The sequence below is a fragment of the Diadema antillarum genome, unplaced genomic scaffold (genome assembly GCF_040938485.1).
Source record: "Diadema antillarum isolate AM-2024a unplaced genomic scaffold, OU_Dant_1.0 seq00001274_RagTag, whole genome shotgun sequence".
In the NCBI taxonomy this organism is placed as follows: domain Eukaryota; kingdom Metazoa; phylum Echinodermata; class Echinoidea; order Diadematoida; family Diadematidae; genus Diadema; species Diadema antillarum.
Window position 1 is genome coordinate 158961 of NW_027272055.1, and position 144179 is coordinate 303139.

Sequence of the window (144179 nt, forward strand, 5' to 3'; positions counted from 1 at the left end):
ATTTATCCAAAAATGAAAAAAGGTCCACTATTTTGAAGATTCGTTATTCCAAAACACAAATTCACTGTAAGTACACATAAATGTTTCTTAATCCTAACATGAAATGTAGGGTTTGTCAGTCTGAAAATGAAAAAGAGTTTGTTAATCCGAACATTTGTGGTGTTATTCCAGACGTTCGTTATTGTGAAAATGATCTAAGGTTCGATAATTTGAGCATAAAAAAGAGTTTGGTATTCTGAATGTTTCTTAGTCTGAAAAATGAAATATTGTCTTTATTCCAAAGATTTGTTAATCCAAAATCAAAATGAGGTTTGTTCATCCAAAAATGAAAAGAAGATAAGTGCAAAGGAACCTTTGGAATTACAAACCATGATTTGTTTTTGGACTATTAACTAATCTTTGGAGTATTGAACAAATCGTATTTTCATTTTCAGATTAATGAACCTTCGGAATAACAAATTTTAACCCTAATACATTCTCAGATTAATGAACCCCCTACGACTGTAGGAGTAATGAACCTTTGGAATAACAAAGTTTAACCCTAATACATTTTCAGATTAATGAACCCTACGACTGTAGGAGTAATGAACCTTTGGAATACAGTGTAACCAACTGTAATCCTGCTGTCTGTGGTTCCATGAAATATATTGTATGTTTCACTTGGAGTGCATTAGCTTGTGAGAGTTCCTTTCATGTCTCGGCTTTTGATAGGTAGTAGATGGTTTAATGATTGTAATGGATCGTATGAAGTATTAATCAAGCACATTGCGAAATGAATTGTATTGCAACCTACGCATCATCTCAGTCTGTGAGTCGCTGAAGTAGGGGTGAGTCAAATGACTGTGTAAACTTAATGAAATAAGCAGGAATGGAAGTAAGTGATAAAGTACTTTCATATCTTCCGATACAATGACTCGGGAGGCGTAGTCTTTTGAAAGCTCAATGGCTTCATTTAGTGTTACTCTACTGTACATTACTTTGTAGTAATGCGCAATAGAGTAATTGTCGTAGTTGCTGCACAATGTACATTTAAATGCCCTTTATAATTATTATTATTATTATTGTTATTGTGACAGTGGCTGGATTTTGAAAATCATCAAATTTTGCCCTCTGACATGTATGATGATGTTGCAATGCATGAAAAAAAAAAATACACTCCACCACACAAAGTTTTTACATTATACCATCACAATCAACAGATCTGTAAACAAATAATACTTCCATCATGCAGGGGAAAATGCCAAGGATGATAAAATGAGCACTTTTTGTTTTCTTTTTGTAAAGCATCAAGTATCTATTTTCAACCCATCTTTTTCTTGTGGCTTTATTCATTCAACATCATAGAGACCAGGGTTGCATGTTGAGCCATGTAGCTCACATTTTTCAACCTTGAAGCACTGTCAAGGTGTCACTGGTGTTTAATGATTTAGAGACTGGACCTGCATACCTGCGAAAGCGAAGATTTATCTGTTGTGAAAGGTGTCATACAATTATGTTTCAATATCACTACCTGCAGCTTTACCTGTACATTTCCGCATCCCTATTGAATAACTGACATCAACCTTAATATGAGGGACCCTGGGAATGTCTCGTAGCTGCATATCACAGCTGTTTTTGAAGAAGAGGGCTTTGATTACTCATCCATGTTTTCTCCAGCTGCCATCTTGGAATTGATACTGTGTATGATTCCAACATGAGGCAGACTCTTTCTTACCTGAAGATTTCAAATACTCAGTACATAACGCAATTTGAATGAACAGAAAATTCTGGTAATTTTGTATCTACATTTTGTATGCCTTTGATTCAGTTAATTAATGTCATAAAGAGCGTCATTATAGTCAATGGCCTAGCAGTCGTTGGTCTTCCTTGTGTGGGCAGAGAAATTAGGAAAAGAGCACCAGAAAGTAGATGACACATGTGCAGATGTGTTCACCGATCATAGTTCCTACATTTTCACTGTAATAATTGTAATAATCTTTCAGAAAAAGGCCAATTCGTTTCACATGGAGTAGCTTTGACGGGTTTGACGATGCTTTCAATATCTAAACTGATACATGTGATGTTAAAGTGGACTCATATTGATGACTTCCAACCACACTTCACTCTTGTCATGTGACCTTTTTCTTGGAATGCAATCATCACCGATATATCCATAATGAAGTGTTTCTTTCATTTCATCACATACTGTAAAACGAATAGAATGTTGGCATGCATTTTAATTTCACGAATTTCTTGAGCCACGATTTGCGAAATCAAAATGCACGCAATATTCTTGTCTACACTATGAGCATTGAATGCCAGTGGCAAGTGGCAAAAATTTCATGCCGTGAAAAAGGCCATTAGATCCAATTTGTGAAAATTTCATGCTGCATATTTGTATGTCATGTTTTACAGAAAGACCATACATGGATCTGTGTGATATGCTTCTATAGATTACTGTATGTCGCAATAGTAGAAATGCATTGAAATGTCCTACACAGTGTTTGCTGGTACTAGAGGGGATATCTTTGTAGCCCCTGATTTGTCTGTGAATGATGGGGGGGAGGGAGGGAATCTGTCTCACAAACTCTGTACAGTATTTGCCAATGAGGAGCCAAAGATATAAATGGGTGTTTGATTTGTCACTATCCTTTAATTCCAGACAACATTAAAGGTCCTATTTACCTTTGGGAGCAGTGAAAAATATTCAAGATATCACATTATATGCTTATGTGGAGGTCAGTTGTGTCACAAAACATCCTACTGTATAAAATTTTTGCAATAAAGCCTAAAATATAAGGCGATATCACTGTTTTTCTCAATAAACCATAACTGTAGACGGTTTAGTCCGGAAACATTCTTATTATATCAAACTATATTGTTCACATTTTGTATATTTAACAATACGTAACATCAATTATACTGATTCAAATTTTTACATTGGTTGTTTCTATCCCCAACTCACATTTTACAACTATTTTGAAGCACTAATGCTGGGTTTTTGTTTCATTTGCAAATGGTAGATCATGCCTTTAAAGGTATGATTACATTGTACCATGAAAATGAAATGAATAGAATTGCATGTTAAGCAGTTTTGAAAGTGTAATGATTGTTGGAAGCTGAACATTCCAACACGACAAATAATTTTCGTAATAAGGTGTCTATAGTATCACTTTCTTTGTTAACAGACAGTGATTCTACAAATGTCATAGGGCATAAAGTCTTTTTGTCATGTCATTTTATGCAAAATATACAGACTATATTGCTATCTCGGTTCACAATCTTGCCAAGTGTCTGAATGCCCTGTTTATTATCCAGTAATCAGCAAAACAGTTAAAGGGATGGTATAGTATTGGTGGAGATGAGGATTGGGCTTAATAACTCTTTGCGAGATACCAAGAAACCACTTATGAAATAATGCAGAGCATAGCATTCTAAGAGGAATTTAAAGTTTGTTAGATGAAAATTGGTTTTGGAATGGCTGAGACATCCAAAAACAAAGTAAAACAGAGCAATCCTAATAAAAGGTGGGTCCCACCTTTTATTCTTATATTGCTCTGTTTTGGATATCTCGGCCATTTCAAAACCAATTTTTATCAAATAAATGGTGAATCCCTCGTGGAATTACATGCTCCTTCGTATTTCATAAGAGAATTGTCTTTATTTCACCAATAATGTTAGAAACCTGAAGTTAGGTCTCAACCAAAACTATACGATCCCTTTAAAGTATGTATGCTATTTGAAGGATAAGTAAATTAATTGTCAGTACTAACTGTAATAATCGATGTACTTTATGATCATAACACTTTATATCTTTCCAACAATAATGCATTAGATTCTTATTAGATTCTTAAAATAATCTATATAAGAAATTTTGAGTATATTTTTCTACTTTACATGAGGCATTACACAAAGTATATGAGGCATGTCCTCTGCAATATTGTTCTCATGAAGTTAATGAAATGAATCTCTCAGTGTCGTGTATTGTTTTCTCAGAAGAGAGAATTATTTTAAGACCAGTTCTCCGCAGAACAGAAAAGCCAAGGGGTCACATTTGCTTGCTTGAAGTGTTTATCGATATAAGCTTTCTGTAGCGTGTACATTTTGCTTGTAGAGTGTGCATGTGGTTTTATTGGCATAACATTCGGTGCAGACTGTAGACATGTTTTTGTTTTTGCTTTTCTAGGAGTGAAGTGTTATTCCGAGTAAAGTTGAAAGGACATTTGATTACTTTAACAGATTCCTCATGATGCATATGTTCAGTGCATGGTACTGTATAATTTTCTTTGCTGGCATGACTCTTCTAGCATATGGCACAATGTGCCTAGTTGATACCTTTTGCTGACTATTGCTACTGTAGTCAAGGGCGAACCACGAGGGGTTGGCATCATTGGCATGACTATTGCATGTGTCTTGCCACAGGTCTTAATATTGTGTGCAATTAGCATTAAGAAATGAATGTGCAACATATTTGCTGGACTCTCCTTGTTGTTATACAGTATTTAAATGCTCATTGCACAGTCTATTCACCTCATAATAAAACTGATGGTCTAAATTCCATTTGATGAGTATGAGTATTACTGTAAAACGAGGAATGTTCGCGTGCATTTTAATTTTGCGAATTTCGCGAGAGCCGAATTTTGTGAAATTGAAATGCACACTTAAGATCTTGTCTACACTATATGCATTGAATGTTAGAGGCAACTCGTGAAAATTTCATGCCGCGAAAATATCGTGTTTAAAAGTATTGTGGCTGTGTGGCAATTACTGTTGAAATCACAATGACAAGGACAGTTTGCTAATGCCATGTCATCTTGTGAAGCAGCAGGGGGTGATCATATAATGTAAAACCAGAAATGTCTGCTTGCATTTTGAAAGGTGCATGATGGATGAAAGTATATAATGCACACAACAAACTGATACAAAAACAGAGACGCAGATTTACGCACACTATGCTCACTATAGGTACATGTACGTGTGCTTGTGCAAGAGAACGAAGTGTAGGTACAGCCATTCGGCTTCAGCATTTTGTTCCCCAAATTCAATCTTGCATGTAGAACAATGACATAAACTTTCTACGAGATTGATATAAAAACTTGCAATATCACATTCTGTAATTACATACATCCAGAGACAGCGTGGCAGCATAACAAAGTGGGCATTAATCTGTGGGTGTCATAATTAAAGGTCCTGTTTACCTTTGGGAACAGTGATTTTAAAAATGTTCAAGATATCACTTTTGATGCATATGTGTAGGTCAGTTGTATCACAAAACATCCTATGATATAAAATTTTTGCAATAAAGCCTAAAATACATATATGGAGATATCACTATTTTTCTCATTAAACCATAACTGTAGATGGTTTAGCGTGGAAATATTTTTATTATAACTATTGTTCAAATTTTGTATTTCTAATAATACTGAACGTCGATTATACTGGTTCAAATTTTTACATTGGTTGTTTCTATCCCTAACTCACATTTTAGTACTATTTTGAAGCACTAATGCTGGGTTTTTGTTTCATCTGCAAAATGGTCAATTATGCCTTTAAAAGTTTTCTACAAATAAAGCAATAAACCACTCGATTGTCCAGTGAAACATAATAATTTGAATGTACTATCAAGAGTAATGCAGGACCAGTGTATTTGACCCTGTCTACTTTGCTCATGTCAAAGAAATGCAATACTTCCTGGTATACATGTATGTACAATAGAATTGGCAGATACAAAAGGAGGGAAAAAGGACGAATTGTCTTGGAGAGACCTTGCATATATAGAAAGTTAGACATGGGGGTGGGGTAGGTGGAAATGGCTAATGGCTTGGACACTCGGAAGTATGCAGTTTCACTCTCGAACAGAATTCACCATTAGGAACTGTCACAACAGTTTTTCTTTCATTATCTCTTTTTTTTTTTGGGGGGGGGTCTTAACTGTCTGTTTAGTTGCGTCTGCTGCTGAAGATCAGTTTTCAGGGCTACATCAGACTGTGAACGTCGTGGCACTGAAGTGTTTCTGGCGAAGAGTCCTTTAAAGTATGTTGTATATTCCTTTTGCATATGTCACAAAATTTTGCATGGTTCGAAGAGAATGTACGCCAATATATCGTATGAAAGCTTTCAGTAATACGTATCAAAGTATTCATACAAGAAATGAAAAACGAAACTTGTGTCATTCGAGAACACACTACCCTTTTGTACCGAGAATAACGGCTGGAATTTTTTCTGGGTCCTAACAGAAAATTCACTGGAAATCTATATTGTTGTTTCCCCCCTCTATCACAGAGAATTTTCCAGTTTTATTATTCTGAGGAAAGGTCAGAATTACAATGTACCTACCTCTACAATATATACACTGCATCAGCTTTATGAAAGGAATGTAGTTTTTAGGTTGGCAAAAAGGGACATACTCCACGAACTTTAACACTTGTGTCCTTGCAAACTATTGAAGTGGGAAGGGGGAATAAGCATGCCATAATGAACAAACTGTGTGTGTGTGTGTGTGTGTGTGTGTGTGGGTGTTGTGTGTGTTGGGGGGAAGGGGAGGAATGACAGACATCACCTTGTAACAATACAGTAATTTTTTTTTATTTTCAAAAGCGGAAATGCTACAAACTAAAGGAACTTTTTTTGTTATGATGTATAGCAACGTCAAATTGATTGCTATTTCTTTATATTGTTTGAATGGAAGTGAATGAATATTATTTCAAAAAAAAATAAAATGTTGTAACTGTATGTTTACCATTCTGATGTGCAATTGAAGAGATTCTTCAAATGGATACTTTCCAGTTAAACATTGGTGTATATTATCAAATACATGTACATTGTAGCAGAGTTCAGGCAAAATAATGTCTGCACGCTCAACCTCTATTTCTCTTCTTTTTAAATATACATTTGTACTTATGAATATTTTGTTTGTAAAAAAAAAAAAAAACTATACCACAACTGCCTGCTTTCTTTAAAATCAAAGCTACAGTTTCATAGCACAATTATGTTCTTTTAGTGACCAATAAACTAATGCTTCACACATTGTGTTTTGAACAAGTATTCCACTTTATTCATATATGTCATTTCTCAGTTAAGTCCATTCTTTGTTACTTCTTTTCGTCTTGTTCTATGAGATAAATTCTGGATATAAGTACTGTACTTATCTTACACAGATTACAAATTCCAGGAGAAGATACACATGCCCATACGAGTAATGGTAAATTATTCTGACCACAGAAGAGCGGCAGCATTAGTGAAAACAAGAAATCTACCATTGATGACCATTGACCATAGTCACTTTCTTTCTTTCTTTTTTCAGTATTATAAGGGAATGATAATAAGAAAACATTGATTATTACAGCATATATATAGTTGGTCATGTTGCTAAATACTACATAACTGGTGAATACAAGTGAAAGAAAAAAATGAACGTAATTGGTCTCAATTTTTGAAAGTGACTCAAATACAATAACGTCATAGCCCTGGTCAAACTATTGCATTAAAATTTGGTCCACCAGCGTTCAGGAAGAACAAATCCCATACATACAATGATAATAATTTTGACATTTTCACATATATCACAAACCTAAAAACAAACAAACATATCTACACATTAAAAAATGTGTACCTTCATGGAACCTTTAATGTCTCCAGATTAAATCACCACCATGCAATTGAAATGTCTTCATTCCACACTGGAGACACATATAAAAACAGGGTTCACACAGCGGCTGATATTGTGGCAATAATCTTTTGCAAGACATCGATTTGCAAAGGGTGAGAAGTTGAGGAAAAAAGACCCATCACACCCATGACACAAAGTTCAAGATTTTGCACAACATTCTTAAGAGTTCACAAGAGTTGAAAGAGTGATTGAATACATGAGTTGCTCTGTTAAAAAGCAAGAAAAAAATACAAACATTTCTGATGTAAAAAATTGATGCAATTCAGATTGAAAAAGACTCATCCCACAGTCTTACACTCATAAACACTATTTAATATCATACACGCTCAATTTCAATTTCAACAATTGTCAAACATACATAGCTGACTGAACTGTATGATGATGTTCAAATTAAAGAAAAAATTATTCCAGGATACAAAGGATTTTAGTATTATGCAATCACTATTAATAGATCAATGAAAAATCACCACATTAATAATCCATTTTTGATAGGGTTTATCAATTTATCAAGTACTACTGTCTACAGAAAAAGCCAAGTATGGTAAATATGGTTCCTCACAGAAAATTTCACTTTTGGAAATGTTCAGCATTGCTTTTTCAACCTTATTTTTTCCTGGCTTCATATTGACACAGTATCAAAGGATCAGGATCACGCTGCTCAGATTTTCTCCAGATTTTTTTGTATTTTGTTTTTAACCGGAAACAATTTAACGGTGCCTTTTAAACATAGCCATCCAATAGAGCTCATAGAGGTAATTTGAGGTTTTCAGATATTCTGACTTATTCAATATTCAATATCATGAATGAATGACGGTAAAATACTGTATACGCTATATATTTCGCGGGGGTTTTATTTTCGCGAATTTCGCGAGTCGGGAGCTATTCGCGAAATTAACAACACGCGAAAATATTACCTTCCAAAATGAATCCCTTGCCTTGATGATACGAACATTTCAGTACTAGTATACCATGTCACGGCTTACTGAACAGACCATACTGGCTAAGCTTGTTTACGCACGTCCACGTCTACTTACGAATACTGTAGAGAGCCAATCCATTATCGCAAGGGGACCACTCGTCAGAAATCTAGCGCGATGGACTTAACCACTTCAAAAATGTTGAATTCTAACTTACTAGTTCGCAGAGTTTGGTAAGTTTTTTTCATGCAGTGTATAACTAGTATCATTCTTATTTGCTAATAAGTTGAAAATTCACACTTTCTCTGCCACTTCATATTTTCTCTGGTTCCCCAATCGCGAATTTAACCACTCGCGAAAATGGGTGACAGCGGCAATTCGCGAAAATTTATGTACGCGAAAATTATAGCGTATACAGTAGTGCAGCATTTTTTAGTTTCTTTCAGTCTTTCTGACAAGTTTGGTTGATCCTGAAAAGGCTGCTGTGTGCATGTACATGTACCATGCAGAAACTTTGGCAGAAGGTATACAGACTACTTCAGAAGTATAATGACAAATAGGGCTAAAACTGGAATCTGACGCCACTATGCACAGCCATTATATTGCCCACGGGACGTGGGAGACAAGTTTAACCCCTTCTACTCTGTGCCAGGGACTTTGGAGAGTGTGTACAATGCTATGGAGTTTTCTGTACCAATGAATAGGCACGCAAAAGCACACACAGGGTTGCGTGATCATTAGCTGACTCTTGAGAGTTACAAACTTGTAGCTGCTGTACACAATGTCTTCAACACACATTTGTTGCCAAGGGACTTCACAATGATCACTATACCCAGGTGACCTCTCACGACAGATTTGACCATATGTCCCTTAAACTGCACATAAAGAGAGTCAAAATAATTCACTCCGTCTAGACACGTGAGAAATTGTGCAAGTTTTTAGCCACTTCATTCCATTATGCCCTCACCAAAGCATCATTTGTGATGCTCAAAACCCTGTTGCAATGGGCATACATGTACATGAACGTACCAGTAATATCAAAGCATAAAAGGAGAATAATTGTGTATAAAGTAAAACCCTGCAATGGCATGTGGAGGTGGAGTGTGCATATTTTTCTTTTGGTTTGTAATCCATGTGTACATACAATGTATTTCTATTTGTTAATACTGTTATAGAGCATTAGGTGAAAACATGAAGATGAGCCTTTACACAAAGACATGTGGTCTAGTGTTTTTACATGAGAAACAAGACTGCTATACAAGTGTGTTAAGTGAGATTCCGATCTGCTGCGCTATATATACATACATTCATAGTCAGACTGTATTCTACAAACTTGTTTTAAGTATATCACGTGCTCCGATTTCAGAGCTCTGAATACAATGATGCTAAGAATTGACTCTCTTCGATTCTTTACACAACACTTTGAAATGAAAGCATGTACATGTATAATTACAATGCTTGAGAATATAAACACACCAATTTACACATCAAGATTATGTTCAGTGATCTCATAAATTACAACACTTTTCACATCTTATTGTTATGGGCTAACATTGTAAAAGTTTTGCTGGCAAACTCTACTTTGGTAACTGACCTTCACATTTGTTTGTTTGTTGTTTTTTTTCTAAATGACGTTGCATATGTAGCAAATCAAGTAAAACAAAAAAACAAAAACAAAAAAACACCTCAAAGTATGTATACAAATATCAGTTATAAACCTAAATCATCTATAACTCACTTAAAGGGAATTCTGTGCAGAACAGTTAAATATCAGTCTGATATGAAAGAGTAAAATCTTACAAGCACAACAGTGAAAATGTGATTGAAAAACAGATAAAAATGACTTAAGTCATGATATTATGAAGTTTCACTAATTTTTCACAAAACACTTCTTGAACAGTCTATGAATATGCAAATGAGTGAGTTGATGATGTCATACATGTACCTCACTTGTTCCACAGCTTGTACACAAACTCTTGAAATATTCATTTTTTTTTTTTTGTTCAAACACAATCATTCCTCAGTCTCATATCCTAATACATCTCACTGATCATTATTTTGAACTTATTTAGACAGGAATAACATTGCTAATACTTTTTAAGTAGAAAAAATTGAATTTCATCCATTTTCTTTTTGACTAGATCAATGGAAAATTATGACCTCTTTAATCTAGCTCACTCAATATGCATATTCATGAGGGCTGTTCGAGGACTGTTTAGCAACAATAAAGTGACATTTCACGATTTCATGACTTTCCCAATTTTCATCCGATTTTGACCAAATTTTCCTTGTTTCCACATACAAAATTCTCAATCTTTCTTTTAAGACTAACTTTTAAGTGGTACAGAATTCTCCTTTAAACCCGACGTTAAGATTTGCATGGCATCACATTGATAGTTTCACTGTGGAGGTAAAATGGTGCGGCTCAAGGTCTCTACTCATAAGCACATCTCAGTTCGTACTGGTATACTTGAAGGTGGGGCAAATGTGCATCGTCACACGTTCATCTACAAGCCTTGACAGCACTTCATACATTACACTTACAAAAATGCCTTACTTCACAAAATACATCCATGCCGACACAAGCATTTAACGATCATATGACTGTGATGCACTATTCTCCTCTTCTTGCAGAGACCTTAGGGTTACCATGCCAACACAGGTTGAGGACATTAATAACCTAGCAGCAGTAACCATGTCACAGGTTTGGCACCAAAAGCTACCGTAGAACCAGACATTTTTGCATGCATGAAATTTTCGCAAATTTTGCAAGTCAAGATTCGTGACATTAAAATGCACACAAAAGTTCTCGTCTATGATATTGAAAGCCAGCGGCAATTCACAAAAATTTTATGCTGCGAAAAAGGCCACTGCCTCCCAATTCATGAGAATTTCATGCTGCGAAGCATTACTGGTTTGATAGTATCTTTAGTCCTCTATGATACTGAATTCAGGAACCATTAAATCACAGATTGACTTTGGGCTGGAACGTTTTCATTGGTAACTGAAAGGGAATAAGATACTGGGTATTGATTTGAGAGACATTACAGTGTATATCATGTGATTTCACACTTTTCATGAAGTGTGGTGCCTAATCTCTGTTTCAGTTGAGCTAAAGCTAACCCGCCTTTACAGACATGTCTATACCTCTTCCACCATTTTATAGATTTACTGGAAATTCATTACCTTTACAGAGTTCTAGCTGTTACAATTCATGAGATTGCAAAAAGCATTCAGACCATGACATAACCAATTCTGTTATCCATTTTCACGATGAGTTCCATCAGAACGTCAGCAGCAAACTCTTCATATTTGTGACAACTTCAATAGCAAGTGTCCGAACAGGATCACCGATTTGTAATCAAAGTATCAGTGGTAATAATGCATGGCTGTTAAGTGTGTTTTTGCCTGAATCTACCAGTCTCTGTCTCTTTTTTCCTCTTTCTTTCTCTAACTCTCTCACACATATGCACCCACACACCCACACCCACACACACACACACCAATTAACATACTCACAGGGATGCAAACTTGACCAAATCATCTTGCAGATACTGGCAAGACTGAAAATATTTTTTCCTACCATTTCAACAAGACAAGTTAAAAATATAATTCTTTGTTTCACTTCTGTGACAAACATAACTGCATAAGAAAAGCATCAAAAAATAATATCAAAGTGCGATACAAGTTCTTGTGAGGGTAGCTTGCATAGAAAAGAGACTGCAAGAAAAAGCCTACAGCTTTCAAGTCTGATACCTCTCACACCCATTCTGTGACATCGAATCAGTGCGAATCCACAAAGCCAATTCATTTTTGTCTACTTCACGCATAATTCTACACACGTCACAAGATGCAGAATTCATGAAAGGCACATATTACGGCAAGGCAATAACATCTTGAAATGTGCACGTATCAAAACATCATGAAGTAGATAAAGACAAACAAGAATATACTTTATTTCACCTCATTCAAAAACCAATCATGCTTCACGAGCATAAAATTGGCAACAGCAACACCACCTCCTACGGAGTGTCTGGAATCACTTTTCTGACATTTCTCTTTTTTTACACATTAGGCCTATAGTTGTCTGGCAATTTTGTTTTCTTTCTTTCTTCTATTTGTACCTGTAAGTGCTGAAGCATTTTGCAAAGTAGATAATTATATTTATCGTCACATGATACATTTGCTTTGCAGCTTGCTTGACTGACAATCAAAAACACCACTAACAATATAGTCTGGAAGAAAGGGGAAACAATATGTTGACTGTAACACTGCACCAAGGTACCTCGGATATCATGTAGAATGCCTTTTGTGTGTTCTAATAACAAAAGTCTCCTACTACAAAATCCTTGCTGCAAATTACTGGCCAAGGGCTGTCCGATGTCATTACATTGAAGCGATGTGTGAAAGTATGAAGCCCATGCATGGTTTCGGTTATGAAGACACACCTTGAACAGAGCTTGCCTATACTACCCTATGAATGGCGTTGCCAATGCGTAGAAAACTTGAACGTGTGATTTACAGAGCAATTTGTTGGTAATCTGAACCACAAAACATGCTGCAGATCAAACAGTGAAGAAATCTGAGAATGCATACTCATATGTTGACCAACATTCTGTGAGTCCTTTTTTTTTTCTTCTTCTTCTTTTCTTTTCTTGAAACTATTAAAGAACTTGCATATGAAATAATTTAATGATTAAACTTTCAGTAATGAAATAGCCTGACTACATTTTCATTGAACAAACAAGCTGGATGTTTTCTCTATGACCACTGTGAAATAAAAATTAAAGGCCTGCAACTGTTATATATTTAGAATGGTTTTGGATAAAGTAAACAGCGCACGCATTCTTTTGCTTTCCTTCTTGGGTAAAGTAGAGGGCTACAAATACATAAACTTATGCAACTGGGACTAACATCATATCTTTTTCTACTGAATTACAGAGGGATCTGTGAGGAGATTTTCACTAGAAAAACCAAAGGAAGCAGTAACATGACCATTGTCACCAACATTCATGCGACAAAATTTGGGAGATTTCACAAGACAATCAGGTAGTTACTTGTGAGCATCTAAAAGGGCAAAAAAACTCCTGAATCAGAGAGATTTTTTATACTCTCTTATCTACAGATATGCTGTATGAAGAGATAGTGAATTTCTTTCTTTTTTTTTTGAAGTTTCCTGCATAATTACTACAGGGAAACTTGGCAGCTCTGCACAACTCAGACAAGTTTCCAACCTGCTCTTTCCATCAGAGCCAACGTGGTGTAGACCTCTGCTAATGTACATTTTACACAAGTCTGTTTAGCTCATTCAAAGCCGACTTGTGTCACAAAAGGGCACTCCATAGTGTTCAGTTCCCAGAGGCATGTGTAAACAGTCCAAATATTGCTTTCTCTCTCAAATGAACTCAAGTAAAATGAACTATTAACCCATTGTGGACAAACTCATTTTACTATACATAACACACATTTTCCACAGAGATCTGCCTGAGTATACTTGGGACTGTTCAATGGGTTGACAAAAGTAAAATGAACGGGGGGAAAGAAAAGCATGTATCACTTGTACACTCTTTGGATAATGTCTTTTCCTCCTGGAGAGTAAATGGATTTAACATCTCAAAATTCTCAAACTCACAGGTAATAGTCAAAGCACATTTCGCGCCTGCTAAATTTTATCTCAGACACTTCTAGAAGCATATGCAGTGCCGATGGTATGAAGGAACATAGTCTGGCCATGGAAGATGAGGTAATAATGGACTTACAGTTTGCTTCAAGTGATCCAGAGCATATGCCTGGGAAGCTCCAGGCTATCTATTGTCAATAAAGGTAGAGGAGGTGTAATTACCATCGGTGTAAAGCCCTCTTAGCATATGTTGATAATTGACCTGGGGCTGTCTGGAGATAGGGAAGAATGTCAAGTGTGTTAAAGTAAGTATCATGGATGTGCACCTTTCAGAATGACAATGGGAATGTGGTGGGCGAGTGGCACTGGGGTAAGGGTAACAGGTTTACAGTGTTTCAACAAACTGCTTTCTGGTTTACCATTGGGAATTAGAAAAATATTTCCTACCTAATCTTTGAGTTTTTCAACTGTCTTTAAATTGCTGATGTACCTTCCCTCACATTAAATGAAATGTACCATTATCTCGAGAATTAAACATAGCCAATACACAGAATGTTCTGGAATGTTTTCTTTGGGGAGTGAACTGCCTTTTTTGTGATGGATTCACTTCAGTTTGAAGACCTAAATGATGCTTGAAGTGCCTTACGGTTCATGGAATCTTCTGGAAATTGTTTTACATAATTGATCTTCATCTTTTACGTACCACAACATGGTGACAGTTATGCAGAATGCAGTGGCGTTTACTCGACATCAAAAGTCACCATCTTTAACACAGCATCGCAGAAGACTGGCTTTCATTCAAGAGCCAAAAACATTTCGTGTATGGATGGTTGTCACTCTTGACAACCGAGAGAAACACACACCACAACGAAATACCCTGGCATTTCCCATAAATCTCTCTTGTAGCGATCACTGGCGGATGCTCGACACTCGCATATCACTTTCAGTTCTCTTCTCTGCATGGTGAGACTCCATAAAAGCTCATACTAACCATGAGCCTTCTCCTATAAAAACTTGACACAGACTATCATGACAACCACGCACTGCAACATGGCCATGGTTCATGCTGCATCTTCTTAAAATGCTCAGACTACCACACTTCCTTTCCTATACTCTGTTCTCCTTGGGGTGCTTCTATGAAATAGGAGAGATGCAAGAAATGCTAGCCCTCAAAAAGTGCCAGCACACACTTATCCTCATTGGCAAAAAGTAATCAAGTTTGCAGTGTACAGGCTTTGCAAGCCCCCGTGAAGGGACCAACAGAGGATGGATGTTTAGGGTGCGTTAGAGCACTCTCCTAAAGCGAACTGTACCGTACCGAACCCGCGCCAGATGAGTACATTTTGTACTCGAACGCTCCTAAAGTTTACCATACCAAACCGAGCCAAAAGTGGACCAGTTCCCAAGCAATGTGCTCCAAAACAGTACCAAAAGCATATCAAAAGTTCACATGTGAAGAATGCGCATATCATGCACATACGTCATAATGCAAAGAGTTCATTCTCTTTGTTCAGGACATCTGTAAATAGTTAAAGCTTGCCAGGTGAATGCCCCTATTGCTACACAATGTGTGACCTCCTCTAAAAATAACTCATGAGGTGCACTTTCTTCTCCGAGCGCTCAAACAATCCATGTCTGGCACAGTTTGGTATGGTTCGCTTTGGTTCGCGTTTGAGTGCTCGAACGCACCCTTAGATAATGCCAGTCTATGATAAGATGCATAACTATTTCACAAACCCCAAAGTTTATAGCTGGGTTATGCATAGACAACATTTCTTATATGGGCAAATTAATCACCTGTAACTCATCTTATGGTATACATTGGAATTTGGGGAGATAGCAGAATTTGAGATTTGTGGTTCATATCCAGTAATGTTACTGAAAATTTGTGCCCCTGCAATTGTCCAAAACACTGGCATCCCTGTAGTCTCCCAATGATAAGGGATGTCTCAATGAATCTGGATCATATAGTCATGCGTAGTGGTAACATTGATATCATTTGACACACCCACAACTAAAATCAATGAATAAAAGTCCGTCATAATCAAGACAATACAATTGTGTATCAAAACTAGATTAAGACAATACGATTGCGTATCAAAACTAAGGCACTCTCTTCACACAGCTCCTTGGTATACAAAATATCACACGCATCTCTAGAATCAACCTTACACGTTTCTGTAATGTGACTGAAAGCTATAAATTCAAGCTGGGATCGACTACACCACAGCTGCACAACCTTTTCCATAGATCATTCTCTCTTGTTGTCAGCGGTGAGAGTCTGCCATCATAAATTATTTGATACATCACTCGCTGCTCAGAGTCAACTTCAAGCACCACTTCAGCTGGTCATCTCAGCACATAGCACTTTGCAGCAAAATGGAAAGAATGCTCCGAATCCTCCATTTCTGGCAACCCTTATGTCACTCACACACCGGATTACTTGATGCATGCTTTTTCACAGAAGAGAGGGAAAAAACAAAACAAGCATGGGCTTCCCAGAAAAGTTAAGCAAAATTTGTCGAAAAGACTGCGGTTTTGTTGTTGTCTGCTAATTTGTAACAAGCTATGTGTTGGTTGGCATATTCGTCACACGTCATAAACAAAGCTTTGATTTCTTTGCATAGGATCATATTAGTTGTCTGTGATGCTACGCGCACCATCCTACACGTTTAGCCACAGGAAAGACTAAGGTTGATTAGCTGCTTTAAGACACGATCCCTTGATTTCGCCCCTCTTGCGTCCAGCCCCTTGGCGGAGGGCTAACTCTCTGTTGAAGATCACATGGTGTCGTTTCCGTGGACGCCTTGTATAATGCCTTTCTCGAGAACACCTCCTTGCACCAGTCACACATTTTTAGGCGGCAATCAAACATTTGTCACTTAGCTGCACTCCCTACATTCGCAGAGAGCTCTGCTTTCCCGTCAAGATAAAAATTATATTATAATCCAGTTTGAACATCAACGGGTCACTTTACAAGTTCCACATCCCATTGGGGGCAGAGTGTCAGGTTTTCGTTGGCTATGCGCTCGACTCCTCTCTGATCCCAAACTTCTTGAAGGCCCTCTGAAGTTCCGCGATGTTGCCAGGAGGACAGGAATTGGTTGGTCTAAGGGGAGCTGTGGGAAAAATTCACACAACAGACACAGAATTAATACGTGAACTCTCTGGATCCAACAAAAAGTTGTACAACACATGAATCACCTGTACTTTAAAAACAATTCCACATGTATGAGAAATGAAATTCAAAGTGTTTGTCATGGACACCAGTGGTGGAAGAAAGGAAACCATGAGACACATTTCAACAAGAAGAAGAACAACACTTGATACCTAACATTTACATCCAAATGACACATTCACTTTCGTAATGATATTAAAGTTACAACTTTGGTTAACCTCAGAAAAAAAAAAAAAAAACCTGATGAAAAGTGACCCCATATCTTTGGGATTTCTGCCTCTATGAGCTCTGTACTCGATAATAGCACACATTCACTACCCACCCATCTTATCTAATTGTAGGTTTAAATCTTACAGGTCAGTACAGAGCTGGAGTGTTCTTTTTGTTGTTTTCAACCAGTTGTGTGTGCCCTTACAACAGCTTTCCTTTTAGTATATCACCACACAATATTTGTGGTGATTTGTGGTGCACTATTAACCCATTGAGGACGGGCTGATTTTGCTACAACACGCATTTCCTATAGACACTTGCCCGAGTATACTCGGGACTCATCCTCAACAGGTTAAACAAATTGTTAAGTCAGTGAGCAAGCTGACCCTTAGCTTGACCCAAGCAACCTGATTTTTTTTTTTTTTTTTTTTTACATGCACAGAATAGAATAGTGGCTTTTTCTGATGGTGATTGCATTTCACCATTTCAAAATCAAAATTGTCAGGAATGCCTCTTTTATGCTTGTAAGAAACATTCTCTTACAAACGGCACATTCAAATTTTGGGGCAAAACTTTCCCAATAGCCCACAGTGTTACACATAAAGCAGCATAAAATATATTTGTTCATTTTAGCAATCAGATATCCCTAAAGACCTCCATGACAAACAATTTTGTTTATTTCTTCTACCATGGACCCTGTGCTAGGGATCGTCCTGTGGTAGGGTCCATGGTTCTACACATGACTCTATGGCAGGATCATGACCTTGGGGGTACTACAAAATAATGTTTAGTACCGTCCTTGAGTGAAAACAGGATTAATATACAAATGATGCACAGGATAGAGTGCGTTAGTGTAGGCTTAGTGCACTCGAGGGTATTTACAATTGTGAAACATGCACGAGGCGAAGCCGAGTGCATGTTGCACTACATTGCAAATACCCGAGAGTGAGCTACGCCTCCACTAACGCCACGAAATAATCCTGTGCATCATTTGTTTTATAAAATGGGTCGAAAATTCGAAAACTAACATCATTTTTCAGCGTTTTTCACGTACCTTTGTGGGTCAAGACGTCCGAAGATGTTCGTCCCAAACTTTTTACGCACGTCGCACTCGCGGAAGTCCCGCACATACAGTATAAGTATAATGGGGGGTTGGGTTTCCGGACACCCGCATGAAAACTTACTTATTTTACATAGAATATGCACCCTTTACCTTAAAGACTTGATATAGACTCCTCATATAGGCCTACTAGACAACATACTCTGAAAACGGCGTGAGAATTAACCTGCTAAATCGTTGGATTTGCTCTTCAAAGTGACTCCATGTACGCGTCCGGTCCCATAACGCTTGGTCTACTGTACTGTACAAAGTGTACGTGTAGTACAGTATACGTACGTATACATATGTTATGCACATATGTTATGCACATATGTTATGCACATATGTTATGCACAAGGGAAGACAGGCCGGCCGGCCGGCAGCCCGAACTAGAAGTTGTTTACAGGATTGATAGCGCGTACGCGTATGCATGCAATTCATCAAAGGAGCCGCCGTGCGCACAGACGATCGGCAATCTACCATAGGATTACAGGCAGTGCAGTTGTACTGAAGTAAAGGAAGGAGGTGTGTCTCATTTCAGCGCTTCCTATTGGCTACATTCTTGAACCCATTTTATAATCCATTCTAACACAATTGCCTATGAGCAACTGATTAATGCATGCATCGCTCAAACTACCCCAAAACCTTTACAAGATCAAGTGTGGAGAAAACTATTCACTTTCATCAGAGCATCACTGAACATTTGTGAAATATTTCTACTAGCTCCAAGCTTACCTTTCCATAATTTTGGTCATTGCGCTGCTTTTATGTTTTATTGGCTTGCAGTCAGTAAACATGTTACAAAGTTAGTAATTTTGTTTACGAAAGGCTGGCTGCTCTCTATTGGCAAAGAATCTACCAAATACCATTTCTTCTTTTATATGTCCCTGACTACGTAAGATTAAGACATGTGCAGTAATACAGTTGCCCTTGATTGAAAAGAAAAAGAAATATTTCAATACAGGCAGGACTATTAGTAATTGTCTAGGCTATCACTTGCAGAAGTCAGATTCTTGCCACTATCGATTGGCAAAACAAAGCATGGTGGTTGTAACAAAATGACAACAAGATGCAAAATAAGTTTCAAACATATAAAAAACAAAATATGAGGGGAAAAAAAATCACATTCAAGAAGGCACAATTGACATAAAGCAGCAAAGAAAAAATAATGACTCTGATGAATTGTTCACAAGCAACAACAAAAGCAATTCCCTAGGCTTCAGAATATAATCATATTGGCATATATTGCTCTATCCATATCTTAGATAAGTTTCAGACAAGGAATTACTCTCCATGCCTAATCAGTATGTTTGTAAATTCATCACATACATTGTACCTGTACCCATAAAGACTTCTAGCATCATAACATGCACAGTCAGTATTCCCTGTAACAAGAAGCAAGACATGCACCTCTAGGATTCTAGAGCACAATTTCTTTCTTCAACAAGGCATGAAATATCCAACACAGTCATGTCAACTGATACAGTACAAAACTACAATATGCACTTTTCAATCATATAAGATTAAAACCCGCTGGAGACTATGGTAGTCCTGAGTACACTTGGGCATGTGTGTGTGGGAAATGTGTGTTGTAGCAAAATCTGCTAGTCCTCAACGGGTTAAGCATGAAGTTTTTGTGAGTTGGGCAATGGTTCACAAACATGTGACAGGACAAGGCTGGAATGGACATGGAAGAATTACTGCCTACATTCAGTTACAGAGAGGGTGAGTTTGCTTGAATGCTTGAGATGAAGGTAGCTGAATGTTTCTTTCACACACGGCTGAGACATTGTTGGTTTCGTTGTAGCACAATACAAAATGGAAGGATGTTTGGTAATCAAGAGGGGGAGGTGGGAAATGAATGAGGGATAAATGTCATTAAATTCCGAAGATGCATCAATGATGAATAACTGATACCAACAAAACTGATGCTCTCTCTCTCACTCTATCTATGTGCAGATCTATCTATATCTCTCTCCCGCACAAATCCTGCACACACTTCTCTTTCACAACTGGCTTGGACTCCACAGTCACATTCGACATAAACATCAGCCGATGAGACAGCATAGAAACTGATGAATCCAATGCTTGGTTACGAGCTGGAGCCTATGATCGATCGATCTATCTATCTATCTATCTATCTACAATGTATAGTATCTATCTACAATGTATCTATCTATCTATTTACAATGTATCATCTATCTATCTATATGATCTATCTATATACAATGTATCTATCTATCTATCTATCTACATGTAATTTATCTATCTCACTATCTCTCCATCTAATCTATCTATCTATCTTTCTATCTATGATCTACATTCTATCTATCTATAAATAATGGCAAATGCACAAGACTATGGAAAGTGATGTCAGGAAATCTTGTGCAGTCCTTGATGTCCACTTGCAGACTGCCCTGGTCAGATTAAACATTAAACATAACAACTTGACACTCTGCCCAATGAGACCACAATGGACATCCGATGATTGACAGGATGGCATTCCTTGAGGACTTGAAATACGAGCGCGACGTGTTTGAAGACCAACACAAGAGACAGCCAACTAAACCATGGCTCAATCATGTCTAGCGCTTCTATTTCTTCTTCTTCTTCATGTTAAGAATCTGCCTCCTTTAATTCTGAAGATTCTTGCAGATATCAGCCGATTTTTGTGTTTTTGACCACTTCACTGGGATTTCAACCTGTATTGTATAGTGGTTGCAAAGTAATAGACAGCCATGGTGTACCTGCATGTGTTTTCTTTTTTAAGAAAGATAATCTTGATCTCTTTAGGTGCTTTGTACGAGTAAACAAAAATGTGTCCAGTCATAACAATAAAGAGGAAACAGAAATAGAAATCAGAAAATGATTATCCCTACAGAATGGAGCTCTGGTTGGATCCTGTCACACTGCCATATCATATGGACCATGATGTAATATATGTGTGACCGTGCACCTCAAAACGAACATAAAGTCGCACACACTGATTTTGCGTGAGGACTGAAAATAAGTGAAATGGGTCAACCTAGCCGAACTTGAGTTTTTCATATTTTCTGAAAGAGCGGGTCTTCTTTTACATTAAGGTAAAATTTGGGATCATAAAACGGGCAGGAAAGTGTGTTTTTTTAGCAGTTTATCTCGAACATTTTTGGTAGAATAGTGTGATTAGGTGTGTCTTTAGAATCGCTTTTTTATTTCTGAAAAACCTTGTCCACAGTCTTCACTTTCAACTCTATAACTTTTGAAAGGATAGGGCTACTGCTTTGAAAGTTGGCATTAATTATGGACAGAATGTGTTCATGAGGCATGCTTAATTTCAGTTTAATCTTATAATCCCTTCATTGTTATTACTCTGGTGGTTTACTTCCTCTTTTTTTTTTGTCCCATTCATTGCACAGCCAGCACGGTTTGGTAAAGATTAAGCGCTTGAATAGACACTGTACTTCAGAGCCTCTTTTCTCAGTTCACACTTTTCCTGAGTTTGTGCTTTCTTTCCAATATTTAGATAGGTTAGGAGAGTCCATTTGATTTGAGTTATACATAATTTTAAAGCTTAAAGTCTGCTCTTTTATAATATGGTCTTAACTAAAAAATTTATGTTTGGCGACTTTTTGTTTGTTTTGAGGTGCAGGCTCACATATACTAAATATATCACAAGTATCATGAAAAAACTGGGACTTGTCAGGCAATATCCTATGCCGTTTGTTGCATCTGCAATAAAAGATGCACATTCTTTTTTGTAATAAGAAAGAGATACCATGCCTTCTCAAGAGAACATTAGCCATTTCCTACCTTGGGGGACAATAATACACCACATTTGTGGACCAGGAGGCAATACCTTTAAGTGTTATTGATTTCACAAACATTGCATGACTCACTTATTTCACAATAATAAAAACACCGTGAAATTATACCCAATATACACTATATTCTGACACCATCAACCAGCAACTTGATATAAGAAATTCTAGTACATGTGATTAGTCACAAATCCAGTGCCTCTATACAACAACACCTAGCTCATATCACCGTCTCTTGCTCCAGGGACTATTTAAAATTGTTCATGTCTTTAACGGAAATCCCGTTTCTCTTTAAGCAGAAAGAAAAAAAGTGCATTATATGTGTGCATGTGTGTGTATCTATGTGTACATTGTATATACAAATTCATATTCCTACATGCATATACAAATGAAATTAGTGTGTGTGCATTATGTTAACCATCTACCTAGGAAAGCAGCTGCTTTTTCAGTTGCACAAGCATTACACATAGAGTAGTCCTTTATATTCTTTTATTTGGTTTGAATGCACCATATGCACTGCGCTGACCGGCAAAACAATATGTAATGTACCAGATGGTGGACTGTACTCCACAAGAAGAAGAAAAAACAGAACCTGAATTGTTTGCATAGCACCCCCCCCCCCCCCCACTACATCCATTTTAGATTGCTAATTGGACTTCATGGTCTTTCCTGGCGGCTCTACATGCAGCCACTGGTAACCATTCTACTCTAGACTGCCCAATGCTACCACTGATGTGCTAAAAGCAAGAACACTGACCATAAAATGGTCTGAATGCATCACTGTTGTTATTCGCAAGTAAAATCCCAGTACACAGTGCATTGCAATCCCACTAAACTATTCAGTTCAGGTATCACAGAGCATTCTAACTAAAATCTAACAACTGTCAGCACAGATGACAGCGTATACTGACAAGAAATCACGAGTAGTTACGAATTAAAGCTTTGCTTTCATTAAACAAATCAAAGAAGCGATAAAATGTATGTACTACACATTTGTATGTGCACATATCATTGGCCTGGACAAGAGAATCATGTGAAGATCAAATAAGAGCATTTTATATTCTGATTTCAAATCATCCCATAGTATCATACAGTACTGGATCTGTGTTTGTACTGTTTGATACATATCTGTGACTATGGAAGAGAAACTTGTGCTGAACCAAAAAACTGAAAAATAACCTGATAACATGAAAATAAAAGGTAAAAGTGAATTTTGCCAAAGTACATTGCATTCTACATATGATCGCCATCATACTCAGTGTACTTCACTCAGATTTCAATGTAACCATGTGAAAAAAGAAAGACAGAACTTGGACCTTAGGGGAAAACCCCCCACACAATTAGAACTGTAGACTGGTGCAGGAGTCTAAATCTAGCACTCAAAGGATGCAAAAATTCTGTGACTACAGAAGAAATAGTGCTGAACCGAAAAACTAAAAAATTACCTAATAACCTGAAAATAATAGGTAAAAGTGAATTTTGCCGAAATGAAGAAGCCTTATTGATATTGAGTGCAAAATATTATGGCAATTTGATATCATAGTACATATTTGACAAGTTAATGTGTGACAAGTTTTTGTGCGAAATAGGTAGTACACTTTTGAAGGCTTCTTACCAACACCGTCTAGAGTCTAAAAACGAGTTGTCCCTGTCATTTTGGTAGCTCGGTGTGAGAGACTGGAAAGAAGGAGAATACAACTTCTAATATCATTATACAATTCCATTGACAGAAATCGGTTGCCTGGCTTAGCTTGTGGGCAGAAGAATGAAAAAAAAAAACCAAAAAAAGAAGAAGAAGACATTTTTGTATGATGGTGCTATGGCATACAACAGTTTGGGGGTACTGCCAATATGCAAATGCCAACCCCTGCCAGCCTGTTTCAGATGCATTGTGGGATGGCTCTGTAGCAAAGTTGGATTTGGTCTGGGCTGATCTTGCTCTCTAGACCAGCGCGAACAGAGTTTGGATTACCTGGCCAGGCAGGATGAGTAGGTGAAGAAGAACTGTGTGTGGTAGAGTATGCCAACCAACCAACCAACCAACCAACCAAGGTCACGTCTTTCATCCAGGGGTATTTTTGAAGATTTCTTGAAATTGCGTATCATCATGCGTCCAACACATTACAGCATCACAGTGACAACTTTAATGGCCGAAAATCAGTAAAACTGAAAACCTGTATTAAAACTCTTTTCATGCCAAATTCAAAATGAGGAAAAGAGTAGTACTAGAAATGCATGCATTGATTGTGTTGCATCGTATGCGGATGAAAACGGGAAACAAAAATGCTACCGAGCTATCCCACAGTGCATCTGTGGCACGGCTCTACAACCTTGCTTTGCATATTGGTGGTACCCTGAAGTAATATACTCCAACACTGGATATTACAAAAGCTGCCAATATCTGCAAAATAAAAGCGACCATGATCCGCAAAATCATGACTGTACTGGCTCCTTGTATACTTTTCCATAAATGTGCGCCAAGTTGCCAAGGTGACAACATGAATAATCATAAAATGCCATTGCTTTTCTTTCTAATTTCACTGTGATACACATGTCAGAAGTAAATACATTGTACTAACCCAGTTCTACATGACTGACAAGATGAAAAAGGAAAAAACTTGTCTCCATCAATAAAACGACAATTCCCACATACGTGTACATCAATACTAAGATAAATACGGTACCCCACGCCATAAATGACATCCAATAGGGAGGGAGATTAGAACGTGAAGAGAAACAAGAAGTTATGTACAGCCTTTCAAGCAGAAAGCAAAACAAAAGAGGTTAGCTGTGGTTGCTACATATGACAAGGGAAAGAGTTCCCAACCTGCACTTCATATTTCCGGAGTTTAAAATGATGAGAAGAAAAAAAAAAAAGAATAATAATGGCAATTTGGGGGTGCCCATACTGTTATATCGAAAGTCAAATAGAAGACACCTGAAAGTAATTTAGATGTAATGGGTCTAATCTTCTTTTTCTTCTTTTTTCTTTTCTTTCTTCTTTCATTCTTTTTTTTTTTTGGGGGGGGGGGGTTTGTCAAGGCTGGTATGCAGCATAATGTATAAGCATGGCAGTTGTAAACAAACTAGAATGACACTAAATGAGGACAGGGGGATTACTCCATACACACACATAAAAAGTGGGACATGCTCTTTCAATGGAATGTTTTAAAGTGGTTTCAGATATTGGCATTATACGAAATGCAGCAGACCTGTTATATTGGTGTTTAAAATCACCCAAGAGATAGGGGAAAATCAACAACTACTTTATAGAAACTTACAACAAAAAATAAATAACATTTTATTTGATCTGTTCTTTGCCGTCGTGACCATGTAAAAGAAGAGATATGAAATTACGTAATAGAGAATGTAACAAATTAAAAAAGAAATGACAGCTTTGAATGAGAAAACGGCCTAGGAACCAACTTTTGGTTGGGGGCATTTTTTTCCCCTCAAAATGCAGAGATAATGAAATATTACACTTACTTCATATGTATATCAGAGTTGGAATGCTGCAGCATGCTTGTGATAAGTTTATTAGATAGTTGCAATTTAGCCAGTGGAGAGAACTGAATGTCATGAAATTTTGTCATTTGACCTTATTAAAAAAAAAAAAACATTGTTTATATTAGGCTTTCAAAAAAAAAATCCCAATGGACAAATGAAGTGATAGCAATGATATGGTATGATATTTCTCTTTTTTTTTTCCATTTCATGTTTGTCGTTCATAGAAATTCTACAGCTGAAGAACTTGTCTACAAATTAACAGTATGCTGAAAACTTGCCATAAAAATGCATAAGTAATTCTTGTAAAGACAATTTTGGGGAATTTTTCTTTCATCTGATTCCTCCATATATTCAACTGAACCTGGACTTGAACGAACATTGATCAGATTTGCTTTGTTTTGTCGGACAGCCAATTTCTGCTGATAGCTTTCAGACTTAAGCGACAAGTGTTGTTAACGCGTAGCTGCATTCATAACCATGCACCTTTTCGCATCGCAGTATACACACGCAGACAGACACATAGCCATACACACACACACACACACGTTACTCTTTTGATTCTGTCCATCCAACACACAAGCAAAAATAAAGAAAGATGTATGCACAAAGTTTATGTTTTTTTGTCACACACATAGAGATAGTCTTACTTTCAAGTCTCCTTAATGACTTTTAATATGTAATTAAATGTGGTCACTGAAATATACTAAAATGCTTTAATTTGAAACAGTATCTGCTCCAATGATGACAATAAGTTATAACACTATCACTTTCTGATCAACTTTCCCATTAAAGTTCCCTTACCCCTTTCTGTGCCAGTGTCTTTAGTATGAAGAATGCTGTGGGGTTTTCTGTGCTAATAGATACTCGAACCACAGACAGGGTTTTTTTATGGTGTAAGTGATTCCTTTGTCTTGCCTTTGTTTCCTTTTGTTTTTGATTTTTTTTTTAAATTGTGAAGTGAAACTGTTACTACTTTAACATTCAGGTATGTAATTCATGTCCGGTCCGGGTCCTATGGCAACCCTTTATGAGAAGAATTGGCTGAAGGGGAAAAAAATAATAAAATGCTACTTTCAGTTCCAGATTTCTTGAATTTTAACAGGATATGGCTTCCTGACGACCTAAACTAAACTTTTACACTTTGCTTATAACAAATTTCACAATTCAAGCCTTTTTTAAGCAACTTTTGTTTTAAAAAAATAACAAAAAGATAAAAAGAGCATTTCTACCTCAGGTGATCTTTTTTTTTCTGCTTCACCTTTTCTTCTTACTGTAAATGCACACAATACAGCTGTAATTACTTTAAGAGCAGAATAACTGAAAGAAGCAAAGCAGATAAATTTTTATTGCCTTATCCCAATACTTGTAATTGCTTTTGAGCGAAACTTGAACAAAAGATATTGAAACAAATCCTTTATTTAAAGAAATGCAGGCAAGAGATTGATGTTGAAAGCAAGCTGCTTTCAAACAAATCCTTTATCTTAAGAAATGCACGCAAAAGATTGATGTTGAAAGCAAGCTGCTACCACATGGTTGGCTCCCACAGTCATACAAATACTGCAAAACCAGAAATTTTCCCTAATTTGACAGAGAAGCCAAGATTTGCAAGATTATTTTCTTGTCCAAACTATGCATTTATGACGCCAGTGACAATTTGATGGAAAAATGAAATGCCGAGGCAAAGGTCATCAGCTCCAATTCATGGAAATTTCATGCCATGAATATTTCTGGTTTTCACAGTAACATGGCAGAAGGAGACTCGAAATTATGCAGATGATGCATGTATGTGTCTGCACATGGCGATTGCACAGATGCTTTACAGAACACTAAATCTACAGTATGTTCCAAAAGAAATTACAATCGGATTTTCACATTGATAACACCCAATATGATTAAACTGTCCAAATGCTACTTCAGGGTCTTAAAATATAACATCTTAGCTCTATTTTGCAGAAAACCCCATTCAATTTGGTTAAGCGGTTACAGAGAAATGTGGATTGTTGTAAAGCATGTCATGAGTCTGATTCTTCCAAGTTTAGCACTTGGATGCTCTTGGAACTGCAAATCAATGTGTAAACACAATAGACAGAACTTGGAAGGAAGAGATTCCTGACATGCTCTACAAAATTCCTCATCTCTCTTTGACCACTGAAGCAAATCGAATGGGGTTTTCTGTAAGATGTAGGCAATGAGTTATCGTTTCATACCCTGAAATTATATTTGGATTGATTCACTATTTCAAAAGTTATCATTGCGGAGGGTCCCGTTGTAATCTTTTTTTTCTTTGGGGGGGGGGGGGGGGGACATAGGGTATGATATCTCCAACAGTAACCCCACTTCCCCATCTATGATTCTCACTGAGCAAAATTCTTCCATCATTAGAAGATGGCACATTAAAAAAAATCTAACTTCATATCTTAATACTTTTATACCAATTGCATTGTTATGACCTCCCTAAATGCATTTTCCACCTCCTAACCATCCCCGAGCAACACAAATGAAACAAAGAGTGCATAATCAAATCTGTCCATGAATGAGGGCTTGGAATATAAAAATCAGGCCAGTATCTTTTACCTTCCTTCAGAGGTGGCAGAAATGCTGCATGCTCTAATGGAAATGACAACAATATTCCATAACAACGTTTAGAATAGATTGATTTTGACTCCAATAAACTCATATTACAACAGAATCAAGGTAATCAGTCTAATAACCTAACACATCAATTCTAATTAAGTTAAGATTTATATGAGTGCATTACCAGTTGCATTTAAGCAAAAATTCTACATTTGCACATTGATGATTTCTTCTACGGGTACTGTTCGTTATTACGAGGGTTCACTATTCCGAAGGTCTGTATTCCAAAGGTTCGTTAATCCGAAACACACAAATTCCCTATAACTAGAGGTTCGTTAATCCAAAAATGAAAAAGGATTCGTTAATCTGAGCATTTGTGGCGTTATTCCGAAGGTTTGTTATTTCGAAGATTTGTTAATCCGAAAATGAAATTTGGAATAACGAACCTTCGGAATAACAAATCTTCGGACTGAAGAGCCTTCGGAATAACAAACCTTCAGAATAACGAGCTGTAACCTCTTCTTCACAGCAATAAGTAGGGCTCTGCATACGGCAATACAAACGTGCTGGCACTAAATTCTGGGACACTGTATCATTTACAGTGAAACTGCACTGATAACTCATCATCAATATTAGTATGTATACAGCGATTATATGTGTAAAATATTTCTTATATTGACAAAATAGAATGTAAGTTTTAACATCATTATGAAGTAGCAGTAAAATGGTTAGGATTGATTCGCACAATGTGTATTAAACAGCCCAGCCACAAGAGTATTAGTAGAGCTCTTCTTTTTGAAAACAAAAGAAAGGAATTGCAACTGATTGACAAAAATTGCCCTACATCGACGTAAATAAGCACTGAATTGATCAGTGTTTTAGTAGTAGCCATGATAAAAAATCACGGGGGTAAATATTCGAGCAGGATTCGAAACTACAACCTCCTGATCTCCGGACAGGCGTCATCTCCACTACACCACCGAGCATTCGCCCGACAGCCAGTGGTGCTTCTAATCCTTATAGCATGCAGCGGGTACTGTGTAATTAGGGCAATTTGTCAATCAGTTGCAATGAAAACATCTTGATGGAAGAATTTCATGAATTTGAAAAGGAAGGAAAGAGAAAAGAAGGGTGTAAAAATGTACAAGTGGCCAAGATGTTATGACAAGCAAACGGGATTCTGAAGAAAAAAAAATGTCAAAATAACTCGTCTTCATCACCAAGAAACAGTAGGCTATATATTGTTGTCACTTGTGGAGTGTATGTTTTTTGGTGTGTTTTGTTGATAACTTCAGCCACTTCATTCAATATACCTATAATTCATATGGCAAATATTGCAGTTTCTGAAGTTCAAGTATCACGTAGCAACCTTTAAAAGAGAACATTGCCTAGCTTACAAAAAAAAGGACCTCTGATCAGCAAAAATAATGAACTAAATTCTTACCTGTTGGTCTCCACTGATGGAGTACAAGTGTAATACAACAAAATTGCTGGTTAGTCAGTTAAGTGCATCCTGTATTTGTTTCAGGGTAACCTTTTTCGTTTTGGGTGGGTTCTGGTTGTTTTATTCTGTGTTGTTGTTTTTTGCTTTGACATAACATTGACATGGCGTGTGCAAAATCATGTGTGGTTGACATCTTGTGTTCTTCTTGACTACACAATCTATGGTTCAGGAATACATACCAGTAAGAAATTACTACCTAAACCACTGCTCTGCTATGAGCATATAGAAGGCTATATGGTGAATGATATCCATTTCATTAGTTACCACACAACCCTAACAAATATCTATCTATATATGATACATACATACATATCAAGTTAGATATATACATGATTTTGAAAAATGTTGATGCATTTTATATCATTCTAATGCTAACTGTTATACATGTAATGTATACATAAGTACACTGAAATGTAAAGAATGTTGTGATGGTAAAATGTACATGCAAAAAAAAAAAAAGAAGAAGAATGATTTCATACAAGGTGAATATTTAGATTCATGCATCATTTTTTTTTTTTTAAGTTTAAAGCAGGTGAGGTTTTTAAAACTTGACTCTTGGAAATGCAAGTTTTTGTGCAACATCATTTGGAGATGACAGAAATATGGGAGGGGGTAAAATTGTTCACAGAATATTATGACGATAGACACACATTGTTATTGTGAGCACCGATGTGTGATCAAGTTTTCTTTTTTTTATTGCATGCTTTTGGTTATGAAGACAGTTTTAATACATGCAGACACAGGGGGTGATGGGAGAGAGACACATGCCACATCTCTCCACCTAAAGACAACTCACTCTTTATGTGGTGTACCATCGGAGAAGTGATTCCTGTCTCGGCCTGCTCTTCTGGAACTGATTTTAAGTGTGTGCAGTAACCGTGGTGACTGCGGGACTTGCGGGGCAGTGGGGGCGGGGTGAGGGTCTTGCCTTTTTAGGGGGGAAGGGCAGATGGGGAAAGGTTGTTATAGAACACACCAAAAAAAACATCAAAAATTTTGGTTGGGAGTTGGACAGAAAAGTTGCAAAGAGTCACAGTTGTAGAGAGTGGGAATCAAAGAGGGTCAAGAGAACAAAGGGGAAAGTGGTAGAAACGTTTCATGCAACGTGTGGCAGGATAGAGGAAAAGGGTGGTGGATAAAAAGAAGAAAGAGGAGAGAACGGAAACGGAGAGATAGATAACTACAGGTGATCAAAGTTAGTAAAACTAGATGACACATGGTACTAGAAAAGACAGAACACAAGATTAAATGCTCCCCTGAAATCAACCACAGAAAGTTTAGGAGAGTTTGCTTGTTTGCTTGTTTGTTTGTTTGTTTTTACTTCATTGTTCTCAAGATGGAGACAGCTCCATGGCAACCAAACTCATCATCTTTTCTGTGCATTGCAGCCAATCAGCTATTACATTACCACGTCAGCAGACAAAAACTCAAATTCACAAATATGGCACAGATTCAATTCTTTGCCTACAGAAGTTGTCTTCATCTAAATTTTGAAATATACTGCGGTTTATAGATAAATGCATTTTTTTTTTGACCTGTGAGCAAATGCAATTCCAGTAAATAAAAATCTCCCAATTGCATCAAATTTGAATTTATCTGTCTACTTCCTGCTGACAAAGTAACATGTCAACCATGGTTACCATGACAACAGAGGGAGAGAAGAATGGTCTTAATAAAATTTAGTATTAGTTGCAAGATGAATCACCTCGATCATTTCTGATACACACCGGATAATTGTTGGGGTTACATGAGAAAATGTTTGCCATTCCTGTATATACATGATATCAAAGCAAGCACTATGGCATAATTATGACAATGACAAAAATAGGTACAATTCTAATACCAATATCAATGGCAACTGCAGAAGTTATAATTATGACAATAATGCCCATAACCATCATCAGTGTCTAAGAATTGTAAAGATACCTGTCATAATAATCTAATGGAAGAAAAAGTTTGGTTTGACTGAAAATGCTATGTATACTGTATACATCACGAATTGGATCAGAATACCCAACTATGCACAGTGACATACATTCTGTATAGAGCATACCAGCAGTTAACATTTTATCCCTTGAAAACATGTTATGATATGATTAATTTTTCATGATGATAATAATGATGGTTACCTTGCTTCTTGCATTACAGCTTTAAATTCATTAAGCCTTTTCTTTCTTTCTTTCATTTTTTTTCCTTTGCATCTTTATACTAGAGCAGGTAAAACAGAGACAAGACTCACAGGTACACACAGGCACACATACAGATGTACACAAAAACACTCTTAAAAAATACATTCACACCAACACCTGTGTTCATTCTCACAAAAACCACATCAGAGATGTTTACAAAGTTGAGAGTATAGTCAAAATCTTGAAATTACGATACATTTTCCCACTTTGCAACGAGTGCCTCGTGTTCTGGATATAATCACCAGGGAGGAAGGTCAGTCTGATTTCTGAATTGAATGTGGTGGGATGGGACAAATACAAACTGAATCTCACGACTGAAAAGTATGAATCCCATAAGACATTAGGGCCACATTTCATGAAAAGTTTGCTTCGATAGCAACTCTTGCTGGAATGGCAAGTGTCATGGTAACGACAAGAATCCAGCTTCCTGATTGGCTGTTACTATGGGAAGTTGCCATTCCAGCAAGAGCTGTTATCCTAACATCTTCTATGAAGTGGGACCCAGAGCGTTGGGTAGTCTATGTACAAGCGAAAAGCAGGCCAACTCCCCATTTCATAAAAGATGTCGGGATAGCAACTCTTGCTGGAATGGCAACTTCCCATAGCAACAGCCAATAAGGAAGCTGGATTCTTGTCATTACCAAGACAACTGCCATTCCAGCAAGAGTTGCTATCGTATCGACTTTTTATGAAATGGGGCCCTTGTGTCCACAAAGTGATCATGAAGAGACACCTAATCTTCTGTATAGTTAATGTTTTGAGGCTTGATTACAAAATAATTACACTCTGAAGCCCCTCCAGACAAAACTTGGAAGTAAAAATGCTAGGCAAAACTGAAAAAAAAAAAATGATGTAAACTGATGCACATTTCTGCAAGGAGCATGATAACATTGATGCTCCTTTTTTCTGGACACAGTAGAGTCAATATCTATCTCACAATTAGGAGATGCATTTATCTATGTTCACACTGAGGAAGAAACAAAATTTAGGACATAAAAGCCACTGTTTTATACCTTTCTAACTATCTGGGGGCAAAAACACAAATCATTCCATCACAAGAGAGTTAATAATATTCATAGGCTCTGTTCAAAAAAAAAAAAAAAAAAGGAAAGAAAGGTAGATGGATTTTCACATGAAATACACCAAGAAGTGGGATTAAAAATGGCTACTAGTGATGATATATAAGCAGCGAAACTGTCTTATACTACCATCGCTTGCTTTTTTATAGAATTCTTTGGAAGAAAGAAGACCAACATCCAACAGTATTAAAATGCAAACAATTCTAATAAACATTAATTATGAATTGTCAGAGACAAGGAAACCATGCAAAAGATGACATCACATTATACTGGGATACAGAATTGAGTAGGGCTTCAGTGCAGGGCTTCTTTGCATGCTTTCAGCCATTGATTATATGTGCACTTTTGTTCTGACATGCAGTGGGCAGCCCTGTGCCACACCAAATAATATGCAGGGAAATGGATTTGAATATATACAAGTTTTGTAGCAGCCCTCATATGCACACCATTCTGACCAGTCTCCAGCAAATAACAATTATAGTAGTAGTAGTAGTAGTAGCAGTAGTAGTAGTATATGTAGTAGTAGCAGCAGCAAAGGTAATAATGATATTATTATTATTATTATTATTATTATTATTATTATTATTATTATTATTATTATTATTATTATTATTATTATTTTTACTGTTATTATTATTATTATCATTATCATCATTATTATTATTATTGTTATTTTTATTGTTATTATTATTATCATTATTATTATTATTGTTATTTTTATTGTTATTATTATTATCATTATTATTATTATAGTTATTTTTATTGTTATTATTATTATCATTAACAATTATAATAATAATAATAATAATAACAATAATAATAATAATAATAATAATAATAATAATAATAATAATAATAATAATAATATTATAATAATAATAATAATAATCCCATCACTACTTAAAGGGCTAACTTTTCAAATTGTTTCCAACACAGCAGTAAACTGGGGCTGATTAAAGGGTGACACATGCATCATGTTATCTGATGCAACTTAATTTTCCCTAGCCATTCATCCACAGTACAAGCCACGTAAGACAAACTTTTTATGAGCATTACGAAACCAATGTCATTGACTGCACTTGGGGAAATCCCCTCATGAGAAACCCAATATGGCTATTGTTCATAGATGTTCAAGACACAACCCTAACAAAAATAAGGTAGATGAATGATATTTTGTGAAATCAACACAAAATTTCTCAAAAAAATCATTCAGCTTCTTCTGATTCACACTGATTCCAGTGAGGCAATCTGAAACAAAATGTCACAAAAACCTTACCAAAGATACAGTAAACTCCCTTAACAATGAACATGGTTATAATGAAATTTGGATACAATGAAGCAAAAATTAAAGTCATACGTTCATTATCTATATATCTTTATAGACTTGATTTGTTCAACTATAATGAAAGTTTGATATAACATAAAAGTTTTAAATAAAATACCCTGTATATAACGAAAGAAAATTGCTTGTAACAAAGACTTCATTGTGATGGGAGTTGCCTGTCGAATATTATACAGACTGGTAGGGTGTGCTGCAGAGGGCTGCTACTTTTTACCCAGAAGATTTAAATGATTTTTGCCATCTCACCATTAGGGCTCCCTCCACCACCATCGCGCCCACCAACCCGCCCTCTACCATCCTGATCCTCATCTCCATCCAGCCGACGCATATTGGTATACCCCACATCATCGGGGGAGGAGAACTTGCCCGGTTGCCTGGGAGACGGGGTGGTGAAGCTGCGCATCTTGACGTAGCCGGTGGTGGTGTTGTTGTCCGGCAACTGGGGAGGCGCCAGCTGATGAGGGGAGGAAGGCATGGCCCGGTGGGCGGCTGCGTGGGGGGACGCGGGCATGCACCGAGGAGGCGGGAGGGGGGGAGGGAGGGAAGGATGGGAAAAGTGTGTGTGATGACGGCAACAAAGATAGAAGCTGATTTTAACTAAAGGCTAAAAGGACTCAAACACACAAACAAATAGACAGACACAGACACAAATACACACAGAGACATAACATTGGATCAAGTTGATTGATCGAAAATATAGTATTAAAAGAGAGACAGAGTATCAAGAGGCTTGAATATTTCATTGAAAACAAAAATGTGTTTTATGCTACAGAGAGAGAGTGTGTGTGTAACTATTAAACCGAGTTCACTTTGTTCTTATTTGGGAGGTGGAAGAAGACAAACAGACTACATTCGTAAGAGGGAGAAACTAAAGAGAGATAAAAACGGAGAGAAAAAGACAAGTAGAAACATACTCATGACCTTACCATGAGCTGTTACAGAAACACAGATAGCTGGAATTAATGGGACATAAAGAAATATATTTTCAAAAAGTAATACAAGACAGCTGAATAGGAGTAAAGAGATTTATAGACAGAAACATAAATAGTTTAATAGATAGATATATACGTAGATAGGTAGATAGATAGATAGGTAGGTAGATAGAAAGATAGATAAATAGATAGATGGATGGATGAATAGATAGATGGATATACAGATAGAAGAGATGGATGGATATTTAGATAGAGGAGGCAGATAGATCAATAGACTGATCAATAGATATATCCACAGATAGATCAATAGACTGATCAATAGATATATCCACAGATAGATCAATAGACAGATCAATAGATATATCCACAGATAGATCAATAGACAGATCAACAGATATATCCACAGATATATCAATAGACAGATCAAAAGATATATCCACAGACAGATCAATAGATAGATCCACAGATAGATTGATAATTAAAAGATGGATTGATATAGACCGAAGAGAGATCGATAGACAGACAAATAGATTGATAGATTGAAAAAAATAGAAGAAAGAGATAGATAGATAGATAGATAGATAGATAAAAGAGAAGGAGAGACAAAGACACGAGAGAAAGGAGAACTAAAGTATAGAAATGTAGAATAGAAACAGAAAACATAACAGTGTACATTAACATCATGGAAAAGACAGATAAAGACAGACAGACAAGGAAACAGACACAAACGCACAGAAAAAAAAAACACACACACACACTTACAAACACACAAAACCAACAAAAAATAGTACACACAGAACTCGTTAAGATATAAACAAAAACAAAAAACATTGCAAAAATAAAAAAAAAAATACACTGAAAAGCAAATCAGGAAAAGCCAGAGGAAAGGGTACATTGACATGCATGAAAGCATTCAACTCTACATTATCAAAATACCTGTATTCAGTGGCTAAAAATCCATCCCTTACTTTACTTCTGAACAGAATAATAGTATCACAATTCTCAGTATCTACTTCATTCTCACATGTGACAACCCATTACATTATTACATACCTTTTATTTTCAATTTTTTAGCATGGTACAGCCCACAAATTTGAAAAATAACTATCAAAACAAGGAAGATTACCTATCATGTGAATTGGGCACATGCTTTGGTAGGATTTTTCAATTTGTAGCAAATAAAAAATAAGAAAGTACACGTTTATTGGCAAGGCAGAAAGAAATCAATGTTGTAACAGAAGACCATGTGTGATAAGCGGCAAAATGTGTAGCCATATGGCAAGATGCATCAATCGAATCTACATTATTTGTACCATGCTATTATGACAAACGGTATATATCATGGTGAGCCTCTGATTAAACACAGTGCTGGCTTGTGGGAAGGGATGTGGAGAAAAGTGTCAGGTGGCATCTGGAAGAGATAAATCTCATCTGGAGTGGTCTCTTGACTTCAAACAAACCTACACACACGCCACAGACTGACAGACACACAGACATATATGCACAAAACACATACTGTATACGCTGAATATTTCGCGAGGTTTTTATTTTCGCAAATTTCGCGAGTCAGGTGCTATTCGTGAAATTAAAGACACGCAAAAATATTGACTCTGATCCCGATGTGAATGTGACATACGCGTGTGCACTTCTCTGTTCAGTACAAGGCTCCACGGTCGCGAATTTAACCACTCGCAAAATCGTCGGGGATTCCTGATTCGAGAAAATTTAGACTTGCGAAATATATGGCGTATACAGTATGCACTAGTATCGACTCTTGCACACTGAGAGGCCTATCATTTTGTGTTGTACACAATGTGAGACCACTGCCTGACCATACCAGGCTACCACAGCAGCTCCAATAATCTCGAACAGCCACCAAAATCATGTTGTGATTTTTAAAAAAAAGACAATAAATTTCAAAAAGACTTCATGAATTGTCTACTGTCACTTCTGACTCTGACTCTACAAAAATACTTTCCTTCTTTGTTAGGTTTTTGTTACTAAATCTCACAATTTACATTTTTGTGCATCAGATATATACTGTAAAAGTGGATATTTTCATGCGACTTATTTTCATGCTCAGATGGGTAAGAGGAGTTTCGCGTGCTTTTAATTATGCGGAATCAAGACACCATCTACTGCAATTACTATGGATCATATGGCAAGCAAAAATATTTGCATGCTTTTATTTTCGCACTAGTTTCTGGTTGCGCGAAAATGCGTGAAAATATTAACACCACAAAAATTTCCACTTTTACAGTACTAGCTTTAATGATCCCTTCTTGTAAGACCACTGAGAAGATCTTACAAAAACCCCATCTACTGACACTGGAAACAGATACCACTTGGCGTGTGTCTGTAACCATGGCGACCAAAGCAGCCTCGTCTCACCTGCATCCAGAGGGGGCCGAGGGGCCTCTCTGTCTGGCATCCTGTCGCCCGGATCGTACGTGTTAAGGCCCTCCTCAAACGATTCCGACAGGCTCCCCAGTTGGGAGGAGCTGGTAGAGGTAAGCCGTCCTGGAGTTCACAAAAAAAAAAATGATCTCTCGATGATGAAATATCATGTGCTGACGAGATTTAAAGAAGGACCTGCTCCAATTGGAAAACCTTAATATACAATCCTGAGATACAATTTGGTTGTATATTATGCAAATATACCAGGTCTGAATGGTCCTGGTTGAAACTATGTGCATGAGGTGACTTCCATAGTATTATTTTCTGAGGGGTGCAGTCCTGAAGAAATAGTGCTACTGAAGTCACCAAAGGCACATAGTCTAACCAGAACCTGAAACGATGGCCTGGTATATTTGTTTTATATCCCTCTCAATTGATTTCAAGAGTACAACAAAGTAAAGGGGTGGTTGACTGATTTAAAGTTCTTTTTTTAATGCACAGAATTACATGTAAAAGTGTATGCATCCACTGCGTGATACCCTTTACTGTCTTCTCGCGATGCATTTGGTGAAAAACTGTACTGTGACATGGTGTCTCATGCACTACAATACACACAAGTAGGAAGAGAGGTGCACATGCGCTTAGCAAATATCGCCATGGCAGCGGGACATATTTTTGATTGCTACATTGTATTTCCCTAGGGAAATAGTTAGACTACAATTTTCATGGTGGAAATATGTTTCGTCACTTTCAATGCACTCAACCAATCAGTGAACAAGAAATGAATTGAGAGGGATATAATGCAAACTAGAAAAGCACTCTAGAGCGCAGACCTCCGCCAAGCAACTACTTTCCACCGATGATCTTGCATTTCCATAGTGATCAGTGATTTCCATTCATACGAATGCATGCTGAAAAATCACCCGATTTCCTATTAGAAGCCTTTGTTACGTCATAAACCCTCTACAGCGTGGCGCGCCTCGCCCTAGCAGAAACTAGAGCACGCACATTTGTGCGTGTATAAAAACCTAAAAAATGCGCAGCTCGAACTCCCAAGTTCATTGACCCTACCTGCCAAAATATTGAAAATCCTTCATAAAATCCATAAAAGTTTCCGGATCACTACCAAAATTTAGTCATTTGTTTCTTTTGTCATTTTCAACCATTCCTGCAAGTTTCATCTAAATCCGTTCCAAACTTTTTGAGTTATTTTGCACATGGACAAACAAACAGTAACAAAAACATATTACGACCACAGGAGGATGGGGTTTGATCCACCAAGTTGAAAAGTATTTTACCTCTGGTGGTAAGGGTCAAAGTGGCAGAGAAAGATGAGGAAGGACTTTCTCCTCCACAGAGTGATGGCTTTCCTTTGTGGTACAGTTTCTGATAATTTGCATATCTTTCAAAGAACACTTCATTCATATAGACACATATAGAGAGTTGCTCATCTGAATATCTCACTTAGGGAACCACTTTGTAACAGTCACAGCATTGTGGTGAATAGAGCAGCTGAGCAATGCAATACCATATTTTCAAACCAACCGAAACTAGCAACCTTCTGTACTCCAACTGATGCATTGAAAAGAACGTGATCACAGCCAACACAAAGGATTTTGCAAACATAGAATAGAGAGTGTAGTATACAAATGCCCAACTTGTACAATCTTGAATTGCATACAGTGTGATACCAGAGGAAAAAAACATGATATCGAAAATGTCTTCAAAAACATCATTCTGACAGTTATAATTTTTGCAATAAACTCAGACATTTCATTGCTTGTCATTCCATTCCCCAGCAATCCCCCAGTTTTAGCACCAGAACATTGGCATTCACTTCTACTCCACAGCCGATCTCATACCCTCAGTATCACACTGCATTTGTACAGAACAGGGCCCCGTTGCAAGAAAGTTGTAATCAATTGCAAATAATTGCTAATTTTGAAACAACCATTCTGATTGGCTCAGGGTCTGCCCTATTAAGAAGACATGCATGTAACAATGATTTTGATTGGCCAGTGACAATCAGTTGCAAGTTGCGTTTAAACGCAAAGTTTCTAGCAACGGGGCCCAGATCTGCCTGGATAGGAATTTTTGTGAAGACAGATATTAATCTTTCCTTCAGAGATGTTTTCATATCATGACGACATCTTACCGCGTGGCAAGACAGCATCTGGAACGAGGTACTCGTCTTCGGCAGGCTGCGGCTGCTGGTTCATAGCCCCTGGAGATTGCTGTAAGACTGGATCTGCACTCCGCCACGAGCTATTGTGAAAGTTTAATCGCCTGTTGTCCGCCATCTCTCCGTTTGAAGGATCTTTCACTGCATAATGAATATTCAATTTGATCATTCTTGCTTACAAATAGCTTATATAATCTTATGTAACAACTTATATTTTGGCTTGCAAAAAAAAAAAATTGTTTCTTAGTAAGAGTCCTTCTATCATACCAGATATTAATGAAAGTGCTGAAGAAATATAAAAGCTGAAGCTTGTTAGATTTCTCATTGACGATTTTGCTAAAAGTTATATGTACAGACAGGTACATTATTCACTGAACTGTCAAACATTACTTCCTTTTGCATTTACACACAGATTTCACTTCAAGTTACTTCATGATTGTGTCACATGACCAATTTCTCAGATCCCCATAGGACTGCCATTAGCAGGGTGAGTGACTGACATCACACATGTCATAATTGTCCTCAAAACCTGTCCAAGAACTGCTCCATTTCTTCAAATGAGATGTTGTAATTTGATCTTTCCCACTATAAAGAGAAACTTTCTGTCTGAGGTAAATCCCCATGCTACAGCCAAACATCTTGTTTCATTTTCACTCTCTGGAAAGTCAATCTTCCCCATGTCCACTATTTTGCCAGAACGTTGGCAAATCGACATCAATCTGACAAACTTGTAGTCAACAGGCCTCTAAAGAAGCAGGGTGGATGAAACAGCACACTAATGACATTGAATGTTATTGTGTTGACATTCAAAATCCTTCCATTTTGTTTTGAATGTGAAATACTCTCTTGTAAATGCTGCAAGACCAAAGCACTTCTTTAGAGACCACAAATTTTTAACACTGTGTGCTTCATTTGCTCTCAACTATTAAAGATACCCAGGGAAGATGCCCTTTGTTCTGAATGCTTCAGAGTAGTCTTGGTTAAAAACTCTCTCTGTGGAATACTCAGTGCAACATGCACATAACTTACGCTGCATTACAAGGCAGAAGATATAGAAAACAAAAGAGAATAATTACTGCAACTAGAACTGCGGCAAATATGAAGCACTTTCACAATATGCAAAGGTCAGTCAAACTGCTGGTCAGTCAAAAATGGTGACTGACCTACATACAATATGTGTTTGTTTTCCCTTCTCTTAGATAAAAGATGAGTCAAACAAAAATCACTATTCAGCCATACACTTTTTCACATAATGATAGAACAACAACAATACAGAAGCACTTTGAGGGGCTTCATATTTGTGTGGAGTTTATAAAGGAGTAACCTAATTTTGTTCCAAAGATTTAACAATGATGATCCTATTTATAGGTTGCAACATACTGTGCCAATTTGAGGATGTCTACCCTTTTCTTTCATAGTAGATCTACAATGTATGTTAACTAAAATATAAATTAGATAAACAGGTAAAAAAAATGAAAGATATATAATAGATGGATAGATGGATAGATGGTTAGATAGATAGATAGATAGATAGATAGATAGATAGATAGATAGATAGATAGATAGACAGACAGATAGATAGATAAGAAACTAAAGAGAGAGAGGGAGGGGGTAGATAGAGAAAGGTTCTCTTACCATGTACACTGATGTCGTAGTTTGGAGGAGGCAGGTTTGGATCCTTCTGGAGGGGGAGCAAGTGACCCCCACTTTCTTGGATGAAGAACCACATGAGCTCATACATGGACCCCAGCACAGGTGGCTGCAAAAGATCAGAGCAAATCAACAGAAAACTTGGCTGACAAACTATATTACTAATTACATTTGTTTCTTTTTTTCCTCTGTGAGGGGGTATGTGTATGAGTGTGTGAATGTGCAGTGTCTGCATTGCTTTGGAAGGGTATGCATGCAAGATTCACATACTTGTATGAGTCTGTGTGTAAATAAACAGTAGACACATCACATACACGCACACACCCATGCACATACAAACATATGCACACCCATGTTTCTGGCATCTGATATTCCTTTTCTGCTCACAAGGCACACAAAATGTGTAAAATGAAAAACCTTTCAAGAAGTTGTCAGAATGCTTGGTTAGTCTGTTCTAAATCTTTAGAGTTAACACAAATGAGGTCATACCCTCATTCCAATTGCTTCAAGACTACAGCCTACTACCAATGTTACAGGGATCATATAGTTTTGGTTGAGACCTAACATCAGGTTCATAACAGTTTTTTGGTGAGATGAGAAACCTCTTAAGAAATATGAAAAAGCATACAATTCCAAGAAGGATTCAATGTTTATTTGATGAAAATTGGTCTTAAAATGGCCAAGATATCCAAAAGAGTAATCCTAATAAGATTGACAGGTCAAAACTTTTATCAGGATCTCTTTGTTTTTGGATATCTCAGTCATTTCAAAACCAATTTTCATCAAATAAACTTTTGATCCCCCATAGAATTGTACGCTCTTTAACATTTCATAAAGTGGTTTCTAAATATCTTGCAAAATGTTACAGGCTGAATCCTCACCTCAACCAGTACTGTACAGTCCCTGTAAGGTTATACATGAAGATATATTTTTTTTTAAATCATGATTAATGTAACAGCTACGGAGCTGTTATCATTTTTTTGTTAGTTTCAAAGCCTCATACAATTTTTCTTTTTTTTAATGCAAACTGCCTTGAAAGTCTTTTCACATGATGCATTCATTTTGTTCAAATGGTGGGACTAATGTGTGATACACACCCACTTTGTCTTTAATACTTCATTTATATCAAGTAAGTCTTTGTGAACAAAAAGACAAGAAAGAAAAAAAAACTCAACCGCCCTTCACTATCCCTATCTGGAAAATAACAATGGACATATACTACAACATAATCATCCAATACAATACCAGTTTCAACTGAATTAAGAAAAAAATGCACAAAAACAAAAGAATGAAAAATGTAAGTACTTGTTGAGTCATATCTGGATTGGCACATTACGATACTTCTCCTTCTCAACACATACTTTTCAAGTATTATCAACTAGACCATGGCATAGTTTACATCGATGACACGTCAAACACATTTACGCTTTCACCATGGCAACAAACATCTCCAAAGGCTAATAAGCCGCCATTGCTGGACGTGCAATAAGCTCCCCTGCGTGGGCCGATTCACAACAACATCTTGACTTCGTGGTACTAGCTCAACACCCACTCACTGCACTAACAAAACACTTTACAATAGGCGACCCGCGTCATGGCGTTTATACGCATGTCCGCTTTTTATCTACTTGAAGGCACACTTGACTGTGTTATCCACGAACATTTAACAAAAGAAGCAAGGGGTCTGGCATAAAATTACTATTAATAAATCATGAATCAAAGCAATGGGAGGAGACTATCGATTGATAGAAGAGGAAAAATTTGTAAACGGGTGTTTGGACCTACAGCTTGAGAATACTGTAAACAAACATCTGCTACAATAACTCCCTAAACAGAACAGGCACTGCAAACTCTATCGTAACAATAATGTTAAAATATGCCCCTGCATAATTCAACATTATTCCATATTGGTCATGCCACAGGAAACTCCAAATACTCTGCTTTCTCCTTGTTTTATGTCCTTGATAAAGTGTCTTCAACCAATACCCCTACTATTTTTACTCCAGAGTATCATCATTAAAAAAAAAGTGATATGACTCTGCAAATACAGGTGCTTTCAAAACATAATGAATGTTGGTTGTAAAGAGTACATGACATGTTGTTTAACTTGTCAGTATTCTGGATGTTATATTGCATAACAACAATCTGACATGTACGTTTTAATAGAAGGTTATCTTTGTACAATGTACTTTAATTTTTTTCTCCTTAAATTTGTATTCATATAGTGTTTAATAGTCAGATATATCATGTATGCTTCTCAATGAAGGAAACAGTAAACTTTGTCATACTTTCTCTTTTTCTTTAAAGCTACATGTAAATGAAACACAAATATATATATGTTGATTATCAAAAGTGAATGCAGCAAAATAAGTAAAATAAAACACATCAGTGAAAGTTTGTAGAATATTGGACAATAAGGACAAAAGTTATCTCTTTTTTTTTTTGGGGGGGGGGGGGGGGGAGAGGGGGGCAAAAGTTACACTGACTATCAGAGAAAAGAATATGGCTCCAGTCACATACAAATGTATATGCACAAGCACACATGAAATTAATAGTTTCTGAAGATCAATTTCTGGAATGCCATGCAAAAACAGTTAATTCTTGTGTATGGACACACATAAAATATCTATGGCAATGCAAAAATCAATAATGCTTGAATTGAAAAAAAAAAAAATCTTGTGATAAATCGTCTGCTGGACATGAGTAAATGGCACCCACACAAACACACACATACACACACACACACAAAAAAAAAACCCTCCAGTTTTATAAAATCCCATAATGCACCTGGCCACTCTAGGTCCGCACACATGGGTGCCCAGGGTCACGCTGTTGTTGTTATTTAGGTTTGCCTGGTCTGGAGATTTACAGTCCTTCATTTGCAGAGTGGGCTTTTTTGGTTTGTTTGGTTTTTTGTCCATGTCTGAGCCGTGGTAGATAAAACCAATTTTTGTATTATGGGATGCCTAAACCAATAACTCCCATGTGTGAATACGGCGTATCATTCTAAAGCCTCCTTGTATCACTTTGGAAGCATGGTTTAACATCATGTCAGACATTCAGTATCTCTCTATGGGTGCGTTCATCAACTCTTTTTCTCGGCAGAAACAGGTTTTCCAAACAGCTTTCAAGGAATTTTTACGAGTTGATAAACGCAAAGCTGTTTTGAAAGCCCTTTCGGAAAGCCTTTTCGAAAGCCGCAAATTTGTGGCTTTCCAAACAGGTTTCCTAAACAGGTTTTGAGAAACCTGTTTGTAAAAGCCTTTTGAAGTTGATAAACGCAAAGCTGTTTTGAAACAGCTTTGTAGTATTGTACTGCAGTTACCAACAATGCATGCCTTATTATGACCTCTTCTCCTCGGGTCGAATTGTGCAATGCAGCTGTGCAGTGACAGGCCAGTTATCGTGTTCGCGAAGAGAGTTGATAAATGCAACTATTTTGGAAGCCGTTTCTGAAGGGCTTTGGAAAGGGCTTTGGAAAGCCGTTTAAACAGGGGAAAGTTGATAAATGCAGCCAAAGTCTCATGCCGCCACTCAGAAATATTTGAAGTATGTGCTAAACTGGAGCTGCCTCACAGATAGAAAGACAATTGATTCATGTGGCATTGCATCACGACTCGTCACTCTCAAAGGAAGATATGTCTTTATGATGGTAAATGCTTTTTGCTGTCCCTTCTTAGAAAACAAGCGGCACACTAATAGTACAGGGCTTTGGAAAGGGCTTTGGAAAGGGCTTTGGAAAGCCGTTTAAACAGGGGAAAGTTGATAAACGCAGCCTATGATACTACGATCCCTTATACAGTCATCACACCACTTCACGACCACACAAGATCACACACTAATAAACACCCTTCACACCTTCCCAAAGCTTTGTTTAGCAAAACAGGCCTTTGCATTTGCTGCTCCAAAATTATGGGAATATTTGCTGCATTTCTTTCAGAAAGCTTTTTAATATTCTACCATACAGTAGAGTATGTCAACATAATATTTGTGCAAGATAATACAAATATAAACTGCTTTTTGGGCATGGACTATATTGATTCCCTAAGGATCTCACCTCCATGCTGGGACCCCAATCAACAATGCCCCCCAATAAAAGCAGTCTATATCTGTTTTATAGACCGAACATGACTACAAGAAAATTTATTTTAATAGTCGGTCGCAATCACGCTAGCCAAATCACACATCTGCACTTTCATAGACGTTTGCATTGTGATGGCATCGGACAAAGGTCATCTCTTATACCATGAAAGTCAAGCGTTGACAGTACATACACTGTACATTCCACTACCAGTTTTGCACTCTGGGGCAGTTTGGGCACTATGAGGTTGAAGGCAACTGGTGAATTTATGCCCCAAGTCTTGAAAAATCAGAAAAAAAAGATTGACCAAATGAGCAGGCACGACACTAACTTATTTTCTCTAGTGGCCCATTCAGGCCTGTACAATCTTTAAATCATATATTTTAGTGGCCCAAAAAAGTAATGAATTGACCTGAAATCGTCGGATGAAAATGATAAGGGCGTTAAGTTGCCACTAAACCCATAGTGTTCAATACAACTTAACACCCTTCTCATTCTTAGCAGACGAAATGAAGGTGAATATAATAATCCATTTTGTATCATAGTTCCCTGATTGGGCCACTAAAAAATAACCTTTTCAGAAATTTGGTGGCTGAACATCAATTTTTGGTGGTCTATTGCAACGGACCACCACTATTGTCGATACTTGATGAGGTATGTAAAATTTTCTATGACTGCATGATTACTACACAATCATGATGAATGTAACAATAGAATCCTTGCAACTTTACGCTGAAGACGGCACCCGCTCGTCATTTAATCACGGATCTATTTTAGGGGGCAGAGAGGGAAGGGAGGGAAAGAAAAAATAGAACGAAAAAGGGGTAGGAGAAACCGAGGAGGGGAAAGAGAGGGGAGTGGGGAGGAGATGATGAAATCTTCCCAGTGAAGTAGCAACATTCTCAGCGGCAACCTGTATCGCCATGACGTGCCAAATCCGCACGGATATTTTCGACGGCATGCCAGCGATAGCGACCTTCCGTGCGAGGCCATGAGGCCGTGGTATTCACTTGACAGATGGGAGTGTGTGACTCCAAGGGCCCTCTCTTCAAATGGAACCGCACTGAACCTGGACAAAGCCCTGCCTCCCCCTTTCGCCAAAAGGGAGTGGAGGGGTGGGGGGGGGGGAGAATGTTCACCATCTCCCCACAGCCTGGAAGTTCAGATGAGTAACGTTTGAGGACAACACTCTGCTCACATCACGGCTTTCCTGACAGAATCTCAGCTTGACATGTACTCAAGGCTGCTCATAGGCAGGAAAGCAGTCTAGGGACGGTTGAGGGGTTGATTGGGGTAGAAGCCTTGACTCACACATCATAGATTGAACTTGATATGTTTGTCACAGCAGGACAACATGACATAATATATCATCACACCTGCGTTCAATGTTTACTCATATCCACATTCGGAAAGAAAATTCATAACTATGTAGGTGAAACAAACTACATGTATTTTCATTGACTTGAACAATCTACAGGTAAAATTTACAACATAAGGGAAAAATCAACTCATCATTTTTTTGATACAAGAATGTTTACAGCCTCCAAAAATTGAGAATTTCATAAGAACATATCTCAACATTTTCGCATACCTAGAAATAAATGCTATGTGTCTTTCCAGATAGGCCAATAACTACTTATTATTTAACTTTAATGGACTAGTCAAATGTAGTATCACAGCTCTTTTTTCAATACAGATATCATCGCTGGGGTGACAAGACCTAATATATCTTTAAAATGTCAAATGTTCAGGAGAGCAACCCCCCCCCCCCTTCAAAAAAAAAAAAAAATGGCAGCCAAAACAGTAATCAAATGGGACAGCCTTGTTTCATTTGACATTCCATGGTCCACTTCATTTTGGGGGGTAACACAGCTATGCTGTGGACAGGACATCACTTAACTAATTATCTAACCATTAATCTAAAAAAAGTCATTTTCACCAAAATTTGAGATACAAGGTCTTGTCACCCCAGTGACGATATGCAATACTGAAAAGGGAGTGCATCTTCCTCGACGCGATGAAACTCTCCTAATACCTTGTCTTCGATGAGTAAAAGGAAGCCATTGCCGTGGTCAAGCTTCTTGAACATGTAATGTCGGATGAGGCTCTTGCTGTCCGTGTCCTGCCTGACGGACAGCGTGTACTGACCGGGGTGTGCCTCGCTCTCCCTGAGAAGGAGGTCGCCATTGGACGTCGACTGGTGGAGAACCTCCTCCGCCTTGGCTCGCGAAAGCTTCCCGAAGAACCAGACCGGTGGCAGAACTTGGCTGTACGCTATGTCGTCAGGGAGGAACCGATACTGAGAACAACCAGAGAGAGAAAAAGGATTGATGATGGCATTAACAGTTTCATGTCCATTATTACAGCTCTATTTGACCATGTCAAGGTCCCTAAGATGCTTTCCAATATTCTGGTCCCTGGCTCACCCCTTCTGTGTCAGGACCTTTGGACAGTGTGTACAATGCTATGGGTTTTCTGAGCTAATCAGCACTCACAGCACACAAGGGATTAAACTGAAATCTTCTTGAAATACACTTCCCTGGCTGCCACTGGCTGGAGATCATTTCAACCATGCAGTCACTATACGTTCTCACTAAAATGAAATTGTTTGGTAACCCTTTCTGTGCCAGGAACTTTGGACAGTGGGTACAATGCTATGAGGTTTTCTATGCCAATCACCACTAAAAGCACACAAAAGGTTTAGGAGAAGTCTTGTGGATAGAGTGACATAGCTGGGCTTGAACCCTAAATGCGAAAACACGGTTGACAATCCATTTGACCCTGATATCTCTACAGCTGTAAGTACCATGTTTTTGAGGGATACAATGTACATCTCAGCTCAGCCGAGAAAAGAGAAAGGTAAATATTCAGTCATCAATTGAGTCTGCAAAGAAGACTAGCCACTCCACTGGCAATGGTTTTATTGAATCATTTTTTTTTTCAAGAAATTGGGACACATGTATGTCCACTATATCCTTCTATATATTGGCAAGCATGTATCAATACCCACACAGTAGGATATTATCTAATTGGCACAGCAATGTACAAAACACTGACAACATAAATATGTTAGTAGGTCAGTTATTTTGAGATGTTTATAGTGGAAAAACACAAAATATCACAACATCACATGGATGAAATAGTGGTATGACTTTTTGTTCATTAACACCAAAGAGCAAAATATTGTACAAATTGAATTATTAAAAACAGCAAAATGGACATCTACATATAGGGTGCATCAGACCTGGTTTTATCATTCCTACTATTACAAAAAAAAAATATGATTCTGGTAACAATACTACAATATAATTTACATACTATGTAAGGTTCACATTTGGGAATTTGACACACATACAGTACATATTATACTTTCCACTAATTTCCACTAATTTCTTCATGTCAACATCACACTATAAATTATGCTATACATACAAGTTGGCAAAGATTTTTGTATTCTTAATCATAAAAAAAAAGCCAGATTACTCAGTACCGGAATGATGCATTGCATTTAAAACAACCAGCACAATGTCTACTGCCACAAACGAACTGCCAAATATCATTTCAAGCTCAATTCATCGTATCGAAAGTAATTAAACTTATTTTGATACTGCTTTCACATCTCAGAATACAGTTCAAGGTTACAGGAAGCAAAATGCAGTCAATAACACCCACAAACCTCACAAAACTACTGGCAAATCACACATATACAGTATCTACTACACAGAGATATCACATTCTTAGCAACATGATGGTGATTTGATTGATGTACTTGAAACTATTATCATACACTGCACTTCATTATCTGTGCACGGAATGCAGTACAGTTATGTTCTGGATTTAATTGCTCATACATGTAACGTCATATTATACTGCTGCACTTGAAGTTTTATGATACCGGCTGGAGTATCGAACAGGCATGGCTGTTGTTTCACACTTGGCAGGATCAACATATGAATTTATGAACTTGGTTAATAATGTGTTCTTAACGCAAACAGTATGGGCATACAGATCTTGATCAACATGGCGGCAGGGAGTGTAGCTGTCTCATCACAACCACCATGGCACGTTGCCCGCAGCAGAGATTACATTTAATCAGGGCAGACAAACTACATTTAGCTGTGCACCAGTTCACAGACAAATGCCTCTGTATGACATTCCCCATGTTGACAAACAGACAAATCAACATGACTGGAATGCGTATCAAAAAGCTGCCAGGGTAGTCTCTTAATTAAATCCCCTCAGCAACGTCACTTCCCCGCACGCTTCCCCTGTGAGCCTAAAGGAACAGCATGCATACATACATGTACAACAGAGCTTTATGACAGACATCCTGTTTTTCAAGATGGAATTGGACTCTTTCTCTTGAACCCTACCCCTTTTGCCCCTACCCCTACCCCTTTTCCCATCCCCTTCCCCCACCCCCTTCCCCTAGCAGTTAATACTAGCATTGACTCATCTCAAAGATTATCCTTGCTACATGCAGTCTCAACTGTACAAATCACTCTATCTCTGAACAGTGTAATATTATCTTTCTGTCTGCCTCACTGAATAACCCCTAATCACAACCAAAGCCTACTTGTTTAGTTAGTGCTGGTTGTGATTTCTTCACAGGTTGAGTTCTCCATTAGTGTAGCCTTTGTCAAAGACTCCCTCGCCATGATAACTGGAAGAGAAGTGAGCCGAGGGTCCTCCCTGGAGACAGAGAGAAGCCACTATTGAGAGGCAAACCCTAGCCAGAAGACCCTTTGCCGAACCATCACAACTTCTTAACTTTACGTCTTTGAATTCAATACTGTAAAACGAGGAATGTTCGCGTGCATTTCAATTTCGCGAATGCCAAGATTCGCGAAATTAAAATGCACATGAAATTTCTTGTCTACACTAAATGCATTGAACGGCAGTGGCAAATCGCGAAAATTTCATGCCACGAAAAAGGCCGTCGGCTCCAATTCGCAAAAATTTCGTGCCACGAATATATCATGTTTTACAATACCTCTTCATAACCCACTACAACTTCTTTAATATATGCCTTTGAATTTGATACCAAATGTTAGTCCCTGCATTTGATAACAAAAATCACTACCAATCAGCCCCACTCTAATAGTTTGAGAAGAGCATGCATTAGATATATTATACAATTTGCACTGACAGCCAAAAGTTAACTCTATCAATTTCATTGATGGAAGCAACAAACTGAGCTTCATATTCAGACGAAGAGGTGTGCCTGGCTAGGAGAATGAAACCTAAATAATGCATGTGAGTTGAGGGAATACAGCCAATGTTAGTAGAACACAGCAGGATAGGAAAATCAGACATGCCATTCAAAAGTCACATTATTTTTAGTAAGTTTTGGCACCGTCATTGCTGGTAAGGAAGACTACAACACTTTGTGATGCCACATCACCATGGAAAAGATATAAAGAAAATACAGAGAAAATTCAATAATTTCACTCTCCTGGCAAAATCAAAGATCACTTGTGACTTTAATTCTATCAGAACGCAGGTGGCATATCACCCTTAAAGGGATCACAGAGTTTCTGTTGAGATGAGGCTTCAGGTTTCCAACATTTTTTGATGATGATTTTTATTTTTCTTAGATTATGACAAAACTCTTACAAATATGACAGTGCATCCCATTCTAAGAGGATTTAAAAGTTTCTTTGATCAAAATTGGTTTTGAAACAGCTGAGATGTCCAATAGCAACGAGGTCCTAATAAAAGGCAAGATCCACTTTATTTCACTTTGTTTTTTGTTTTTATTTCAGTCATTTCAAAACCAATTTTCAGAAAATAAACTTTTAATTCCTCTAGGAATTGTATGCTCTTTAATTCTATATCATAAGTGGTTCCACTTATCTTGCAAAAAGTTAAAATCTGAATCTCCCATCTCAACCAAAACTATACCATCCCTTTAGCTAACTATATCTAGCTATAGCTTCTCATCAAGCAACAGTTGCACCAAAACTTTTACAATTCATAACTTTTCAACTGATTGTCTAATTTTCCTAAAACTTTACAGATGTGTGATACTAGATACTAATATTGCTGCACTCACTCAATCCACGTATTTATTTGGGTTTCATTCCCCTTTACTGCAAAAGCCTTCTTGTGGCTAATGAATAATTATCACAATTGGAGATTTCAAAAGGCTCTGACACTGATGAGCCTGGCTTCAGATGGTTTTGCTTTTAATATGATTATCTGTGCTTATAAAAGCATGAGGGACATTAAAAAAGATAGAAATAATATTCGACAAGTAGAAACAATTCCCTGAAATGGTAGGGTATCAAGATATCCAATATACACTTTTAATACCCTGACCAGATTAATTTTATTTGGCACGGGATATGCAACACTATTCTTTATGAAATCAAACTCTCTTGCGTTGGTCCTGCCACGGAAAGTCAGATTACTTTTGAGGGTTTTTTTCCCCATTTAGACTTTGTTTAAATGGTGTCTCCGGGTCTTATCAAAATCACAGTGGTTCATCATCAAAATCCCTTCATTTATTAATAAGTAAGAGTGATACATGATGCCATAGCTGTTTCACTTATACCTAACTGTTGATCTTTTTCAATATCCCCTTTAATCTACTGTGACCACTTTCTTTATGCAGCTTTTATAAACTAAACAAAAAAGAAAGAAAAAAAATGTGTTGAAAGGGGGAGTTTCATCCCCTCCCCACCCCCCCCCCCAAATAAAAGGGGGAAAAAAATAGAGAATGACAGACAGACAGATTAGTGAAACACATCAATGAAAGTTTGAGGAAAATCTGGCAATCCGTTCATAGCTTTGGTTAAGTCCATGTGCCGCAGTCTTCTGCTCTGATGTCTCCACACCAATTTGTGATAGTCTAAATTACTGTAAACGCGCAAAAGGCCAAATGCGGTACCAAAATCGGCCGCACATTTGGCCAAGCTCTGGAGGTAGTCTCGGCCGCGGATCGGCCGCGGCTCGGCCTGGCCTTTTCTCGCTATAAACAAACTGGGCCATATGCGGTACCAAATTGCAACCAGCGCACTCCCAGTAATAATGGTTTGTTTACAAGCAGAGCGCCACTGTGACAAAATATTGAAAGTTTTTAATTAAAAGCCCGGGCTGAGCCCTCAACTGTAAACAGACAGAATTGCGCGGCCGAGTACCGCAATTGAGGTCGGGCTCAGCCTAGCCCTGCACTGTAAACGGGGTCATAGAGAAAATGTAAAATGAATTTCGAAAAATATCACTTCCTGGGACATGGAAGAAGCACTTGACCTAGCTTTGCAAGATGGCATGGAGAATAATATCCGCCTTAACTTATCTCATTAATAGGTGACGGGAGAATACAGTCCCTTCATCAAAATGAAAAAAAAAAGAGAAGGGGGGTGGAGTAATAACTTTTTCACTAAATTTCCATTTGAAATAAAATAAACAAGAATTTAAGTTAATGATATCCAAAGATACTGATAATATCATTGTGTCTCCCATAAAAAAAAAGGTGTCATTTAAAAATCTTGTGACTCATTTCCCACAATGAGGACTTTTTTATGCTACATTTGTACATTTGTTCACAATGGCTGGATTTATTAAACATAAACTTGGAGGTGTATTTCTCAAAACATAATAAACCCTCACCCCAAGGGGAAGGCATACACTATGACGTACATCTTTTCTTCTGTTTGACAGTTTATGTTTGTGATATATTTGCAATGATGATAGCTCATAAAATGCTGCAGTGAAGTGAGAAGAGACTACAACCAGCCAAACCCAAATGAACGAGCAATATACACCAATAATTCCATTCATTGCATGAGCTTACTCTGTGTCGCTAGAGCAATCCTCACAGGCATAACTTGATTCCTTTCATTGAGGGACTCTGTTTAGATTCTGATGAACAACACGACTTCCGAGCGAAAACCGTTCTTGTTCTTCTCTTTCCTTCTTTGCTGCTTTCTATATAATCATCCCTCACGCAACTACCACATTGCCACATATGTCTATTGTGGTACTAAACTAGATCATATTACTGTGATATATATTTTTTGGCACACACTTGTTTTGGTTTATCAAGCTCCTGAAACAACAAGCCAGAGAGCAGATATTTACTCAGCTTCCGCTATCATTTGTGTTATTTTACATTGACACATTCAAGCTTCTTTTTCAGTAAATAAACTCTGTGGCTTTTGTGTTTGTTTTCATGAAGAGATATAAGTCACGCACAAATTGTACAAAGTGCTAACTATGACTAAAAGCTGTTTTCCCTGTCATATTTTGTGCACATAAATAATGTGATCAAGAGTACTGTGCATGATCTCTTTTCATTTGATAGGCCCAACGCATCATTCCTTTATTTTCACATCAAGGATAACAAAATATGAACAGAACAATCAAAATGATAAAAAAACACATGTACATACACAGGGATTTTGCAAACATACGAAGAAGAAGAAGAAGAAAAAAAAAAAAGGTAAAGACTAATCAATGAACAGGGGGGCATTTCATGAAGCATTTTGTAAGACACTTTTTTCTGACATATTTGCTCTCAGCCAATCAGATGCAAGGATTTTAGTGGCTAATAGTATGTCAGAAAAAAAAAATCTGACAGAATGCTTCATGAAATGCCCCCCCCCCCCCATGTACAAAAGGCCCCAGTGTTTGTTATCTTGACACAGATAATCTATGTTCATGCATTGAACTGACTGTTTTCAGCAATTTTGATGATCTTGCTGTTGTTTTCATAGTTCTTAATGATATAGACTGAATCCCCCCACCCCCCCCCCCCTCTCTGTAGCTTGATAAGCCCTCCTGTCTTTTTTTATTTTATAATACTCATCCCCAAACATGAATTGACACAATGTACTTATACCCTAAATAAATAGGGATGCAGCAAGCCCTGCTCCAGAGAGAAACAGTCTAGAATTCAAAACACCACGAGTGTTTTCTTGTCATTATCATCATCAATGCAATGAGTCACATGACCTTTAAATCTTCGCTCAAGCATGGTGTAACTGGGCAGATCATGAGGAGGACGAGCTCAGTTTAACTTTCCAGCTTTAATAGTTAGTCAAAATAGAACTAAACTGCGAACATTACATAAGAGTTCATTGGCCTTCTTACATTATATTCTGGCCCCATTGCATGTTATATCACATCCTACTCAGAATTATTTTTCTCTTTTTTATTCTCTTAAAGTCTTGATTCTGCAAAAAAAAATCTGTGTGTTATGGCACACAAGGACTCATCAGTCAAGAGATTACAAAGAATATTTTCAAGTACTTGAGCGTAGGTAAGATCAGAGTCGATATGATATTCCCAAGAAGACGGACACTTTCATCCTTGGAGAGGGGCGCTGGCTGGGAGACGGTGCCAATGAAAACACTTGGTGCTCAAGATCGTTAAAGGCAAACATTTTCTCACGGACTCAACAACGGTTTGCCTCCAGTTGCGGCTTGAGATTTCTTGCGACGCCATGTGTAACATCCACAGGATGAGCACCGCTCTTATCAGTGTTTGTTCACGGATCTCGCCTCGTGCTTTCGGAGCATAAGGAGCTCCAGCGTAAGTGGAAATATTTTCATTGCAGAAATCGAGCCCTGTCTAAATAAGTTTCAAACTACATCATTGAAGTATAAGTGGAGCACAGAAAACTAATATACCGTCCTCGCACAATGTACAAACATGGCTCACTGTGCAATGAATGCCACATTGTTATGTACAATAAGCTGTCTTCTAATTCTTTCTTTAAATTGTAATAAATCATGCATTCATGAATACCATTTTCACTTTCAACAACGTTGTGTAATGTCATGAGATACTGCCTGCCTATTCTTTTCTCTACCACAAAATGATAATTTCTTTTTCTTTCTGAGCAACTGAATTGCCATGGAAAACACACTTTAATATCCTAATAATGAATACTTAAGAATGCAAGAGCCATTCTTGAAAATACATAATGTACACATGGACAAAGAGTGTCATTTTTCATACAGACTTGAATATAAGGAGATGCCAAGTTTCAAGTGTGCCACATTAGATTTTGTGTGTACAAACACAGTTACCATGAACTTAAGATGGATTGAGAGATTAAGACTGATTACAATAACATATTACTGACTGGAATGACAAGGATGTCCAGGTTTACACATCCTCCATTAAGGCTTCACTTGATATACCACATCCGGAGTTCAAATGACTTCTCGGGTTTAAAAGACCACGCTAGGTTCAAGCATAATTTTCATAGAACGGAACAAAATGCAGAATGGAATAATTGAATGTTCACTGAGATCACACAAGAAATAAGATAGAATGGAATTTTGAAGATTTATGTGTTTTCACAGAACAGCATGATCAGTCACAAAACAACACATATGATGCAATGCCAAAATAGATGATGTCACCACCTAACAAATATTCCATCAGTTCTTCCACAAAAATTGTGTAAATATCATGCTTTTGCTGGACAGTTTTTAACAACAACCCTCCTCCCTACAACATGTGTAGGACTGACAACGTTGATTTACTACATCAATTGCCCTCTTTGATTTCACACCAAAAAGGGAAATTAAATGAATATTAATGTGTAGGTAACTGGAGAGATTTAAGATATAGTGATGACATAATCTTCTCTTGTTTTTGCATCTGTGATATTACTGCTCTACATTTACTGCTTGATATCAAAATGTGCAAACCTTTCACATTCATGATTTTCTAACTTTGCATCCAGTTTTAATCAATCCGAAGATTCAAATTTACTGTAAAACCAGAAGCATTTGCAGCATGAAACTTTTGTGAATTGGCGACTAGCATTCAGTGCACTGTGTCGACAAAAACTTTCATGTGCATTTTACTTTCATGTATCGGGTCTCCATGCCAAAAGCTTCATGCACGCAGAAATTTCTGGTTGTATGGTACTCTGTGTCACAAAGTCACCCAGAATATGTATAGTTTCTCTTGACGTTTCTCTTTAAACTTGAAAAAACCTGGATATTCTGCATATACAATGTATGTGCAATACTTACGTGTGAATTATCTGTGTATTGTTCATGTGACGAGTCGGTGAACGAGTCCCCTCTTCTCCGGCTCATCGGACCGCCCGGTGAGGCCGAGTACTGCTGCAGGTGACCCGGAGAGCTCTTTCGCCTACTCCGCAACGGTTTGCCAATGTTGTGCTTTCGCATCGACTCCTTTTGCACGATGTCTGCCAACAGCTCCTGTTGCCCCGGCAACAGCCTCCCCTGGTCTGGAGCCTCGCCCTGTTGATACAAGAGAGGGAAGACGGAAGGAACGAACAAAAGAGAACAGGAGAAAATGAAAAGGATTAGACAGAAGAAATGGGAATTATTGATGAGCAATTGGATTGTTATGTTACAGCTCTTAAAGGCTGTGTTCCATCTCACAAGCTATACATTCAGGTTAAAATTCAACCCATTGAGGACTGACTGATTTTGCTACAACAGGTATTTCCCATAGACTCCTGCCCAAGTATACTTGGGACTCGACCTCAACAAGTTAAAAGAAAACAGGGGTCAGATTGAACTGTGCCACAACAAGCCAGACCACGCCAAGGTGGTATGGGGTGGTTCTGTCAGGAAGCTTTCAGTTTCCTCTACTGAGGCACGCCTTCTGAGGCATTCTTTTGGATACCTTGCTAAAAAAAAAATGTCTACAAAGTTTTGTGAAACTTTATCATTGGAGGAAATCAGCACATATGATGTCATATTCCCTCAATCATTTTTATAGAAGTCCTGTCACAGTCCTGTCAAATCATATTCAGCTTCAAGTGCTTTCCTTTGAAATTATTGGATGACCTCCTATCTACCCATCGGGTATGTAAAAAATTTACTCACCAGCTGGTATTCACATTACTTGTTTTCAATGGAACATATTTTCATTATCAAGTAAATATTGTTGTCAGGTATATATTCAACACAAGATGAATATAGACAAAACAAAACAAAACATGGTTATTACTTATCTTAATGCACTGATATGAAACAACTGCTTATAGTGACAATTCTATGTACTAAAATCACACACAAAGTCAACACAGGGATGCATTTAGTCTGCTTTATGATGTGAAATGTCATTATGGCACATTTTGCTTTGGCAATGATGTGGACCACCGTCGGTTCCAATTTGCAATAATGTAATGAGGCAAATATTTCTTGCTTTACAGTAATGCCCTGGCTCCAACTCTGGCTTGCTCTATACATGTACATGCTTTGAAATCTCGAGTCTGAACACACCCTGAGGTAATGAGTGACAGTGATCATTATAATGTATCAGTTAAATGTCACTTTTGCAATGAGGAACACCCCCCCCCCCTCCCCCCCCCCCCCCCCCCCCCCCCCCCCCCCCCCCCCCCCCCGCTCAAGTCCAGAAAAGCTGTTCAATCAATGAACTAAATTTCCATGCACCTTGCACATTATGTACACACTGTCACATTAGGGCAGGACCTGTTTGAATTCTACGCTTCACCAACATCTGCATACAAAGTTTGGTGAGCACTTCAAATGACGAAGAATGTCTGTTGACAAGTCACTGCTTTTTATACTGTATGTATAGTATGCATTCCACACATCTGTAGATCAGGTACTAGAGTTTTAATTAGCTTTGCATTTTAATAGGTTCGTAAAATACTCTTCTTATAGCTCTCTTCAGAAAATCAGTCACAGTACTACGTACAATTTGTATGCACTTTATCACATTGCTTACCGGGTATTCTATCTCTTCCTAGTTCTTCAACCTTCTTAATGTACAACGATACAATGTATGTTATTCTCTTCATATGTCCCTCTGCACCTCAGAATAGGCCACTAGATCGATGGCGCATTACAAATGCTGTACTCATTATTGTTATTATTATTATAAATATCTCTCTTAGCCCCGCCCTCATCTCTCTCTCTCTCCAAAGAAAAAAATAAAAAATAAACCATTAAACTCTACCGGGACTGCCAATCTCTGTAGATCAAACGTACCGATGCACATTAAACAAGCAAACGCACATCAAACAAGCAAACACACAAACATTATTTTGAAGCCAAACAAAATCACATTCTAATCTTTAAAAAAAAAAGAAAAAAAAGGGAAATTGCACATCATACTTTGCAAGCTACAGTGTATTTCTTCAATAATTTTTTTTTTTGATATTCAAAAAACCTCATTTTTGACGAAGAAAAAAAAATTCATGCATATACAAAATATGTACCCTACTGTAAAAGTGGAAATTTTTGCGGTGTTGAAATTTTCGCGCATTTCGCGCAACCAGAAACTTGCGTGAAAATAAAAGCACGCAAATATTTTTGTTTGCCATATGTTCCAGTAGATGATGTCTTGATTCCACGGAATTAAAAACACGTGAAACTCTTCTTACCGGTTCAAGCGCGAAAAATTTGTCACGCGAAAATATCCACTTCTACAGTTAGTTGGCAGCTGGGCATATCATGCAACTTTCACTGTTTATTATTAGAATAATCTTACAGGAGTAGGCCTCATTCCCAGGTTGGGAAATGAAGTATGACAAATCCAAAGTTATGACACATTCCACCCACAAGTCTCTGCAGTGCCTTCCAAAGCCTTACAAAGAAAGAGCAGAGCTCTACCGCAGTCCGCAGATCTCTACACAACATTTTTCAGTCCTTCTCATCTTTTTTTTTGATCAGGACTAACAGATGTTCAGCTACGTGTACACGTACACTGTACATAAACGGTCTTAACCCTGAATACTTGTGTGCATGAACAAAGTTCTATACATTAAAGGTCCAGTTATACCTGTGGGAGCAGTAATCTACAGTAAGGCTACAAAATGCCTTAAAGTTCACTTCAATTTTTCTCGTCCACACATCGCTGAAATCACAGTCCCTGAGAGTTGACCACAGCAGAGACACTTGATGCCTTCACAAACAGACGCAGACTTCAGATTTGGCATGAAAATTTGCTTCGCAAGTATGACTTTGCGTGTGGGCTTTTTGTTGTTTTAATTATACTTTTTTTTCACCCCACAGATTGTGCATCAACAACATATGGAGTGAGGCAGGGCCAAGATAAGCTCACCATGTACAAAAACACATTATGATACACTCTGTAACATAAAACTGGATTCTGTCCAATACGTGCTATCAAAGTCATGAACTAACACATACAAATATGGTTATCCAGACATGACTGCTTTTAATCCAAATGAATGCTTGATATGAAGTTGACCCTTGTTTTCAATCTATTTTGCCATGACAAAGAAGAAAAATAAAGCTTGGAATTTTATGGAAGGGTTCGAAATGACACCGATACGTTAAAGGCATTATTTACAATTTGCAGATGAAACAAAAACCCACCTTAAGTGCTTCAAAATAGTTCTTAAATGTGAAATAAGGGATAGAAATAACCAATGTAACAAGAGACCCGCGGGTCTAGCGCTCACCTGAGTATCGCAAGTTCACCTTTCACGCAGTCACTAATCTAAATTATTCACAGCTCTATCAAAATTTGACGAGGCATTCTCAAGTGGAAGATGAAACTGTACAATAAGGGCCCAATTTTTTCAAGATTCCTTAATTTGGGGGAATTGGGGCCCCCTGGGGCCCTCTGGGTGGGGCATGGTGCCCAGTTTGATAAATTGAGATCCTGACCACCTAGGGATGCTACCTGCCAAGTTTGACAAAAATCCATCATGAGGTTTTCAGGAAGAAGATGAAAATGTACAATTCAGGCCTCCATTTGGACCCTTCCAACCACCCCCCCCCCCCCCCCACCCCCAAGAGGGGCACCCCTGGATCTCCTATGAACAAACTTGAAACTACAGTCATTACTGTACTCACTCATAGTATTATCTCAGCTCTATAACTTCTGATTCTAGAGAAGATTTTTAAAGATTCCTTCATTTGGGGGGTTTGGGCCCCCTGGGGGCCCCCTGGGCGGGGCATGGTGCCCATTTTAACAAATTGAGATCCTAACCCCCTAGGGTAGCTACCTGCCAAGTTTGGTGAAAATGGGTCATGGGGTTCTCAAGAAGAAGATAAAAATGTACAATTTAGGCCCCATTAGGACCCCTCCTCACCCCCACCCCCCCCCCCCCCCCCCCCCCGGGTCCAAAGGGGGGCACCCCTGATTCTGCCATGAACAAACTTGAAACTACAGTCATCAATGTGCTAACTCATAGTATTAACCTAGCTCTATCACTTCTGGTTCTAGAGAAGAAGATTTTTACAGATTCCTTAATTTTGGGGGGTTTGGGCCCCCCTGGGGGCCCCCTGGGTGGGGCATGGTGCCCATTTTAACAAATTGAGTTCCTAACCCCCTAGGGATGCTACCTGCCAAGTTTGGTGAAAATGGGTCATGGAGTTCTCAAGAAGAAGATGAAAATGTACAATTTAGGCCCCATTAGAACCCTTCCCCACCCCCCTCCCCTGGGTCCCAAGGGGGGCACCCCTGATTCTGCCATGAACAAACTTGAAACTACAGTCATCAATGTACTAACTCATATTATTAACTTAGCTCTATCACTTCTGGTTCTAGAGAAGAAGATTTTTACAGATTCCTTAATTTTGGGGGGTTTGGGCCCCCCTGGGGGCCCCCTGGGTGGGGCATGGTGCCCATTTTAACAAATTGAGTTCCTAACCCCCTAGGGATGCTACCTGCCAAGTTTGATGAAAATCGGTCTTGGGGTTTTCAAGAAGAAGATGAAAATGTAAAAAGTTTACGCACGACGCACGACGGACGACGGACGACGGACGACGGACGACGGACGACGGACGACGGACGACGCACGACGCACGACGCACGACGCACGACGGACGCCGGACGAAGGGCGATCGCAATAGCTCACTTGAGCCTTTGGCTCAGGTGAGCTAAAAATCTTAATCATTATAATTAATGCTAAGTATTGTTTAATACAATATGTAAACAATTAAGTCATAATAAAATTGTTTACAGTTATGGTTTAGTGAGAAAGATAGAGATATCTCCTTATGTTTTAGGTTTTATTGCAAAATTTTATATGGTAAGATGTTTTGTGATATGTCACACTGCATCAAATGTGATAACTCAAACATTTTTTAAATCAAATTTAGTAACCAGATAACTGGTAAAGTTTCATTCGAAAGAAAATAAAGCGCTTGCTCATATCACTGGGTGTTTTTTTTTTTCACTTCCTTCGGTATAAAATATTAAAAGAGACGTAGTCTTTGGCAAAGTGTACTTTTATGTTCACTTTTCAGAAACTCCCACAACCAGTCATGGGCTCTCTGTATACGCAGATGAATTAACTCCAAATATTCTACTAAAGTTCTTTGTTCTCATTCTAACATTCTAACTATAACTTTACAGTTGTACTAGGCCTCTTTAAAAGTACTTTAAAAACACATTTCCGGGGGCATTTACCTTTAAATTGCAGTTCCTAGCTTGGCATTTAATATGCTAATTGCAGGTTTATATGTGACGTCTTTACAAATGTAATGTGTTGCTAGGAAGACAGATAATCGTAACCTTAGAATGGTCACTTGGGTAGTACAATGTATGTAATGGCTTTATAAGCTCTTTAAAAACAAAGAAGTTTCTGTCTTGCCATAAAGCAAAAGCAATCTGTACTTCAAAAGGGTCAGGAAACCAATCAAACGAAAACAAAACCATAACCAAAGAGTACGTCAATTGTATTGTACTTCCTGTTTGGATCCAGTCAACACTGATACAGCATGACCGTGTGAGGCATTACAACAAGTTTTAACACAAGTAATATGAAAGTGAAATTCAACCTTTGCTGAATGCACAGTTTTTCAACAGTATTCAATTCAAGTTGCCACTTCTTATATATCAGCTAGATCATATTTGAACTGAATCCTTTCTAATGCTAAAATGAAATAAAATTCAAGAAATGCCCACAAAATCTCTCTTTAAACTTGTTGGTCGATCTACTGAAATCTGGTGTGCACTATTTGAAGAGCATGAAAAATACTCACTTTAATTTTGGTTTATGAAGTGAGCACTTTTAGAGAAAAGAGAGTTACAGTACATTTACATCCTCCAATGCATAACATAAAGAGCACTTTCACACTGGCAAGAAGTCTAATTTGTGAATGTGTTTAGAAACACATTGCACCAAATGCCTGTTTGCAGTCTGAACAGGGTCCATCTTGTAAGCACGACAAAGGAGATGGGGCTACAAAACTTGGCAGTGCAGTCTCTTTTCCCACATTAAAACAATGTACATACACATCAGGGTTTGACATGTACCTGTAGCAATACTGTTTCTGCATACAGGCATATAAAATACACACATGGAACATTGGATACAGCATTATGAACATACACTTATTACATACATTCATACAGTAAGATACATAATACTAATTGACTATTTATGCCAAAATCCCAAGTTTGACGAGTATGGGAAATAATTGTTACATGGAATGTCATTGGAAGCTGGGGATCATTGAATAGACTCACTTCAGTGTCTTTCAGACACTGTAACATGTTTTGTTAGTCACACACAGCAAAAGCTTGAGTAAAATCAACTTCTTGCGCAAGTCTCATGGGGGTAAACCCCTCAGATTAAGCCCTGAAGAGGTGTACAGCTACTTACTGCCACAGTTTGTTTGTGTTGGAATTCGTGACCTGACACAAACTCTATTGTGTGTGCTTTTCTCACCATGTACAATTACCCTAGGACAGTCTGCTGGGGTGTAACTGCAGGTACCATGTAGGTGGTTCTCCCTGACAGAGAAGGTAAACAAGGTATACAGCACTGCCCTGAACATGGTCAAAAACCAGCCTGGTTTATGAATACCATGCATTTCCTTCTTCCACACAGTTTATCTATGTATGGAAAAATCTACAGCAAGCATGCATATTTCAAGGACAGATTATTTGAGCTTTCCTTAATGGCCTGTCAAATTAACAACAATTATTGTATTTGCTGCAAAAGAAAATAAGTGATGAACCTAGACATTGTAAGAAGTCGGGGTAAGTGAATTGGTTTTACTTGGAATTTGAGCAAACTGCCAAAAATTGTGCAACACAAGCAAACACGGAAATTTCTGCATGTTTCAGTTCTATTAAGCTGATTGTTTTCTCAGGTATATGAATGTACTTCTGACAGACCATTTGATAATAGAATATCCTTCTCCTCAAACGATGGCAAGGAGGAGCATTAATGGAAATTACTCACAGCAGTAACATTGATGAGTCAAGCTAGTTTCTATGTCATATGGGACATTGTACAATGAAGCTTGGGATACCGTACACGTTTTCCCCTCCCTCACATATCAGATCTTTTTCTCTGACACCTTCAAATAGGCATCAACCAAAACATTTCATAAAAATTATTCTTTGGTATCAAGACAGCACATACAAATCCATTCTTGAAATTGAGGGGTACAAAGCTTTGTAATGGAGCTTTAATACAGTAAAGTAATAATGTAAAGAATGCAGAGTCACACAAATCCATACTTAGGCACGCAGCAATGATAAGAAAAAAGGGTCAATGAACAATGGAACAATGCAAATGAATGTTAGTGTATCCACATGTATTATATATTCTACAGATATTGCCTTTTCAGAGGTAAAAACAGTATAATATAAACACTTCACATTCCCACAGGAGTTATATTTTCCTCAAGATACATTACAAGTACATGATTTAATTTTCCTGAACCACACAGTGCTAAGGGAAAATATTGTCTCAACGGGAAAATATCATATCAAGGGGAAAATATAACTCCCAAGGGACTGTCAAGCATTATATTACACAATGGACAAGGCAATACTTGCTATAAATATCATATGCTTAACATACAAAATTGAAGTAATATAAGCATCATTTCATTCTAGCCCCATCATGTCAGCAGCCAGTCAAAGTCTGGAACTAAATTGCCTGAAGTGACATCACTGCAGGCAATATAATGCAGTACTGTTAGTCATGTGATTGCATTATGACCAATCACTGACCAGTATTTATGTAAACCATTCAACAATTATCATAAAATGCTTACATAAAGTGAGGAGTATACCGTTAGATCATATTGTTAACAGACACCTTTTTCTTCAACTACATTGTACCCTACATACCCACTTCATCACAAAGAAAATTATATTAGTTCTTTGATTTCTAAACTGTGCCCTCCGAAAAAAGGAAAAAAAAAACTAACAAAACAAAACCAACAGTCATTTTGGTCAAGGTTCAGTGTCAACATATTCTTCTAGATCTACATGTACAATGTACTTCCTGCCCAGTCTACTGAGAGAATCAGCAAGTTTTCACGCATAGGTACCAAACAATAGCAGAGATATCCAGCTGTGTACAATTCATGCCACAAACTGGTTCCCACTGGCACATACAGCTAGAAGATTGTGAAAACCTGAGAGTACAACGTAAAGATAAATGACTACTGTCATGAATCCTACGGGTACATGCAAAGTGAAACCAGCCAATAATGTCTTTACCGAATTTGTTCAAAATCATCCAATATACAGCATGCATCTCATATTGCATTACAGTACAGTAGTCTCCGCTTTAAAGGGATGGTATAGGTTTGGTTGAGATGAGGTTTCAGGTTTCTAACTTTTTTGGAAGATAATGAGAAACCTCTCCTGAAATATGAACGATCATGTACATGAAGCCCTAATCCTTACAGGAATTTAAAGTTTATTTGATGAAAATTGGTTCTGAAATGGCCAAGATATCCAAAACAAAGCAATCCTAATAAACGGTGGGACCCACCTTTTATTAGGATCGCTTTGTTTTACTTTGTTTTTAGATATCTCAGCCATTTCAAAATAATTTTCATCGAATAAACTTTTATTTCCTCCTAGAATAGTATGCTCTATTTACATGTCATACAGTGGTTTCTAGGTATCTTGCAAAAAGTCAAAAGCTGAATCACCATCTCGACCAATACCATACCATACACGCACGCACCGGCAGCACTTGATTACCTCGTTTCTGATTGGTCAGTGAGGGTCGCACTTCGTCTCCGTCGCTTAGCCCAGGATTATTTTTTCGTTCTGTTTACACTCACTTGCTTGGCACCGCAATTGCGGTGCTAACCCCTGCTATTTTGCAGGGCCAGATAGTACCGTACTATCGGTGGGGCTAGCCCACTTTGGCAAAAACGAGTGTAAACAGAAAGTGGGCTAAGGATAGTCCCGTACCAACGGTGGGGCTAAGGCCCCCCCTTAGCCCCACCGTTGGTCCGGGGCTAAGCAAAAAATTACAAGTGTAAAAAGCCCTTTAGTGTCTGGCAGAATATTTCTTACCCGATTAAGCAAAGTACCCAATTAGGCGGAGAGTACTGTAAATCTTGTATCAGTTTCTTGGTCTCATTTATCATACAGTTTGTTGCTGTTTTGTTTTGTTTGGTCACAAATTACAATCAACACTGTGTGTGTATGTGCATATGTGTGCGAATTGTCACACACACACACACACACATGGTATACTGTATAGGCCTATACCATATAGTTTGTATTTAGGGAGCCTGATTTTTTACGCATCGCAACTTCCCGATATTTCATGAGTGGACTAATTTGTGATCGTGGAGTACAGTAATGAATAGAGAAATGAATTAATGTACATTGCATTCACGTTGGGATTATAGTTGATATTTTCATCAGTGTGTTAAATTCGCAAACAGCACAGGTCATGAAATTCCCAATAAATAAAAACCCTGCAAAACATGAGTACAAAATGTATGATACAGTGTATAGCATGCTAGTTCTTAACTTTTTCAAGCAAAGGAGAAACAATACCAGGCACTGATTCATTCACTCACATGAACAAACTTTGTATTCACTGATGTAATTTTGCGCTACTCACCCTTGCAAGAGTTAAAATTCGAATCCTCCAGTTTTCTCTTTCTTCATTTGACGTTACCTAGAGAAAGGGCATAAAAAAGGTCAAGACAAACTTAGGATGACTCTGAAAAGTGCTACATACCTTTTAAAGTTCAATATCCCTTTGGCAAATGGCATAGAATTTTGCATTGTGGCAGAATCATGTCCCCCAATATTGTGTATGAAATCTTATGGTAATACATATGAGAACACTTTTTAAAGAAATGAAAAACTAACACCATATATCACTTGAGAATATGCTCCCACGGAGGTTTGTACGGATGATAATAATGGTTGCATTTTTTTTGGGGGGGGGGGGTCCAAATATATTCATTGAAAATCTATATTAATTCTCTTCAAACCATAAATAAGCTTCCAGTTTTATCATTCTGATGAAAGGTTTGACTTTACCTATCTCTACAACATACCAGTTTATGAAAGGAATCTAAATTTTGATGGTTGAAGAAGGGTCAATACCCTTCACTAATACTCTTTTCGGACATAATTGACCCTTTCGAAGTCATACTGTACATGCATTGTACATACAGCACAGAATGATTGCTCATCTAATACTACTTGGATCTGTTTATGCCAGATGTGAGATATTTTGTCTTAGGACAGGCACTGGATATATCAGAGCAATACAGCAATTGCAAAATGAATTATTCAAAATACATGGAATCTAAGAGATTGTATCTTATAGATTAATAGAACAAATTACAAATTCTACCAGCAGAGTTTTTCCTTGTTTATTTTCAATTCATTCTGAAATAATTGGTCTAAATATTCCCTGGAAAAGATGTTGATTATTTCTCCTCTCCTTTTTATCCATCTTCCTTTCTAGCTATTTACCTATCTTTCTTTTTTTCTTTCTTTCTATTTATTCATCTATCTCCCTTTGTGTTCCATTCCATAGTACAGCATGATATGCAGAGAGATATTCACTGTAGACGAGCAAAATTAACACACACACACACACACACACACACACACACTCACACACACACACACACACACACACACACACACACACACACACAAACACACACACACAAAACATCTACAGTATGATGTGAGAGAAAAAAATTGAACAATGGTTGTGAAAATGAGATTTTCAAGCCATGGCCTGAACAATAGAACCCATTAAAATGCAAGAAAATAGGGGGTTATGGTCTATTAAATAATATGACTCCTTTGTTGATACCATTGATCGCCAAGTCTGTGCAAAGAGTACCTAGACTTTTACATGAGAAATGAAATGAGAGAGGAAGTTCAAATTGAAAATTTCTGTTGCATGAACATGAGTCACAGTACATATCTAGTGTATCCAGTGGATATGAAGCAAAAATAGTGACACTGGAAGAACAAAAAAATATCAGTGCAAAAGTTGAGTGCCAGACAGTAATTACATTAAACTGCACAAAATCAGTGTTTTGGTTGAGTGCTCGACAGTCTTCACAATAAAATGCCACTTTGTTTTAAAGTTGACTTTAACAGCAAAATAAATTGATCAAACAAACATAATGACAGAAATTTCAATACAGTTAATACATGTGCATAATGAATGAAGTTCAGGTTTTTCAAGCTGAACAAGTTTCCATGAAAAGGTATATTTATCACAACCCCCATGCATGGTAATTAGATTTGGCAATAATGCCAGTTATTCACACCTTTATGGTGGGTTTGTATGTCAAATTAAGAAATATTGATATTATATTGGATGGCAATGAATGGGATGCCAGGGAATCATGCATGAGTTAGGGGCAATGTTGCATGAATCGAAGATGAGTGTAATATTACCTGGTATTTCATGAATTAAAGCCATGCAATATAATTATTATAATCTATAATCATTATCTAGAGAAGTCTCAAACTGTAAAATGTGCTGTACTTCTACTAGATTCAACTCTGCACTAAAAAAGGAGCAACTTGCACTTGCGTATGTAGCAAGATGTTTGCGCACTTGTGAACTGTAACAAGAGTTTGCACACCTAGGACAGTAGCAAGCGTTTGCAATCTCAACAAGTGCTTGCGCAACAGATGAGACAAAACACTGTGTATTATTACACGGCCACTAACAAAGTTAGCCTATGGGGAATTAACACATTGGCCGATGCGTTTTCATCAATATGTCCTCTACTGCACAGTAAAAATAGAGTGCACAAGAATATACATGCATTTTTAAAGCACTGCTATTAAAAATGTCCTATATAGATGACAATATGTCATCCTGAACAATCCCTTCCTTTGTGAGGTTATCTTTACTCAATTAAAATCAAAACTCTGCAATACTTAAATGCAAAGGATATTGTTTGTTCCTGATATCACTTTAAAAGATGGCAGACTCCTGCATTTTTTTCTTCTTAAAATGGGAACGAATTGTATTAATGAATCTTTCATTTCAAAGGATTGACATAAAAGAGTTAAAATGTTTTGAAAATAATTGTGACTTCTATGTAGATATCGCACATTTTTGTAGATGTTATTTCAAAAGTATATATTTCTATTTCTTTTACACTTTGTACACTTTTGAAGGAAAAATGGAAAAAAAAATCAAATCATATCAAATTGAAACTGAAAGAGAACATCTCTCAATGATTTGTAGGCAGAGATCTTCACCGCATTAAAAAAAAATGCATTGTGTAAAAGCCACAGACATCACTCTTCGTTAAAAACTGTTTCATTTTAATATGTCCGACTTGACTTTAGACTTCCGCCGCTCCATGTGATTAAACAATGTTCATAAAAAGTCAACTTGAAAACAGAGTGGACTTTCTCTTCTCCACTTACCACTTTGATCTAGCACCAAACAATTATTAACACCTTATCATGTAGTAACTAAATCATAAGGTCAACGATCCTTTCGATATTCAGTAGCTCATCTTTGGAATCAGCTCCCTAATGATATCAGAGAATGTTCATCACTAGATCAGTTCAGGTCTCTATTTAAATCTCATTTGTTTGTAAAATAATTTTCATTGTTATGTAAATTATTCAATGATGTGTTTCAGGTTGATATATAATTTTCCTTTTCTGTTGTTTTGTGTGTTCTTTTACATGTATCTGTCTTTTCTCGCTTCTAAAAAAAGCACTTTATCAGAGACTTAAATGTAATTTGCGCTTTACAAAAGCTGTCTATCATTATTTATTATCCAAAGGGAAATTAAACCAAAATATACATGTTGATTTAGTGAATACAAAAATATCAGAATACATCAGCAAAGTGAATTGAAAATCACCATTTTATGAGAACTGTTTAATTTCACGTCCCCTACTGCTATGTTTGATTTCCAATTTATCATAATACTTTGAAACAAAGGATAAAGTAGACTAGTTTCTGATTTCATTTCAAGAGGATATTTATAGCCAGGACAATGGGAGACTTGCGGGGAAGTACCAACATCAGGCATAATTTTCTCCTTTCCTTACATCCGCAGCATACAATAACCTATAAATTTCTGTTCTCCATTTCATCATGAAGAAGAGAAAATACAAATTCCACCATAGCTTTGGTATTACCTGAGCTCTGATGGACCAGAGATCACACTTGATGTACATCTTGTAGTCTGAGTCAAGTTGGATGAGAGTGCTCGCATGTAGAGGGTAGTGCTGAATTGGCTGGAACCATGATGTAAAACAACAGATAAATGCATTATAAATAAATAAACAGAATACATTTTTTACAATGTCCACCACACAGAAGCCAAAAGATGACTGTTTAGGGATGCAACACATGAAATTTCATTTCAGCAAACTTTCCAACACTTATGTGCAGAAGCCCCAATGCAATGCAACACCAACACTACACTGAACTAAATTTTGTTTTACATAAGCTGGACATCAGTGGTGGCCAGGGGCCACTAAAAACTGATGTTGGGCCACCAAACTTCCCATAAGGATATCTTTTGGTGGCCTGATTGGGCAGCTAAAATTCAAACTGAATTTTCATATATCCCTTCATTTGGGGCCATTAAATTTCTTCTTCTTTTTGGCCACCAAAATTTTGGATTTAAAACTTTGAATAGCCCAAACAGGCCACAAGAGATGTAAAAAAAGTTAGTGTGGAGCCCTTAGAAATAGTACAAGATCCTTAATGTACTGAACTATATGTAGATTATTATTATATGCACAACAAATGCATAATGAGCCAACATGCAGTTCCATTTCACCAAGTGCGAGATATTTGGAGTGTATATTGGCTAAAATAGTGTGTGAAAGAGCATGTGCCACTTGTCAAAGTAAATATAAGGAGTATTGATAACACTGAATTGATTTCTGAATTGTTTAACAAGGGATTCCCTGTGCAAAGAATGATGGAAGTTTAGTTCAAGATATTGAACCAAGTACAAATCAGTGAATGTTATGTCACAGTAATTCGACCAATCACAACCTTGTAAATACACGAGTAACTACACTGTACTGATGCAGCACAAGAGTTTACTTTCCTCTGACTTACACACTTCATCCACAGATGAATTATTCATGTAAAATACAGGGATTGTATACCTACATTTCATGGCAAATCAGAGAAAAGACATACTGAAATACTGTTGACACAACCAATTCATTATGAAACTTAATCATGTTTGAACAAAAGAGCCTGGATATCTACTGTACTATGTTCTGAATATGAGCACACACGGCAAGAAACAAAACAAATCTCAGAAAAATTATTTACAACAGTATATAGCATTGACCTAATGCAGGTACACTCTGCATTTACACAAGAAATGTGGGTGCAGTGTCTCACTTCAGGACACGTGACCTAGCTGCATTTGGACTGTGGACCTTCTATAATAAAAGAACTACGTACAATCCACTGGACCATGACACATCCAACACTCTGTGTATTTTTATCCATGTATTCCACTGACCTATGTATGCTGAAAGAGTACCAGTCAGCCCATTCCATTTCATGCATTGAACAGTATTATGATTGACATCCACCCAAAACCCTCTCAGTATTCGGAACTACCATTTTCCATGCCTTATTCATCCTCTCTTTTCTTTTAGTGAATCAGGCTGACAACACACCAGACATATTACACATGAGGCCTGCATTGTGTGCAGTATAAATGGATGAATTAAAGAAACAAATGAATATATCTCACTCTATTAAACTCAGGTGAACACATAATAATACATATTGATATCACATGAACCTCTTTAGAAGGGAAGTTTATTAGTGGCAGAAGGGAGTAATGTCAATATTGCAATAACACGTCTATGAGCCTCACCAAAAAGGACAGACATTTGACAAATATTCCATGATAAACTGATATTGACCTATCTTTTTCATATGTCCTTTGCACAACAGTACTGATTAGAATTAATATTCTCTTGGTCCATATTAACATTTCATCACTATCTATTAAAATAAACAAGATATTAAAAATAGGAGACATATTGTACTGGAACATCGTATGTTAATCTGTTACCAAGTATTGTATAGATGGCATGTTAAACACTCAAGATAGCAAGTTCTCAACAAATACTTCAATTGAGAACAAGTTTAGACTTTGCACTATAAATGAGCTGCTGATTATTGATAATTAGCATCTCCCCACAATTAGCCAACTTACCTTACTGGATCCTTGCTCCCTTTGTGGTATCTTGGTGGTATAAAGATGGATTTCATTGCCTAGTAATACCACCCACCTCTTCTCATAGCCCTGTGGAAAGAAAGAGGAGAAATGAATGTTAAAATATTAAAGAAAACAAATCATGGCATGTGGAGAAATATTAATATGAGGATTCATTTTTAGTTTGAAATACACTTGGGCTGTCAGTTCTTCTGTTAATCATTACTACATCACCTTTATTTAGCTTACTATCGTTAAACATATGAAAACGCCATGTACTGTACCGTAGACTTTTACCCCACCTTGTAAACTCTACTCAGATTTAGCTCAGATATGCACCCACAAACCCTGTTTTTCTATTTCAACTTGTTGTTGTTTTCTTCATGTGCAGTAAATGTCAAATAGTCATGTTGTCAAAATGTCAAAATGTCAAAATGTTGGCATTTTCCCATGGATTGCGCCTTTGGCAGGGAAGTCTGATCATGCATCTCTTACACGATACAGCGCGGCAAAGTTACAAAAGGTATAAAATAGCCAAAGAAGCTTCACACTACCTGAACTTATTACCCTGAGTTGCAAGATTTGTTCTGGAAGAGGTACACTCATATTTTGACATCTTAATATCAAAATACTGTATGCTCCAAATATTTTGCAAAGGCTTTTATTTTTGCAAATTTTGCAAGTTGGGTGCTATTCACGAATTTAAAAGCACACGAAAAATTTAACTCTATCCTGACAAGAATTTGACGTGTATGCATGTACTTCTCTGTTCCGTACTGTACTCCACAATCACAAATCTAAACCACTCGCAAAATTGGTGGGCAGTCCCAATCCGCAAAAAGACTTGATAAATATATGGTGTATACAGTACCTTACATTATATCACATAATAATTTTGAAGAATTCTGAATAAAATGTAAATTTGATGGCATGATGACTTGCTGCCTGTGACTGTGTAATAGCTTCATGTTGTGTTCTAGGACTTGAAACGTTAGATTCATATCTTCTGTAGAAAGTTTGAAAGTTACAAAAATGCACACATACACAAATGCAGTTTCAATGTACTCTGTGGTGAGGACGTATCATAGCTCTGTGGCAAAATAACGTGTGGCGCTTTTCTCTTCCTGAGTGCAGACCCCCTAATTTCATAATCGATCTGTCTATTGAAGACTTTCTTGACTCATTTACGTCCATATCAGACTGCATGCATTAAAACAGTTGCTTGATTGGGAGCACTGCGGCTTGTCAGAAAAGTATCTTGTGTGGACAAAGTATTTGGAAATGTTTTCTATGTATGCAAGGTGATACGCACTTGCTCAATAGCCGGGGCATGTGAAAATCAAATGTTGAGCAAGTGTTTTGGAACAATGGGAAAAAAACCCTTGCCCGAATAGGGCAAGTAAAAAGTTTTGAAGCCACCAAAAACCAACAATGTCAACCATACAGAAGCCCAAAGATAATGACTGTTTAGGGATGCAACATACAAAATTTCATTTCAGCAAGCAATGTGTTTGAGTGTGTGAATCAACATGTGCTGTTATACATGTAGATTGTGTTTTATCAAGCCCTTGACTTACAAGTGATTCTTTAATATCATTTTCTTGTATTTTTGCACTTTCTTTTCGGGGCTTGTAAAATTCATGTTCAGGCAAGTGTTCCGCAGCAATATGAAAATCTGCTTGCCCGACCAGGCAAGTACTAAAAATGAGTTTAATATATAGCACCCTGATGGTATGTCCTAAATATCAGTTCTACTTGGTCACTGAATTGGTTAATGACAAATTAAACTTAAACTGCATAATATGTGACCCTGCATCACAAAACAAACAAGAAGTCGCCAGACATGGATTTTTAGTTAAAGGGAAGATAAACCCTAAGAGCAATGTGGATTGAGTGAAAGCAGCAACATTAGTAAAACACATCAGTGAAAGTTTGAAGAAAATCGGACAATTGATGCAAAAGTTATGAATTTTTAAAGTTTTGGTGTTGGAACAGCTGGAAGAGGAGACTACCAGAAGTTATGACGTATGAGTGGACAACAATACAAAGGAAAATTATAAAGAAAATTCTACAAAAATCAATTTTTCATGAAAATTACAAATTCTGTCGACTTGATACTGACATATGTTAAGGGTAGCAATTATTCCCCCTGCTTCCTGAAAGCGGTTAGTCAAGTGCTCTTTCATAATGCTAGAAAAATACATTTTTGTTGAATTTCCTTTATATTTTCTTTGTATTGTTGTCCTCTCATACGTCATAACCTCTAGTAGTCTCCTCATCCAGCGGTTCCAACACCAAAACTTTAAAAATTCATAACTTTTGCATCGATTGTCCGATTTTCCTCAAACTTTCACTAATGTGTTCTACTAATGTTGCTGGTTTTACTCAATCCACATTGCTCTTTGGGTTTACCTTCCCTTTAAGAGTAAATTCTGAAAGAGCAGACTCTAAGCTTTAAAAAATGATGTATAACTCAATTCAAATGGACTCTCGTAACCTATCTAAATATTGGAAAGAAAAGACACACTCTGGAAAGTGTGAACTGAGAAAACAGGCTCTGAAGTACAGGGTGTATTCAAGTACTTTCTTTACCAAGCTATGCCAGCTGTGGGATGAATTGAGCAAAAAACAGGTTGTTGATCACTGGAGCAACAACAATGAAGGGATTATCAGATTAAGCTGAAATTGAGCATGCTTCATTAGCACAGTCTGTTCATGATTAATACCAACTTTCAATGCAGTAGCATCATTCTCTCCAAAGTTATTGGAGTTGAAAGTGAAGTGTATGGACAGGGTTTTTGAGAAATGGGAAAAGGGTTCTATGAGAAACAACTAAATCACCCTATTCCACCAAAAAGTGTTCGAGAAAAACTGCTGAAAACAGTTCCTGTTTCTTTTATGATCCCAAACTTTAGTACAATATAGAAAAAGACTTGCTCTTTCAGAAATATGAAAAACTCAAGATTGGTTAGGTTGACCCATTTCACCTATTTTCAGTCCTCACTCAAAATCACTGTGTGCGACTTTTTGTTCGTTTTGTGGTGAACGGTCACATACTATGAGCAAATTTCTCTTCTGATTAGAATACTAGCAATGCCTAAACTAAATAATCTAAGTTCTAATATCACTTTGTTTTTTGTCATCAACGATAACTGCCAAAGAACATTAACCAATATTTCAGAACTCCTATGGATAGAGAGGATAATATTTCTAACTTGATCAAATCTATCAAATGCAGAAATAACTGCAAAGTGACTGAAACATTTAGATGCATTTTAAGCATTACATCTGCTTTGTATGCATTAGAATCACAGCACTTTACAGGACTAAGTTACACAGATATTACCACTTCACACCAATGGAATTTTTCTTAAATTGGCCAGTTTGGAAATCGTATAAAACTATTGAATCAGGGCTGCAGAAACACTCATTTGAAATTTCCTACTTTTTCAACATGTATGCAGAAAATAGTGTGGATAATTCAGTATGCGATATGTCCAGTTTGCTATCAAGAGCAAACTTGTATAGAAAAAATAAATATTTTCTGTGCATTTACAATAGCAGTTTGTGTGGAAGGCAACTTTTATTTAATAGAGACTGGTGGCCTAAACGAATTACACTTGTTATATATCAACACTTCCTCAAATTATGAAATAAGAGTTGATATACACCTTGCACAACTCAGCAATGAGTTCACTAGAAGCTACAGTGATTAACTTCTATCATGTACATGGGGTGTACACGTACCTCACCTATGCCTCATGTTTTTTGAAATATTTTTGTCCAAGTTCCAACATGATGGAATAGGCAACATTTACACACAGACAATATAAATTGTGTACATTGTAGATGGTGGCCATAATACACAGTGCGGTTGACTCGAAGTAATGTACAAGAGAGAGAGAGAAAAAAAAAAGATAATAAACAAGGGGTTTTCCCTTCACTTTGGCAGTGATTGTGGAACAATCTTCAGTGTCAATATAGGGTGCTTGTTGTGCTCATATCAACCACTCATCCCTGATACGCATGAGATGTAACATAGCGTCAGGAATTTTACTAATAAGCGACAAACAAGCAGGAGATAAATCAACCGATTTCATCTAAAGTGCAATGCAACATCAACTTTAAATTGACTCTTAAACAAAATGAACAAAATCAAATACACAGAATGAGAGGAAAATTATCAAAATCAGGCATAAAATAAGAGTTCTATATCAATTTTACTACTTGGTATTTGGCCCATTCTCAGTAAAAGTGTGCAAATACGGAATTTTGGTGTCGCCGACATTCCATGACCGTTTGCGGTTCCCTGAAACCTATTAGATACTATTTAAATGTTTATAATATATCACGAGGACATTATTTGTTAAAAATAAACACGATCAAATGCGGTTGTCTGCCTTTTTGTATAAAATTTTGCTGTTAAACTTCGTTAAGACCCCCAAAACGCAGTGTCGCCGGCTATTTTAGAATTATGTTTTATTGCTCCTCTCCGTCCACAAACACACTTTCCAAATATCATTTGCATGGACGATAAGCAAATCATATGTGCTAATCACAATACTCGAAAAGTTCCAAAATTTCTATTGACTTTTTTTTTTTTGCCTTTTGAAACCTGTCGCCAAATTCACCGCCAGATACGTTACCAGTTTCTTTAGTGTTACAGCATTGCGAAAATAACAAGACTATGCACTGACCCTGAGTATATGAAACCCTGAGGATATACTTCATACATTGCAAGTACTTAGATTTTTTGTGCAACAGCTTTTTATTGAGAATACGGTACAATGTTTGAAATATCGGTTTTCTACATTTTTATTTGGACAGATACGTTACATACATTTCACGCCACCCACTGCGACAGATATTGCAATGTCAGACAAATTGTATATCATACGCTACTCCTCGGAATGACGCATCGATTCAACATTAAAGTGTAGTACAAGTGAGAAATATTCGGTAGATATCGCTCTCATAATATCATGATCGACCATATACGTTACCACAGATACGTTACCGCAGATACGTGACCGAATTTTGTTCATTGGTCTTGTGCTTCCACGGGATCAAATCTGGTCAAAATTCATCCCTTCACATTACATGCTTCGTTTTGTTGGACCTCAGGATTATATTCTTACACCAAAAGGACAGGAAGTTGAAAAAGAGCAACACTTCCACATGATTTTTCTTTCTGCGTCAGTGTCTCACAACTTAATGCCAAGTTTTCCGACAGATACGTTACCATATAATCAAAATGCTGAAAAAATTTTTTACATGTTTTGACAAACAAATCTTTGTGTGTTCACAAATTCCAAAGTTCTAATCTATAAAACCCAGCCACTCTCATATTCTATGCAACAACTTTTAATGTTTATTTTACAAGACGAAGCTATGATTCAGCATAGCAGTTTTTTGCTTTTCAGATTTAGCAGATACGTTACGTATTATTCAGGGCACCCACGGTGACAAATAATGTTATGTAAAACAAAGTGTTTATAAAACAATTCTGCATAGAATGACGCTTCTATAAAAAAATTAAAGTTATGTTCAAATGAAGAATATTCAGTAGATATTGCTCTGTAACTTCACCGACGGATTCATTTACGGTACGCCAGATACGTTACCTAACTTTGAAAGAGTAAAAACTAGTTTATGAAAAGCTTCCGAGAAAAGTTTCAGTGTTCTGTTGCATATTTATTCTAGTGTTTTTCAACATATGAAGAACTACTCAAGATTCATTGATAAGTTGAACAATTATTTATTCATTTTCATTAAAAGGGGTGAGCCAAATACGTTACCATAGATAAAACAACGTTTTAGTATATCAAGTTCATAGAGACTGTACCTACTTCCTTCTAAGTGCCTGCAAAAATATATTTTTTAAACCTTGTTTGCATTATCCATCAAAACTTAATGAATATTTATAGTCAGATGGATAAATACATTCAAACGTAAGATGAGAATATTCTGTGAATGAAGAACTCAGCTCTCATATCTAGGGCTCTTTTCCACTACATTTCATAGTTTAAATATTACGTACAATGTTTAAAATTGTTAATTTGGGCTTACATCATTCATTTTATACATCAATTCATAAAGTAAATAACTAAACGGGTAATATTTATTAATTCATACACAACTAAAATTATTAGTTATATTTTACCAGATACGTTACCAAAGGCAATTCGATGTTTTTCAATAGTTATTTCCCCAGGAAAGCAACTCATATTTGTTTCCTGTGCAAATTCCAGATCGGATCGTTCCCTTTGCATGATTTGTGGCATTCAAAACTTTATTTGTAAGCGAAATTTGTTAAAAATACAAAGTGAATCTTAAGGTTTTATTTTATTTCAGCAAAAAACATATTTCAACCTACCACACAGAAATAATTTCTACCAACTAGCAAGGGATGACAACGTCTTTACCTCTTGAAAAATCCCAATATCTTTAGGGGGGACAGATGTCTTTTCCTGAACAGAAATTGGATAAAAACAGTAAATTTAATTCAAAGTTAGGAATCCATTACAACATGTAAACTTGCGGTAACGTATCTGATTGGTGATCAAAAATCATATATGATGTTCTATTTCAATCCATTTTTACTCAATGAATGGCCATCATTTAGAATGTTCCACTTTTTGTTTCGTATTTGACTGGTTTTGAAGTTACCAAAAACACATCTTTGAATGTATTACTTTGTGGTTGATTTTTCGGTTTTACTCACGTGGAATTGAACACTTAATCTGAGAATGGCCCATTTAAAGGAGATTCATTGCTTTACTTTGTATCAAACCATGTGTACAGTGTATCTCCCAAACTTTACATTAAAAATATAGGGATCTACATTTATTGGTCTACTCCCACTTCAAATACACACAGAAAATTTACAGCTGGTATTGTTTAGTAATCATTTCCACTTGACTAATTCTGAGTTGTAAAGCATTTTATATGATACCAATATATATGTAGTGCAGTGATATGATTACTGATCAATCATTTCTTCTGTAAATTACTGAAATGCTTTCAAATAAAAAAACAAACAAACTAAGGATTAGTGAGTGACCAGATTTGCTGATCACAATTTTTATGCTTTGGTGTTTCTTCATTGATTCAAACATCAGCATTTTGCAAAGTCAACACAGATGAAAAATTTGGTAAAAGTAAGAAACAATAAAGTTACACAATATCTATGCCACAGAAATTTATCACCTTGGCCTACACTGTATGTGTAAATTTGCAACTCTGAATTTTACCATCTATCTTTCATTGCAGCAATATTCAATAGGTGGAAATGCATTTACATTAAAAAAAATTGCCAAAAATCAAATTAAAAAAAAAAACAATCATAGGTACAGTAACAATAGTTACAGGTACTGTACATTGACACTATGTTTGTGTTCTTAAAGTCTTAAACTTTAATGATTAGCATGTAGTTTTAAACTATGATGCGCGTCCACACGGCACCTGATCTTAAAGACTGAATTTTTTAGCAAGAGTCTCACTCTAACCAAACATGGTGCTAGCAATAAACCTGATAATGTGCAATGGTACAGCAGTGTACAACACACACTGGAGGTTGACCCGGAAGTTGAACCGAAGTTGAGGGGGAATAGGGTTCACCGAGAGGTCACACTAACTTTCGAGTTTGTTAATCAGCCTGTCCACACAATGCTACAAGTATATGACGAGTACTGATCCCCCACGGCTCAGGAATAGAGCGTAAACCCTACACTGTATGTCTTGTAGTTCTGATCATTGATTTATCTATAAAAGATTGCTAATTCTAGGTGTGTCTACACAAGGCTTAATTATGAGCCAATCATCAAAGATTCAAACTTCAAGCTAATCATTAAAAGTTTATAGGAACATCATGAGAATGTTGATATGCCGAATATTTTGCAAGGTACATTGTATTTATTGTCACAAACTTCGCAAGTCGGGTGCTATTTGCGAATTTAAAAACACACAAAAATATCAACTCAGATCCCGACATAACATGTGACGTGCACACATACATTTCTCCTTTCAGTACTTTACTCCACAATTGCAAACTTAGCCACTCATGAAATTGTCAGTAAGTCCCGATTCAAGAAAAATTAGACTCAGTAAATAAATGACATGAACGATATGCAGCTACAGTGTGTTTGGAGTAAATTACAATGTATGTTGACTACAATACATCATCATTTTCTATCTGGGCTGGTATGCAAGTAGACGGCACTTTAATCTCAGACATTTTAATGAGCTAATGTTACCAGATTAATGACCAATCTGTCATCAGATTTATGACAGCAATCTTTTTGCGAAGGCAGTTCAAAGGTGATCTGTGCTTTATTCACACAATCAGCTCAGCTTGTTTACATAAGATGTTTGATTTCAATCTATTCATCACAGTCAACTATATCAGGAAGTGGAGTTCCATTTTTAAAAGCTCTCTACAACGTATTTCAGGCTCACTTTATTGACTTCCACAATCAGACAATGTGTAAAGTATACTGCCACTTCAGGTTTACACTATTAAAGTTTTACTATGAGATTAATATCAAACAGAATGGTACAAATTGTTACAATTAGACATAGAATCTAAGAAGTTTATGTTTATGTAGCCTGATTATTATATAAAACACTGAATACTGATTGCAATCAGTTGTTCATGCATGATGATAGCATAGCCTCATAAACGATAAGTGTGATATCATAGCCCATTGTAGCACACACATTTTTTTCCTTTCATGTAATAAATACAGTAACAAGTGTATGCACTCTTTGCTTTCCAGTGCTGTGATGACGGATCTACATCTGTAACCCGTTGAGGATGGGCTGATTTTGCTACAACATGCATTTCCCATAGACCACTGCCAGAGTATACTCCGGACTCGTCCTCAATGGGTGGTGGTACAGGTGGTACAAGTAGTTGCTGGGTTGTTGGCCAAAATTTATTTTTATCCTATTTTTTGTGGACAAATTTACGGAAGTACAGTATAATGTATGTAACTTGATGTGGTTTACATCCTTACCCCATGAATTCATTTTGAATGGTGCAAACAGCTACCACTGTTTCATTAAAATGTTTCATGCAATTTTAGCGAAACTTTAAACTACAGCTGTAGTACTACCATTCTGTTTGACTAACTTTACCCCATTTATCACAGTCACTTTGAGCTGCATCTTGCCTCAGAACTTAACATCAATGAATCAAACAGCAGCTGTAGTATTGTACATATCAAACAATTTATATCATGCTTTTGGGAGTTCCTGTACACATGTACATATGCTAACCTAAAAGAAATCATGGTCCAAGTCACATCGGTTCAGGAAGAAAAATCACGGACCAACTGTCACTGGTTTGAGCGAGGCCAAACTGTACTTTGTAAACGTGACTCTCGAGAGTTTGACCAGACTATGTCCAACACAAGCCTTGCATTATGAGATATTACAAGAACTGGTACAATTTCACACACCATTCACGCGCCATCCACGTTTCACACTGCAAATAATCCAAAACTATTCAGAAAAAGTAGCAACTATTTTGGAAATGTCACACTTTTTAAAGTTGCACTAATTGCAATTTCAGTTTCACTACATGTATCAAATAGACCAGGGCCCTGTTTTATGAAAAGTTGTAACTGATTTTATATTTGATTTCTATGGTAAGTCTATGGCAGCCTGTGTGGTATTAAGGGAATTTATAATCGATTATATCTTTTGTTAAAACGGGGCCCAGTATGATTATCATGCCTTCACACATTTAAAAAAAAAAAAAAGAATGTTTTTCTGCGTTGCGATTCAAATCGCAGTGAAAATAATCAAGATATTTTGTGGCTGAGAGAATAGGTCTATGTGAAGCTCTGACCCACTTTGTATGACTAGGGGCAAGGGATAATAATCACTTGAACTGTATTCATTATATACTTCAATGGCTTTCACACCATACTGTAATGGGTTTGAAATGTTGAGGGGAAACTCTTGGCACAAAATCTCAAAGAATTAGATATAGTCATACCACTTGAGGCATTTTATCATTTAATCAGTAAATGTTTTTACAAATCTTTTACTTTTTTTTCAAATGTAAAAAGGTTGCTATGAGCAGGCTATTTCAGATAGTCTACGTTGTATAACATTGTGTCAAATGCAAGTGAGGTACAATTGCACACATCTTTAAAATCCAGGTGCAATACAGTTGTAGTTTAAATTTGAGGGGAAATTTACAGAACAAGGTCACAAAGAATCAAATACACAGTGTAGTCATACATACTCTGTACCACTCAAGGCATTGCTTCATATCTTTTTCACTTTCATTCAAAGGTTTAAAAAAAAAAATTACTGCCAGCAGGCTAATTTAGGTAATCATATTATAATGTCAACTTGTGTCAAAAGCAAGTGAGGTAAATGTACACACCCTTCAAATCAAGTGTGGTAGTTTAAACGTGTTAGTTCATGAATTCACATTTTAAATGAACCTGTACCATCAACGCTGCCGCTGTCGATCATACAACGTAATGATATTTCTTGGGTTGTCTTCAGTACGCATTGACAAGATTACGAGGAACTTTGCTGTGATGAAACTCAACTGGTTGACATACTCGCAATAAATTTGTCAGCTTTTGTCTCGGTGCAAAACTGTCGCAAGTCTGTGTTTAACTTTCAGTGCTCACAGAGGAGCTGTCCCCGCAGCACACTTGTAATAGCGTATCCAAGCAGAAATTAATTACATCCTCCGCAAGTTTCCTTAGAGTGTCTGCCAGCAGGAAGTACCAAAGATTGGGCTAATGTCTTAAAGGAAGATGTCAACATCCTGTCTCAATACACTACCCTTCTCTTCTATCCATCTCCTCATTTGTCAATATTATAAAGTGTACATTCACTGCAACCTTGATAATCACACAGGGAGTCTTAAATTAGTCAGTATGCTACATAAATCACTGTACTACCACATTAAAAAAAAAAAAGTGACAATATAGAGCGTGCTTCTACTGAGAGCACCTTGCATCACCTCGTATTTTACGACCACTCGAGCTGTTTCTACTGAGCGATAAAGTACGCAGTGATGCGAGGTGACGTGCGAAATGCGGTGAATCCGGAAGTCGCGTATTTTCAGGTCACAGTAATCACAAGCCCTGCCTGCGCTACCACTGCCTCTGCCATTTTGTGGTAGGCCACTGAATGTTGTTTAGTCTTTTCGCCCAAAATGCCCCTCACCAACATTTCCTGCCACTTGGTTATTAGAAATCGTTGCAGGTCGAGGGTCCAGTTAATGCTCTCCCGGGGCTCCGACATACAGTACTAACGTTAGTATTCCAGCGAAAACGAATTAGGGAATCTGCAACTTCGAGACGATACGATTTTATGGGAAAATGAACGCAGTGTAAAATCAGAGTAGAGTATACAATAGTACAGCCTATAACATAATAGGCTGTTGGGCACGCAAACAATAGATGATGAAAGCACGCAATTCACATGTACCACCAACTCATATATTTTAGGAGTTGGTACAGTGTACAAGGTATGATGCGTGCGAAACTAAAGACGCTGTGTACACACAAGTGTTGGAGTTTGCGATGAACCGATTGAAAAGCGCGGGGCGAAAGCTCCCAATAATTTGAGACTTCGGTACACCGCGAATTTCACTACCCGGTGTGTTTCTACTGAAAATCGTCCCTCGCATCACCGCGCATCGACCACCTCAAAAGGTGGACGACCTCAAAAGGTGGACGACGGAGCACCTCGCATCACCGCGCATCAGGCACTACCCGATCTGTTTCTACTGAGGAAAAATTTGAGGTGTCACTGCGCATCTCCTCTCATCGCCTCGCATCACCTCGAATTTTTGTCACTCAGTAGAAACATGCTCATAGAAAACTGACAGCTATGTAACATTTAGAAAAATGTTACCGTATTTACTGAGCAAAAGCCCCAAAAGACAGGAGCTCTTAACTGGACAAGTGTACCTAAAGATTTCTGTCTACGTGCTCTTACACTGTATATCAAGGCATCACAAACCTACATTGTAAATGTGTACTGTGCATGTGATATTTAAAATGTATATCAAACAAAATTAGTATATCATGTGTGTATGTGTGAATGAATCAGATGTACGTATATAAAAGTGTAGAGTGACTGCCAGAGATGTACTCTTCTCATGGCAGACCATATGCCCATTATACATGTACACTTCACAAAAATCAAATTGCTGCCCTGTAGGACATATAACACTGGACATGGGCACTTTCTATACAACATACCTACAATGTACAACCCAAGACAACTTCCACACATTTTCATACCACCTTTTCATTTCATGCACAGAATGATGACCTTTTCCTAAGCTGTGCACTAGTATCAGTACTATGCATGCTTTAACAGGTGTCTAACTGAAATAGTCTATGATTAATGACATAATTTATGTAGTCTTTCCCCCTGGGTTTTCCTAGCAAACACACACACACACACACACACACACACACACACCTTGTACTCAAATGAAAAAAAAAATCCACTCTACACTCAAATAAACTTTATCAATTATGGTAAAATCAAACTTACACAAGAGTGCAAATAATCTTATACCCCCATAAACATAAATACAATAAAAATAGGCAAACAACAGTTTGCTTTTTCTCATGACTTTAATTTTACGTAATTTGATCTTTAAACTTTCTGTGTTCTATTTGTCTGTGGTGACTTTTTACTTCCAAATCACCTACCGGTACTGTAAACCCTGTGTGCTTTGAATGCTGAAAACCCCATAGTTTTGTACACCTGTACATACTTTCCATACTCCCTTGCACAGAAAGGGTTTTAAAGACAAGGACTGAAGGAGAAAAGTTCCCCTAAAAACAGGGCTCTTTCAGGCGCTGCAATGTGTGGCTGCATCCAATGCTCAAAAATGTTTATTTGTCCATTTAATGGTGACCCTGAGCCCTACATTGAATTAAGTAGTAGGCTCCCTACTATTGGGTGTAATCTTTCCATCCAGCATGGGTAGCACTGAAACTTGACCTTTGACCTTTGACTGCATGGTCCATAACTTTTCTTAGAGAATCTTTATCTGATAATATATGTACATGTGAAGTACAAAGTTTTAAGAAAATACTTTTGGCACTGTATACTTGGTAGATATGGGGGAAATGGCGCAATTTAAAGAATTTGACCTTGACCTTTGCCCTCAAGCATGTGCACCCTATATACAACTTTGTCCACACTACTGTAAAACGAGGAATGTTTGCGGCATTTTAGTTTCGCAAATTTCGTGAGGCAAGATTCGCAAAATTAAAATGCATGCGAAAGTTCTTGTCTACAGAACTGTACACTATAATGCATTGCATGCGAGAGGCAACTCGCGAAAATTTCATGCCGCATAAAAGGCTGTCGGCTCCAATTCGCGAAAATTTCATGCCGCGAAAATATTGTGTTTTACAGCATATGGCAAGTTTCATTAGGACACCTCAAACTGTTTTTAAGTTATATTAAGTGGGACAGACATACACAGAAGGAAAAGTGAACTGACAACCCAAAAACATAGGCCTAATGCATCCGGTGATAATTTGTGGCGGAGACATCAAATACAAAGTAATATGCTCTCAAACCCCTTTTGGTACAATAGGGTCTTGCTATAAAGTTGCTGAATTCACAAGGAAATTTGTGAAAGAATACTGTATAACAAATGCAAGTGACAGCACTAGATGAGTGGGAAGTGCACGTCTAGGGAGGAAGTTCTGAAAGCTAGCATCGACACCAGTGGAAACCTGTGACTCATGAACTGTGATGCCTGTTTGCAAACCTCTTAACAAAACACAAAACACAAAATCAGGTTCCTTTTCAATCATTTGGTTTCACAGATTTGAAGGACGGCTTGAAGTAATTTCTCTGTGTTGTGGTTTTGATATTCAACTATGTTTAATCCAACAAACTTCAGTTTAGGTAAATTATCAATCTGTACAACGCCCTGACATCACGTCCTTGATGCTACAATGTGCTTCCAGTACTTACACTCAAGCTTCAGGGGAATCTTGTTACAATGAGAAGCTAAAAACGATGATGATCTCAATTACTTTGTTAAATCAGGCTCCAAAAACAAAGATGCTGGAGTTGGATTCATGAGCAAATTAAATCACCTTGCTACAACACTGTGAGGGTGTTGTCAATATCCATCTTCTTCTATGGCAAAGTTCTACTGTACAATGTTAGCTTGGCAATCACTACTTACAATGTAGTATCAGCTGTGTGCATTAGTCCATGCTTTTTATACACATATCGAGAGTGCTTAGTTTGAGTACTGAATTACAAACACGATTGCAAAATTTTACGATTCGAATCATCGTTCGTTCACACGAGAGGAAGGCAACACAATTTTTTTTTTGAATTTCAAAGCAAGGAGGGAAGGTTTGGCTTCTGTCCAAGTTCCCATATATCACTCTTGAGCATTCTTTTTGCAAGAGTTGTTGCAAGGTCATCGTCATCTCTGCCCTAAAACACGAGTTCAATTACATTCACACAGATGTTTTGTTGCTTAATTCTGGTGAAACATGATTGCAAAAACACCTCCGAACCATCATTTGAAACATTGTAATTACAATTCAAATCATGTAATCACCCTCCGCGATCTCAGTTTGCATTCACACAGCAAGAATGCTTAAATTGAAATGCGATTCTATAGTGATGTGTCAATCCAATCATGTTTGAAATTAAACACTCTCAGGATGTGTGAATGCTAGGGCAGTTGTTTCCATCAGAGACTGCCATTATCACTGTTTTTGCTAGTCCCCTTTGTATAGTGGTTCTAGTGAAATGGAATATGGGATGATATCAAAAAGCACAAGCACAAGAAAATAATCTCTCAGCTACACAATGTCAGCATCAGTGCCACTTGTAATGAACACAGGATTCTGCATTAATTTGGATATTTCAAAATGATGTCTCTGTGATGAGCTCAGAAAACTGTGTCCTCATAAAGCTACATATACATGTATCTCATTTGTACTCCTGTAATACATAACCTCCCTATGATACATTACTATGATAGCAATATGTACAAAATTTTGTAAAACATTTGATTTCAAAATTTAAAATGGCTTGTCTGACCTTTAAAGGACAAGTTCACCTTCATAAACATAAGGATCGAGAGAATGTACCAATATTAGTAGAGCACATCAGTGAAAGTTTGAGGAAAATCAGACAATCCGTTCAAAAGTTATGAATTTTTGAAGTTTTTGTGCAGTAACCGCTGGATGAGAAGACTACTGCAGTGTATGTATAACTTAGATGTCACATGCGTACAACAATATAAGGAAAATATAAAGAGAATTTCACAAAATTCCATCTTTTGAAAAAAGTACACATTCCCCTGACTCGTTACCGACAAATGTTATGGGTAATATTATTCCCCCCGCCTTTACAAAGAGGCAAGTCGAGTGCTCTCTTATTATGCGAAAAAAGTGAAAATATGTTGAATTTTCTTTTACATTTTCTTTATACTGTTGTACGCATATGACTCACAAGCTGTAGTAGTCTCCTCATCCAGCGGTTCCAACACAAAATTTTAAAAATTCATAACTTTTGCATCGATTGTCCAATTTTCCTCAAACTTTCACTGATATGTTCTACTATTATTGTTGCATTCTCTCAATCCTTATGTTTATGAAGGTGAACTTGTCCTTTAATTATGAAGGATTTTGGAGCAACAAATTCTGTAACAAAGGCCAAACAGCTCACTGTGGGATTACATATGTGTAAGTAAAACCAAAAACACTCGCAGCATTATTAAAACTTTTGTAAAATTGAAGCTGACAACCTTTTTCATAACATGAAACTTTTGAGAAATGCTACTGCCTTTCAATGAAAATGGCAAACAATAACTCAACATTCAATTGTATAAAATAGCATATACTGTACATCTTAGAAGTGAATCAAGATAATTATGTCAGATGTGTAAACAACTTTGAGCAGTTACAAGATGTAAAATAATTGATAGTAAGTATACTGTAATTTGTATCGTAAGTTCCATTGGTATTTAACATGGTTACAAATTGTTTTATAAAAGTGCATTAAAATTCTTTCAAATCTAAAATGCACTACTTTGTATATAAAAACTTGCCTTTATTATTATTAATGCATTATGCAGACAAAACGTTCTTGCCAGCATTTTACTTAAAATTGCGAATCTTGGTTCCTCACAAACTTTGTGAAAGTCTCATGCACATGAAAATTTTTGGTTTTACAGTAAGTAGCAGAGAAGCAAACAGACTTGAGCCCACACTCCTTTGTAACATGGCATAAAACAGATCTATAACCCATATTCCTTGCTTTCACCTTCTTTCACACAAAGCAGGTTTAGCTTCAGTAAAATTGAGGACCACATTGCTTTGGGACCTGGCAACAGAAGCGATTGCTACAAAGATCGGGCTCTCATTCTGTCATGCGTGTCCATACAGATGTACTACAGTACTTGTAACTCTCCATCAGTGGTAGTACTACCTCTGGCTTGAATCCAAACCTCCCACTCAAGGACAGATAGCAATCAGGACAAAGGATGAGCAAAAGCACAGTATGCTCTATGGCTTAAAAAAGACCCAACATAATGACAAAATTCTTCGCATTCATAGGAACCCACTTGCGGCCTTGCTGTTTACAGCGCAGAATTAACCACAAAATTAGACATGTTTTGAATGAATTTAGAGATAAATTTAAAAAAAAAGACCCTCCAAATTCAAATTAAATCCAACAAAAATTAATTTCAAAAAAGGAATAACATTACCAATGTTTACAAGCATATCATTTTGCATGCCTTTGGTACAATGTATCTGAGCTACAGTATATTGTAGTAAACTTGGTCATATGACTGTAAAACAGCATTGTGCAGAATTCTCTCTCTCTCTCTCTCTTTATATTAAAGAACAGACTAAAATCTGGCATTTTTCCATCTGTGGACAAGGAATTTTTGATTTTGCAAAAAATCATTCTTCTTAATATAGCTTGATCAAGGCCCATAGGGGAAAAAATCTTCAAGGTTAGGTACACTATGTAGGACCTACAATTGTACATGTTACATCAGTGTCCCTTTGCACAATACAAGTGGATAGTGTAAAACAAGAAATGTTTGCATGCATTTTAATTTCGCGAATTTTGCAAGCCCTGACATTCGCAAAATCAAAATGCACACGAAAGTTCTTGCCTGCAAAACTGTAGATACGCGTGTACAATATGCATTAGATGACAGTTGCAATTTGCGAAAATTTCATGCTGCGAGAAAGGCCATTGGCTCCAATTAGGGAAACGTTCATGCCACGAATACATTGTATTACAGTATGGTATGCAAATCCATACTGACTGAAAACCACTTGCAGTACAGAAGGGGATTTCCACTTTCATTGTGACTTTTCTTTTGCTTTGATCAAACGTGATAAGTAATGCTATGAGTACATAAGGTACACTCTGTCAAAAAGTACAGTACAACGAAGGGAGAAGTTTCATGACACTTCGGCCTACAAATGTATACATTGTATCTTTGACAGCAAAACCATGAACGATGCAGGAATACCAACACACAGATTCGTTCTGTAGACCCTGCCGGTACACCTTAACTATATACAGCCCGTATTCATGAAAATCTGTAAAGTTTTATTTTGTTTTGCTTTGTTTTGTTTCTTCCTAAGTGGTCCCGTGGGATGACTATAGATCATACAGTGCAACAGGGCATGACTACAGATATCTGTCCAGAGTCTATTAAAGGACAAGTTCACCTTCATAAACATAAGGATTGAGAGAATGTAGCAATATTAGTAGAACACATCAGTGAAAGTTTGAGGAAAATCGGACAATCCGTTCAAAAGTTATGATTTTTTGAAGTTTTTGTGCAGTAACCGCTGGATGAGGAGACTACTGCAGTGTACGATGTCACATGCGTACAACAATATAAGGAAAATATAAAGAGAATTTCACAAAATTCCATCTTTTGAAAAAAGTACACATTCCCCTGACTCGTTACCGACAAATGTTATGGGTAATATTATTCCCCCCTGCCTTTAGAAAGAGGCAAGTCAAGTGCTCTTTGATTATGCGAAAAAAAGTAAAAATATGTTGAATTTTCTTTTACATTTCCTTTATACTGTTGTACGCATATGACTCACAAGCTGTGTTAGTCTCCTCATCCAGCGGTTCCAACACAAAAATTTAAAAAATTTATAACTTTTGCATCGATTGTCCAATTTTCCTCAAACTTTCACTGATGTGTTCTACTAATATTGCTGCATTTTCTAAATCCTTATGTTTATGAAGGTGAACTTGTCCTTTAAATTGTTGTTGCCCTGGAATCAGGAATAGGCAAAATACAACAGTGATGGACTATATGATTTTACAATCACAGCATCTTCACAAAACATCAGAAAGCATTCACATTATACAACACATTTTGTTTGTCCAATGTCTGACCATTCAAATTACACTGTATAACGTGCAGACCAAAGTGTACAAAGTACTGAATCAACATTTCAGTCAAAGCTTATACAAACTGTACAAGAAAGTTTTTCAAATGACTTTCAACTCATTATAAACTAATTCAAAGTTAAGTAACTAATTGTTACAAAGAAAAAATTATAACAAAACAATGTTTCTAAACTCTAGAGCAGAATGATATGCCTAACATTCATCTTATTTTTAAGTAGTTTTACACATCAATAATTGCAAAAAAAAAGCACTACCTGCATACACTTTTTGATACATTTGAGCATAATTTATAGGCCTGTGTACCAGTACACGTGTACATATGCTTAAATATGAAAAAATAGATACCAAGAATATACTTCAGTATACCTTAAAGTGTCCCTTTGCTTCATATTCGTGAATTTTCTTCTTCTTTGCTCATATCAGTACAGGCCACCATGGGGTGTATTCATATATTGTCATGGTACGTGTATGACTATCATGCTATTATTAAACACAACTTAACAAAATGCAATCAAAATTTTGCACTTTGATGTCAGAGAAGATTGCTGAAGAGCATCAGATAAGACTGTTCAATAGCAAAGTTTTCTTAAAAAATAATGTTTCTACATGTAAGTGACTGATCAACTTGCAACTTTGTCACTTTTATTGCCTTTTTACAATCTCTGCCAAGAACATGAAAGCTACTAGAGGATCTTGTAGTCTCCTGTACAGAATTGTGATTTGATTGATCTAATAGTTGGGAAACCAAATCATTCATATCATATGGAAAATCAGAGTTTCACACATAATTTCTTGCTGCAATAGTGAACAGTTCGTATCTACAAAGCTGCCGTTTGGCACAAGTCTACAAAGGTTTGTAGTAAGATACAAAGGAGTAACACATGAGCGACTTGGATTAGGGAGAAGGTATCTCTTTGGCCCACAGGTACCTGTACAATGGACATGAACCATGTACTTTTTGTTTGGTACAACACCCACGAGACTGGTAGCAATAGCTGGAAAGTGAAATAAGGTCATTGTCAGTTGAATGCTCTTTCAGACAGGGGTGGCAGGCTTCCTGTCCTAATCATCACATTATAAGCTTCTTGGGGGCGACTAATCCATTGTATACAGGCAGCCTCAGTACTTGCCATTGTGTGACAAACAGCACACTCACTTTTAATACTCTATTCTCTCTTGTGCTATTCACTGGGATGTATAGTGACTACCCCCAAAACCTTGCTGTTCATACAATATGTATTCAAAGATGTGGTACTTTCACTTCCTTTCTAAAGTCACTATCAAAGGCACTGGTGACAAATTCTTTGCTTGAAGAATATCCTTCCTGCAACTTGAATAGGCACGAGTCATCCCTGTGAGATTTTACAATGCATTTTATAGTCATTGAGATTGAGGGTCTATAGAGTGGGGTGAAAGATTGATACTTCCTACAAGAGAGTGCACATACTGCAATCATAGTTCAGAAATACATGAATCATATATATATATATATGTGACCGGCGACAACGGTTTCAGGCAAAAGTCAGGAATTTTGAAAATTCATTTTTTCACTGAATCTCATTGCCCATTTCCTAAGCTTTGCATTGATATAAAACACTTGTATTCTTCGGCACCATAAGTGGGCATAGAAAGAGAAAAAAAATGCACTTTTTAAGTTGTTAGCCTGACAAAATTGCGAGAAAACAGGCTTTGAAGATTCACCTCTTTCTCAAAGACAATGTCCGAGCGGCGATGCGAGGGGAGAATCACCCATCCGTGCGATGGTGCCAATCGATGTTAAGCTCCGCCTCTAGCAACCACATCGCCTTCTGATTGGCTCACTGAGAGAGTCAAATTTCCCGGGCACCTTCCTTGGAGCTCAGCGTATGGAGCCGATAAACAATGCATTTCGCTCGGGTTTGTTTACCAGTACGCTTTCAAGATGGCGAATACGATAATTGCACGTATGGTGTACATGTACAATGTACATATGTGTATTGTGCACGCATTACGCAATGGCATCCACATGCCATGGCCGTGTGCATGTAACAGAAGCGGTGGCGAATCCACACATTTACAAATCGCGTTTTTATTGTGGTGCCTTTTGAAAGCAGAAAATTGCTAGTGCTGGCAAGGGTCACGCTTCCTGATTGTTTTGCCTTTACAAGACATGCATAATATGTTGCTTTGTTCGGTGGTGCTCATTAAATTAAAACAAACAAACAAACAAACACGACTCGTTAGTTTGGTGCGATCTTGATGTGTATTATTTGAATATAATTGGTCACATGTGACCGCTCCTTTCCTCTCATCTATCTTCCATTGAGTCAGTCTGCTGCTGTCATAATTTTTACTACATGTACAAGTAGACAAATTTGAGAATATTTAGTTTTCTTTTCACACGATTACGTCATGCTACATGATCTTTGATTCACTTCCGTTGTCGAACATTGCGGTAGAATAGTTTGGACAGAAAGCCAAACGAAGACCACGCACTACAGAGCGAGCGTATATAAACCACTAAAGCAAGAATAATGGAGCATGTAATCGTGCACGCGTGGACAAAGCATTCGCCAAAAGCTGCAACTGGCGTTTCCGAAAGCCGAATTATGTAAATGTATGCGACGCACCAGCCAATTGCATGCGAGACCCTGCGCCGTAGCAACGCTGAGGATATTGGCGCGGCGTTCGAAAGAAGCTCGAAACTGACGAATGCGATCCAACAAAGGGTGCTTAAAATTCCATTTTCGATAGGAAAAACTTAGTCTTATGCTATGAAATTTAGTGTAGATGTAGAAAACATATCAAAGATTCGATTTCTGCAAAAAACCTAAATCGACAAAAATAATGGTCAAAATCTTTGTACCCCGCCTAGGAGGGAATTTGCTCTTGCGACTTTTGCCTGAAACCGTTGTCGCGGGTCACATATGATTCATTGTATTTCTGAACTATGATTGCATACAATGTACATCCTACAATTGTATCAATTGTAGGATGTACATTGTATGCAAACCATAGGCCTACGCTTAAATGGTGTACACGTACAATGTACACGTATATATAATGCAAATTTGAAAAGTAAGCATTACAAGCCTTTAAAACAGGCACAGTGCAAAAGACAAAAGATGAAATTCCAACAAGTGAGTAAAAATGTCGTGTCTTCAAAACCTGGATTTCTAAGTGCATTTATCTACAGTACAATGATGCTGTGTCTCAAAGAGGCAGTTCGAGTTTTCTTCAACTATATGAAAAATGGCCAATCTGTTTTTGAACATTGAAAAACATGCAGGTGTCATATATGGGAAATTCCTCTTGTATTGAAAATATGTGCTATACATGGTAGATCAGAAGTTTCCTTGTAAATGTGAGCATACAACATATTTATGAACAATGGTGTGACACTGTCAAATGATGAGATAACAACATGGCCAAAGCACTTTGAAAAAGTACAGTATGAAGATAGTCAAAAGTTGACATACCAATGTTGTACATGTACTGGTGTTTGATGGGACCATCAGTATCAAAGTACATTAGAAGTAAATTTGTATTCTATATTCTATTACTTCAACTCATTTTCCACTGGTCATTTCATTCTGCCTCCTAAATGTTCTATCAACTTTTTATCTTTGTTTTTGTTTTTTGCTTTGAGATAACACTCCTTTTTTTACAGTGACAGAAGAGTTAAGAAAATATGCACATCATTGCATCCAATTCCATTTTTGCACCAGAAAATACATTCGTATCTCAGTACTTGCACACAAAAACTTTTCATTTTATTTGTTCACCTACATTTGTACATCATAAGATTAGCGCAAGTTCTTTTAATGCTTTGTGCTTCAGGCGTGATTTTAATTTATTTCAGAAGCATAATTTCACTCTTTATTCAGGTCAATTTCTTTAAAAGAAGAAAAACAAGCAAACAAAGTGACGAATGTTGCATTAAAATTTGAATCAAATGCAGCAAGTGTAGAATAGTGATTCAAAGTTCCCTACTGTATGTCAATGTACATTGTACCTTTATAGTTTTCGAGCAACAAATCTATATTCACTGCTAATACCAAATATAATGCAGTATAAAAAAAGGCAATAAAATGCCTCAACAGTCCACAGCATTGGTTTCTACAAATACATACTCTATCATACCATGTATTGAATGGTGCAAGTTAGGATGAAACTTTCCTTTTATTTTGAGCATTAAAAAAAGTTCTTTTACAATAGCTGTAAAGGTCTTGAATTGCACACGCAATTTTCAAGGCATTGGCACCGCCACCTCATCTAGTTTGTACATGTACATCCCATATGCAGCTGTGGCTCATATCTTAATACTGTTCTACAGTATCTAATTCTAAAGCGGGGTTCCCACTATCGTGCGATCCATTGCGAACGCCACGATTGGACATTCGTAACTGATCGTGGAAAATTTGTTGAACTCGTATGAAATATCACGTTTGGATACGAGGTTATGCGAGTCAATACGTGTTGGTACGCTTGGATGCGATATGGTCACGATTGGTCTATTTCAAGCGATACGATCTGTCACGATCTGGTCTGCCGTTCAAATACGATCCGACAGGATTGTCCTGATTGAGTTCACGATTGGTACCGATCTAACATGACCATTACGATCAGGATCCTCGATCTGGTACGTGCAGCAACGTACTGATACGTTCCCATACGAATACCGCGAACCAATACGGGCTGCTGAGATAAGATACGATATCTTTTACGATCGGGATCAGAAGCGACCCCCATTTAAGACGCGATTGGACCCGAATGGGAATATTATAGTCCAGCTGACGATAGATTTATTGTTTCCCTTAAATTATGCAGAGTGATTAGGCCTATTAACTTTATCCACAACCATTGATGATGGCAAGGCTTGACAGGTTGACGATGATGACAACGTAACCTTTGCAGTATTGCTAATAACGATTATGTTATCAGAAAGAAAACAGCACCCAGGCCAGCCATAACCTCAGATATTCCCTCGTCTAACATTAAGCGTAAAGAAATTAATAGATTATTAAATCGACATGCTCACCCTCCCCCCTCACAAAAAAAAAGAATGAAATAACGAACCCAAATACATAAAATCAGATGATTGCCCCTCTTCCCCAGAAAAAAACAAACAGCAAGACAAAATGACCTTTCTCCAATACATGAAGAAAATAATTACATGATGAAATGGAAGCTAAGAAAGATGGGATCATTTTGAATGTTATGTAACATAGTATTGTGTGTTATATACGCTCGATATAAGAAAGTTGGCCGAATGGATAGTATTGCTTATGTGTTCAATTTCATATTCGCAAAGTATATGTATCATATGCCTTTTTATTTCAAAATGTCGTTATCTCATGGGTTATTAAAAGTTTGGTTTATTCGGCTTGATTTAGTGTTTTACTTAACAATGTTTAACATAACTGATACACACACATAACAGAAAAGTGATTCCCTAATCAAAATGATGTCACTTTTTAACAAAAAAGGAGGTTTTACGCAAGATTATTTCGCAGGGGTATATTGCTACACTTATTGAATAACTAACTGTGAAAAATAATAAGAGTGATCTTCATTGTCATAATCATACGAGTGATCTCGCATCCACGACAATGGTCACTTTTACATTTGCAGTAATAATGAGAGTTAAATATAACCATTTTCCTCTAAAATTATGTGCTACCAAACATACAAAAAAGACATTGATAAGTGTCAAAATAGATGTAAAGGGGTCAAACGATGGCTGATGAAACAAGAACTCTTAATTACTATGCACAATACACAAACAGCAGGATACTGCACCCCCCCAAAAAAAAAAAATACTCGGTAATATACTTTTAAAAATAAACCATTTGCCTTTGATATGTACCCATTCAAGCACGATTCATTAAACTATTCTCATCTTTGTACTGACTTTAGTCAATACGTGCAGACATACAATTGCCAGTTTATTTTTGCTCATTTTTTGTTTTGGTTACAAAAGTTATCCCATATCCTGTTTTGTGTGTCTGTATAATGGTAATAGCAACTCATTAATGAAAACATCATTAACATAATGTATGAAAACATCTAAAAATCTGTAATACAACTTTCATTTTATGAAATCATTAAAAAAATTATTTTGATAATGTACCTTAAAAATTACGACAATTAAACCCCACACCGTCATAGAATTTACCGTTTGGAAAAATAATCTAAAGATGCAGGCGACCACCTATCAGAATACAAAATAAATCAATTTATGAGTAACATAAGGGCAAATGGGCAAAAAATAATAATAATGATAAGCGGAAGTAAAGTGAAAAAGTCGTTCCCGATCAACACGATTAAGAAGCACGATTAGAAGAGATTTGCTGCGTTTGGATACGATCCTAGACGATCTGATGAGATGATCACGATCAAAAACTAATCGTGATAATCGTAGAAAATTTTTGAACCGTCCAAAATTTTCCTACGATTAACGCGATTGCCACGATTGACCTTAAGATCTGATACAATCTGATAAGACCATCACGCCATCGTGGCGCCAATCGTGATAGTGGGAACCCCGCTTAATGAACCTACGCTACGTAAACACCATTGATTAAACGCCATGTTCTGTTTATCTGATTTTGACTCTTTCTCTGAAGACCAACTTGGACATAGTGTGGAATTGCATTTCGATGCACTATTCTCTTAAATCTGAATTAATCTTTTGATCATGTAATGTAAATGTAATCTGAACTTTGGAGAGGCATTAAAGCTGGATGATATAAGTGTATCAACATATTACTGGTGCCCACCAGTATGATGTCATGGTTTAAAAGTATGATCACCCACCCACTCGCACCACTGACGGAGTTATGCACTGCCTCCCTGGTAAAGGCATCCCAGGGGTGGAGTGGATAGTGGGGAGGAGTATGATGGGGAAAAGAGCTAGAGAGAGACTCAACTACATTTTGAAGCTGATTTTATTCTTTGGAAATAATCCTTACATTGTGAGGTATAGATTTGTTTTGAAATAATTCATGATTATAACGAGATCTAAGATTGTTACTATTATTATCCATGGCCAGAGAAAGGCTAACTTGTGCTACACTCAACTGAATACATATTCTTGCATCGATGAGTCACTGAATAAAATAAATAATTCTAAATGCATCCCTGGACCAATGAAATTGCTCAATTTGCTGTACAGGTGTCAAGGATACAAAATGTACATGTAGTTCCGAGGAGCTGCTGAAAGGGATTATTACTTCAAGGTTCAAGTGCAAAACATACACGTCTTGACATGCATGAGCTTTAAATAGACAACAGTGTTGATTAGTACCCATATGATTTTTGCTGTTTACCACAGACTGGTAGCAAAATCTGATAATATTCAATGGAGTAGGTGGTAGAGAAATTCAGACAGATATCTCAAAAGGCTCTATTGCTATGTTTCATGGCTCATGATTGCGAGTGGCCTGACTAGTATACTGACACTCTGCTTGATCCTCTTGCAATCACTACAGCCAGAGGGCCTTTGACAAAGACTATCAGTACAGCATGTATAGTAAAACTGAGTACTGTATAAGCTGTTATTAATTACAGTTGGACCGCGAATTTAACAACATGCGAAAATGTCACCATACACTAGGGTAGTAGTGCGCTTATGAAGGCCTCCGTGTCAATTCGCGAAAACAACATCTCGCGAAAATGTCCGTGACCTTCTCACGCGCAAAAATAACAGCGTATACAGTATTATAGTTTAAAAGGATGATATAGGACTGGTTGAGATAAGGATTCAGCTTTCAACTTTTTGTGAGATTTATACTAAGAAACCACTTTATGGAATGTTAAAGAGCATGTTCATCAAAGGGATTCAAAGTTCATTTGATTAAAAAAGGTTCTGAAATGGCTGAGATTAGAAACAAAGTAAAATGATAAATTTTTTAATAAAAGGTGGGTCCCACCTTTTATTAGGATGGCTCTTGTTTGGATATCTCAGCCATTTCAAAACCAATTAACATCAAATAAATTTTGAATTCCTCTTAAATAGTAGAATTATATTTGCGTTCATGAGAGGTTTCTCATTATCTCAAAAAATCATCATTAAAAAAAACCAACACATTGGAAACAATGCTTTAGGCCTAACTGCGACAGGGGAATGAAAGGGAGACATCCTGTTTGCACATTCTGTTATTTCTCTCTCTCTCTCTCTCTTTTTTTTTTGGGGGGGGGGGGGGGGGGGGGTTAAAATAAAATCTGCATTGAGCAGAGCGACTACAAACCTTTTTTTTTTTCCAAGCATTGTTAACTTTCCTGACAAGCAAACAAATGACTATCATTTCAGCAATTAAAAGATACTTTGCAGTCACTTCATCAGACGAAACAAGGGAAAAGGTGCTTCGTCAATGTTGTGATGCATGTGGGTGACAATGCACATATGCATCTACACTTAACAAATTTAATATAATTTGTCCAATTTCACGTCAATTCTCGAATTAATCTCAGTCTATCACACATTGATGCCATTACTGTGTTGTGGTTGATGACAACTTACATGTATCTTACTCTAAGTTAATTACACTTGTACAGATCATGTTTCTTCATTAAAACAAAAATCTTACTGTAATTCACAGATCTGTACATTAACTTCATTTATATAAACATGGCTATCAATTAAAAGTTAGCAATCTGCCCCCCCCCCCCCCTCAAAAAAAGAAAGAATTAGGAATAAAACTAAGAATTACACATTCAGATGTATTTGAGACAGAGTGAACAATAAAAATTTACATCACCTTATTCAGAGTATGAAGATATTCAGAACAAAGGTTGAAATGTATTGTTTTCGCAAGATATTTCATCTTTTATAGACTCAAACAGTTCCATGTAGACCAGTCTATAGACTATAGATAATCATACTAGATACATGTAGATGTCTACGTCTACTTCACAAAAACCAAAGAACTGAATCTTACCGTTCTCTGCACTTTGATGCTCAAATGTCCTTCATAATATTTGTAGTTTTGCCAATAGGCTAATCTCTGTTCCACTGCTGAAGGTGAAGCCATTTTGAGCTACCCACGTACCCACTCAAATTATGGTAATCCCAACATCAAATATATCATCCAAGCTGAGTACACAGTCTACAGATCGAGCAGAGATATGAAGAAACGCTGCAGGGGCAAGTCCAGAAGTATATCTCCCTTGTTTGACAAGAAAATCCCTTTCTGTCGATGGGTACTGACCGTCGAGTAAAACGAGTGAACACACATGCGATCGCTGAAGGTGCAAGCCCAGAGACACTGCAGTAGTGGACACAAACGGACTACCGTACCTCACCGCCACAGGTAGTTTCCCTTTTCGCTCCCCATTGGTAGGCGTATTGTTCGAGCGATAGATCGCTAAACTTTCAATGAGAAAGGCTTGTACCAAGTTAGTAGGGAAAAAAAAAGAGGTCAAAACAAAAAGGAATGTAATCACGTTTCCACACCAAAGAGGGGATTACAGTCTAATGGTAACAGCTACAAACCGTATTCTACCACGAAGCGCAGGCCACCATCTTCACACACAACTTACACAAAATCCCTACAAATCCAGATAAAAGACCATTCCGCTGCTGGTAATAAACACCACCACTATCCAGCTACTACACAATCATCTGCACGGAACATCGGGCCTACTACTTGCGGCACAAGTTTCTGGCGAGCTCCTTCATTCAATCCAAGTGACCAAGTCCTTATCCAAGATACTCCCCAAACAATAAATCCCACCAACGGCGTGTCTAGAGTTTCTAGGCCATCCAAGGTTTCCAAGGTTTCCGATTCCACCGTTATTCACGATTTTCTCCTGGAATCTTTCGCCATATAATCGTGAAAAAGTACGAGCAATGTCAGTGAGATCTCCGAATGCGCATTGCAGAGGATTGACATGTCGCGAAGTGTCGCCCTTCAACGTTGTTCGTGTTTCGCATCACAAACTTTCCACGTATCACGTCACAACCACTGATATCCGCGTTTGTACAGGCATTGTACAATTAATTGACCACCACCACCACCTGTCAGCTGATTTTTTTTCTCGACCTCGCTAAATTTTGCTCCAATTCAAGAACAGAGACCCGCCGACTTACAATCCATGTACGGTCCTTCTGTGCGGTGGCGGGCGTTTAGCGTAGGGGCCGATGAGGTCCAGTCGAATTAGTAGCGGGGAGATTCGAGAAAGAAGGAAGTGCATTTTCCCTAATGCCAATATATAATAAGCGGAGAATGCATGCATGTTTACGTTTGCGAATGTTGGGTTCACAAACTTGAGTGTATACCGCATCGAGCATATGGGAGTGCTAGCCGTGTGAACCAGTAACTTTTTAAAAACTTTTGGATGCTAAAACTAATCGTGCTAAATTCCAATTTAACTGCCCGTGTCTACTACTCAGTATATTGTATCCACATAGCACGGACCTGTTTAAATATAAGGGTTTCTATTTTAGTATAGGTGAAACTTCTTGACTTTTTCGAATCATTATTTGATTATAGTCTGTAGTTCCTATATCAGCCAATAAAGAACAAAAACAAAAAACAAAAAACAACTGAGAATATGACATACTGCCGCACAGTTTTCTCGATTTGATTGGTTCATTTTGTCGTTGTTGTCTGCATGACAGGACATGTAATTGCCCGAGGTACATGGTATTGCACCATTAGGCCTTATTAACAAATAGGGACAGAACTGTGATAATGATCAAAATCACAACAATAAAACATTTATATAGGGCCTAGAATCTACAATGACTTCACCGTTTCACATGCCTCCCGCTGGTTTTAATCAATAATTCGGCAGAATGCTCTTTTTACGAGTCCCGGTTTTATAGATCTTTTACAATAGATCGACGAACAGATATGTGCATGGAGAAGGCTATCAAGACGGAAATCCACACCAAAAATAGATAAACTTTAAATGAATGAGAAAAATATGCCTTACAGAACGACACAAAAATTACAAAAATCGGATGAGAAATAAGGAAATTATGACATTTTGAAATTTCCCTTTTTTTTCGGAAAACATTTCTTGACTAGAAGTCTTTATGAATATTCAAACGAGCAAGTTGACGACGTCATGCTCTTTCTCTCACAATATCTTATTCATTCCATCTTTACAGAAATGACAAAAATCTCATATTTCAGCTGTATAGATATGAAACTTGCCTTAAAACCACCCCAAATAAAGAGAGCAAATTAAATGTAACTCTGATATATCTTGGTATGAGAACATGCATTTACTTGTATTAGCTAAAAATAACAATTTTTTTTTCTTAATTTCATATATTACACAATTATATACATGAAAAATTGTGAGAGTATGACATCGTCAACTCGCTCATTTGAGTATTCAGAAGGACTGGGCAAGAAATGTTCCCGAAAAAAAGTGAAATTTCAAAAGTACAGTATGCCTATTATCTTTCATTTTTTTACCGTTCTGTATAGCGAATATTTTTCTCTTTATCTTAAGTAACTGTTTATTTATTTGGGGGGTTAGATTTCCTTTGTAGAGGGATGATAGTTTTGGTTGACATGGCCGGCTTCACATTCCCACTTTTTCTTCTTTTTTTTTTTTTTTTTTGGTGAGATAAGAACCCTCTTATGGAATATGAAAGAACATCATATTACTAAAGGAATTCAAGGTTCAAATTCATGAAATTCTTCGGTCGAGATGCTTTCAGTTGCAACTGATTGACAAATTGCCCTGCATCGACGTAAATAAGCACTGAATTGATCAGTGTTTAGTAGTAGCCATGATTAAAAAACCATGGGCGTACTATCTATGTACGCCCATGATTTTTTAATCATGGCTACTACTAAACACTGATCAATTCAGTGCTTATTTACGTCGATGCAGGGCAATTTGTCAATCATTTGCGGTAGGTGTTTTCACATCAGCCCGATGTTTCGAAATAGCGCGCTATTTTCTGACTTGGGAAATTAACCCGATCACGAAATAGCGCGCTATTTGATAATGTGAACACAAATTAGCGCGCTAATTGATCGAGAAAATTTCTTGAGTCCAACTCGGGAAATTTCCGAAATAGCAGGATAATGCGAACTAGCGCGCTATTTGATAATGTTCGGGCTGATGGGAATAGGTAATGAAATAGCGCGCTAGTTTGCGATCGCGAAAAATATCTCGAGCTTGGATTTTTATCGGGCTGATGTGAAAACGCCTAATGAAAGCATCTCGATGGAAGAATTTCATGAATTTCAATATTACGCAGTACCCGCTGCATGATTAGGATTAGAGCCAACGCTAACCTTGCTGTCGGGCGAAAGCTCGGTGGTCTAGTGGAGATGACGCCTGTCTGGTGATCAGGAGGTCGTGGGTTCGAATCCCGCTCGAGTATGTACGCCCATGATTTTTTAATCATGGCTACTACTAAACACTGATCAATATTCAGTGCTTATTTACGTCGATACAGGGCAATTTATCAATCAGTTGCAATGAATTCAAGGTTTATTTGATGAAAACTGGCTTTGAAATAGGAGATATCCAAAACAAAGCATTCCTAATAATCGATGGCACCCATCTTTTATTAGATCGCGATGTTTTACTTTGTTTTTGATATCTCAGCCATTTCAAAAATGATTTTCATCAAATAAACTTTGAATTCCTCTTATAGAATAAAATGGTTTCTAAGACAGAATCTCGCAAAAAGTTAAAAGCTGAATCAATAACTTTCATCTCAAGCAATAATTATATACCATGATCTCTTTTTCAAGAAGCATACTGAAGTTGATCGCAATAACATAATGCAAATTTGGAGAAAGGGGGTAGTAATGTGTAAACTAGTTTTTAAATGATTGATTTTCAAAAATGTGATTTCAAGTTTTTACGAACCAACGGGAGTGTTGTATGAAGATGATGACGATAATCGTCTTTCGTAATCTCTTAGCTGCCTGGAGAATGGTAACCGTTGCAACCAATGCAGTGTTTCGGTAAGATCGTGTTTACTTTAAAAATCAATGATTCATTTATTTTACAGTCTTTATAGATTTGATAATAAGTCCGAACAGCTCAGGAGTCGACTTGAATGCAGTTTGGCATTTTCACATGTCCGGAACATGAAACAGTTGTAATAATGCGGAGAATCAAAAGACAAAAGATGGCGCTCAACCAGATTTAGAATCAGAGCGTGTCAGAGGCCGGACGATTCGAGGAGAATGGCAACGCTCTTCAAAATCCAGACTCTTCTGTCGCACATGATACACAGACATAATGACAGATTTCCCCGACTATATTTTTGCAAGGGAAAAAATGGTGGGGATGGGTTCAGTTGCAGAATGCAATAAACGTCAATTCAAAGTTGATTAATAACAGGTTCCGTATACTATAATACCTCGGCAACGGGAAATGACGAGTTGTGTCGCAGAATTCGTGAAATGCCAAATCGGAAACAATCACTGACAGGGTCCCCCTCCCCCTCCAAGAAAAAAAAAGATAGCTCATAGGCAAGGTAAGAAGATTAATAATGAGTTGCGTGTAGCACAATGAAAATAAAAAGAAATCACAAACAAAACAAAACAATACAAAAACTAATACCTCAAATAGAAAAAAAAATCGAGCTACTATATTGATACATGATGCAGTGATTGGGGTTATGTTTGCAGACCTCTTTCGGGGTTGCCTGATTATTATATAATTCTACATCCCTCCACACAAACACGCGCGCGCGCGCACACACACACATACACACACTCACACACACACACACACACACCACCACCACCACCACCACCACCACCGCATACACATACACCCAGAAATGAAAAAGGAATGAAGACGTGTAATAAGAATGATAAGAAAGACAACAAGTTTGTTAACAGATTTTATTCTAAATCTTTCATGGGAATTCGAGAATACAAGATTCTCATCTGCTCGTTTCTCATAATTGTAGATATACAAGTCTTCAGTTTTTACCGTCTAAGCCCAGCAACCAAGCAAGGAAGAGAGCATCTCCACTCCCATCACACGAGGGATTTTTTTCATGATATTAGAATCGAAATTCAACAATCTGATGCACAATTTAGGATAGGAAGGGTGCTTTTCAGAAACTTTTCAATCAAAAAAAAAGAAGAAGTAATAATCATTTAAGTAGCAAAAAAATAAAAACAAAAACAGACCAAGTAATTTCTTGTTTGAAGGGCCCCATGATAGTTGTTGCGATTTCTCATTTATTCGATGTTCGCATTAAAAAAGTCTACAATATTTATAAACATAATGATACTCAAGGAGCATATGAGTTGACTATCTAAATCGATCGTGTTATAGTGTCGTCTCTTGTTCTTCATGTGCGTCTTCACTGTTGCGATGATGGGTGCCAAGCCAGTCTTTGATGAGGGTGTACCGAGAGTGTGGAGGTGGAGGGTTTATCAGGGGTAGATGTACCTTTTTCATCCACTGTAGGGACATGTTGCATTTTATACTGCAGAAAGTATCCACGATTTGGTGCACATTTTTTGTTGGAATATTGGAAAAAATAACCAATCGCAATAGAAATGAAAGGGGAAAAAAAATTAGGGAAATTCATAAGCGAATGGTTAAACCATAATGTCTACTCCCAATATATATCATATTTTGTTCCACGTTTGCGTCTTAGTATAAGTAATTCCCAAATTCAAAGAAAAAGAAGAGTTTAGAAATTTCGGGGGGGGGGGGGGAACGGCAGCTGACATCCAGATTTTTACCAAAGTTACTCTTATATTGACGCGCGGTGCAGTACTTTCTGGTCAACTTCTTGACTGACTACCGTAGGCCTAGATCTGCATGTCATGTACGTACAAAAGTTTGGGTTGGGTGGTTTGCTATAAAAGATTTGCTTACTGTTTCACCACGCCAGGGGTACATATGCGCATGCACTCATTCCAAAAAGTTAGGGGTCATCCTTTCAAGCAGCACCCGCCAATTCCCGTTCGCCCTGCGGCTCCCATCCTATTGCGTCGACCGTATGGTTGGGAAATTCGGCGAAAGTCCGTGACTGTAGAAGTTGCTTTTCGAATTATCATCCTTCGTATGATAATCAAAAAAAAAAAAAAAAAAAAAAAAAAAAAGGCCAAAGAAGAATCGGTGTTTGTTTTCTGAATATAGGTTCTAAACATAACATTGATAAAACTTATTTCATTTCATAAATCAATGAAAAAGAAAAAAAAAAACGGTCATGTCACGCAGTGGAAAGAGGAGTGCCGATCTGGGGGGCGTTTCATCAACGTGTTCGTCGGAGGTTTTCACCGACAAATTTGCTATCAGCCAATCAGACGCAAGGATTTCAGTAGCTTTTAACAGTTGTCAGTGTAAATCACTGACAAAAAGTTTCATGAAACGGTCCCCAGGTGTCCAACAATTTTCATCGTCATGACCGTCACTAACCAGCTATGGTCGTGTATAGGGCCTATATCATGACGCATCACCTGAAATCGATGGAATGCTCTCAGTTAAGTTTCAGTTTGTTTATTTTCACAAACATTCACGTATAAGTTAGCAATTACACATGTCACCACGTACGTCATGGGAACATTACAAAGTGCATATATCCGTCACTATTTCAGATTGAACATTTCTAATTACATAGATGTTGTGAAGGGATTTGCCTCTCAAGCGCATTTTGTTGAACAACGCCCAAAAGAATAGATGAGATGATTAGATAAAAATAATGAGATGAGTAGATAAGTGAAAGTGATGTATTTCAGAAGGTAGGGCTGGGACAGGATGAGAAAAATCAAGTGGGAAGTGGCGAAGTAGGCACCACACAGAAAAAAAGGACTTTTACTATGTTTAGGTTTATATAAGGAAAAAAGCATTTGAGATTTACTCTCTAAAAAAAAATCGAGTGAAAATATTCACTCTAAAAAGAGTGAATACAAAAAAGAGTGAATTTCGAGTGAAATTGGAGTGAATTTTGAGTGAAAATGTTCATTTTCACTCATTTTGGAGTGACGTCAGGGATCACTCCAAAATCTTCGAGTGATCCCTGACGTCACTCCAAAATGAGTGAAAATGAGCATTTTTACTCAAAATTCACTCCAATTTCACTCGAAATTCACTCTTTTTTGTATTCACTCTTTTTCGAGTGAAAATTTTCACTCGATTTTTTTTTAGAGAGTAGTTCATTGGTAGTATATGATATGTTAGATGTGATGTTATAGGATTTGGTGTTGTTAATCGTTGTTATTTTTACTCAGAAAGTTAAAGTAGAGTTTTTGGAGAAGAAGTTAAGAAGGTGTAAAGTGAATTAATGGTAATGGAGTAAAAGAAAGGTATAAGAAAAGCAGGGGAAGGCAGAGAGAGAGAGAGAGAGAGGGAGGGAGAGAGAGAGAGAAAGGTTTTACGAGAATGATTTATATAAAACGTAAAGAAATGAAAATGATAGAATGAGATGAAGTTGCATTATTTCTAATAATATGGTATGTTTTGAAATTAAGTATATGTATTGCATATCTTAATTCGTTTGTGTATAAATGTATCTTTGGTCAATTTGCTTGTGAGTACGTAACTGTAACTGAGTGTGTGTTTTTTTTTACAATGTATGATGTATTTACATGTTTTTCTGTATTGTCCTTTGTCTTTGCCTTGTGCCTCCTGTTCAATCCAGGAGACAACCTAGGCCTTTCATGTTACATTGTTTATTGATATAATAAAGAATGCTGAACAACTACAAGCGCTAACCACAAAATAAGCGAGAATGGCACCAGTTTAATACTAATAGGGTTGGGGGCTCTCGACTCCTCGCTTGTCAGTTTCTGTTCGTGTCTGTCATAAGCTCGTCTTTCACCTCGTCTGTCACTTATCGATTGACTAAATGCAATGTTTTATAGGCCTATTTAATAGGTCTATTGCAGATTGAATCTGTTTGAGAGTGTGAAGGGTAGATATATACTGTACGATAGGTCGCTATGCTAGCTGGTAATGATGTGTTGTGAACTTGTGATATGTCTGGAAATGGTTGGAATCCCCTGTGACGTGTCCGTCTGTCTGTTTACGTGCGTGTGAACACATCTCACATAGGCAATGAGACCCAGTCCGTCTCTCGCGCAAATGTATGCACGTAACGTCTGAATGGTCTATTGACATTATGTACCGGCTGTAAGCATAATGCTGCAATGGCGTCTGTCCGTACAAGCTGTCGGTCCGTCTCGCACTATCGTCATAGCAAGTTTCCGCAAAACTTTCATTCAAATTCCCTCAAATTTGATGGGAACGAATGACTGTCATCTTGTGCAATCTACAGCGTGGTGATTACGAGGTATTTCGAGGGCTCTGAGGATCTGCATGTCGGAGAAAACAAATGATCTTTCGGTTTTCTTCATGCCAACCGTTTTGGAAGACATACTCTTGTCCCGACCGACCCGCTTCACACGCACACAACATACGTACGTACGTACGAAGCACAGACAGCATTGGCAGGCTCGACTTCAGACCACCAACACATACGCAGCGGTCGTACTGTGAGTGTGTTCCACAATCTATGGGGGTAAGCTACTGGCTCGGCAGTCCACGAGATCGCTCTATCTGTCGTGTGTGTTTGCATTGTGCATCAGCTGATTGGTGTGCTACCTAGTCTTCGTTTCCGGACGCTACTTGTCGCTGATTCAAATACATAAAGATAAAAATAATGGTGAAAATGCAGTGTGTCGTAGCTAGACAATTTAATCTTAAAAAATCTGGGCTTAACTGCAGAATACCCCGCACAAAATATATACTACCTCGTAGTTCCAAAATCTATATATGTTTCTTAGAATGATATACATAATAATCTGTCTTGCCCTATGAAGTGGAAAATGAGTTCAGTGTTTCCCAGTACTAGTAGTAGTAGAATTATAGATTGATCAAATGATAAGCAAATAAATATAAATCGAATAGAGAAATATTGAGTAAGACTAGATCTAGAGTAAGACCATATTGAGATGGTGCAATTTTGAGTAATTAAGTATTTGCAAGACCATACTGAAATAGTGAAATATGTACATACTGAAATGGAGAATATACTGAAATAGAGAACGTAATTGCTTGACACTAGACTCTGTAAACTCAGAGACTCCAACTCTCCCGTTTTCGACGGGAGATCTCCCGCCGAAAACCCATTTTTGCAAAATCTCCCGTTCTCCCGTTTGAGATTTAATTTCTCCCGCCCTGGCTCTTTGTCTCCCGTTGGAAAGGATTTCTTACATATTTCTATCGTATGTTGAAAAAATAAGCCTTAGATAGCACCAGAGAGCATCTAGAACCCTGGGAATTTCGCGCTTCGCACACATCAACTTTGAGTCTCCCGTTTGCTTGGGGTTTCAGGCGGGAGAATCTCCAGATCAGAAGGTACTTTGGGTTGGAGTCTCTGTAAACTGATAATTGCTTCTCTAGCATAGCAACATTTGGGGACTTTATAGTGGAGCTTTGTTCAGTCATTGTGCCAAAAAAAAGTTCTTAATAAAAGAAATAGGGAGAACAGGTGTTTTTCACTAATAGTGAAACGGATTATCACACTTTTTAAAACATGGGATACATTGTTTGTAATTGTAGGTTTGTTAGGTACCCGGTACATGTAGGCCTACAAATCAAATGTAGGCCTAGGTCTGTAGGCAGGGGCGGATCCAGGAATTCCGAAAAGTGGGTGTGCCAAAAATATTTCTGGTTCCACTTCCAGGTTTCATTGGCTGACAAGCAAAACAAAACAAAAAACAAACAACAAAATGCTTCAGCACGCAATTTTTCCGTTCCTCTTGCCACGTACGGGATTCATCGGCTGGTCGACTACTGTAGCAAAAAATAAATAAATAAATGCCGGTAAATAAAAATAAAAGACTTCAGCGCAATTTTCTGCTGCCATTACAATCGGCTGACAAAGATGGTTTTCTTCAAAAATTAAAGGGGGTGCCTGCGCCCCTTTCATTTTCTTTCTTTTTATTTCTTTTGTTTAAAAAATGGGAGGGGGGGGGTGCACGTGCCTGGGGTGCCCCCCTCTGGATCCGCTTATGGTAGGGCCAGGCTATAGTGTAAAAGGAAATTGAGTATCTGAATATAAGAACGACCCAAGTCCATGGAAGACCATTTTGAGTAAACTTCAAAAAACTTCATATCTTTTTTATTTGTCCAATAATCAATTTAACTGTGATGGGAAGGCAACATTGTATATACAAATTAGAACATATAGTATTATGACAATTAACATTTACCTACATGTACATTAATTGTGGAGAGGCCATTTTGTGTGATGGACTTGGGTCGTTCTTTGAATCATATACATGATATTCTGCCATAGAGATGAGAGAAGGACGAGAGAGGGCGCTATAATATGAATGTAAGAATGACCCAAGTCCTTCTTTCTTACATTCATATAAGATTTAACTCATTCATTTCAGGCACTTCCGGGGGTAATTATAGGCTGTATCATTAAATACACAAAATGAGTCCATGCATAAGCTACAATTTCCCATGTCAAATGAATTTGGCCAAAAATTGGACTTGGGTCGTTCTTATATTCAGGTCTTCAATTGCTTCAGGACCAAACATTCATAGTAGTAATTATGTTAACATATTTTCCATACACTGTGTGGCAATAAAACTAATCATTTTGTCCATCATTTACAGGCACATTAGTACTTTTTGGTCTCCAGTGTGGTAACATGCTACAATTGATTTTCTGCCTTTTGATGGTAAAAGATGTCATGATGATACGAACAATAATGATCATGCTTATAGGACGTAAATAGCAATGGAAGAATTTTGTATTTAAGTGGTGCAAATCAAAGGAACACACAAACCTAAACTTGTTCAATACTCCAAATTATTATTGAAGTGATCAAATTCTTAGGGAGTTGTTGAAAGTTATGCCTATAAAATACCAACTTAATGTGTCTTCCTCATTTGAGTGTACAAAAATGAATAAGATACAAAACAAACTTAAGAAAATTCTTTGTGTATCCTACAATGTACCTGTGGAGATAAAATTTATCACTTATCAAAGTTTCAAATCAGTTTATAAAGTTTAAAGTTTATTGTAGGCCTACACATGTATACCTACACCTGGCAGAAAATGATACAAAGCATAACATAAGATAAAGAAAGGCAAAAAATAATGGAGGAAAAATAAAGAATCTTCCATCAAATCCATATTTAAAAGACATAAGAGAAGGAGGAATGGTAACAAAGATGGTAGAAATTTGAAATGTTATTCCAAATAAAGAAAATTTGAAATAATATTTGGTTCTTGAATTTGTCTTTTGAATTCTTAAATTTCTTAATTAAAATAGAAATAAAGAAGTTCTGTCCATTCTATAACCTTTGCGGCTTACTCCCTATGTCATTTAAACATTGAGTTGACAGAAAATTCTCATGTTCCCCCAAGTTCAGTTTCCCCACTATCTTTTTGTTTGAGAATACAAAGAGAAACAAGGGAACGAAAACTTATTTAGGAACTGCTATTTCATTCCTGTCTCTCATTGCGGTTAATTAGTCTTTTGTTATCATTGTTATCTTTAAAGGACAAGTCCAAGGATGGAGAGAATGCAGCAATATTAGTAGAACACATCAATGAAAGTTTGAGGAAAATTGGACAATCCGTTCAAAAGTTACGAATATTTTAAGTATCTGCGCAGTCACTGCTGGAAGAGAAGACTACTACAGTCTATGATGTCACATGCGTACAACTACATAAGGAAAATAAAAAGAGAATTTCACAAAACTTTACTTTTTGAAAGAAGTGCACATTTATTTGACCTGCCACTGATGTACAGGTTTGTATGTTAAGGGTAATATTATTCCCCTGCCTTCTGAAAGAGAGAAGTCGAATGTTCTTTTGTTATGCGAGAAAAATGGAAATATGTTGAATTTTCTTTATTCTTTCTTTATATTGTTGTACTCATGTGACATCACAAGCTATAGTAGTCTTTTCATCCAGCCGTGACTGAGCAGAAACTTCAAAAATTCATAACTTTTGAACGGATTGTCCGATTTATGTAAATGCTCAAACTCTCACTGATATGTTCTACTAATATTGCTGCATTCACTCAACCCACATGTCTATGAAGGTGAAGTTGTCCTTTATTAGGGCTCTTGCATATTAATTTCAATATGTCAATTTCTGCAATTTTTTGTTTTTGCGCCTTGGAGGATAAAAACGAATGAGTTCACTCATGCTTATAATTTCCCTTTGTGTAGATCTACAAAGTTGAAAGCCAATTCAATAACCTTTCAAATGGTATACGACACAATTATTTTCATCACAATCTTCTATGAAAAATATGAACTGGAAAAAGTGTTTACTTTTTTTTTTGATGAGTGTATATACATAGCATATTATATTTATTTATTTATAAAGTTATTTATTCATTCATTTGTTTGTTTAGTTATTAAAATTCATAATTCCTTTATGGAGGCACTTTCTTAACGTCTGATAAACCATGTGTACACTATTACTGTGCCATACTGACATATATGTACAGCTGTCTAGAATGCACTGTACTCGTTCTACTTTTGATTACTGATATCAGCCAGTTATAGAGGGTACACTGTAGAAGTGGATATTTTTGCACTTAAAGTAATTTTTCACACTTGGCCTGGTAAGATGAGTTACATGTGTTTATATTCCTCAAAATCAAGACAACTACTGCATCATATGGCAAGCAAAATTATTCACCTGCTTATTTTTCATGCTAGTTTCTGGTTGCACAACAGCACCACACAAATTTCCACTTTTACAGTAGGCCTTACAATTGTACCTGTAATTAAAGTTATTGAACACATGCATACACTGTAAATAAATGGGAGTGCTGTGACTGTTTTTTTCTTCTTGTTTACAGGTGTAGGAGACTATGAGTTCTGTGAATCGTAACAGCCCACGCTTGAGGGATATTATGGCAGCATTCAATATTCCTGACCAGGAAGACTTAGCCACGCGTGGTTCTACAACCCCAATGTCGGAAGTGAACACTCCAGTGATATCCAATATGTCTATGATGCCACACTCTTCCGCTTCCACGCATTCAGCTCTAGCTGCGTGTGTGCCTTCATCTTCACCAGTGACCTCCATTCCCATCTCATCTCACTCCGGATCACCAGTCCCGATTGTTCCTTCTCCAAGGTTGTCCTCGCCCTATGCGGCCTCTGTTCACCAACAGTCTCCGGCAGCTGCCTATGTGGCAGCTGGTACAGTGCCAACTCCGCACGGGAAGAGTCCCCTCATCCAACAGTCAGTGCCAGCACCAGTGATGGCAGGGTCCTTCACACATTCCATGGCTGGGCCAAAGTCAGCATCAGCCCTGCCTTCCATTGCGTCCCTTGCCCAGTCATCCATCCATCAACCACATCCGCTGCCTCCAGCCATTAGCCAAAGCCACGGCCAGGCAGCACAGCCACACCACACCCAAGGCCCCGCCCTGGCCCCACATGGATCTCTGGGACCACCAGTCTATAAGAATGGTCCCAGTGGGTATCAAGCCATTCAGTCTGAGTTCCATCCAGCTTACTGTCACCAGCATGAAGAAGCCATTGAGTATTATGCCAGGAACCAGCCAGAACAGTTGTTGGTGTACTCTGCAGAAGGTGATGACAAAAGCTCTAGATTTCATATCTTCTTTTTTTTTTCACTTCACATGGTTAGCACCCTGCTCTTTGCGATGAATGAAAGTAGTGGAATCTTTTACGTATACGAGACCTCCATTTAATGTCCTGATGGAAGACACACAGCTAGAGCAGGAGAAATCCAAACTTGAGCAGAAGTTGGCCTCCAAGTGGGAGAGTTGGAATCTCTGCATATGTTTGTCTTTTGGTTCTGTATGAGCTCGTTCAACACAATATGAGGTCAGGAAAATGTAATGGTGACATTCATACCAAGAAAAATATCAAGACATTCCATATCAAATCATAGAAGCATGATAGCCGTACCCAATACACTCAAACATTTTGACTGTTTGCTCATTTTCTCTATTGAAAGCACCTACTGTACCAATATGAGACCTCATTGTTTTAACCCTAAAATGGCCGGGAAGGTGGGGGGGGGGGGGGGGGGGTGTTGAATCACCCCTCCCTCGACATTTTCCACGACCATTCTGCTCGCTGACTTTTTACATTCTAGTCTCGCACATCTTTAATATGACACCATTTTTGCAAAAATTTGGCATAGTGTTAAGATGCTTCACGACCTTTTATACATAATTTTCAGACCAAAAAATGGCTGAAACATGCGATTTTGTGTACAAAGTCTATGCAAATGGAGTTTTCTCACCTTATTTAAAAAGATATGATTAATTTCACTTTCATTGGCTGAAATAGATTAATATTAGCATAATTTTGCTTGAAATAAATTCTGTCATAAATTTTGTGACAAAAAAATGACAAAAACATCTTGAGTAGGCCTTTAGAGTCTTAAAGTGTGGTGTCATAGCCATTCATCGCCATGGAAACTGGTTCTAAACAACCTCACCTGGCCTGAGCATTTGTGCGTGCACCTGGTTCCAACCCAAGCAACATGTAAAACATATGACTGGATATATATACCAAACTTTTGTCTTGTTGATGCTGTTTCTCCCTAATAGACTGGCCAGCTCCAGACTCTGTTGCTTCAAACCAGCCAGACAGTTCCAGAGCACAGGGCAAAGCTCTTCCACCCTACTCACAAGGCAGTGGAGGTGAGCGCAGGGAAGGTTTTTCAGAGCTGCCAGCTAATAATATTTTTGCTAGTTACAATATGTGTGGTAGTACGTGTATGTGTACAGTGCTTCCTCAAAAAGTAAAGAAATACATCTTTTATGATATTTTTGTTTTTTTTTCTGAAATTCGATTCAGCATGCTCATAGAATTATACAACTGCACATTATGTAGGGTATGTGCCCTTTCTCAATCTTTTAATTAAAATAATTTTTTTGCCTTGGAGATATCTGTTTTATTTTAGGGGTATTAACCAATAAAAAAGCAAGGCCGCACACTGGCACTGGTCTGACCGTCCCTGACCAGTAAAAATCACTGTCGGACCAGTAACTTTTTCAGGAATGGACCAGTAAAAAATGAAAAAACTGGGTTGGCCTACCTACTGTATTTGTCAGACAAAGAGGTCAGACCAGTAGAGAAAATGGGTTAGTGTGCAGCCCTGAAAAAAGGCAGGGTCCTCTGGATGAGTAGTGCTGACACTGAAGAGGCTACACTGGGTAAAGACTATGCAATTTTGTTATATGTATCAGTATGACATTTGTTCTTCTTTCTACAAAACCAGGCAGCCCTGCTTTTTTTTTTCAAAGTGATAATTTTAGACATGACCCTGATGGGATCACAGAATGACTACTAGTATTAAAGTTAAAACCTAGAATATGTCAATGGTTTTACAGAAAGATGAATACACAATGAACACACTTTAGAATATTGTTCTTTTGTAACAAAATTAAATCATGTGCCTGACTGTACTTCTGAGAATACAGTGAAGTGTTTTGATGGAGAGTGCTTACGGTCTGAATTTCTGTATCAGAATGCATACAATTTGACAAAATTGTGTGATTCTACTTTAATATTTGATACTGGTCATTGTTTCTCTTAAATGAATGCAGCACCTGAAGCCAGTGGTTCATCATCTCAACCTGCAAGGGGCCAGCCATTGCATGGCTCTATTTCACCTGCTGTTAGTTCATCAGCAGGTAAGTACTGAACCTTTGCTCTATCTATCTATCATACAGTGGACTCCCCCTTATAACGAAGTCCTCGGAACCAGCAGGTTTCCTTCGTTATATTGGAATTTTGTTATACATAATATATATAAATTTCGTTATAACTGTGTTCGTTATAATGGGAGTACACTGTACCAAAGTGTGATGTCATAGCCTGTCATCGCTTTTGGATATTTTCAAACTTTGATTCGCAGACATTACTGCCATGGTTCTGTGTGAACACGGTAAATACTCAGACGTAGGGAAGGCATATAGATATGTTTGTTAGCCAGGATCAAGTTGTCTCTACCTGTGGCTTTTCCTTTCCTTTACAACATATGGTTGAACCATGTTTGAGGATCGGGTTGGGAAGGAAGTGAGCTATCCTTTTTTTTTAATTTTTTTATTTAGCTTTCTTGTAACCACTGCTTCTTTAGAGCAGCTTTTGTTATGAAATTTTCTTTAATGATTTGACAAGACATCTTATGGTCATGTTATGAGAGAATATCTTCCTTATCATTGCCTTCATTATTTTCTTCTACCTCAAGATGATTCATGACCACATTTGACTCGTAGTCAATTTCTCTCTGTCCTTCTTCAATGTTAAATATTCTTACTCCCAAAATAATATGTGTATGATTTTACCATGAATTGATGAACATGTGAATGTGGTGGCAATTAGGATCTCCATTCACAATTTGATGCCAATCCACATTTCCATCTCCTACAAGACCTCCTCACCCTAGCCAAAGCAAGCTTGTAATTTGGGCTTAGGGGCAAAGTATACCATCTTACTAAAGTTCTCTGTTCATTTCTTTCAGGTGGAACAAATGACAACAGGGCTGGCTGTGTCTTGCCTGACAATGAAAAGGCTTCTTCTGTCACAGCCTCGAAGAGAAAGAGGCGGTCTACAAGAGTTCCAGACTTTACTGGGAAGAAGGACAAGGATTTGAAGAGATTGGGCCTTGCAGCCACGGCACAAGAGCGGAAGCAGTCAAAAAAGCAATTGTTGGAGAGGAACCAGCACGCTATGTCAGTTCCAGGTCTTAAAGGTCTGAGACTGGAAGAATGTGATCCATTCAAAGAGTTTCGCTCTGTCATGACTGAAGAACATCGCAACATGATTGCAAGTGGGCTGTCAGATGAAGACATGTTGATGCTCATGGAAGAGCTGCAGGATCGGCTTCGTACCAAGCAGCGTCTAGCAATGAGGGCTCGCAGGGCACGATTCTCCGAGGAGCAGCGTGAGGTAGAACGCGTCAAGAACAGAGAAAGGAAGCGCATGGTGCGACAAAATCCTTTGCTCGAATTCAAGCGCATCATGACGGACGAGCAACGGAAATCGCTGCTTCAGCCCAATCTGGACCCTCTGAAAAGAGCAGGCATCATCGCTGAATTGGTTGCAATCAGGAAGTGGATACAGCGAGAGCAAGCAAGGGAACGGCGAGCTCGTTTGTCGGAGGATAAGAAGTCGGAGGTGAGGAGGAAGAGTCGGGAGTATAAGCGTAAAGCAAGAAACAACCCACTGCAGGCCTTCAGGTGCGTCATGACAGAGAAACACTATGACCTCTTGCAGCAAGATCTCGATCAAGAACAGCGAGAGGGGCTGATCACGGAGCTCATTGAACTCAAGAAGGCCAAGCAGAGGGAAGAAACGAGAGCGAGAAGAGCTGGCTTTTCACCAGAACAAAAAGAGCGGGAGAGGAAGTACAGCAGGGAATATAAGAGGATGCAACGTCACAGAGGTCACGCTGAGATCAACTACCAGTATGACGGAGACACCGAGCCTGGGGCACAATCCACTGCTGTTCCAGATCAACCACCCATGGTTAGACCTGATCTCACTTTTCACAGAAACCAAAATGTTCATCCGGGTACGGGGAGGATGTTGCTAGAAACACAGAGTGAGCAGATCTATCATGATGCTGCCAGGCAAAAAATTGAGGAGACAAAAATAAGGAACAGGGAAAGGCAACGCCTGAAACGGGCCATGCAGACGGAAGAGGAAAAAGAAGAGGAGCGGAGGAAGAACCGTGAGAGGAGCAGGTTACGGAGGATGAAACTTGCAGAGGAAGCCCGGACACACTATCTAGCTAAATTACAACTTGAGGATCTACCAGTGGAGGAAGAGCGTGACCATGGCAACCTACATGAGCAGAACCTGCGAACAGGCCCGACCATACCAGCCAAACCGTACGAACAGACAGATACTGGTGTAAAGTCAGAGTTGGATAGACCTCATGGTATGATGCAGGAGGACAAAATGATGTTTGATGCTCCAACACACAGTCAGACTTCAAGTGTTATCGCCAATCAACAGACTCCCAAGGTGGTACAGCCGATTTGTGCCCCCTGGTTCTCAGAAGCCCTTCTGCTAAATATCAGGAAGAGAAACAGAGAGTCCACTCAGAGGAGTAGAGCCAACATGACCGTGGAACAGCGGGAGATGGAAAGAGCCCGAAACAGAGAGAGGCAGCGACTGAAACGCCTCATGCAGACGCCAGAGGAGAGGGCTGCCTATGCTCTCAAGCAAAAATTGGAGCGCCGCAGACGGAGGCAGGACCCCCGTTACCGGGAACGGGAGCGGCAGAGGCAGAGGGAGCGCAAAAAGCAGATGAGGCAGTTCCCATGGTACCGTGCCAGGGAGAATGACCTGTGTTACTTGCGCAAGGCCAGGCAGGCCGGCACCAGTCCCAGGAGCAGTGTGTCTAGTGCCATTGAGGTTGGCCAGGGGTATGAGAACACTAGTCCTAAAGAGGGAGAAGAAAGGGGGGAGGGGAGTAGAGATGAAGGTGCCTTCTATGTGGATGTCAATGTCCCTAAACAGGGGCAGGACATGGGAGGAGAGGAGCACCCCAGGGAAGGACCCCAGCAGGACGACGAAAGGCTTGGGAAGATTTCTGGCAGTGTATTTGGCATGCACAGGATTGAGCCCCTCAACACCATGCCAGGCAAGCACTGATACGGTGCACTTTAACTGTTCAGCTTTTTCCAGATTAGAGTCTGTTTCAGAGCATATTCTGTAGTAATTTCAAACAAAAGAATATAGAAAAAGAGAATGCATGAACTTCCGTTATTGCAAGCTGTCTGCGTTCTCTAGCACTGAAACCCTCCAGACTATCACATTTCCAAAAACAATTTTTAGAGTTGTTCAGAAAAGTTTCTGCTGTTTAAATTGTAGATGTTTGACAGTCCCATACACCTGAGATCTAAGTTTCATACAAAGGTCTCTTTTACCTCGTGTTGTTACTCTAATCAGTAATAGCCAAATAGAAGTCACTGCGACCTTTCCACCTTTCTGATAGCTCTTAAACTCAGTTTGTCTGTAGTCATCAAGAACGTACATTGTATCTTCCTCTGTCTACGATTTTCAATTGTATGAATACACCACTGTAATGTGTTTATTCCACGTTGCATAATTATTTGCATACCTACTTTGTAGTATACGTGAACTAAAACTACACTGAAAGTGAAAATTTCATATACTGTAGCTGTTATAATTGATATAAAGATTATGTGAGGTGTACAGAGCATTGCTAGAAACAGCACTCTCAGTTTTGGTGCATTGCATCTCACTGTGGTCAGCGTAGGGAACACATGAAATTGTCTAGATAAAACTTTTCCTTACTGTGCCACCTTAGACGGCCTACATGAAAATCAGTTGAGAAACTCTCAGCAATATTATAGAAGTGCAGGTTGCATGTTGGTCTTTTAATGAGATAAGATTAGATGGAAGAGATTGTTCTTCATTGTTTTCTGAAAGAGCGAGGGGCATCAAAATGTAATGAGCAAGCTTTTTTATCTTTGAATATATTTTAGTTTGTATTGATGCTGTATTCCATGTAAGTTTCTCATGATCTGAAGAGTTACACGTACACTGTATTTCTAATAGACTTTGGCTAAAGTTATGGTAATTTTGTTGACAGTACTCTTTTTTCTTGCAGAAATATGCTCATAGTTTGACTTAAGATACTGTATCAATGGATGATGTAAAAAGAATCAGTACAAAACAATTAAACTCACATAAAGATGTACGTTTCACTGAAACTTCAACTTGTCCTTCAAATATAATCTGCCAGGTCTTGACAGGCACTGTAAGCTTAGTAAATCCAATGTTTGTTCAGAGAAGGGAATCAGATCCTTTTGCTTTGTAACAGAATTCAGAAATTTTTATATATTACAGTGTATATGTATCTATACAGTATGTTAACATATCACAATTCTCATCTCTGCAATCAATTTTGCTGTGACCTGTAAGGGGACAGAAAATATGATATTCTTGCAAATATGCACATTGAAGAGTTTACCTGTATGCCTGAAATTATTATCATTGGCACGATTTCAGACTACAGCGTATATATACACATTGTTTTATATTACATGTACACATATTTATTACAGTTGTATACTTTACTGAAGTGATATTCATATATGAAATACATATGTTCACAAAGATGTTATATAGAAAAGTGTTACAGTGGTACTCTCTATCATAAATGTGCCTTCTTTATATAGTTCACTGTTGTACCGTATGTCCCCCAAAAAATTACAATGGTACCCTCCGCGACAATAGCTTTAAAAATAATGAATCAATCCAAATACAATTTTAGGGTGTGAAACTATAACTCATTGCCCTCATGTTACAGAAAACCCCATTCGATTTGCTTCAGTGGTCAAAGAGAAATGAGGAATTTTGTAGAGCATGTCAGAAATCTCTTCCCTCCAAGTTCTGTCTATTGTGTTCACACATTAATTTGCATTTCCAAGAGCATCCAAGTGCTAAACTTGGAAGAATCAGACTCATGACATGCTTTACAACAATCCACATTTTTCTGTGACCGCTTAACCAAATTGAATGGGGTTTTCTGCAAAATAGAGCTGAGATGTTATATTTTAAAATCCTGAAGTAGCATTTAGACGTGTAATCATATTGGGTGTTACCAATTCGAAAAGTGGATTGTAATTTTTGGGGGGACATACTGTAGACTGAAAAGTGATCTTGAGTGTGTTTACACCATCTATATTTTTCTTCAACATTTTCTCACGCTTTTGATTCAGTGTGTGTGTGTGGAATATGTTTCTGCGCAACTGATGCACACAATATTGAGGAGAGATTAGACTTGAGCCTGTAGTAGGATGAAACAGAAGTTACTTCAACATGTTTAACACTAATGGTACGTAGCAACAGTGACATACCAGACGATGATTAGCCTAATACCACATCTCGTCAGCTTCCATTCAATATAATCTTACTGTTTTCTATCGAGCTATGTTGATGTACAGTGTACAGTAAAGTAGAACCTTGTTATATAAAAGCCAGATATGATTGTAACAAAACCCTCTTACATCTAGGTTATTTTGCAAGTCCCACCTCTTTATATTTATTGTTTTTGTATGCTGATATAGTGAGAATCCTGATATAACAGGGTAATTGTCATGATTTTTAGATCCTTCTTATAATGAAATGAGATCCATTGTATTTATGGGTGAGGTAGTGGTTTTACACTTGTACTCTTTTCATCTACATTGTATTTGTGGTGACCGATGATGAAAAAAAGAAAAACAACTTCAACTGAAATAACAGGTAAATAGGGAGTCTTCTTGCACTAACACCCCTACTGGAGAAGTGGACAAGAATATACAATGTGCAGTATGCAACCAGAATTAGGAACATGGATGTTATGTGTCCTTATATGTAACAAAGTCATATATGTTGTTGCCCAGCTTTTATATATAGGCCTAGATCAATTGTGCCAACTGTTAGGAACTATAGTAAAAGTGGATATTTTTGCGCGAGTAATTTTTCAAGCTGGGAGTGTTTTTAATTCTGTGGAATCAAGATATCATCTTCTCGAACATATGGCAAGCAAAAATGCTCACATTCTTTCAGTTTCGCTTTAGTTTCTGGTTGCACGAAATGCGCGAAAATTTCCACTTTTACAGTACAATTGTACTTCCCTAGTCGTCTCCAATACCTTTGTGATGTTTAACTGCTTCATTTACATGTACTTTGAGGGTGCATCTATACCAGTTAGTGATCTCTGCACCTCTTGCAGAGCTACCAAGTCTCACACAAAATGTGTGAGACTCAAGCATTTAGGGGCCGTCCCACAATTTCACGCATGGCGCCCATTTTTCTCACGCATCGGGCGAAGTCTGCAACTTGGGTCTATACTAATGAGCATACCTCAAAGAATTAAAGTGATAGTTGCAATTGAAGGTATATTTTCCTTTTTGTCTTTCAAAATAAGTAAAAAACAGTCACTTAGAATGCACCTGATCGCACCATTATGAGCTAAAAATTGAAAAAGCTCCCTACCGTGGGAGGCCGCAGGGGGAAAAACCCCTCCCACACCCTCGCTCGCGCGCACATTTGCTTGCTGAGATGCCGAGTCGTGAAAATCTCACTCATAAAGAAAAAATTGAACTTGGCATCCCTGCTCTTGATGAGCACACTCTCATCTTACTGACCCTACAATGAACATCCTTTATGCCGAAATGTACATTTGTCTGCTTCAGCTTTCTTCAGCTGGGACAAGAGTTGGTTGGATGGTTCTTGTGGATCTTGCCTGCATGTGGCATGTGTTTCTTGTCTGTGCATGCTTTCTCTGGTTTGATTTGGCCCTAAACGTGTCAGAAACTTTTTGAGGACTTTATCTCTGTTGCAATTGAGTCCTTTCCAGTAGGCCACTAACTGCTGATTAATTGAAGTACTGAATCCATATCATGAATGAACTGGGGGGTGTTTCATCAATGTTTGTCAGCGCTGACGATTTCAGCAAAATCCTTGGTTTTGATTGGCTGCATGAGATGCTCTGGTCACTGACTGTTACTATTGTGATTCAAGTTGTCAGCGCTGACAAACTTTGATGAAACACCCCCCTGAACTCCACTAAATTCATAGAATGATTAACTGGCTTTTTTCCTGGAGTGTTTGTCTTTCTGTAAGCTTTTGAATACGACTGTACTTATTTACTCATTATAAAGGCCTACTCGTACTTCTTGAACACTTCCACCATATTATCCCTGTTTCAGTTCATTGTTTGATGGAAATTCATTGTAGCAGCTTCATGCAGCAGAGTAAGCCCCATCTTGAATTCTTAAGTGGGTTTGAAAAATATGGAAATAAGTCTCACCTGTATCCTACTGTTCCTTTTTCACTGTAATAGCACAGTTATTGAGTAAAAGTCACCTTTCCCATGCACCAATAAGTATGCATATACGTACATACACATAATACACATAAATATGCATTTACACAATTTTAGCATATTATTGCAGATTCATATCCATAATACAAATGTGTCATACTGGGGTATAATTGATAGCTTAAATGTACCTCATGTGCTTCATTTCTTATTTTGTTGGATGAATTGGGTAATGGGAAACTTATCCCTCCATTGTACACTGTATCTAGAATTTATGAAAGCAATTCATACGTTTGACATTTTTTCCAAGTTTTGAAATGTTCGATTGTTTGTAAGAGTACAAATCACACATACTGTATTACCGTTCCATCATGATGACTGTTTGGAGATACCGTAGCAACCACTCATACTTTTTGTTTGATACTGTCAAGTATAGTACAAAATAGATATGCATTCATGAGCATGTGACCTTGTATAGTTATATATGAGTTACAACAGAGTGTTGAGTTTAATGCTCACTATGTCTGTGCAAGAAGGTGACATGGACATTGGCAAACATTTCGAAAGATGAGAAATATCCATTTGTGATCTTTCATTCGTTCTTCTCGTTTGTTTGTTCATTCTGTATTGAAATCATATTTTAGCATATGCTAAAAATCATCCTCTTTGATAAGGCATGACATGTCACCTTAACTTTCACACAATAATTCATGTTCACTGGCCTGTAAATGTTTTCACTGGTTTGCAAAAGAAAAGAAATGCACTCCTTGTGCTTGTTTGCTTTTCACAAATCTTCTTTTTATATGACTTTGTACTTGGTAATAGGCAACAGCAAACTCTGCATGAGTTAATGTCATGTATGTAGGTCGAAGGTTTGTTAAAGTACATCCCATGTAAATGTTCAGATTCAAGTAATTACAGTGCGTGTTAATGATACATCTTCCGGTTATTACCAGCGGTATGTATAACTGTACTGCAATTAAAGGTAGAAGCTTTTTCTCTAATCTTACAGTAGATGACCATAAATCATCTTTCATAGCACAAATCATTAATTCATTTCCTTTAAAATCTTATATCATGTTCTCTTCAACTTTAATCATTATAAGAGGAGTCTTTGAATTTGCTGATCTATGGCAGTTCAAATGAAAGCTAATGTTTGATTTTCATACTGATGGTTAATTTTACAAATTGATAAATTGTGAGTGTTTACTGTTAGTCAGCACAATCCATTAGTACACCATGTACGATGTTATGTGCAATAAAAGATGAAATGATAGTAAAAGAATATTTGCTGTTCCATGTGTGTGTTCATTCCACAAGTGATAAATGATGTTTTAAAACATAGAGTTTAGATAGGGAAGTGGAAGATATAGATGGCATCACATCTTAAAGCTATTTAATTTTTTTTGTGGTCATTTTGTAATCTCCATTCTGAGATGCTCTCTTCAGTGTAGGCCATTCTGTTGAGTGACTGTAATTAAAATCGTTATACATTGTACATGTATGTAGCAAACAGCCATTTCTATGCTAACAATATCCTGCAAATTCTGTCATACAGCTGTATATATATATATATTTTTAATACAACTTTGTTAATTTTGTTTGAAGAGGAGCATCAATTGGTAATTTTACTCGAGAAAGAAAGCTTGCTGCTTTGAAGAAGAGCATAATACACATCACAGGAGCAGGATACATTTGTATCCACCAACATTGGCACAGAATGGGGATAGATGATTAAGTGGTGGATACCATGTTGATATCTCAAAATTACACAACATACAGTGTTTTAGGCATGAGCATCTCATCTAGCTTAAAGTACAGTGGAAACTCAGTAGGGCCTATAACAAGATCCTTGGGATCAAGACGATTTGTTCTTTATATCAGATATTTTGTTAAATCAATAGTCATTGAGCAACACAGAAAAAAGGAAATGAATTCATTGGGAGTGGAAAAAACAGCTGTTATATCACATCTCTTTATATTGAGTTTCTGTTGTATTCAGTTTGGTCATGTGACTATCATTGACTCAGATGTGACAGTGATAAAGCTTACATTAAACATAATTATTGTTTAGACACAAATATATGGAAATTATGATCTTTCCCAAATTATGAAGGAGTCACCATTATCATCTTAATAGATGCCCCCGGAAGAATAAGTAGTATGTACAGCCTTAGAAAGAAAATACTGCGATGGTGATGCAAACTTTTTAAATTGTACAAAGTGGAGACGAAGGATGTGCAAAATGTTGAGAATACTGACAAGTTCACCTTACATGTGGATTAAGTGAATGCAGATATGTCATTAGAACACGTCCATCACTGAAAGTTTAAGGAAACAATTGTACAATCGGTTCAAAAGTTATTATTATTTGAAGTTTCTATGCCGCTATTGCTGGATTGCTGGATCTTAATTCAAAATACATTCGTTTGAATATAAGGAACTGCACTCGATCAAGAAGACAACAGTTGAACAAAAAAAAAGAAGAAGAAAAGAATAGAAAGGCGCTGATGCACATACTTGATAAAAAAAGATTAAACATCTTTGAAATGTTGTTGCCTCAGACTGTCGGAGTGTAACCTATATTACTCCAGAAGACACTGTGAAATTTTACCACATACACGTATGTAACTATTTAAAGAGTATTAATGCAAAAAATAACAAAAGATGAATGCCATCTTCATTTTTTTTTTAAAATAAGGTCATCATCAAATAATGAAAAATTGATTCTTTCCAATGATACCACATTTGTAATGAATAACAAGAAATATTTTTGAATATACTGTTTACGTAGTTTTTCAGCAGCTTTAATATCAAAGCATCTCAAATTGAAATAAATAATTGAAATAATTCAAATTGAAATAAAAATACTCTGTTTTGCATCTAAAACTCTTCACATACATACTACAGAGGAAATATGGCTGCTAGTAGGAGTTCACTTTGCCCTTTATTGCTGCCAAGCTTTCGTCCCTTTTACAGGTCTTCTTCGAGGAATTGGGACATAAACAAAAAAGCAACCAATTTGCAAACACTTGAACAGAATAAGGCAAAAACAAGGCATTATATATATATATATATATATATATATATATATATATATATATATATATATACATATATATTTGATTATATAATGTTACAAAGATAAAAAGAAAATTAGCTGAGGAGTGTGGGAAAAGCTATATCACCAGAAAGAGCACTTTATTTTGCTCACTTAGTTAGCTGTTTCATAGTGATGTCCACCTTACGAGTATACTACGAGTAAGAAGATATCCATGCAGATATCTCATTTATTATATGTTTGTGCCCGTGCATATATCTCTTCTTTTTTTTACATACACTATTACTTGTCATTTATTCATACGTATACGTGTATTGGAAGTGTGTAATAGAGAAAGAAAACAGGTAAAACTGATGCAGCGCAAATTGAATAAGATTATGATGTCAGTGTGTCATTCATGAATCAATGTCATGACTCATGTGGTACAAGTGATATTTCTGCCATTTACGAGTACGGTGTATGTCATTCAAATTCAGCAGCGTAGTGTCGAAGTTTCATCTGGATGTCCTTCTTTTGGGCGAGTTGTGTGCAGGGCGAGACTGTGCGCCACAGGCATTTTCGGTGTGGACCAGAGAGATGTATACGACCGACAATACGTTTGAACACAAGAACCAGCTAGCTGGGACATGCGCGGGCACGAATTTTTGACTACGGGCTAGACGCGGGGAAATCAGACTGCAAGCACGGCCACGACGGACGGCCAGCTCATAGCTGGAGCTGATCGACTAAATTGCTTGTTCTCTGGATGCGGATGAGGCCTCGTGTAGGAGACGGTTGGACGTCAACAACAGTCAGAGACTCAGATTTACGTCAGTAAGTAGACCTTACTTAGACCTAGTAATTCAGTAATTTAAATGTCTACGTTAGTATACAACACATGATTATCATGAATGTCGTGGCCATGCTAACTGCGTTTGTCTAGAGTCTAACAAACGTTTACACCTGAATTAGGGGCCTACCTGAATTACCTACGATTACGTACGAATACGATGACGCCCAGTGGCAGTAAGTTGAAAACTTGTAACGTTAGAGGGCCATTCAAAGGATTAATCCTGAGCCTGGGGAGATCCATGTGATGTACTGTATCCACGGAATTATCAGTTAATGCAATCTGGATGAAATTTGTTGTGCTTCTGCTTCCAGTGATCATTGTCATTGAGCTTGGACTTGAAGCTATTCACTGATGTTGCCTCGACAGCATCTGCTCAAAGGCTATTCCAAGTATTTACTACTCTCTGACTGAAAGACTTCAACCTTTTACTTGTTCGACACCTTCCTTATACAATTCAACTTGTGACCGTGTGTAACATGATCATTGATGACAAAAAGAACAGTTGGATCGAAGTCTTCCATACCATGCAAAATTTCGAACACTTTTTGAATCATATCTGAACGTTCACGTTGATTTGTTAGGGATGGAATCCCCAAATAAATGCTTGAGTCGCTCAGGTCAGGATATGACAACGTTTTAACCTCTGATAGACCCTACCAACTTTGTTGCTCTCCTCTGAACTGATCGAAGCTTTTTCGCATCACTCTTTGAAAGTTCATTCCATCAACAAGAGCAATATTCCAAGAGTGGTCTAACAAGGGCCTTTATACAGTAGGACAAACACTTCCCTAGTCAGATGAGTAAAAGTCCTTTTGATCAGACCAAGAACTTTATTCGCCTTTGCAGCTACTTTGTGTACATGAAGACTAATACTGAGGTCAGGAGAAAAGTACAACCCGAGATCCTTTTCCTCTTTGACTGCCTCAATAACCTCAACATTATCGTTGTTATCATTTGAATATTTGATATTGACATCGAGGATTTCTACGACCATGGACATGGTAAAAAAGTCCTGATTTTTGCCTTTGTTATTCATTGAAAATTTCCTCATCGTGAACAACAGTCGACATTTATAACTCAACAGCTCACGAAACTTGTGAAATACGTGTTAATTCCCTCGTCTATTCTGTATGATAATTTCTAGTTCCACTCAGGTCAAAGGTCTCATGAGTTGGGCAGGTTTTAACTAAAGCGTGGATCAGACTCGTCACGTGATGGAGCTATCAGAAGAAGAAGAAGAAGCCATGGAGGTCTCACAGCCCGGTTCGCAGCTGCCGGAAGTGAGTGGAACTCCCTGTTTTGTCGTCATGGATTCCCAACTGGAGGAGCAAGAGACCACGGGTGGAAACTCTGAAAGTCGCCAAGAAAAGCTGGAAGAGGGGAGAGCACAGAGGCTGAGAGGGTTGCAGCATTTAAGCAAAGGGTCACCAACTGTACCAGGGCACTCAAATCCTCAAGCGGTAGGCATTGCTTCATTTGTCCAATGTCTTTGAACTACAGGATGTCACTTTTGGGAGATAGTTTACTTTTGAGTCAAAGTTCATCATCAAAAACATATACTACCTGCGTGTAATTTTTCGCCAAAACACTTTGGAATATATGCCCATTGAAGGCCATTGTGTTGCTTTCCAAAACTTTTAATCCTCCAGGCTCTGGGGACCAGAATGGAACTGTTTTGATCATAAAACTTGTTTTTGTATTTCTCTTATCATATAAAAAACATAAGCTCTGAATTGTGATGCTGAACTTAATTTTGATGCATTATATGACCAGGGAGATGGAAAGAGACGATTTTGCGTTGTCAAAGAAATAAAAGAACAATTACCGGTAATGGTGTTTGTAGACATGGTAAAGTTAGCGACAAAATTATCAGAATAAAAGTAAAAGTAAAAGTAAAAAAAAAAAAACTGCCTTCATTTTTAGAAATATAGGTGAGAGTTCCCTGCATCATATGCAAAAGCAACGCAAATGTTTGATGAGATGGTTTCTCTCCACTAGATATCTGATCTTTCAATTCTTGACATTGTCTAAACCTTGATTGATTCGCAGGCTTCCAACATTGGAAAGCAACCAGAGAAAGAGGGCATGGTGTCGGGTCACAAATTGGAAACAGAAGAAGGTGCTCCACGCAGCTCTGAAATGGAGACGAGGGTTGACATAGTAACCAAAGCAGATGATGATGATGACCCAGTGAGCTCCTCTCAAGAGGATCTCTTTAATCCAGAGGAACCCATTAATCCGGAGAAAGCCTTTAATCCAGAGGAGTCCACAGCCTCTAAGCATGGTAGCAAACATTTAATACTTGCATTTAGTCACAGAGTTTTCACAGAATGCTTCTGTTTTTTAGCAATACTTGTAAAATCTGGCAGGAGAATAGCTTTTTTCATAGTGTGCGTAGTACATCACTACTTAAGAAATATTTTTAACACCAACATTTGAACACAAGTTTCCAAGTATGAGTTTGTTTACTCTTTGATATTTTTCTAGAGATATGTAATTTCATTTTTCCTGTTATTTCTTTTATAATTTTTTTTAATGCTCATGTGAGCAAGTGTTTTCAAAGTGAACATACACACTTTATGTCATGTGTTAACCACATTTATGAAATTGCCTTCTAAATATTAGCTTTTATTTGGCTTGTACAGACTGTAGACGTAGTAGTAATTTGTTTATGTTTTCAGTTCGCAAGGATGAGAAATACATTCCAGTGTCTCTTCTTAGCTTCCTGCGAAGCTGTACCTTGAGCATGCACACCTCAAATACACACAGCTTGAATTTCCTCTTTTCTTGGCCCTATTTGCCAATGATCCTTGAAAAACAAAACGAAACAAAAACAAACAAACCTGATCCAGACGGCGATGCAGATCACGGATCGTGTCATTATCAAGTTTTCCTGTAAATATCATCCAAATCCTTTCACAACTTCTCAAGTTATTTTTTAAACAGACAAAAACAACTAAAACAAGCAGACAAAACCAATGCCTCCTAAAACATAACCTCCTTAGCAGAGGTTATTATTGTATTGTACAGTATGCAGTGTATGTCTGACTTTGATTAATCTTGTTCCATGCTGTCCGTATGACTTAACACTTCACGTCGACCGAGTATGGTGTGGAATTACACATTTTGTGCATCATTTTTGCAATTCCAAACTCTTGCAGATGAATCTGCACCATCCCTCAGCAAGGATGCCTCCAGCCTCCTGTGCACCCCGTCAGAGAGTGTCAGCTGTTTGCGGTTCTCTGGTATTGTGCTGGCGCACGAGAGCAGTACCTCGGGTTCAGGCTCATCCATCAATGTAATACTTCCGACTCCGGATGCGTATGGTACACCACCCACCTGCATTCCGTCCACACCCTCCGGACCGGACACTAGCAACGGTATTCTTTATTCAAATTATTAAATGAAAGTGGAATCGTAAAGTCTGGGGAAAATGTCTTTTACCTTGATGCCCCCCCCCCCCCCCCCCCCCTCCGCGTAAATCATGCAGTCAACCCTAATGCTTGTTTCAGATTCTTAGAGAAACCCTCTTTAAGGATTGTAATGGGTTAAGATTTTGACCCCTATTGAAGGCTTTTGGAAGGGAAGCCAACAAAATGACCCCCCCCCTTGCCCCTTGCAGGCTGTTTGAAGGTAAACTTGCAAAGCAGCGTGATGTACATGGAGCAAAATGTCCTGCAAAAAGAAGGATAAGCTTGGCATGCTGTACAACAAAACATGCACAGTAAGTTCATTCAGGAGAATCATGGCAAACACCAAGAAGCTGCATTACCCGAATTTTAGAGGTTTTTTTTTTTGGGGGGGGGGGATCGGTGAATCTCAACCCTATTTTGGCCCCTTTGTCACGATTGCTCGGAAAAGATGTATAAACTATCCCTTATTAAAAATATTTCGAGGAAAAATACAAATGTACTTAAAGACCCCCTATTTCAATGATTCCTCTGGATTTTCATCCTAAATTGAGCCCCTAAAATACACCCCTTTTCCTGAAGGCTTGGGAAGCACGTGCATTACTAATGACCACCGGAGTGCTGGTGGGGGAGAGGTTGGGAGGCGGGCCTTGATATGAAACTGATGTTGTTAAGGCTTAAATCTGGCATAATGGTAATACCAATTTGCAATTAAAGCATGCCCTTATAATCCCTGTGTTCACTCTGTAGCATGTACGCTCGGGGCCATGCATTTCACTTCCTTCCTGTATTGCAATTTTTCCATCGAGGTTTAGTGTATGTACATGTATTGATATATGAAAGGAAATGTGCAGTACATGTATTATAATACTCATACAGAAGGGAATTGGCTTTAAGTCAGATCATGATGTTGAAATTCATAGGTCAAAGTTCCAATTCCCAAGTACTCAGTATTTCAAGTATCATAGAATATTCAGGAAGTATGCAGTAAAATCTAGTCGGACTTGATACAATCATATACCCATATATGATCCCAAGTTTGACACAAGTAATTTGCTGATACTCTTTGATATCAAATTAATACATCAAAAAATAATTGAAACAGATCCAATCTATACCAACGAGAATAGAAAAACTTTTAAGATTTATGTCATGCTGCATGAATTCCGGCTTTGGTGTGCTGTCTCCAAGGATTTTCATCTTTCACTGACTGCTTGTCACATTTACACAAAGCATTTATATCTACCCTTTAAGCTGCAGTGTTGGTTTCTCAATAACCATTATTTGTTGGAACCCCAACAAATAAAGAAGAAGTTTTCTGGATTTCTCTAGAGAATGTTACATTATTAGAAGGAGATATATTAAAATAACTAAAACCGTGGAAGCTCATTGAAACATCTATATTTCTATATTTCTTGTAACTTAACCAAGCTCTTACCGTTGGGACTACTTTAAGTGGTTAAGAGGGCCAATCTCTAATTTCCCACTCATTTCTTTGAATTCATTTCTCTCCTTTCAGAAGAGCTGAATGTCACAGTTGGGCAAGATGACATTGTCGGGGATCTGCCCAAGACCTCTCTTTTGAAACGCAAATCGACGACGACATCGGAGGAGAGTGAAGACGCCTATGGTGTAAGTTTGAATACAGTCCCAAGAGAAGTCCTAAGATTTTGAAGGGGTGGGGGGGGGGGGGGTGATGGGGATGAGACAGGAGAAGTGCAAAGGTGGTGTAAAATTGTAAATTTTTTCTGGTCAATACTTCACCAACATAATTATACACATATCTCCCTTCATCCCCAGTTCTTAGCTGAATGACTGAATTCTTAGCCAGAAAATATGGATATGATGCTATTTAGTGAATTATTTGCAAATAGTGAATTGATTATGTTATCCCCTCACAATTTGCCACACAATTTAAATCATGAAATCCCCAAATTTTTGATCAAATGCAATTATGCCCCTGTTTTAGATCCTGATCTATCTGGCTGATTATTATTTTGAATGCAGTCAGCCATGAATAACATTATGTTTTACATTTTGCTAGCACAAAATTTGAATTTTCATCATTTTTTTTTACACAATTAATATGAAATTGTGAGGTGAAGACATCATCCACTCACTCATTTGAATATTCAAATCAACTCAACGGGAACAGTTTTGGAGAAATTAGCGAAATTGTGCAATATCATAACTGCCCTAATTTTCATTTGATATTGATAAAAAATTTCCCTGTTGTGCTTGTAAGATTCTGCTCTTTCTTTTCACACTAACTTAATACAACTAGCCTGGAATTCCCCTCTAAAGGGTATTTCTTGCAAACTCTATGCAAATTTTCTTCAGTATAAACATTAATGGTAAGCCCAGATCTGTGAATAATGTGCTTGAGAAACCACCCACCAAATTTCTACATGTAGATCCCTGCCTGGCAGCAGGAGCTGAATCGCCAACAGAGGGAGAAGGAAGCCTTGGCAGGCACCCAGGACAGCTGGCTGGAAGAGAGTGCACGCAACCATGGACAACGATCACCCCCGGCAACCGTCGATTCGGCCAACCCATCCTCGAGCCTGTCTGAGCATGCGAGCAAGTCAAGTTCTGAATCTGTTGAGGTAAGCACTATTCCTTCGAAAATTGGTGTGGTTATGGAGAATAAAGGATAAATGCTCAATTGCACACCCATCTTATATCTATCACCATCTTCGAATCTTTTTAATTCCCACTCAAATTTAAATGCCTCTCTTGTCAGGATCGATGACTTCATTGAGGCATTCTTTGTATATGAAATGTGTTGTTTGATGCCAAATAGCAGCCTTTTTGTATTTTAGACTCCCACGTTTCTTTAAAGTAATTTTCATGAATACCATGAAAAGGAAAAATTGTCAGCAGGCTTGATAGTCAATGTCTGGAAATTAATTTTTATTTTTGAATGGCCATAAATTGAAGAGTAGAAAAAGCACTACCTGGAAGGGGCTGAATTCATTTCTTTGTGAAGTCATTTTGAAGGAAACCTAGACTTTCTGCAGTCATGTATGTTTATTTGTAAATAAGATAAATTTCGTGAAAACAACATTATAGGCTCTGGAAGTCAGTTCTTGAAATTGAATTCAATACCGGTATTCACAAGACATCACTGTGATTCTGTTTGTTATTTTATCACGAAACTTATTAGAAAGCTGAAAGAATTTGGAGACATCACAGCAGCAGCCAAGGTGCTAACAAGATTATTTGGTGTAATGTTCTATGTGACGAGGTGCCTATATGTAGAGCTTATTTTGCTCTATGTTTATCTGTTTTTGTACTTTTCTACACAATAGTCCTGGTCTGTGCCCCAGCAGCAGCCATTGATGACATCCACCGGCGAGGAGAGTTCCAAGCAATCCACAGCTACAGGGTCCAGGCCCCCCAGTAAGTCCTGAAAATGTGTCAAGAGATTGTATTAAATGGAAAGTCAACTCAGTTTAGTTAGTTTGTGTAAATAGAAGCAGAAAAAAAAAAAAGGAATGACAAGTTCTGTCAATTTGTGCTTAATTGATCACAACTTGAATGTATCATAACTTTCTCGGTTTTCACCAGAATTTGCTCAAACTTTCACTCGCCTGTTCCTCTATTTTTCTGCTTCTGTTTACACAAACTGATTATCAGGGTGGATTTACCCTTTAAGTAGCTTCTCAATAATTTCATATGTTAATATTCCTCACCAGGGTCCTGTAACATACACTTGCAAAACCAGTATAGTCCAGGCCCCTCACCCATTTTGAAGGAAAGATCCCTAACTTTAACCCTTTTCAGTTCCTGGTTTTGGCTACCAGAGTCCTCTTGGTTATGGAGAAAATAGAATTTACTTCCGTGCTTAATGTGGTATTTTGCTGAATTTGCAACAAAATATGCAGTCAGTTATGGTGGCGCCAAATGGGCCTGCAATTAGATACTACTCATATCAATCAGACTGACCCCCCCCCCCCCCCCCCCCCCTCGTACTTCAGTCTGATTGGTCAAAGTGAAAGTAGTCGTCAAGTAGATTTTGTTATCAACAGACTTCTGAGCTCTATTTTGAATTTCATGATCATCTCATATGGACATGGGATTCCATTGTGCATGTCGCTGTGACTGTCTGGAGAATGATGTTAGGGGCCAAGTAATAACATTTGGCTGTTAACACTTATGTGCACTGCAGCAAGTTTATGATGTCCTCTGCAGACAATGCAATGGAAGATACACGAATCACCACACTTTTTGTTGTGGACATTCACTGTGTAATCCCATCCAGCAGATTTCTTCTTTAATAGTTCAGATACAATTTGTATGAATGTGTTTAACCCAACAATTTTGAGTGGTACAGAAACTTGTATTGTATTTGCTCTGCAGGTGCAACAACTGTTCAAAAAATTGAACAAACCAGCCAAAGACCACAGAGTCTTCCTGTGCGCGGTGATCTTGACAAAGCAAGGCAGGCCCATGAGAGTGTTGAGGGAGGTAGCCACGGAAAACATTCCAGTCTGCCAGACGTTGGAGAACTTGGGACAAGGCAGACGATGCTCGACATCGTCAAGAAAGATGGCACAGCTGTGATTGCCAAGTCTCACGTGGACGTCAAGAGTCAACGTGGCAGTCAAACTTCCAAACCAAATGTAGAGGAGGAGCGTCCAGTGAGTACTGATTCAAGACAAGCTCACGACGAAGGTGATCGAGACGTTGAGGTGAAGGAAGCCAGCCAGCCACAAGGAGGCGATGCCGCTGCCTCGCAGGACTGGTTCTTGAGGTTATCCCCCTCCCAGACACAGACTCAGACCCAGCACAGCCAGAGCTGCCGAGAAGTAAGCTTGGGAGTGTCCAAGTCGCAGAGAGAGTCCACTCATGACAAGGTTGGTGAACCTGAGTTTGCGAAACAAGGACCTCCTCATGACGTTCAGGTAGCGGAAGGCACTGGGAGAGAGAGCCGAACTGGAATGACGTCAGCGGAGGTCGACAGAGGGGAGAGTCAAAGGAAAACTCGTATCAGCAGACAAGCCACACCATGGCATGCCACGCCTTCAGACACCGGGCAAACTGAGGATGATGTCATAGTGATACCTGAGTCAGAAGATGGGGGGATGAACGTTGGCGAAAGACGAGCAGCTGATGCGGACGAAAGCAAGCCGGGGAGTGATCGTCAGCGTGGTGACGGCGCCCTCGCTGGATCAAAGAGTGGTGCGTGTGTCCACCCCGATGGACAAGGGGGAGATTCGGTCTTTGTAGAGGGAGAGGAGCAGTGGACAGGCGAGGGACACAGTAGACTTGACCAGCTGGGAGAACTGGACATTAGTAACAACTCATCATCTACGGCAGGTGAGGCCTCTCCATCAGTATAGTGAGGTAAAACATATCGGAACATCAAATATTAGACAAGTACACATTCCCCTAATAGAATAGAAGATGGCTTAAATAAAAGTTGCAAAAAATAGAAAAAAAAAAGACCCACACCAGATAACAACCAAACCAGTGTGAGTGGAAGAAGTAATTGAAATTAGAAAGAACTTTGCTATAAATGCATTTTTTGAAGGGAGAAAGCATTCCCAAAATACACTATGTGTTTGACCTATCAAGTTTGAATTGCAGTGTGTGAAAAGTTGCATTTGACATGGTTGCTTAGAAAAAACAACTGGAACAACATCCATTGTTTTGATGTAGTGCAACAATAACATCTTAAATGCAGAGGCATTAGTCCAAATCAAGACTCTCAGGGCCCTATAACAGTTGATGTGCCATAGTCAATGGTGATTGATCGTTCAGAAAATGATTGATAACAATTTACTGTGTTTCAAGCCCTCCCCCCCCCCCCAATGAATTTATGTATGGCTTTAGTACAGTTGATTCCTGTATGCTGTGGCTATTAAAAGAGTTTGATCCATTTGATTCCTTTCTTGTTAGTTTGAGATATTTGCGATTACACCTGCTAATAATACAAAGTAAACAATAAGAAAATATTGAATTTTTAAAAATCATAACGTTAAAGAATATTCCTTGTTATGCAACAGGTGAGGTATCATTGGAAAGGTTTTATTTTGTTCTATGTGATGGAGGACTTACTAAAAAATGTTTGAAAATAGCACTTTACCCATTTTGCAATCAAGCACTTCATTTGTAATGATCCAGGTTTTCACCTCAGCATGCCTAAAGATGGAGCCCTCTTGAGACCCAGGAGTATGACCCCTGACCTCATGGGTCGCCAAGGTAACCAGCGGCCAGACAGGACTCCTCGTCACAGCACACCCATCGGAGACGAAAGTGAAGTCGTCAGTGTGAGAACTGACACCATGGCAGATCCAGTACAGGTATGTGTATTAGGGTATCCTTTTGAGTGTGGGTATGAATTCCTTTCTGTACTTAAACAGTTGGGATGGGAGAGGGGCCATCTAAAATGTCCTAAGCTCTGATTCTATGTAATTTCAGCTGATAGCATTTCTAGATTTGATAAAGGAAGTGACTGGCTTTAGAGACCTTCACCTACACAGTTGTAAGTGTGATTGTAAGAGTCATGAATGCCATGAATAATAATAATAATAATAATTATAGTACAGGGTATTTATAATGCGCCAATTCCACATAACTATAAATGTGCTCAAGGCTCAGTAGGAAAAATGAGGTATGAAGTACAAAAATCATTACACAAACATGCACATAAAAATGAATGACACAATAATGATGAAAAAAATCATAATATACAAGTCTACTGGAAAATGGTTATGAACAAATGAGTCTTAAGGGCAACTTTAAAGGAGTCAACATTTGAAATGTAATGAATACATGAATTGCGTAATGTGATGATTAAATACTATCTTTGAGTCTACGATATCGTGATCTGTCTACTTTGTGCACTGAAGTTTTTGTAGTGGAGAGTTATCATCCTGCATTTGCACAGATCATTCAAAAGCTTATCCAATTTTTGATGTTATAATAGAAGAAATGCACATTTCAAACAGGTGAGTAACACGAAAACTAGAGCTCTTTGGGTTCTATGTGATGCAATGTATGTACATCACAGTAGCAGATGTATTGATAATCCCACATCCTTGCGCTGGGCATATGTAGTTCTACTGAACGAATTGACAACATATGGTAATCTCTCCTCTGGTATAATTTTTGGTCATGCAGTCCCTAACTTTCAGTTATTTTTCTCTTCTCTGTTTATTTCCTGTCTCTCCTTTGTCTTTTCCTGTAGAAAAATGGACATTGGGCTCGGTGCATAGAGTATTAAATTCAATGATGTAATATTTTGAGATGTCTGCATAGCTCAGTGTAAGTTAGTTTACATCTTTTCTGACCCAAAGGTTACTGAGAGTGAGGCCAAGACCTCAGACAAGCTGGTAGTCAGTGCTGTCATGGACTTGGACTCAGTGGAGAATAGCGAAATTCCAGAGTTTCATCTTGAAGGGCCCCTCATCCGACCGCATTTATTGAAGGATTCAGCCCTGAGTCCGGTGAAGAAACAGACGTCCGTCTTCAGCAGAGTACAGGAAGCCAAGAAATCCAGTGAGAGTGGCAAGAAGGCTGCGAAGCAAGCCCATAAATCGACAGAGTAAGATCCTCATCCTAATCCCCCTCTTGTTCCACCTCTTCTTTTCCTCGTCTTCCTCCTCATCTTCCTCCCCCCTTCTTCTCCCTCCTCCTCCTCTTTCTTCTCCTGCTCCTCCTCCAGCTCCTCCTTCTTTTCCTCCTCTTCTTCCTCCTCCTCCCTCTCCTAATGGTGCTGCTGCTGCTCCTTCTCCTACTCCTCCTCATCCTCATCCTCCTCTGGATTTTCTTTTCCTCCTCCTCACCCTCTTTCCCTTTTCCTCTTTGTCATCCTATTTCTCCTCTCCCTCCTACTTCTCATCTTCCTCTTCTCCTTCCTCCTCATCTTCTTTCTCCTGCTCCTTGTGCTCCTAACCCTGCTCTTTTTTCTCATCTCCCATCTGTTCATCATCCTCTTCCTTCCCTGTCGCCTACTCCTTATTTTTCCTCCTCTTCCTTCTTTTCTTCCTCCTCCTCTCCTTTCTTCTCCCCCTCCTCCTCCTCATCCTGTTCCTCCTCCTGCTCTTATTTCTCTACCTCCTCCTTCTATCCCTCTGTCCCTCCCTCATCCTTCATCTTCCTCCTCATCCTCATCCTCTCCCTTCTTTTTCCCTTCCCCTCCTGCTCCTCCTCTTTCTCCTTCCCTTTCCTCTACTCATTTCTCTTTCTCCTCCTTCTACTGTAAAAGTGGAAATTTTTGCGGTGTTTAAAAAATTTTCATGCATTTCATGCAAGCAGAAACTAGCACGAAAATAATAGCATGTGAATATTTCTGTTGCCCGACGTATGTTCCAGTAGTTGAAGTCTTGATTCCGCGAAATTAAAAACACTCGAAACTCTTCTTGCCTGGCTGAGTGCGAAAAATTAGTTGCGCGAAAATATCCACTGTTACAGTATCCCTCTGCCTCTTCCTCATCCATCTTGTCTAGTTGTCTTCTTCTCAACTTTCTTTTCATTGCAGTTATGTAAACATTCTTTAGAGGATTTTTCTCTCCTCTATCAGAAGCATTTGTGCAATTTATAACCATGTTGTACATACTGTATAGGCTGTTATTTTTGCGAGGGTTTAATTTTAGTGAATTTTGCGAATCACAGTTGGATCATGAATTTATTCACAACACGCGAAAATGTCTCTGTGAGCAAGGGTAATAGTGCACTTACATGTAAGTTAGCGTCGACGTCAAATCGCAAAAACAACATCTCGCAAAAATGTGTATGACTTCCTCACTCGTGAAAATAACAGTGTATACAGCATATGTGCATGTTACAAGTTATGGGGTATTATATTACCCCACTGTGTACAGATTGAGCAACTCAATTAGCTAAGTCAAAATTTGTCTATCTTTATCTAATTGATTGGGAAATGTGTTTACAGTTACACACGGAAGTTATGATGTGTTTTAATTTTCACGGCAGTTGTAACTCTAGTTAATCAAGTTATTGAAATGCCTCTGAATTGTCTTGAATTTTGTTTGAGCAGATCCAGGCAAGATTGCCCTAAAGATAAATTTTTTGGTTAAATTTTTCTGTCAACAGTGACCCATTCTCACTGCCCAAGTCTGACTCTGTTCACAAGAGAAGAAAACCAGAGGATGAAGAAGTTGGGGAGGACAAAGACAATTTACCCGAGGCTCAGGATGTCGAAGATTCTGCAACCATTCCATACACTCACACAGAAGAAGCACAAAGTGAGCATGAAATAGAACAGGAGAAGGCAGAAGAGAGGTTGCCGAGAGACGACGATGATCATGACGCAGCTGAAGAAATGTCGCTGGACGAAAATGGAGATGATGTCGAGGAGAAGATGGATGTGAGTGATGGAGGAAGAGTGGAAAGTGAAAAAAGTGTTGTTCATAAAGAGAGAAGTCAAGAAGTAAGACACCGAAGTCTTGGCAGCAATCAGAGTGGAACCAGTGAAGTTGAAAGAAGGGGACAAAAAGGTGTGCATGTCAGGAGTGGTAGCTCTTCCGCAGCGAGGAGTACTTCTGCTGATGTCGAGCAGGCTGGAGCCATCTCTTCAGCAGATGAGATGAGTATCCTGGCAGAGTTCATCCACTCAGACAGCTGCAGTGGTGCTGAATCCGCAACACAGCAGCAGCAGCCGAAGCCCCACCCCAAAGGCCCCAGGACCCGGTCTTCGGAATCTCCGCGAAAACATGTCACCATCGTAGACACGGAGGAAGTCGGGCCGCCAAAGAGTGTCGTGCTCCCGGGGAGGAGAGACCCGTATGAGTTCACAGACTCGCAGTCCAACAAGACACCGACTCCCATGAAGACTTGGACACGCAAGGATTCAGATGGTCAAATTGAGAGCCGTCCAGTCAGGAATCTTGTGCAAGCATCAGGTACTTCCACTTGTTAGCCCTTTACAGCAAACTTTTCATAGAGTGTTGTTATGAACCATAGTGATGCACCATTGAAATTGTATTATCTAAAATAAGTTCTGAGATTTCTCTGTTTTACGACTTGTTGTTCTTTTATTTGCTTTTTTGATGAAATTTGTTGGCAACACTGCTTCGAGCATTAAGAAAATCATTATTTTATTTTAATCTATAAAAGTAAAATAATCGTGCTTCTACGAAATTTGACTGAAAGCACAATTTGCATTGAAATTATACAAGAATTCACATTTTTGAGCAATTTTTGGTCCAGCATGCATGTACATAGTCGTGCGTCACTTCGAGATCACACTCCGTGGCGTCACAAATCTGGTCTCAAAAGATCTAGGAGAATCAAAAGATAAAAGTTGTGAAACATCACAGCAATAGTATTTGCAATTCTATAGTGTTTGCAATGGTGACATGTCATGCAGAATGTTGGGGGGGGGGGGGCCTTCAAGCCCCCCCCCCACCCCCCCACCCCCCCACCCCCCCCAACTTAGGGTTAATGCCTCTGGACAATGCTTGCCAACCAGTAAATATAAAGGTGTCGTTATGTGAAAAATGCTTGTTCATTAGTGGGATACAAAGTCATCGTACGTGTAGTTGATGACACTATGGTTTTCATGTGGTGATATTAAATACCAGTATGCCAAACTGGCATGAGTATGTGCATATCCTTCCTGACAAATTTGACTACAAATTGACTTGGCTTGTGAATTTGAGTAGAGAAATAAATCTCAGATACTGTTTTTGCTTTTAGATATTGTCTTGTTATACAATGGCGAAATGTCATCTGTCGTTAAGTTCAACAAATACTGTAATTGCTAAGATTGATAAAAGTGGAATACTGACAACTTCTGTTTTCCAGCCAGGAAGTCGTCTGGGCAGTGGTAGCGACAGATCAAATACCATCACTAGCATTTACTGTTCGTCATTTTAGAAATCAGATAACAGCAACAATATCTCATTTTTGACTTACTCATTATCAGCACCTGCACAACCAGCAGCTGATGATTCGACTTCTAGGGGTGTGCCGGGGCTTGACCGTGGCATGGCGGAGCCACAGTCCAGCAGCAGGACTAGGTCGGGAAAACGCAAGCGCCCTCCCGAGGCAGGAACTTGTCAGGAGGGTGAAGAAGAGGAAGGGGAGGGGGACTCGTCGAGACCGGGAACAACCAATCAGGGCAGATCACCGGCAGCTGTCGCCCGCAGGACCCCAAGGAGGAAAAAGAGATCATCTGAGGGAGCTGGAACCCAGGTGAGTCTCTCTACGGTGTCATTGCCCCTCGGTCAGAAGTTGATGATTGTTTGTTTGTTTTTATTTTCCGTCTGACAAGATGACTGGATATCCCATATTCAGCTGCTCCATCTGGTCTTCCATGGGGTCCAGTTGCTTGAAGTTGGGGTGAACCACTTTAACCATTTACACACCCTGCTCATTATGATGAATGAATGAAGTGGGAGGTTTTACGTGTGTGGGTGGTGTTTCTCTCACACACCGGACTTCCATTTTATGTCCTTTGCGAAGGACAAATGATAAAAGCCATAGCTTGATTTGCATAAATTCATGAGGAATTGGTACATGCACCAATAGGGGTAAAGATTGCCTTTAAAAGACTATGTATTACTGGTATAAGAAAAAGAAAAAAAAAAGGGGTGGGTACTACAATAATACAAATCAGAATGGTGCCTGTGAAGTTGGTATTCTTTTCTTAGATAGTATTTATATGAAAGAAGAAAAAAAGATAATGACTGCTATGTTGAATTTATCCATTAGGGAGCTTTCCCTTTCTTCATAGTGTACTTATTCCATCTCAACACATGGACCGGGGCCCTGTTTTATCAAAAGATAAATTTAACGTGAAGTCAAGATAATCCATGATTAACTTCTCATATCAACTCTAAGTCCACTTAATCTATGATTGACTTCCAAGTTAACTTGAAGTCCGTTTTATCAAGACACCCATAGTTGGAAAAAACTTTAACTTCTTCCAAAATCAACATATAAGTTTTTTCAACCGCTCCAAATCCATGATAACTTAATAATTGATAAATTATTAACTTTAAGTGGAGACAGCTAGGTAGACTCAATTGTAAGGCAATTTACAGAAGAAAGATGACTGTCACACTTTCCTAGTCTAGCTGGGGTCTTGTCACAAATGTTTGTCTGTTAATTGCTCACTTTCTCTAACATTTAGTTGCATTTCTTTCATGTAATTATGGTCTTTTCCTTGCATGAAATTCACGATCGGCACGCATTGCTTACGCGACTGCTGCACGCAAACACCCTAGACAGCAGTCTCAATCCCAGCCTGCGCGCCCGCCGCCTCGGCCCGCCGCCTCGGCCCGCCGCCCGCCAATCAAGCCATCGCCAGCAAGGGCAAGTAACCGAGTAACTGGAACCGCGTCTGTGTACAATGCATATGGTATTCTTGCCAAAGAACCCATTGGCATATGCGAGGAAACCAGTGATTTCTGACGTGCGTAGGCCTACGTAGAGCTAGTCCGTCAATAGATACTAATTAAGAGTTTAGTAGGCCTATACAGAAGATAAAGAGTTCAATTCTGTAGCACCGAGTATGACAGTAAGATCTAACCAGTGAAAAGGCCTAACGTAAGTAACGTTACAGCGAGTCGTTTGTACTTACTGTAACACTGCAGACTAGAGTCTGGAGCGTCTAGGTCTAGAATTTCAACATGTAGACTCGCGATCTATTCTTTACAAAGCCGATCTGCGCCGTAGAGGTGAAAACAAGCTACTGTAGTCACCACACTCTCACAAGTTTCCATAATCCTAACATGTTACACGTAAACACACAAGACTTGAAACAAATGCATACACGACCTTCACCTTGGACAGTCAGTTACTGTACGTTTATATCCATGTCAAAACGTTAGGTCCTTCGTAGTGTGCGGGATCTTTACGGTACGCGCGTATGCAGATTTTCGTTGAGCTCGAGATGTGCTAGATCTATCGACCTACTTTCCTCAATAAACGCAAAACAACGTATTTTGCAGTTCTGATATCTCTATGAGCGCTAATAATACTGCGTCGCACTAGTAGACTACCTTGTATACGCTTCCGTGGCTGTGGCAAACAATCATGTACTACTACTAGTATTATACAATGTACGTGTTTTTGCGGTTTGTTTTGCTTTATGTATTGTATTGTTTTTAAGCAGACAGTAACGGAAACCAGCCTCGTCCTGTGATTTTTGTTTTGACTAAATCAATAATTAAGTCATGGTGATCAGCCATAACTATAATCGACTATTAAGTCTCTTCGTAAAACGGAAACTAACAGTTGATTTAAAGTTATAACGGACTTCAAGTGGGATGAAGTTAGCGTTGATTTCACAATCAACGCTAACTTTATCTTGATAAAACATGGCCCCAGTGTTACAATTAATTTAGGGATCGTAATCTTGTTTCGCCCGAGTTTGTGTATCTTCCCTCATGCCCTCGGTTTGTGGAAGTTACTGTAACCAAGAGCTGATAACACAGCTTTCAGGTTACAGCAAAGTGTATGGGCATAGTGAATATTGAACAGAATATGTTAAAAGGGTTTGTGTTTTTTGACACAGATCACTGATCAGTCTCCTTCTGGTCAGCCTGTCCCCTGGAAGGTCATCAAAGTGAAGCAGATCATCACCACCCAGAGAGTTCAAGAGGTCATTGTGAGAGGCGAGCTGCTTGAGAGGAAAGTCTTGAGTGAGGTATTCAAAGCACGCCCTCTTTGGCAGTGATCAGTCCAGTCTCTGTTTAGGGTCATGGCTCCTGCCTAAAAGTTGAACTTTACTGTTATAAAAAATTGTCAATATAGTTTCATCACCTTTACTAGTTTTTGTTATGCCTCCGCAACGAAGTGGCCGGAGGCATTATGTTTTCGGGTCGTCCGTCCGTCCGTCCGTCCGTCCGTCCGTACGTCCGTCCGTCCGTCCGTCCCGTTTTGTTTTTGTCGATATCTCAAGAACCGTGTGATGGTTTTACATCAAACTTGGTATGAGGGTATATCCTTGGGGGATAATACTTTGTGTGGATTTTAGGGTCACAGGGTCAAAGGTCAAAGGTCACAGGTTATTTTGTGAAAAAAAGATTGAAATTTCATGTTTTTCACCATATCTCGCAAATGGTTCAAGGTATCTTCATGGAACTTAGTATATATGCTTGTACCGATGGGCAGTGATTATCTAGGGAAGTTGGGGGTCATGGGTCAAAGGTCGGGGTCAAAGGTCAAGGTCAACTTCTCAAAATATCACTACTTTCCTTAAAATGCAATATGCCTGAAGGGTTTTTTTTTTTTAACTTGATGTATGGCATGTATTACCCAATATATATTTTGGGGGAAGTTTCTTGCCAAAAGGTCAAAGGTCAAGTGAAAGTGCTAAATTGCACTTTTTCCTCCAGATCTCGAAAGTAACTCAAGGTATCATTATGAACATATTTATGCATGTTCAACCTAACAGTGATTCTCTTTGGAA

The 144179-nt window shown here is 37.9% G+C and overlaps 2 protein-coding genes and 1 non-coding gene across 6 annotated transcripts; 2 read left to right on the top strand and 1 right to left on the bottom strand.

Moving 5' to 3' along the window:
• Window positions 1–15843: 15843 nt before the first annotated feature.
• On the bottom strand, window positions 15844–100893 carry LOC139745549 (uncharacterized). 4 transcript variants are annotated; one of them, XM_071655941.1, is made up of 12 exons: window positions 99653–100893; window positions 72291–72380; window positions 70228–70326; window positions 66692–66748; window positions 56907–57140; window positions 47945–48208; window positions 41814–41937; window positions 40152–40319; window positions 37991–38119; window positions 34914–35156; window positions 30854–30985; window positions 15844–17304 (listed from the first exon to the last, which is right to left on the bottom strand). In XM_071655941.1, exons 1-12 carry the CDS (start codon window positions 99743–99745, stop codon window positions 17207–17209), a joined length of 1731 nt encoding a protein of 576 aa, XP_071512042.1. In that variant the 5' UTR covers window positions 99746–100893; the 3' UTR covers window positions 15844–17206. The 4 variants fall into 4 exon arrangements, with proteins under 4 accessions (XP_071512042.1, XP_071512044.1, XP_071512045.1 ...); XM_071655943.1 differs by lacking the exon at window positions 30854–30985 and adding an exon at window positions 24088–24149 and having other exon boundaries at window positions 99653–100890; XM_071655944.1 differs by lacking the exon at window positions 34914–35156 and having other exon boundaries at window positions 99653–100891.
• Window positions 100894–102992: 2099 nt separating this feature from the next.
• On the top strand, window positions 102993–103065 carry Trnat-ggu (transfer RNA threonine (anticodon GGU)). Its single transcript has one exon. It is a non-coding gene; the product is annotated as a tRNA-Thr (tRNA).
• Window positions 103066–113086: 10021 nt separating this feature from the next.
• On the top strand, window positions 113087–119713 carry LOC139745530 (uncharacterized). The gene is made up of 4 exons (XM_071655921.1): window positions 113087–113249; window positions 114242–114334; window positions 115244–115330; window positions 116161–119713. The coding sequence occupies exon 4, from the start codon at window positions 116370–116372 to the stop codon at window positions 118299–118301; it is 1932 nt and encodes a 643-aa protein (XP_071512022.1). The 5' UTR covers window positions 113087–113249; window positions 114242–114334; window positions 115244–115330; window positions 116161–116369; the 3' UTR covers window positions 118302–119713.
• Window positions 119714–144179: the final 24466 nt, after the last annotated feature.

Bases quoted from the DNA above. Each gene is read 5' to 3' on its own strand.
- LOC139745549 (XM_071655941.1), bottom strand. From the start codon at position 99,745: ATGGCTTCACCTTCAGCAGTGGAACAGAGATTAGCCTATTGGCAAAAC. The intron at 66,749-70,227 runs GTAATACCAAAG...CCCTTTCTCTAG, and splicing joins TCTGGTCCATCAGAGCTCAG to GTAACGTCAAATGAAGAAAG. The intron at 40,320-41,813 runs GTAAGAGAACCT...TTCATTATGCAG, and splicing joins CTACGACATCAGTGTACATG to TGAAAGATCCTTCAAACGGA.
- LOC139745530 (XM_071655921.1), top strand. From the start codon at position 116,370: ATGTCAGTTCCAGGTCTTAAAGGTCTGAGACTGGAAGAATGTGATCCA.